Here is a 137,557-nt window from a genome sequence, read left to right as displayed (position 1 = left end):
TATTGTCGGAGAAGCTGAAACAGGCCTCCAGCACTTTCTGCTTGGACTGTGGCTGTTCTCCGGGCCACCCAGTGCACAAGAGCCAACCACCACTGCAGCCCGGCCCCTTTGCCTGATCCTGTTTGCGCCAGGACTGCCCCCTTCCTGCTATACTCACTGCAAGTACTGCTGGATGAGCTCCTCCTGGGTCTGCAGCTCCTCTGGGAGGGGGACCTCAGGCATGTGGAACTGGTGCTGCACAGGGCTGGCCTGAAGCTCTTGGAAGGAGGCCTGGCAGATGAAGATGGGCTTCCCGTGCTGGATGGCCTTGACAGAGCGCACAGAGAAGCTGCAGCCGGTGCGGGTGCGCTCAACCTGATAGAGGACCGGCACCGATGGGTCCCCTGTGAGTAGAGAGTACCGCTGTCAGTCCCAGTTAAGCGGTGCACTTCCCATAGCTGCACTGAGAAGCAGGCTAGAGCCGACCTGCTGGAGCAGACCCATGGCCTGTCTAGCTCAGTGCCAGTCAGATGCTGCAAGAGAGCCCCTGCTGGCATTGGACCATGCAGGAGGCCCCATTTTTGTTATAATGGCCAATAACAACAGACCATCCCCCCCCTTAACCCTGCTGAAGCTGGGGGGCCACTGTAGGACAGCCAGCTCCACAAGTGAGCCACTCTTGTAAGAAGTGACTCATCCTTTTGTGTCTCTCAAAACTGCTACTACAAAATATTCCTATGCAACTAATTTCCATGCAACAGAGATGGGTTCTCCTGGAGAATATATCCACTTTGGAAGGTAGATTCTATGGCATCCTAAGGCACTGAAGTCCCTCCCTTCCTCTAACCCAGCTCCAGATGGCCGTCTGACAGCAATGCAGATCCTGTGAATTTAGGGGGAGGTGTTTGTAACTTTCCTGCATTGTGCAGGAGGTTGGACTAGATGGCCCTGGAGGTCCCTTTCAACGCTAGGATTCCATGCTGCTTCACAGGCTGTCGGAGACCGGCTCTGACACCTTAGGTGCGGAAAGAAAGATTTATAAGACAATAAAAACCTCAGGGAAGACGTCTTGATAAGGTTCAAAGTGTGCACGAGGCTTGCGCAAGGAATCAGGTCTTAGTAACTCCTCCTTGCCACGTCTGCACTTGCTTTTATTAACAATATGACATCACAACATTCCACCTGCATCAGCCAATTAATCACTGTATCTAATCTGCCCATCAACAAGGGGCGCCTGCGTACATTACTCAACCAGCATATTTCTTCCCATAGCACTAACGAGCTTCAATGCACAACATTCTGTCCACGGTCTCATCTCTCAGCTCTTAAACGGCACTCCCACAACAGGCTTCTCCCCCCTACAAATCTCCAGGCATTTCCACACCCGGAGCTGGCAACCTCCCCTCCTGTGAACATATGAAGCTGCCTTATACTGAATCAGACCCTGGGTCCATCCAAGTCAGTATTGTCTCCTCAGACTGGCAGCGGCTCTCCAGGGTCTCAAGCTGAGGTTTTTCACACCTATTTGCCTGGACCCTTTTTTGGAGATGCCGGGGATTGAACCTGGGACCTTCTGCTTCCCAAGCAGATGCTCTACCACTGTGCTTCAAGAAGGCAAAGAAACACTCCTCCTGCCGCCCTCCCTCGGCCCCACTGCTCCCCAACCTGCTCGGACGAAGTAGCAGTGGAGGGAATGGACATGCAGCTTCTCGCCCACTGCCTTGGCAGCCGCCACCAGCGCTTGGCCCACGATCTGCCCGCCGAAGAGCCGCTGCGTGACAGGCACCCAGTAGTGCCTCCCCCTGCGCCAGACAAGACCGGGGAGAGAGAGAGAGAGAGAGAGAGAGGTGTGAGTGAGATATGGTTGCCAAGTCCAATTCAAGAAATATCTGGGGACTTTGGGGGTGGAGCCAGGAGCAAGGTTGGGACAAGCACAACTGAACTCCAAAGGGAGTTCTGGCCATCACATTGAAAGGGACCGCACCCCTTTCAAATGCCTTCCCTCCATTGGAAATAATAAAGGGGGCACCTTTTGGGGGGGGGCTTGCAGAATTGGACCCCCTGGGTCCAATCGTTTCAAAACGTGGAGGGAATTTTGGGGAGAGGCACTGGGTGCTATACTGAAAATCTGATGCTTCTACTTTAAAAAAACAGCCTCCCCCACAAGAGCCTCAGATACCCACGGATCAGTTTTCCATTATACCCTATGGGAATCGATCTTCATAGGGAATAATGGCGCTCCCAGTAGACATTCCCCCCCGCCCAGACTCCGCTTTCTGACGACCCTGGAGCGGGAGCAGGGCCTCCCCACCTGGGGACTGGCAGCCCTGGCGCAGCAGGCGGGAACCCAACCGGGGCTGCTCCCCAACCCAAGACTGACCGGAAGAGGTCGAGGTCCAGGGGCTCCAGGTTGAGGACGCTGGTGACCAGGACGCTGCGCAGGTCCCCCGCCTGGCCCGCGGCCTCCTTCTCCCCGGCAGCCCCCTCCGCCTCCTCGGAGGAGAGAACCCGGAAGCGGCCGGCATCGGCACGGGCCGCCATCTTGCTCGGTCACATGACAGGCTCCCCGGCCGGAAGTGCGCGCTCGGAAGCGTCATCCCCCGGAGGCGGGAGGCGCAGTGCTTCCTGCCGCGGCTCAGGGAAACGGGAAGTCCCGCCTACGGACCCCCTGCGAGGCGGTTGGCGCGCCGGCACGTCGCTCTAGGGGCGAACCTCTCTCCCCCATTGGTGGAGCGGCTGCCGCTTCTTCGACGTGGCCTCTGATTGGCCACTTCCTCGGTGGGGCGGCCTCTCCGCCTGGGTTATAGGAGGGCGAAGCGGCGCTGCCCGGGCTCCGGCTGTGGGGCGGCTGCTGCTGCTGGGGCTGCTGGGGAGGGCTGGGGCAAGGCGCTGGCTGCTTCTGTGGGAGGCTGGGGGTTAAGTGGGGTGGGGGAGAGCCCCCCTGCCTGCCTGCCTCTGGAGGGCAGCCCCTGGGCGGGGAAGGGTTAAGCAGCCCCCCTTGTGCCTCCTGCAAGGGCCGCCCAGCCCCAGAGGGTGGGGCAGGGAAGGACCAGGGAGCCCCCTTGCCCTGAAGGGGAGGCTCCCCCCCAAGTTGAGGAGGTGCCCCTTGCAGGCAGGCAGGGGGCCCAGAGGGGGGGGGAGGGCGACCTCCTGGGCTGGGAGGGGTTAACCAGCCGGGGAGTGGTGAATCAGGACCCCCCTTGTGCCTCCTGGAAGGACCCCCCCAGCAGGCCCCTAGCCCCATAAGGTGGGGCAGGGAAGGACCAGGGAGCCTCCTTGCCCTGAAGGGGAGGCTCTCCTCCCCGCCCCCAAGTTGAGGAGGTGCCCCTTGCAGGCAGGCAGGGGTTAAGGGGACAGGGGGCCTGGAAGGTGGGGAGGGACAGGGCGACCTCCTGGGCTGGGAAGGGTTAACCCCCCAAGTTGAGGAGGTGCCCCTTGCAGGCAGGCAGGGGTTAAGGGGACAGGGGGCCTGGAAGGTGGGGAGGGCGACCTCCTGGGCTGGGAGGGGTTAACCAGCCGGGGAGTGGTGAATCAGGCCCCCCCTTGTGCCTCCTGGAAGGACCCCCCCAGCAGGCCCCCAGCCCCATAAGGTGGGGCAGGGAAGGACCAGGGAGCCCCCTTGCCCTGAAGGGGAGGCTCTCCTCCCCCCCCCCCCCAAGTTGAGGAGGTGCCCTTTGTAGGCAGGCAGGGGTTAAGGGGGCAGGCGGCCGGAGGTGGGGAGGGCGACCTCCTGGGCTGGGAAGGGTTAACCAGCCGGGGAGTGGTGAATTAGGCCCCCCCTTGTGCCTCCTCCAAGGGCCCCCCAGCCCCATAGGGTGGGGCAGGGAAGGATCAGGGAGCCCCCTTGCCCTGAAGGGGAGGCTCTCCTCCCCCTCCCAAGTTGAGGAGGAAGTGCCCTTTGCAGGCAGGCAGGGGGCCCTCAGGTGGGGAGGGCTGCCCCCTGGGCTGGGAGGGGTTAACCCGCCGGGGAGCGGTGAATCAGCCCCCCCCCCATCTTGTGGCTCCTGGAAGGATCCCCCCCAGCCCCATAGGGTGGGGCAGGGAAGGACCAGGGAGCCCCCTTGCCCTGAAGGGGAAGCTTTCCTTCCCCCCTCCCCCAAGTTGAGGAGGAAGTGCCCTTTGCAGGCAGACGGGTTAAAGGTGCAGGGGGCCTTCAGGTGGGGAGGGCTGCCCCCTGGCCTGGGAGGGGTTAACCACCCTGGGAGTGGTGAATCACACACACACACACACACGCATTGTGCCTCCTGGAAGGGCCCCCCCCAGCACCGTAGCAGCGGAAGGGACCAGCAAGCCCCCTTGGTCTAAGGGGAAGGCTCTTCTCTCTCCCCCCACGCCCAGCTGGGGAGGAGGTGCCGGTTGCAGGCAGGAAGGGGCCCTCAGGTGGGTTGGGCAGCTCTCTTAGCTGGAGGGATGCTGTGCTGAGTGTGGGGGGGGAGGCGATGGAGGTGGGCTGCTGCTTCAAGAACTACGAGGACTTCAAGGAGTGCTTCCAGACCTACAAGAAGGAGAACCGGCTGCAGTACGGCCTGAAGAACTGCGTCTCTGTTCGGTTTTACAATCGGAAGAACGGGACCAGCGTCCGGGAGGATGTGATGTAAGTGGCGGGGGAGGGGGGGGGCTCAGGCTGCCACTGTCCAGGTGGGGCAACTGGCCTCCAGGCTACAGAGATCAGCTCCCCTGGAGAAAATGGCTTCTTTGGAGAGCGTTAGACTCTTCTGAGGTCCTGCCTCCCCAGGCCTTACCCCCAAATCTTCAGGAATTTCAGCCCACAGTTGGCAAATGTGGGGGGCTCATAGCTGAGCAAGGATCAGCAATCCGGTCTTTGGCTGCTCTCTAGACAGCAGTTTCACAAGTACCCTTCGTAATTCTCCTGCCTTGTGGAACAAACCCATCAGTTCCTGCATCCTTCCAAGGTTCCACGGTTTTCGTTACTCTTCTTTTATGGCTGTTACTCTGTTGGTTCCCCTGAAAACCTGTATCTCAGGCTAGCTGTCCTCAAGATTCCCTTCTGCATTTTTATTTGCACATAGCAGCCAGAACATAAGTTAGACCATTGATTTGTCTAGCTAGAATTGTTATTTTTCCCTTCCACATCTTTTCGCTTTCATCAAATGTCCCATATGTGGGACAGCAAATTTCCCTCTTTTTTCAGAATGATGGACAGGAGAAATGGAGTCTCTTTCCACACGACTCCAAAATGTCCTGCAAAACTTCAGTGGAAGTTGCACAGACACATCATCCTGCATACATTCTGTGCACGACGTGTGCCGTTTGGGTGGGAGAGGTGGGTCCTTTCCCACCCTGGCAACTTCAACTCCTGGCACACTTACCTGCGTGTTGGTGATAGGATTAGGCCACAGTATCTGGAGAGGCTGCAGAGAGTTGTCTCATTCTCTGCTTGTAACCTGGGCAGGGAACTCGACTGCTCTTCCTAAGGCCATCAAGGAGCACAGCATGATACAAGCACAAGAACTAGGAAGGGAATGCTTATGAGATTTGCAGATGATACTAAATTGGGAGGGGTTGCAAACACAGAAGAAGACACAAACAGGATACAGGATGACCTTGACAAGCTGGAAAACTGGGCTAAAACCAATAAAATGAATTTTAACGAAGATAAATGTAAAGTTCTGCATTTAGGTAGGAAAAATCCAATGCATTGTTATAGGATGAGGGAGACTTGTCTTAGCAGTAGTCTGTGCAAAAAGGATCTAGGGGTCTTAGGGGATCATATGCTGAACATGAGTCAACAGTGTGATGCGGTGACTAAAAAGGCAAATGCAATTTTGCGCTGTATCAACAGAAGTCTAGTGTCCAGATCACGTGGTGTGATGGTATCGCTTTACTCTGCTCTGGTAAGACCTCTCCTGGAGTGTTCAGTTTTGGGCACCACATTTTAAGAAGGACATAGACAAGCTGGAACGGGTCCAAGGGAGGAAAGGTTGAAGAAGCTGGGGATGTTTAGGCTGAAGAGGAGGTGGCTGAGAGGTGATATGATCACCATCTTCATGTACTTGAAGGGCTGTCCTATAGACGATGGTGTGGAATTGTTTTCTTTGGTCCCGAAAGGTAGGACCAGAACCAGTGGTTTGAAATTAAATCAAAAGAGTTTCTGGCTTAGCATTAGGAAGAACTTCCTGACCGTTAGAGCAATTCCTCAGTGCAACAGGCTTCCTCAGGAGATGGTGGGCTCTCCTTCCTTGGAGGTTTTTACATAGAGGCTAGATGGCCATCTGACAGCAATGCTGATTCTGTGAATTTAGGGGGAGGTGTTTGTGAGTTTCCTGCATTGTGCAGGGGGTTGGACTAGATGACCCTGGAGGTCCCTTCCAACTCTTATGATTCTATTATTCTTATTTCCTGACCGTTAGAACGGTTCCTCAGTGGAACAGGCTTCCTCAGGAGGAGGTGGGCTCTCCTTCCTTGGAGGTTTTTAAACACAGGCTGGATGGCCATCTGACAGCAATGAGGATCCTGTGAATGTAGGGGGAGGTGTTTGTGAGTTTCCTGCATTGTGCAGGGGGGGTGGACTAGATGACCTATGATTCTATGAAGGGCCAAGGCTTGGCCTGGTAGCCCTGAACGCCAGCATAGCTGCCTCTCAGATGACTTGGGATTGCTGCAGGCCTGGGAGGGGGAGCGCAATGGAACCAGGGAGTAGGGTGGGATTGGCTTCCAAGTAAGAGTGTTCCAGCCAGCAGCGCACGTAGGCTGGCGTTTGCTGCCTTCCGCAGCCACGGTGCCCGCAGTGGGGAACTGGTGCCTGACACAATTTGCTGATTGCCACCAGGACCTGTGGTAGGCTGGCCAAAAGGAGGGCTGCTGCCTCCTGTGTGTTGCTGTGTGCCAACTGCAGTTGCCAGGCAACCATCCGCTTGTTATTTTACCGCTCAGGGCGGCGTGTCTGGCATCCACCAGAACCCGGGACTCTCCCCATCGCGCCTCCTGTCCTGTGGAATAGGTAGGGGGCCTCCTCTTAGAGATAGTCACGAGGTGCTGCAGGGCTTTTGAGAGGGGCTGAACAGCAGGGGGGGGGAAGGGGGAGAGATTTGGGGTTTGCTAATTTTGAAAGAAAGGGATTGGATTTATACCCTGCCCTTCACTACCCGAAGGAGTCTTAGAGTGGCTCACAATCTCCTTCCTTTCCTCCCCCCACAACAGACACCCTGTGAGGCAGGTGGGGCTGACAGAATCTGCTTTTGAGAGAACTGTGACTGACCCAAGGTCGCTCCAGCAATACATGTGGAGGAGGGGTGGGGAATCAGTCCCAGTTCTCCAGGTTAGAGGCCATGGTCTTAACCACTACACTGGCTGTCATTTTGATTTAAACTGACAATGTTTTACATAAGAACACAAGAGAAGCCATGGATCAGGCCAATGGCCCATCCAGTCCAACACTCTGTGTCACATAAGAACAGAAGAGAAGCCCTGTTGGATCAGGCCAGTGGCCCATCCAGTCCAACACTCTGGGTCACATAAGAACAGAAGAGAAGCCCTGTTGGATCAGGCCAGTGGCCCATCCAGTCCAACACTCTGAGTCACATAAGAACAGAAGAGAAGCCATGTTGGATCAGGCCAGTGGCCCCTCCAGTCCAACACTCTGGGTCACATAAGAACAGAAGAGAAGCCCTGTTGGATCAGGCCAGTGGCCCATCCAGTCCAACACTCTGAGTCACATAAGAAGAGAAGCCCTGTTGGATCAGGCCAGTGGCCCATCCAGTCCAACACTCTGAGTCACATAAGAACGTAAGAGAAGCCCTGTTGGATCAGGCCAGTGGCCCATCCAGTCCAACACTCTGTGTCACATAAGAACATAAGAGATGCCCTGTGGGATCAGGCCAATAGCCCCTCCAGTCCAACACTCTGTGTCACGTAAGAACATAAGAGAAGCCCTGTTGGATCAGGCCAATGGCCCATCCAGTCCAACACTCTGTGTCACATAAGAACAGAAGAAAAGCCCTGTAGGATCAGGCCAGTGGCCCATCCAGTCCAACACTCTGTGTCACATAAGAACGTAAGAGAAGCCCTGTTGGATCAGGCCAGTGGCCCATCCAGTCCAACACTCTGTGTCACATAAGAACATAAGAGATGCCCTGTGGGATCAGGCCAATAGCCCCTCCAGTCCAACACTCTGTGTCACGTAAGAACATAAGAGAAGCCCTGTTGGATCAGGCCAATGGCCCATCCAGTCCAACACTCTGTGTCACATAAGAACAGAAGAAAAGCCCTGTAGGATCAGGCCAGTGGCCCATCCAGTCCAACACTCTGTGTCACATAAGAACAGAAGAGAAGCCCTGTTGGATCAGGCCAATGGCCCATCCAGTCCAACACTCTGTGTCACATAAGAACAGAAGAGAAGCCCTGTTGGATCAGGCCAGTGGCCCATCCAGTCCAACACTCTGGGTCACATAAGAACATAAGAGAAGCCCTGTTGGATCAGGCCAGTGGCCCATCCAGTCCAACACTCTGTGTCACATAAGAACAGAAGAGAAGCCATGTTGGATCAGGCCAGTGGCCCCTCCAGTCCAACACTCTGGGTCACATAAGAACAGAAGAGAAGCCCTGTTGGATCAGGCCAGTGGCCCATCCAGTCCAACACTCTGAGTCACATAAGAACATAAGAGAAGCCCTGTTGGATCAGGCCAGTGGCCCATCCAGTCCAACACTCTGAGTCACATAAGAACGTAAGAGAAGCCCTGTTGGATCAGGCCAGTGGCCCATCCAGTCCAACACTCTGTGTCACATAAGAACATAAGAGATGCCCTGTGGGATCAGGCCAATAGCCCCTCCAGTCCAACACTCTCTGTCACGTAAGAACATAAGAGAAGCCCTGTTGGATCAGGCCAATGGCCCATCCAGTCCAACACTCTGTGTCACATAAGAACAGAAGAAAAGCCCTGTAGGATCAGGCCAGTGGCCCATCCAGTCCAACACTCTGTGTCACATAAGAACAGAAGAGAAGCCCTGTTGGATCAGGCCAATGGCCCATCCAGTCCAACACTCTGTGTCACATAAGAGAAGCCCTGTTGGATCAGGCCAATGGCCCATCCAGTCCAACACTATGTGTCACATAAGAACATAAGAGAAGCCCTGTTGGATCAAGCCAATGGCCCATCCAGTCCAACACTCTGTGTCACATAAGAGAAGCCCTGTTGGATCAGGCCAATGGCCCATCCAGTCCAACACTCTGTGTCACATAAGAGAAGCCCTGTTGGATCAGGCCAATGGCCTGATCAGTCCAACACTCTGTGTCACACAGTGGCCAAAAAAGAAAAATTTATATATATATATATATATATATATATACACACACACACACACATACATACACACACACACTGTAGCTAATAGCCACTGATGGACCTCTCCATATTTTTATCTAACCGCCTCTTGAAGCTGGCTATACTTGTAGCCGCCACAACCTGTGGCAGTGAATTCCACATGTTAATCACCCTTTGGGTGAAGAAGTACCTCCTTTTATCCATTTTAACCTGACTGCTTAGCAATTTCATTGAATGCCCACAAGTTCTTGTACTGTGAGAAAGGGAGAAAAGTACTTCTTTATCTACTTTCTCCATCCCACGCATAATCTTGTAAACCTCTCTCATTTCACCCCACAGTTGACGTTTCTCCAAGCTAAAGAGCCCCAAGCGTTTCAACCTTTCTTTTAACTGTTATTAGCTGCTTTGGACCCAGAGGAAAGGAGTTTAGATGAAAACTGGTTTAAGAAGATATGCATGGAAAACAATAATTAGAAGTATATTGCTGTACCCTTTTCCTCTGTCTTCTTAAAAGCTAACAAAAATCTAAATATGAACCAAGAGGAAAGGCAGGACGTAAATGTTCTAATCAAGAAGGGAAGGAAGGAAGACTTGCTTGAGGTTGGCAAATGTATGGCTCCCCAGGACTTTGCTTTTGGGTCCTGCAGTCTTGGGCGGAGCACCCTGTCTCACGCAGAACCCCCCTCTCTCTTAATCCACTAGGTTCATGCAGGTGAAGTTTGGCTGCGTTGGGTCGAGGGAATGCAGCAAGAAGAGGAAGCTGCGTCCACCGCTCTGCCCAGCATATTTTGTCCTGCAGTATAACGAGGAGCTGGATCGGCTGGTGGTCATCGAGCTGAACAGCAGTCATGTCCATGCGGAGTCAAAGTCTTCCTCGAACTGCGGTGATCCACCACCTGTGGCCAGAATGACTGCGCAGAAGTCTGGCTGCAAAGGCCAAGGCAGCCCTCCTGCCAAGCTGCGCAGGCAGCACCCCGCAGAGGTAGAAGGCAGCCCCCTGGGCAATGGAGTGAGCTCCAAGGTCAGCGCAGACAGTTGTGCACGGGTGAAGGTGGAAATGGATTCAGAGGGACCTTCGCCCCCACTGCCCCACGGGGGCTCAGAGAAGGAAAGTCCCCCCAATTCTGCGTTGGTTCAGGTGGGTGAAGTGATGAAGAACTTCCTGCGGGTGGACATGGGGTCTCTGGCCTCCATCAGCGTGGGCAGCGACCAGGCCCTGCAAAGGCTGAACTTCCAGACGAGCAAGATGAAGAGCTTGTTTGTGAAGTTCCCCGAGAGCCTCTTGCTGCACCAGGTGCAGAGCGAGCAGGGCCACTCCCTGTATGCTTTCCTGGTGGAGAGCAAGGACCGGGTGGGGAAGCTGGTTCATTTTGCCATCCTGAAGGAGGACACGGCGGAGGACGCCAGGAAGATGCTCTCCGTCTTCAAAGAGTTCAACCCCGAGTGGCAGAAGATCAAGGTGGTCTTTGTGGACATGTCCTTTCTCCACCGGCCCATCTTGCAAGAGCTCTTCCCTTCCGCCCAGGTGCTTCTCTCTGTCTACCACACGGTGCGCCTCCTGGAGAAGAAGCTGAAGGAGTCCCACGCCCCCCACTACTACAAGCAGAACCTGAAGCTGGCCTTGAGGAAAGCGGTCTTCTCCACCTCCAGCGCCAACCTGGTCACGCTGTCTCAGCAGGTCAAGCGCGTGGTGGACCGCGGGCTGTACAACTATCTCCAGGCCAACTGGTTCTCCTGTGAGATGCTGTGGTACATGCACGCCAAGAAGGGCCTCCATTCCTGCAGCACCTACATAGACAGCTTAGACCTCGTCACCCAGAAGCTGTCCAACCTTTTCAGCACGCAGCTGTCCCTGGAGACGGGCATCCTTCGCTTTTTGGAATCTGCAGACGGCTTCAACACCAAAGGCCTGGAGCACTTGACCCAAGGCTTCTCTCACCTGGAGGAGGACGTCCGCAGCGGCCTTATGGAGGAGCTCCACACGACGCAGCCCCGAGTCTCTGCCAGGCGCGGTTCTGGTGCCGCCTCTCAGCAGGGCCCCGTCAGAACGGCCCCCAAGCAGCAGCCGGCCAGATGCCCTCCCGCCAGGCCCGCCTCCACCATGCTGGTGGCTCTGCGGGAGGCCTGCACTGACCTCGCCTACCAGCTGTGTCTGAACGAGTGGGATGTGGTGCAGAAGTCCACCCAGCTGATGAGCTCCACCAAGGGCAAGACCAAGGTGCGGCTGCTGGAGGAGACGCACCAGGTGAGCAAAGACTGCCGGAAGTGCAGCTGCTACTTCCACTGCCGCTACCAGCTGCCGTGCCGGCACATCCTCTCTGTGCTCCACGCCAGCCAGCGGGTGGTGGAGGAGGCGATGGTGTGCAGGCGCTGGCAGAAGAAGTACCAGCACCTTTCCATCTGGGGCGAGAACCTGCCCGAGGACTCGGCGCCCTCTAAAGGCACCCCAGAGACAGGAGCGGGGCTGTCTGAGGAACGGCGGGATAAAATCCTGTCTCTCAGCAAGGAGCTGGGGAACCTCCTGCTGCAGAGCGAGGGGGAGGAACTGGAGGAGCGGACCTCCACGCTCAGGATGATTGTGGACATTTGGGCAAAGTCCTGTGAGCTGCGGGAAGAGGAGGAAGAGGAGACGGAGGGGAAGCACCTTAGCTTGCAGAACGTGGGGGACCTCCCTTTCCTCTGGGTGAAGAAGGAAGAGATGGAAGTGGAGGTGGCGGAAGCAACTCCCAGGGCATCTGCAGAGGGTGCCCAGACCTTTCTGCTGCCTCCACAAGCTGTCTAGCCCAGTCTGGAACTACAGCAGCTGCTGGAGCCACGCTAAATGCCTACCGTGGTTCTTCCTTTCTCCATAAAGAAACTCAGGGTAACTGAGCTTCCCAGCAATATAACTGACTTTTCCTCTGCCCGTTAGGGAAACATTTAAGCAGTCCCAAGTTCATTCCTGTCCTGTATGCAACAGAGGTCTGCACAGGCGACGTTCTCCCCCCCCCCCCCAAAAAAAAGTCTCAGGGCAGACCAGTAAGGTGCACAGAGCCCCAAAGCTTCCAGAATTGCAGGGTACAGCTGCAAGCTTGACAATCGGGAAGGCTTTATCCACAGGCCTCTCTGTTCTGGGATTTCAGTGTGTTCTTCCTAGAATCAGGCACGTCCTGGCTGCTCTTTTATAACTTGGCAGTTGGAACAAAGAGCTCCAGAATATCTGTGTCCTGTGGCTCTCGGGGCCTGATGCACGATGGCATTGCTGTCTTCTGATCTTGCTCGTCCGCCCCGATGCTCACAGAGTGGAGGCTGGGCCCCCATTTCCCCATAGAAAACAAGGCCGTGGTGGGGGTGGGACTGTTGGTTTGGAGTTCCTGTTTTTGGTTCTGAAGCCTCTGCTCGCAGTGGCGAGTTTTGCTGCTATGTATGTAGACCAAATTAATTGTTGAAATACAGATGTGCTTCTTTTGGTGCTGAGTTTATCGTCTGTCTCGCCTCGTGAGCAGGCCTCTGTCCTGCACCTCTGCCAGGAAAGGTTCAGGATCTCTTTCAGCAGCCCCCAAGTGACCCATAGGCATTTAGGGACTTCCCTTTCCCTGTACACAAGTTAGCTGGCACCCGGCACCAAGGGGACACGCGGAGGATTTGTATTAATTCCCGGGTGTCCTCTCAAGGGTAGTGCTGGCCCTCCCATACAGGCCACACAGTCCTTCCTTGCTAGAAAGTGATTTTGGAAGGTGATGATATCAGAAGCTGGGGAGCGGGGGCTTAGTCCTTTCCTCATCCAGAACACTTCTGTTTCACATTGCAGCCCAGTCCCTAGGCACTGTAATCCAGACGTGTGTGTGAGGGGAGATGTTGTGGGGGGAGGGGGTCAGTTTGGGGTGAAATAATGTGATGGGTAGGGAAAGGACCCCCCCCCCCCACAAGCTGTTCCTTAGTTCCCTTTGGCCTTGCCGTGACGAGATGTCAGGAATTTACAACTTGAAGGGGTGTCATAGAGAGGATGGTGTGGAATTGTTTTCCGTGGCCCCAGTACCAACTGGTTGAAATTAAAAGAGTTTCCAGCTCAACATTAGGAAGAACTTCCTGACCGTTAGAGCGGTTCCTCAGTGGAACAGGCTTCCTCCTTTGGAGGTGGTGGGCTCTCCTTCCTTGGAGGTTTTTAAACAGAGGCTAGATGGCCATCTGATATCAATATAGATCCTGTGAATTTAGGGGGAGATATTTGTGAGTTTCCTGCATTGTGCAAGGGGTTGGACTAGATGACCCTGGAGGTCCCTTCCAACTCTATGATTCTATTAGGAAGAACGTCCTGACTGTTAGAGTGATTCCTCAGTGGAACAGGCTTCCTCCTCGGGAGGTGGTGGGCTCTCCTTCCTTGGAGGTTTCTAAACAGAGGCTAGATGGCCCTCTGACAGCAATGAGGATCCTGTGAATTTCAGGGGATGTGTTTGTGAGTTTCCTGCATTGTGCAGGGAGTTGGACTAGATGACCCTGGAGATCCCTTCCAACTCTAGGATTCTTTGAACTGTTGGACACACATTTCTGAGATTTCCACACTTCTGTGTTCCTGCAGAGTGGTACCCAATGGGCAGGTAAAGGTCTTATTTGTTGCAAAAAAGAAAACATGGGCTTACCCAGTATTTCTCTTTGCTCCTGAAGGGTGTTTGACCAAAAGTTTTGGCTTTCTTTCCAAATATTTCTAGACAGGACTGCTCACTTGACCTTGGTAATCCTTCAGAGGAGTGATATAAGTTTTTCAGAAAAGCTGAATGGGAAAACAGAGCATAATCTGATTCAACGTTGTTTTAAACCCGGGGTCCTCAAACTTTTTAAATAGGGGGCCAGTTCACTGTCCCTCAGACTGTTGGAGGGCCGGACTGCCGTTACTGCACAAGGCCGTGGGCCGTCAGTTCTCCGTCTTCTGCATCTCTCTCCCTTCCCCACACCGCACACCCCAGCCTGGGAACTCACCTCACCTCGGTATCACCTCACACTCTGTCTCCGCTGCCTCAGCCCAGTGCCGGAAGTGTGCGTTGCTAACGCGAGTTTAGGTCGAACGTCACTTCCGGTCTGATTTTGCCATAATCCAGCGGGCCGCATAAACGTCCTCAGCGGGCCGCATCTGGCCCGCGGGCCGTAGTTTGAGAACCCCTGTTTTAAACGGTTCATGTTAATTACATCCCAACAGCAGTAAATATTTGATTTGATTTTTCCCTGTTTTTTAAACTATATTACGAATAGTCTTACGCTGCTAGTCACTCACATACTCAGAGGTGTAGCTTAAATGCTGAATTCCAAGATTCGTGGCACTTACTTTTCACTGAAAGAATAGCTCTAAAAACTTAGAAGCAATATATCATGCACTTCCGTTACATTATTTACGAGACAAAAGGCACTGAAAGGCATACTAATTTCCTAATGCTAGGAAAAGATCAAGATGGGTGGTGTTCTGAAGCAATAGAACAAGGTTTGAGTCTAGTTAGGCTCTTTTAAGACCACCAAAGTTTTATTCTGGGTATAATAAATTCACACACACCCCACCCCAGTGCGGTTGTTTAGCCATGTATTTTGAAAGAACTGGATTGTCTTCCAGAAATGGTTTCAGTATCACTCCGTAGCATGACTGGCAGGTTCCACATCAGATTGGGGATTGCTGTATCTTTTCCGCAATACAAATCAAAACATAACCCACAAATAAGACTGTGGCTGTGCAAGTCGATTAGATAGATTTGCAACTTGGGTTATTTGACTTGAAATTGCTTTATGCATTTGTGGCTTTATCCCCCTCCCCCCTCCATGCCGCTCCCCCTCTTCACAAATCAACAAAAGATGTACTTCCTGACACAACTCCTAGAGACAAGCTCACTGGAAAACAGTTGGAACTCTGAAACTACCAGCTTTGTGTAAGCTGTTGGGCGATAGATTCAGGAAGGACAAAAGGAACTACCATAGTTCTTTACACAAGAAGTCATTAAAATGTGGAGTTTGCCACCAGAGGGTGTAAGGATGCCACAACCATAGACAGCTAAGGGAATCAAGACAGAATTGTAGAAGTTACATTTAGCAGTTACTACTAGCTGTGGTGACTCAGGGGGACTTCCACATTCAGAGACTGTAAGCCTCTGAATACCAGTTGCAGGAGGTAACATCAGGGGAAGGCCCTGCCAGAGGTCCATCAGTGGCTATTAGCTACAGTGTGTGTATATATATATATTTGGCCACTGTGTGACACAGTGTTGGACTGGATGGGCCATTGGCCTGATCCAACATGGCTTCACTTATGTGGCACAGGGTGTTGGACTGGAGGGGCCATTGGCCTCATCCAACAGGGCTTCTCTTATGTTCTAACTGGTTGGCTCCTGTGTGAGACCGGGGCCAGATTAATTAGTCATAGAGTTGGAAGGGACCTCCAGGGTCATCTAGTCCAATCCCCTGCACAATGCAGGAACTTTACAGATACCTCCCCTACACACATACATTCCCAAGTGACCACTGGCCACAGTGAGATGGACCACTGCTTTGATCCAGCAGGCCTCTGCTCTTGCTGTTAATATTGTGCTGGTAATGGCATCAATCCATTGCTGTTAGTTCTATGAACTAATGAATCTGTAGAAATTGACATTTTCCTACAGAAAAACAAGCACTGGAATTTTATATGGCGGGAGGGAAGACATGAGTCCCGCCTTATCTCGAGTTAAGAAAGGATCGGTTGGGAGTCTCTGCGGCCGGGGTCAGAGCTAGTTAGCAAAAGCTCATGGGGGGAAATGGTTTATTTTGCACAGTTATCCTTTTTTTCACTTCTGGAGCCTGCAGTGGAAGAAGAGGCTTCTTGTCTCTTAAAACATACTGGGCTGGACCCACATAGAGGGGTAGAGAGCAATGTCCCCCGTAAGCTGTGGAGTCTTGTGAGCAAGAATTCTACTTTGTGAGCTACTGGCATTAAAGTTGTGAGCTGTGGCATAACTTAGTTTGGAATTGGGTCATTCTCTTATTTCAGTGTAGAAAGTCAGTGTGGGGACAGGGCTAAACCAGGATGAAAGGTCTAGTGTGAAATTGGCCAATGAGAGCTCTTGCATGTAAGAGAGGAAGGGTCAGCAGCTGGGGGGCAAAGGGGGTGGGTCCTGCTGGGTGTGGGGGAAGGTATTGTGAATTTCCTGCATTGTGGGGGAGGGGGTGGGTGGGCTGGACTAGATGGCCCTGGAGGTCCCTTCCAGCTCTTCACCGTTTGGTTCCTGAAAGCAGTCCTGGCATGGAGGCCCTATTTGTGGCTCTTTGCTATAAGCAGCAGCAGAGCCCTGGCCCCCTCAGAGGAAGAGGCAGCCACCTTCACGTTCTGCTAAGGCTCCTCCTCTCCACTGGCAGGGCTGCTCTGTGGACGTGGAGCGGCTTTCCCTGGCCTGGCCACGGGGACCCAGAAGTGGCAGCAGCAAGGACGCCTTTTGTGGGCAGATGAGGGCAGCTGCAGCAGTGCTCTTGATGGCCCCTGGCTGTGACTGCTTCACTTGAACCCCCTTGGGGCAGGGGACCCCCCCCCCCCCGGGCTGCAGTAGCTGAGCAACAGGCTGGGTGGGAAATAGGGTTGCCAATTCAAGAAATATCTGGGGACTTTGGGGGTGGAGCCAGGAGCAAGGATGCAACAAGCATCACTGAACTCCAAAGGGAGTTCTGGCCATCACATTTAAAGGGACCGCACACCTTTTAAACGCCTTCCCTCCATTGGAAATAATGAAGGATAGGGGCACCTTCTTTGGGGGCTCACAACATTGGATCCCCTGGTCCAATCTTTTTGAAACTTGGAGGGTCTTTTGAGGAGAGGGACTGAATGCTATGCTGAAAATTTTGTGCCTCTACCTCAAAAAACAGCCCCCCCCCCAGATACCCGTGGATCAATTCTCCATTATTCTCTATGGGAATCAGTCTCTGCAGGGAATAATGGGGTGCCCAGCAGACATTTCCCTCCCCCCCCCCCCATATCCGCTTTCTGATGACCCTGAAGCGGGGGAGCCTGGGATTGGCCCTAGTGGGAAATGGACGGGTACAGTCCTGGTTGCCAACTCCAGCCGAGGCTATTCCTGGAGACCGGGGGGTTCTGTGGTGCCGCTCTAGCCCCCTCTCTCTGTGTTCCTGCGCGGGAAAGGAGAGTGCGGCCGCGAGGGGGGCCACCCATTGGCTGAGACGTTGCCTCGGCGACTCATCAACTTCCTGCCTCGCTTCCGTGCGGCGGAGGTCCCTTCGCTCTGATAGGTTGAGCGGGGCTCGCGCGCCTCAGGCGATTGGTGGGCGTCCAGGGGCCCCTTCCTCTGATTGGCGGCTTCTCCTCCCGGCCGCCTGGGGGCGGAGTCGTTGAGCCAGCCGTCGCGACGCTCGGGAGGAGACAAAATGGCGGCTGCAGTGGCCGGTGAGGGGGGGGGGCGGGAGGAGGAGGCCTGCCTCGCGGGGCTGTTGTGGGAGCGCCGCGCGTGACTCGCACTGGAGGCGGGGAAGGGGTGCATGCGTGTCGGATGTTCTCTTTCCGGGCTGGTTGCGGGAGCCAGATCTGTGCGGGAGGCGTCCTCCTGCACCAGCTGGGCCAGGCGAGCCCCAAAGCTCTGTGCCTGGCTTCCCAAGGGCGGGCAGGCGAGTTGCCAGCTCCAGGGAGGGGCATTCCTGGAGATTTGGGGGGGGGGGCAGGGGATTCCCCGGGTTGGAGGCCCCCCCCCCGCTTCGGGCTCATCAGAAAGCGGGGGGGGGGGAGGGGAGGGAAGTGGCTGCTGGGAACTCTGTTATTCCCTAGGGAGACTTATTCTCATAGGAAATAATGGAGAGTTGATCCACGGGTATCTGGGGGGCTTTTTGAGGTAGAGGCACAACATTTTCAGCATAGCATCCAGTCCCTCTCCTCAAAAGACCCTCCAAGTTTCAAAAAGATTGGACCAGGGGATCCAATTCTATGAGCCCCCAAAGAAGGTGCCCCTATCCTTCATTATTTCCAATGGAGGGAAGGCATTTAAAAGGTGTGCGGTCCCTTTAAATGTGATGGCCAGAACTCCCTTTGGAGTTCAATGATGCTTGTCGCATCCTTGCTCCTGGCTCCACCCCCAAAGCCCCCAGATATTTCTTGAATTGGCAACCCTATTTCCCACCCAGCCTGTTGCTCAGCTACTGCAGCCCGGGGGGGGGGGGTTCCCTGCCCCAAGGGGGCTCAATTGAAGCAGTCACAGCCAAGGGCCATCAAGAGCACTGCTGCAGCTGCCCTCATCTGCCCACGAAAGGTGTCCTTGCTGCTGCCACTTCTGGGTCCCCGTTGGCCACGCCAGGGAAAGCCGCTCCATGTCCACAGAGAATTGATCTGCGGGTATCTGGGGCTCTGGGCGGGGGTTGTTGTTTTTTGAGGTAGATGCACCATATTTTCAATATAGCATCCAGTCCCTCTCCACAAAACACCCCCCAAGTTTCAAAACGATTGGACCGGAGGGTCCAATTCTATGAGCCCCAAAAGAAGGCACCCCTATCCTTCATTATTTCCTATGGAAGGAAGGCATTGAAAAGGAGCATGATTCCCTATGGAGACCGATTCCCATAGGGCAGGGGTGGCCAACGGTAGCTCTCCAGATGTTTTTTTTGCCTACAACTCCCATCAGCCCCAGCCAGCATGGCCAATGGCTGGGGCTGATGGGAGTTGTAGGCAAAAAAAATCTGGAGAGCTACTGTTGGCCACCCCTGCCATAGGGTATAATGGTGATCTGATCTGTGGGTATCTGGGCCTCAGGGGGGCTGTTTTTTTGAGATATAGCCACCAAATTTTCAGTTTAGCATCCAGTGTCTCTCCCCAAAATACCCTCCGAGTTTCAAAAGTTTCACACCTATTTGCCTGGTCCCTTTTTTGGAGATGCCGGGGATTGAACCTGGGACCTTCTGCTTCCCAAGCAGATGCTCTACCACTGAGCCACCGTCCCTTCTCTGCTCTCCAGGGTCTCAAGCTGAGGTTTTTCACACCTATTTGCCTGGACCCTTTTTTGGAGATGCCAGGGATTGAACCTGGGACCTTCTGCTTCCCAAGCAGATGCTCTACCACTGAGCCACCGTCCCTCCCCCAATCTGAAGAGACTGAAATTTTCAGTGAAGAAAAAAACTGGCTAAAGGGGGGACACGATAGAGGTTGATAATAGTGGGGCATCCCATCACATTGCTGGGCAAACCGTGTGTTAGGCCCTTGATCTGATCCAACAACTTTTCCTTGTGTTCTTATGTGCTGTTGAGTTGTAGCTGACTTATGGTGACCGTAGCAAGGAGCTTTCAAGGCAGCAATCAAGCAAAGGAGGCTCACCATCGCGCTTCCTCTGCAGAGTCTTCCTTGGTGGTCTTGCTTCCAAGTATCAACCCTGCTTAGCTAGTTCTGATGAGTTTGGGCTATACCGTGCTGCCTTCTGATATCTTCTTAGTTATCTTTAAAAACACACTCACAACTACTGCAGCTGGTCACAGCTCTTGAAAGCTGTACTGTGTGGGACAAGAGTGTTTCTAAACTAGATCAGGGGTGTGGAACTCATTTGTTATGAAGGCCAGATCTGACATAAATGAGACCTTGTTGGGCCGGGTCATGTCGGGTTGGGCTGAGCCGTGCTGGGCCACATGTGTACCTATTTAAGATCAGGTAGCAGAGAGATAAATTTTATAAAGAACACAGATAAACACAAATATAAATTTATAAAAACTTAAAACCGCTCGCACTCGTTGGTCTTAAGGATGCTTTCTTTGTATTTCTCCCATGGGAGCCAGGGAACTGGGCAAAGGGAAGCTCTGGCTATTTCCTTCCTTCTCCAGGGGACTGGGGGGAGAGCCTCAGCCAATGGAAAAAAACAGAGGTTTTTCTCTGTAGCTCCTAAGAAATTGAGCAAGCCTTGCAGAGCAAGCTGTTATGCAGAAGGAAGCATGATATAGGAAGAAGGTAGCAGATGACAAGCCAGTTGCTCGGGGGCCTGATAGGAGCCCTCCGGGGGCCTGATTCGGCCCCCAGATTGCATGTTTGACACCCCCGAACTAGGTGGTTTTTTGCATAAATATAGCCAGGTGTATCTGTTCTTCCCTGGCTATTGAGGGGTGGGAGGGATCTGCCTTTTTTGCCACCAGCACAGACACAACAAACCAAGTCATCTTTCTGCCCCTCTAGGCCCTTCAGTCTGAAACCACTGGCATCAGTAATAATGTGAAAATAGCAGTAGAAACACAAGCTCTTTAGCCAGCCGGCATCCCTGGGAAACATTTTGCAAAGCAGTGGTTCAAGCCATAAGTACGAAGAGTCTTGGTGCGCCATGGCTGTGGACACGGCGAAGGAGCTGCTGAGCTTGGACTGTGGCTCCCTGGTATCTTATCAGCTGGACATGAACTCTCACCTGGATTCCATCAGCTTCCAGACCTCCCTGATGAGGAAGTCTTCTTGAATCACCCAGAGGTGGTGCTTATTCATCGAACCCACAATGCTTGGGGCAAGGCTCTCTACATGTTCATGGTGGACAAGCCTTTCCTAAAGCTCCAGGGACAGATGACCAAAGTGATCCACTTTGCAGTCCCAGCCAGAGAATCGGCAGAAGGCCTGGACCAAATGTACCGCACTTTCAAGGCCTTCAACCCCGAGTGGAAGCAGATCAAGACGTTCCTGGTTGATCCAAGCTTCCGACTGCTGCCAAAACTTTCAAAAGCATTCCCCTCCGCAGACGTCCAGCTGTCTGTCTTCCATATCTGCAAGCATTTACAGCAGAAGATCCGCCACGTCTCCCTGGAATACCACACCAAGAGGCTGCTTCTCAGTGTCCTGAGGAACGCTATGTGTGCTCCCAGCGAAACCAACCTGAACAAGATGCATTCCATCCTGAGTGACTTCGTGAAACCGAATCTGCTGCCCCAGGTTCACGCAAACTGGCTGTTCAACGAAAAGATCTGGTCCATGCATCGCTGGCGCACTTGGGAAGAGTGCAGTAAGTATTTCAAAGACCTGGAAATGATCACGCGCCGTTTAAGCCAGGTCTTCTGTGCGGGACTCTCTCTGCAGTCCTGCATCACAAACATTGCAAAGAACTACCAGAAGAAAGTTTCGAAGGGCTCCTGGGAAGCCAGGCCAGGCCAGGCTACCCTGCTCATCCAGAACATCTCATCTGGGCCAAACCTAGTGGTTCTCAGCTCCTCTGCTGCAAATTCTCCGAGGCTTCTGCTTCCTCGGGATCCCCCTTTGGCAGCTTCCCAGCGTTCCCTGCTGGCAAAGCAGGAGGCTTCTGCCAAAGAGGCCGGGCCCGAGCAGGAAGAGGCTGTGATCCCCGACGAAGAAGCTGCTGAGCGTCTCCGCCAGTCCTTGAACGACATCTGCACAAAGCCTGCTGCCAGCCTCTGCTTGAATGAATTTGCCGTGGTCCAGAGCTCTGAGTGTTTGATGGGGAGCAGCGCAGACATGACCAACGTACAGATCATGGAAGACGCCCAGGTGGTGAGCCGCAAGGACCTCAGCAGCTGCACCTGCTACTTCAGCCGGACCTTCCAGCTGCCCTGCCGGCACAGTGTGGCTGTGCTGAACTCCGAGGGGAAGGAGCTGCAGCCAGAGAGGGTCCCTGAGCAGTGGCACAAGGGGCACAGCAGCTCCCAGCCAGGGCAGAGAAGCACCGGCGACCTCTTGGAAGTCCTGAGGAGTTCATGGGACGCCTCTCTGGATAAGTATCTGGCTGTGTCATTTCTGACAGAGGAGATCAGCCGGCTCCTGAGCCAGTGTAGCAGTGAGGAGTTCGACCGCAGGTACAGCACTCTGCGGGAGCTGGCTGACAGCTGGATTGGGCCTTATGTGCAGGTGAAGTTGTGATTGGGTCCCTCGCTGCCTAGAGACCATTGCCCAGGTGTGACTCTCTGCTGGGCGCTGATAACTTGCTTGTGGGGCTCTTCCGCCTTTCTGTGGGGGGTCGAGAACACCTCCGCATTAACTTGTTCTCTTGAAAACTGGGAGCCTTCCAGGAGAGGCCTGAAGGATGCGGGATGGGAGCTGGGGTCAGCAAGTTCAGGCCGTGTGAAATTCCCAAATGCGTTTTCACGAACAGAGGTGGTGTGGTTTTATTTTTCCAGGGTGTCACCCCTGCTGGTTCTTGGGGAGAAGGTGGCTTGGTGCTTCTCTGTCCCCTTTCCTCCTCTCGCCCCACCCCACCCCGCCCCGCCCGTTATTGTGGATGGAGATCCTTTGAGACACACACAGGAGCAGAAGTGCCTCTGCTGAAATTCAAGGTTGTGAATAAACGGATATTTCCTGCCTGTCAGTTCATGATCTCTCATCTGCTAATTATCACCCACAGTCTCGTTATGGAAGTGGGCGGAGCATCTCTGCAAACTGGTCAAACGGGAGCAGTTTGGCAAGTTCTGAGTACGCCTTCGGCTCGGCGGAAAGCCAATTTCCAGGCCACTGAAGTGATCCGTTGCCGTGCCGGGTTGGAACCTGCGATGGCAGGAGAGCCCCCCTCACAACAACACCCCTCTGGCCCTGAGGAGACCAGTGGGGCAGAAATGAGGAGCATTGGGTGGGTGTGGGGCTCAGTGATAGAGTTCAGTTCTCAGCATCCCCAGGTCACGTGAAAGACCTGGAGCGCTGCTGTCGGGGCTGCATAGGCAGCACTCACCTGGAAGGACCAGTTCCGTAGAAAGCAGCTTTGCGTGTTTACATGAATGTATATGGATGGGGTAGACACACCTTCCATTGAGTCCCAAGCACCGGATTGTGGCAGGCCAGTTGTCTGGGCTCTCCTGGTGGGGAGGGGTAGGCACTACTAAGTGTCAGGTGATGCACACTGGGACAGAAGAGCCCAACTTCAAGTATAGGCTAGTGGGGTCTGACCTTGCTGAGAGTGAGAAGGGAAAAGATCCTGGGATCACAGTGGATAGAATCATAGAAGAGTTGGAAGGGACCTCCAGGGTCATCTAGCCCAACCCCCTGCACAATGCAGGAAACTCACAAAAACCTCCCCCTCAATTCACAGGTTCCTCATTGCTGTCAGATGGCCATCCAGCCCCTGTTTAAAAACCTCCAAGGAAGGAGAGCCCACCTCCTCCCGAGGAAGCCGGTGAGAACTTAGAATTATAGGGTTGGAATGGACCTCCAAGGTCATCTAGTCCAACCCCCTGCACAAGGCAAGAAACTCACAAACCCCTCCCCCTCAATTCACAGGATCCTCATTGCTGTCAGATGGCCATCCAGCCTCTGTTTAAGAACCTCCAAGGAAGGAGAGCCCACCACCTCCCGAGGAAGCCGGTGGGAACTTAGAATAATAGAATTATAGAGTTGGAATGGACCTCCAAGGTCATCTAGTCCAACCCCCTGCACAAGGCAGAAAACTCACAAACCCCTCCCCCTCAATTCACAGGATCCTCATTGCTGTCAGATGGCCATCCAGCCTCTGTTTAAGAACCTCCAAGGAAGGAGAGCCCACCACCTCCCGAGGAAGCCGGTGGGAACTTAGAATAATAGAATTATAGAGTTGGAATGGACCTCCAAGGTCATCTAGTCCAACCCCCTGCACAAGGCAGAAAACTCACAAACCCCTCCCCCTCAATTCACAGGATCCTCATTGCTGTCAGATGGCCATCCAGCCTCTGTTGAAAAACCCCAAGGAAGGAGAGCCCACCACCTCCCGAGGAAGCCTGTGGGAACTTAGAATAATAGAATCCTAAAGTTGGAAGGGACCTCCAGGGTCATCTAGCCCAACTCCCTGCACAATACAGGAAACTCACAAACCCCTCCCCCTAAATTCACAGGATCCTCATTGCTGTCAGAGGGCCATCTAGCCTCTGTTGAGAAACCTCCAAGGAAGGAGAGCCCACCACCTCCCAAGGAGGAAGCCTGTTTCACTGAGGAACCCCTCTAACGGTCAGGAAGTTCTTCCTGATGTCGAGCCGGAAACTCTCTTGATATAATTCCAGTGGTAGGGATAGCTCAATGAAAGTGTCAGCCCAGAGTGCAGCAGTGGTGAAAAAGGCAAACTCCATGTCAGGGATTATTAAAGAAAGGGATTGAGAATAAAATGGCCAATCTTGTAATGCTCTTTTATAGCTCTGTGGTGTGGCCTTGTTGGGAATCCTGTGTACAGTTCTGGTCACTGTACCTCCCAAAGGGCATTATAGAACTGGAAGAAGTACCAAGAAGGGCCGCCTTCCCTAGGAGTAAAGGCTGCAGAGTCCGGGACTTCTCAGTTTAGAAAAGAGATGACTAAGCGGGGACATAAGAGGTTTATAAAATGATGTGTGGGGTGGAGACAGAGCTGACAAACAAAAAATATTGGTCCCTCGAAAGACTAGGGCTTGAGGGCATCAAATGTAACTGTTGAGCACTAGGTTCAGGATGGACACCAGGAAATACTGCTTTATACAGAAGTTACTGCCAGAGGATGTCGTAATGGCCACAGGAACAAACAGCTTTAAAGCGCGATTAGATAGATTCATAGAGGAGAGGTTTATCAGTGGCCACTAGCCTTGGTGACTGAGGGGTATCTCCACATTTAGAGGCATTAAATCTGAATCCAAGAGCCAGGAAGCAACATCAAGGGAAGGCCACAGCCTCTCTGCCCTGTTGTTGGCCCTCCAGAGGAACTGGTTGGCCCCTGTGTGAGACAGAAGGCTGGACTAGATGGACGCTCCCTGGTCTGATCCAAGAGAGCTCCTCTGATGTTCTTATGAAGGCCTCAGCCTCTCTGCCCTGTTGTTGGCCCTCCAGAGGAACTGGTTGGCCCCTGTGTGAGACAGAAGGCTGGACTAGATGGACGCTCCCTGGTCTGATCCAAGAGAGCTCCTCTGATGTTCTTATGAAGGCCTCAGCCTCTCTGCCCTGTTGTTGGCCCTCCAGAGGAACTGGCTGGCCACTCTGTGAGACAGGAGGCTGGACTAGATGGACCCTCACTGGTCTGATCTAGCAAGGCTCTTCTGATGTTCGTATGAAGGCCTCGGCCTTTCTGCCCTGTTGTTGGCCCTCCAGAGAAACTGGTTTGCCACTGGGTGGGAAAGGATGCTGGACTAGATGAACCCTTGCTGGTCTTATCCAGCAGGGCTCTTCTAATGTTTATGGGAGGTCTTGGCCTCTATGCCCTATTGGCCCTCCAGAGGAATTGGTTGGCTGGTGTGTGTGACATACTGGACTAGATGGACCTTCACTGGTCTTATCCATCAGGACTCTTCTGATGTTCTTATGAAGGCCTCGGCCTCTCTGTCCTGTTGCTGGCCCTCCAGAGGAACTGGTTGGCCACTGTTTGAGACAGGAGGCTGGACTAGATGGACCCTCACTGGTCTGATCCAGCAGGGCTCTTCTGATGTTCTTATGAAGGCCTCAGCCTCTCTGCCTTGTTGTTGGCCCTCCAGAGGAACTGGTTGGCCACTGTGTGAGGCAGGAGGCTGGACTAGATGGACCCTCACTGGTCTGATCCAGCAGGGCTCTTCTGATGTTCTTATGAAGGCCTCAGCCTCTCTACCCTGTTGTTGGCCCTCCAGAGGAACAGCTTGGCTGTTGTGTGAGACAGCATGCTGGCCTAGATAGACCCTCCCTGGTCTGCTCCGGCAGGGCTCTTCTGGTGTTCTTAATGCTGGCTGCAGTTCACTCAGATACTGGGCAGAGCTTTATTTGGCTACGAAGTCAATAATCTAGTCACAGAACTGCTGATTTTTGCAAGCGCTTTCTGTCCCTTTTCCACGCTCAGGAGCAGAGGGCCGAGCCCCCTCCCTCCCCATTCCGCCTCACTTCTCCAGCTGAGCCGGGAAGAGGGGGAGCAGGCTTCTGCCGGGGGTGGCCCTCCTGCGCGGTTGCTTGTCCCTCTTGAAGGAAGGGCTCCACCCCCTCCGCGGCGCTTCCTCCCCTTCCCCTTGGCCCAGCGGCAGGCTGGCTGCCATGAAGCTCTGGGCGGCCTGGATCATGTCCTCCTCGCGGACCCCTGGCACCGGCACGGTGGGGATGCCGGCGATCATCATGGCCAGAGCGAGGATGCAGATGTTGGGGGGCAAGCGGAGCGCCGGCTGAGCCTCCCCCTCTGGGTCCAGCTGTGCTGACATCCAGATGAGGCCGCTGGGCAGGAAGCCCCACCGGGCCAGCGGGGGCAGGTCTCCGTTGGGCTGCAGGGCTGCAGGGGGGAGGTGCAGCTCAGTGGGATATTCTTGCGCTGGACGCGGGTAGGGGAACATCCTGGAAGGCGGCGGTGGGGCCCCCGTGCTGGGGGACGGGCAGACTCCCCTGCTCAGGGGCTGGAGGTCAGGAAGTAGCTGAGGGGTGCTGACCTGGGGGGGAGGCCCCCTCCTGGCGGGCAGTTTCCTCCTGAACCGCCCTAGAATAGAGACCCTGGCTGAAGCGGCGGTGGACGGTGGTCTCGGCAGGCGGCTTGGTACCAGTTTGAGCTCTCTGCTGTTGGCATCTCCTGAAATGGGGAGGGGACGGGGAGAAGAGATGTTAGCTGGCGTGTGGGAGACAGGCTTTGCTTCTGCTGTCTTCCCGGAGGGCAGCGAGCAAACACAAAACTGTGGAAAATAACGAAGAAAATCTAACATATGGACATGGACATATGAAGCTGCCTTCTACTGAATCAGACCCTCGGTCCATCAAAGTCAGTATTGTCTACTCAGACTGGCAGCGGCTCTCCAGGGTCTCCAGCTGAGGTTTTTCACACCTATTTGCCTGGACCCTTCTTTTAGTGGAGATGCTGGGGATTGAACCTGGGACCTTCTGCTTCCCAAGCAGATGCTCTACCACTGAGCCACCGTCCCTCCCCTGCTCTCCAGGGTCTCAAGCTGAGGTTTTTCACACCTATTTGCCTGGACCCTTTTTAGTTGGAGATGCCGGGGATTGAACCTGGGGCCTTCTGCTTACCAAGCAGGTGCTCTGCCACTGAGCCACCGTCCCTTCAATAACAATATCGAAAACTCAAAACAGAATTCAAAAAGCTGAACAGCAACAACAAACAAAGCTCTTGGAGAAATTCTAGGCGCTGTTATTTAAGATTCATCCTAATACAGCCTACAGTATCTCATTAATCAATATTACAAATCACAAGTTCCATTCCATACAACATCATCAGTCAACCTCCACGTGTGCGTCATTTCCCAGCTCCTGAAGCTTCCAAGAGGATCCTGCCGCTCCCCCGCGGTGGATTAAAGTGCCAGTGCTCACAACGACCCTGCAGCCATGATTACGCCTTCTTTCCTTTTGAGACGTTCCATTTCATTCTTCAGATGAGCCAAAATAAAGGCTTTTCCTCTCAAGTAAAAATTCACAAAGCAAGCAGGTGCGGGAAAAGCCTCTGATGGGAACGCGCCTCTATCGCCGTTTCTGACAGAGCCCTTTTCGGCTTCCCCTTCACCACCTGGCCTCCCTCACAAGGACAGCGTTGGGAGAACCAAAAGGAGCCTGGAGTCAACAGGCCGGGCAGTCTGCTGTTCCTGGTGTTCAGCTTTTTGAATCTGATTTGAAGCTTTTCAATGTTGGTATATTGTCTTTGTTATTTTCCCAGTTTTGTGTTTGCTTCCTACTTTGTGCTGTGGTGCTCTGGGGTGCTTGTCTTACCACAGGGAGCATGGAGATCGGGGGGCGGGGGGAGCCAAGGTTGCCTGGTGTTGCTCTCCCTGGCCCACGCAGCTTCTGGCTGAGTAAGCACCTTTCTCAAGATGGGCCATCGGAGCTGCAATCTGCATTCCACCACCACCACCACCCCTTTCTCACCCTGCCCTCGGAACTTGCAGAAAGCGTAGGAGAGGCAGGCAAGGATTAGTAGGTGGCGGCTGCTGGGCCCTTCCCCTTGGAGGCATGCTCTGCAGAAGGAGAGGCTCACGGGGGGGCCCAGGTCTCTGCTCCGGGGCACGCAGAGGGGGCTCCTGGCCAGAGGTGAGCCGGGGGGGGGGGGCAGTGTGCCAGGCTGAGCTTTCCACCCCACCTGGACTGAACCCTCAATCCCTCCCTCAACGCCTACCCTTGTCGAACCTTGCCCAAACGGAGGAAGCAGGTTTGGGTTGGCCCTTTGACATTTCATTCTGGGCAGCCCCAAACAATTTTATTTCATTAGGGTTTGTAGAATCTTTCGGGATCAAGTGCCGTGTTCTCCTGGAGAAAGTTTTCCTTCCAGACGTTTCGTTCTCAGCTGCGGAGAACATCCTCAGTGGCGTTGCAGCCGGAGCAGGCGCTCAGACCTTCTTGGCTGCTGTGATAATTTTATTTCAGTTTGGTGGAGTGGTGAAGTGCACGGACTCTTATCCGGGAGAGCCGGGTTTGATTCCCCCCTCCTCCACTTACAGCTACTGGAATGGCCTTGGGTCAGCCAGAGCTCTCACAGGAGTTGTCCTTGAAAGGGCAGCTGCTGTGAGAGCCCTCTCAGCACCACCCACCTCACTGGGTGTCTGTTGTGGGGGAGGAAGGTAAAGGAGATTGTGAGCCGCTCTGAGACTCTTCGGAGTGGAGGGCGGGATATAAATCCAATATCTTCTTCTTCAATTTTATTTCAAAGTGCTTGTAGCAAATTTCTTGTGGCGGTGGTGGGGTAGTTTGCTTACAACTACATCCAATTTTGGTGGCTGTAAAAGTGTTTTACATGTTTTATTTTCATTATGTTAGTGCATGACGTAAGCCAGGTGGTACCCTCTGAGGAGCAGCGGGGAGGGTGGGGTGTGTGTGTGGAATGACACAGCAGAGAACAGCATAACTCTTGCTGCGTAACTTTGGACCTGCCCACATTCTCCCATTCTTTTTTGGGGGGTGTATTTTTATATCTGTGTGCATGTGCCCACACCAGGAAATCTTGTTGACTTCTGGTGACTGAACCTTACTGGGGGCCTCGAGGATATTCAGGAAGGTGGCTGAATAAAGCCTGCCCCTGCCTCCCGACTGGGTACTTCAAGGACAGTCTCCCATCCAAGTACTAACTGCAGCTGACCCTGCTTAGCTTCCGTGAGATCTGACGAGATCGGGCTTGGCCGTGCTATCCAGGGCAGGGCATCCCTCTTCCTTCTTTCACGGTTACGCTGTTCCTCCCAAGAGCTTCGGGCTGCGTCATGTGGCTCCTTCCCTCCTCATCCTGTGGTCACAACAACCCTTTGAGGTAGGTTGGGCGGAGAGAAAGCAGCCGGCCCAAAGTCACACCCAGAGAGCTTCACAGCTGAACAATGTTTTAAACACAGGTTTCGCTCATCCTCGATGGAGATTACAGCCTCCACACCGTACTGCAGCTCTCAACCTGACCTACTTTACAGGGTTGTTGCGAGAATAACATGGGGAGGGAAGGCCCCCTGACCCCACTCTGAGCTCCTGGGAGGTTATATCCCCCAGGTCGGTCTGGGTGGGAGTTGGGGCTCCCCGACCTTGTTTCTGGGGCTGGAATAGGGACGTGATCCTGTGCTTCCTGCCTGCCAAAGATTCCCCACTTTTTGCTGACGCCGATTCCCTGAATACCACCCAGGCTTGGGGGGCAGGTGCCATCCGGGCTGCTCTTACCATTGCAAGCTGCCCGGGTGAAGAGAGAAGAAGCGTTACCTTGGTGGGGTGCTGGGAGGACGCCGGGGGGCACTCTCCCCCTCCCGTGCTTGGCCATGGCAGCAATGGGGTCTGGCCAGTGTAGCTGCCTCAGCACTGGGCCTGCCCTGAGCTCCCTCCATTCTAGAACCAGCATCACAGGGCTCGGCCCTTACGTCACACAGAGCCACTGTGCATCCGCTGCTCACCCCTCTGTCCAAGCCCAGGGCTCGTGCTGCTCCGCGGAGGTGGCCCCACTTTCCCCCGCGGGGGGGGGGGAGGGAAGGAGGGGTGGCCAAGGCTGCACCAACCCGGCTGCTCCTTTTGTTCTCAGCCCGATCCCAGAGGCTGCCATTCAGCTTCCATTCTGAACACTTGGATTTTGTTTTGCTTGGTGGCACTTTTTTTTATTGAACTGTGAAGTGCGCGGACTCTTATCTGGGAGAACCGGGCTTGATTCCCCACTCCTCCACTTGCAGCTGCTGGAATGGCCTTGGGTCAGCCAGAGCTCTTATCTGGGAGAATGGGGTTTGATTCCCCACTCCTCCACTTGCACCTGCTGGAATGGCCTTGGGTCAGCCATAGCTCTCTTATCTGAGAGAACCGGGTTTGATTCCCCACTCCTCCACTTGCAGCTGCTGGAATGGCCTTGGGTCAGCCATACCTCTCTTATCTGAGAGAACCGGGTTTGATTCCCCACTCCTCCACTTGCAGCTGCTGGAATGGCCTTGGGTCAGCCATACCTCTCTTATCTGGGAGAACTGGGTTTAATTCCCCACTCCTCCACTTGCAGCTGCTGGAATGGCCTTGGGTCAGCCAGAGCTCTCTTATCTGGGAGAACCGGGTTTGATTCCCCACTCCTCCACTTGCAGCTGCTGGAATAGCCTTGGGTCAGCCAGAGCTCTGGCAGAGGTTGTCCTTGAAAGGGCAGCTGATGGGAGAGCCCTCTCAGCCCCACCCACCTCACAGGGTGTCTGTTGTGGGAGAAGATATAGGAGATTGTGAACTGCTCTGAGTCTCTGATTCAGAGAGAGGGGCGGGGTATAAATCTGCAGTCTTCTTCTTAGTTGCAAGGACTCTTATCTGGAGAACCGGGTTTGATTCCCCACTTCTCCACTTGCACCTGCTGGAATAGCTGTGGGTCAGCCAGAGCTCTGGCAGAGGTTGTCCTTGAAAGGGCAGCTGCTGGGAGAGCCCTCTCAGACCCACCCACCTCACAGGGTGTCTATTGTGGGGGAAGGAAATATAGGAGATTGTAAGCCGCTCTGAGTCTGATTCAGAGTGAAGGGCGGGGTATAAATCTGCAGTCTTCTTCTTGGTAGTAAAAGCCCAGCGTACCTCGTGCTCCTGCCCCGCTTCCAAACTGCAATCCTTTGGGGTGTATCCATCCCTACCACTCCTGTGCTGCTTTGGTCACACCATCCACGCATACAGACCCGTTCCAAACTTGCAGAGAGAACCCATCAGGACTGGACTTCTCCCACCCTCCACCTGGCATCACCCGCCACAGGTCACTGTCCTCTTCCTCCCATCGGATGCAAGACCCAAGAGCTGGGTATTCTGTTGATGGCGCAGGGCTTCCTCCTTCTTGAGCCCCGTGTCAATCCGTCCAGCCCCACAAACCCCACGGGTGAATGAAGCACGCAGTGCGCACACACACACACACATGGGCCTGGGCGATCTCATTCGTATTTGCAGAAGTTCTTCAGCAGCGGCGGGAGGTCGAGCCCATCAATGGCCAGCCGGTGCACGATGTGTTTCTGGATGATCAGCCGGCAGAGGGTCTGCAGCGAAGGAACTGGAAAGGAAGACAGGAGGGCTGCTGAAGTTTGCAGGGATGTCCTCAGGCGTAGGCCTGTGAAGAAAGCGCCTACCGGAACCCCTGAGCAAGCCGCAGACTCCCAAGAGCATTCAGAACTGCAGCAGCAATGCCTCCGCGCCAGAAACTGCAGGTGGAAGCAGTGCCCAGTCAGCCTGGCAGCACGGCTTAATGAAGGAGCGTGTCCCGGTTTGTTCTGTCTCCTTCCCCCCTCCCCCCCCCCCCACACAGCCATTTTCTGTTTTCAGATCCCCCCTGAGAAATTCACTGAAGGGGGGTGGCTCCCTTGTCTCTGCTTGCTCAGAGTCCTGCGAGAGAACAATGGATGTCTTGTCTGTCAGTAATGAGGGTCGTTCCCCCCCCCCCCCCCGCAATCTCTTTGGCCAGTTTGGCCTCTTGTCAGAGTGTCCCTTCTCAGTGGTCTTGCCACAAGCAGTGTTCCCTCTAAGCTGAGCTAGTGTGAGCCAGCTCACAGTTTTCTAGCCTCTGACTCACATATTTTTGTCTTCGCTCAGGAAGGACAGCCCCAGAGCAAACTGATTGATCACAGAGTTGGAAGGGACCTCCAGGGCCATCTAGTCCAACCCCCTGCACAATGCAGGAAACTCACAAACAACTCCCCCTAAATCCACAGGATCTTCATTGCTGTCAGATGGCCATCTAGCCTGTTTGAAAACCTCCAAGGAAGGAGAGCCCACCACCTCCCAAGGAGGAAGCCTGTTAGAATCAAAGAAGAGTTGGAAGGGACCTCCAGGGTCATCTAGTCCAACCCCCTGCACAAGGCAGGAAACTCACAAACACCTCCCCCTAAATCCACAGGATCTTCATTGCTGTCAGATGGCCATCTAGCCTCTGTTTGAAAACCTCCAAGGAAGGAGAGCCCACCACCTCCCGAGGAGGAAGCCTGTTAGAATCATAGAAGAGTTGGAAGGGACCTCCAGGGTCATCTAGTCCAACCCCCTGCACAATGCAGGAAACTCACAACACCTCCCCTAAATCCACAGGATCTTCATTGCTGTCAGATGGCCATCTAGCCTCTGCTGAAAAACCTCCAAGGAAGGAGAGCCCACCACCTCCCGAGGAGGAAGCCTGTTAGAATCATAGAAGAGTTGGAAGGGACCTCCAGGGTCATCTAGTCCAACCCCCTGCACAATGCAGGAAACTCACAACACCTCCCCTAAATCCACAGGATCTTCATTGCTGTCAGATGGCCATCCAGCCTCTGTTGAAAAACCTCCAAGGAAGGAGAGCCCACCACCTCCCGAGGAGGAAGCCTGTTAGAATCATAGAAGAGTTGGAAGGGACCTCCAGGGCCATCTAGTCCAACCCCCTGCACAATGCAGGAAACTCACAAACACCTCCCCTTAAATTCACAGGATCCTCATTGCTGTCAGATGGCCATGTAGCCTCTGCTTAAAAACCTCCAAGGAAGGAGAGCCCACCACCTCCCAAGGAGGAAGCCTGTTAGAATCAAAGAGTTGGAAGGGACCTCCAGGGCCATCTAGTCCAACCCCCTGCACAATGCAGGGAACTCACAAACCCCTCCCCCTAAATTCACAGGATCCTCATTGCTGTCAGATGGCCATCTAGCCTCTGTTTGAAAACCTCCAAGGAAGGAGAGCCCACCACCTCCCGAGGAGGAAGCCTGTTAGAATCACAGAGGAGTTGGAAGGGACCTCCAGGGCCATCTAGTCCAACCCCCTGCACAAGGCAGGAAACTCACAAACCCCTCCCCCTAAATTAGATAATGAACCAGAATCATATGAATCAAAATTTGTTGCAGTTTGGTTACCCTTTTTAACATACACAGCTGAAAAAAATATATAGTCTCGATTAGCCCTCTATATAGAAAAATGATATTTTTAAAAGTAGGATTAGATATTGGTAAAGTTTGAGTCTGGTCATTGTTTGTGTTTTCTTGTCTGTCGTTCTTTTTTGTTATGTTTTGTACAATGCTGGTATTTAGCAGTTTTAGTTTTAAATTTGGGCTGTTGTATTGATTTTTGTGTGGCCTTTGTAAACAGAACGTATGCTGAATTGTTTACAATAAAATTTAATTTAAAAAAAGTTACAGGCTACAAAGTTGGGGTATGGGCTGCAAAAAAATAAAAGGAGAACCGAGATAGCTGCCCAGTGTAACCTTAGAACAGTGTTATCTGACAGCCGTGTGATGCCCTCAAGAGGAGAGGGTGGCATGCTTATGGACAGAGCTTCCAGCTGCCCCTTACAGACACACACACACCTATCAGTTGGGATGTAAGTCAGGAGTGAGCAGTGAAGTGGCCAAGTTTGCAGATGACACTAAATTGTTCAGGGTGGTGAGAACCAGAGAGGATTGTGAGGCACTCCAAAGGGATCTGTTGAGGCTCGGTGAGTGGGCGTCAACGTGGCAGATGAGGTTCAATGTGGCCAAGTGCAAAGTAATGCACATTGGGGCCAAGAATCCCAGCTACAAATACAAGTTGATGGGGTGTGAACTGGTGGAGACTGACCAAGAGAGAGATCTTGGGGTCGTGGTAGATAACTCACTGAAAATGTCAAGACAGTGTGTGATTGCAATAAAAAAAGGCCAGCACCATGCTGGGAATTATTAGGAAGGGAATTGAAAACAAATCAGCCAGTATCATAATGCCCCTGTATAAATCGATGGTGTGGTCTCATTTGGAGTACTGTGTGCAATTCTGGTCACCGCTCCTCAAAAAGGATATTATAGCATTGGAAAAAGTCCAGAAAAGGGCAACTAGAATGATTAAAGGTTTGGAACACTTTCCCTATGAAGAAAGGTTAAAACGCTTGGGGCTCTTTGGCTTGGAGAAACATCAGCTGCGGGGTGACATGATAGAGGTTTACAAGATTATGCATGGGATGGAGAAAGTAGAGAAAGAAATCCTTTTCTCCCTTCCTCACAATACGAGAACTCGTGGCCATTCAATGAAATTGCTGAGCAGTCAGGTTAGAACAGATAAAAGGAAGTACTTCTTCACCCAAAGGGTGATTAACATGTGGAATTCACTGCCACAGGAGGTGGTAGCGGCTACAAGCATGGCCACCTTCAAGAGGGGGTTAGATAAAAAATATGGAGCAGAGGTCCATCAGTGGCTATTAGCCACAGTGTTGTGTGTTTGTGTATATATACACATATATATATTTTGGCCACTGTGTGACACAGAGTGTTGGACTGGATGAGCCATTGACCTGATCCATCATGGCTTCTCTTATGCCCTTATGAAGCAGTAGAACAAAGAAATGCTCTCTTTTTTGGCCCAGGCTTATAACAATAGAGTGGAACAAAACAGGAGTCAATTGCACCTTTAAGACCAACTTAGTTTTATTCAGAACGTCAGCTTCCGTGTGCATGCACACTTCTTCAAAATAGTTCACAATAGAGTGATTTACAGACATTCTCACATTCTGACATATTACTGTTTTATTGCTTTCGGGTATTCATGGTACCCGGATCAAAGGTTTGCTCCATTTATTACTATTGAGGTTTGCTCAGTTTGTTTTGCTATTCTGTCATTGGATCTTAAACTTGTACCATTTTGCATTCTAAACCCCTGCCTACCAGCTATATGTAGCGTTGCTCACCGTACCTGATTCCTCGTCTGATGAAGTGCGCTTAGAGCACACAAAAGCTTACATTCTGAATAAAACTTTGTTGGTCTTAAAGGTGCCCCTTGACTCCTACTTTGTTCTACTCGATTCTGTTTGGTGAGGATTTATCTGGTCTTGGGGGAGGTTTTCGGAGCCCGTCGTGGACCTGACTTGCAAGGGAATGTGCAAGATTTTCTGCAGAGACAAACCTCCCTCCCTTTTCTCTGGACGGAGGTGCTTCCCTTTTTGTTGCTGTTCTTGTTCTGCAGATTAGTTTCTGGAAAGCTGAAGAGACTTTGCAAAACGAGGAACTGGGAATGACAGAATTAGACCTTGGTTCTAGACTCCACTGCCCACTCTTGGGCAGGACTTGCATCTCGAGGGGCTGCTCTTGCCCGCAGGGGAGAATGCTTCACCGGGGAGCCCTGTCCGTCTGCAGATTCAAGTCCAGGAGCCCCTGAGAGGCCAACCAGATTTGGGGAAGGGGAAGAGCTTTTGGGAGTCAAAGATCTGGTATCTGACGGAAGGCATTTTGACTCTCGAAACCCCCCAAATTGTGTTGGTTTCTGAGGTGTTGCTGGATTCCAATAAAGGGTGGGAGTGTTTCTTTTCCCTGCTTGGCTCCAGGCCAGAGTTGGAATGTGCTGTGAGTGTGGGCAGGAGAAGGGCTGTGCCATGGTGGGACCACACAGGCTGCTCCTCCCACGGAAGCCTCTGGTGGCTACAAAGCAGCCAGCTCCTCAGAGGCCTCTTCTGGGTCTCTTCCTTTTGAATTGGACTGACGTTCTTGGCTTGGCCTTCCAGGTCTCCTTGCTATCCTGCGTCTGGAGTGGGTGTGCCAAGGAAGAGCCTGTTTCCACATTCCCCGCCTGCCTCTTCTCCCTGCTGTGACCTGCCTTGCATTCCGCATGCAGGCCTCCTTGGGAGCAAGGAACGAGAGGGGCATCCTTTGCTTGTGACGTGCGCTCTTGGCTCCGCGGCCCTGTTATCGCCTCTGTGCCGCAGGCAGGCTCGCCAGGTTTTGGAGGCGCAATGGAGCCCCATGAGCCCATCTCGCAGAGATGAAGGTGGGAGGAGTGTGCCTCTTTCTTTCGTGCTGCCTCCGCCTCCGTCCTGAGTCACTCTCAGGGCTGCCGTTGAGGCAGGCCTGTCCGGTTTGAGCTCCTGCTGGAAGGGATTTCGAAAGGGCTGAAGGGGGATCCCGTTGCCAGTTGTGGGACTGGGCGAGGCTCTGCCTCTGCGGTGTCTCCTGGATGCCTTCCATCCCCTGAGCTTGTGGCTCTGTTCTTAGCTCATTCTCTGTTGAGCCTCAGACAAACGGAGGGTTTTCTTCTTGGCTCCCCGCCTTCCTCTCAAGCAACCTCTCGGAATCAGTTCCAGCCACACCTCAAGGGCACTTCCTCCTCTCCCCCCTCCCCAAGTGTCAGTTAGTTTATTTGATTTATATCCCGCTCTCCCCAGCGAGAAGAGCCCCGTGGCGCAGAGTGTTAAAGCTGCAGTACTGCAGTCGAAGCTCTCTGCTCACGACCTGAGTTCAGTCCCCGGTGGAAGCTGGGTTTTCAGGTAGCCGGCTCGAGGTTGACTCAGCCTTCCATCCTTCCGAGGGAGGTAAAAGTCCCCAGCTTGCTGGGGGGGAGGGAAGTGTAGATGACTGGGGAAGGCAATGGCAAACCACCCCGTAAAAAAAGTCTGCCGTGAAAACGTCATGAAAACAACGTCACCCCAGAGTCGGAAACGACTTGTGCTTGCACAGGGGACCTTTCCTTCCTCCCCAACGAAGCAGGCTCAGGGTGGCTCACAAACACAATAGAATAACAATAAAAACAGTTAAATTAAACATTAAAATAAACAATTTAGTGCTAATTCCATATGGTTTAGGATGGCATTCAGTGTTCTTAAGCATCCAATGGGATCTGATCTTGTAGCGGTGGTCGTCAGTCAGTTAAGGGCTAGTTGAGACAATACTGTCTTGCAAGCCTTACGGGGCCAGGTCCTGCAAGGCTCTGACCTCCTCCGGCAGTTGGTTCCACCAGTGGGGGGGCAGCAATGCAGAAGGCTCTTTCTCTAGTTGTTTTCAGTCTTGCCTCCCTTGGCCCGGAGATCGATAATAGATTTTGTCTCTCCAACTCCTCCTGGATATATATATATATTTTTTTTTACTAGAATGTCTCATCTCTCCGGCAGCCCCGTGGCTCAGAGTGGTAAAGCAGCAGTACTGCAGTACTGTGGTCTGAACTCTCTGCTCGCGACCTGAGTTCGATTCTGGTGGAAGCTGGATTCAGGTAGCTGGCTCCAGGTTGACTCAGCCTTCCATCCTTCCGAGGTCAGTAAAATGAGTCCCCAGCTTGCTGGGGGGAAAGCGTAGAGGACTGGGGAAGGCCATGGCAAACCACCCCGTAAAAAGTCTGCCGTGAAAACGTTGTGAAAGCAACGTCACTCCAGAGTCGGAAATGATTGGTGCTTGCACAGGGGACCTTTCCTTTCCTCATCTCTCCAACAAGTTCAGCATGTCCCAGAATTAACAGCTCCTCTTCGTTTCCCATCCTTGGTGTTTCTCCACGTCATCAACAGTGCCAGATTAAACCCTGTAAATGCCCCATGGCAGTTGAAATCTTGGGAGAGGGGGGGCTTGCAAATGACCTCTACATTTTTCTACAAAATGGGCCCTGATCTTCATAATTAGCCAAGTCACTGCTTGTTCTCAACTCCAAATCGTTAATGAACATTAACGAACAAGTTAAAAAGTGCCAGACCTAGGACTGAGCCCTGAAATACCCCACTGCTGACCACCCTTCGCTCTCTGTTGCCTGTTAATTAACCATTTTTTTAAATCCACAAAAGGACTTGTCCCCTTATCCCATGACAACTGAGTTTACTTAGGAGCCTTTGATGAGGAACTTTATCAAAAGCTTTCTGGAAGTCTAGGTAAACAACATCTATCGGGTCTCCTTTGTCCTCATGCTTGTTCACCCCCTCAAAGATCTCCAACAAATTAGTGAGACAAGATCTTCCCTTACAGAATCCACGCTGATTTGTCCTCAATAGCTTGTTCATCTATGTGCCCACTAATTCTGTCTGTAATAACGGATTCCACTGTTAGGTGGATCTGTAACTGGCTGACAGATCACACCCAAAGAGTGGTTGTGAATGGTTCCTCATTCTCTTGGAGAGGAGTGACAAGTGGAGTGCCTCAAGGATCTGTCCTGGGGCTTGTTTTGTCAACATCTTTATAAATTATTTGGATGAAAGAATGGAGGGAATGCTTATTAAATTTGCAGATGACAAGCTAGGAGGGTTAGCAAATACAGTAGAAGACAGAGTCAAAATACAGGATGACAGGCTGGAAAACTGGACTAAAACCAATAACATTAATTTTAACAGGGATAAATGTAAAGTTCTGCATTTAGGTAGGGAAAATCCCATGTATAGTTATAGGATGGGGAAAACTTGTCTGGGCAGTAGTATGTACGAAAAGGATCTAGGGGTCTGAGTGGACCATACGCTGAACATGAGACAACAGTATGATGCGACGGCTAAAAAGGCAAATGTGATTTTGGGCTGTTATCAACAGAAGTCTAGTGTCAGGATGAAACGAGGTGATGGCATTGCTTTGTTCTAGGTAGACTTCACCTGGAGTCTTGTGTTCAGTTTTGGGCACCACAATTTAAGAAGGATCTAGACAGGCTGGAACATGTCCAGGAGAAGGCAACAAAGATAGTGAGGGGCCTGGAGACCATGTGCCAAGAGGAAAGGCTGAAAGAGCTGGATATGTTTAGGAAGAAGAAGACTGCAGCTTTATACCCTGTCCTTCTCTCTGAATCAGAGACTCAGAGCAGCTTACAATCTCCTATATCTTCTCCCCCCACAACAGGCACCCTGTGAGGTAGGTGGGGCTGAGAGGGCTCTCACAGCTGCCCTTTCAAGGACAATTCCTGTGATAGCTCTGGCTGACCCAAGGCCATTCCAGCAGCTGCAAGTGGAGGAGTGGGGAATCAAACCCTGTTCTCCCAGATAAGAGAGCTATGGCTGACCCAAGGCCATTCCAGCAGCTGCAAGTGGAGAAGTGGGGAATCAAACCCTGTTCTCCCAGATAAGAGAGCTATGGCTGACCCAAGGCCATTCCAGCAGCTGCAAATGGAGGAGTGGGGAATCAAACCCTGTTCTCCCAGATAAGAGAGCTATGGCTGACCCAAGGCCATTCCAGCAGCTGCAAGTGGAGGAGTGGGGAATCAAACCTGGTTCTCCCAGATAAGAGAGCTCTGGCTGACCCAAGGCCATTCCAGCAGCTGCAAGTGGAGGAGTGGAGAATCAAACCCGGTTCTCCCAGATAAGAGAGCTATGGCTGACCCAAGGCCATTCCAGCAGGTGCAAGTGAAGGAGGGGGGAATCAAACTTGGTTCTCCCAGATAAGAGAGCTCTGGCTGACCCAAGGCCATTCCAGCAGCTGCAAGTGGAGGAGTGGGGAATCAAACCCGGTTCTCCCAGATAAGAGTCTGCACACTTAACCACTACACCACTACAACTGAGAGGTGATATGATCATCTTCAAGTACTTGAAGACTTGTTATATAGAGGATGGTGCAGAGTTTTTGCTGTTGCCTCAGGTCAAACAAGAACCAATGGGTTGAAATTAAAAGAGTTTTCAGCTCAGCATTAGGAAGAACTTCCTGATAGCAGTTCCTCTAGGGAATAGGCTTCCTCGGGAGATGGTGGGCTCTCCTCCTTTGGAGGTTTTGAAGCAGAGGCTAGGTGGCCAGCTGACTGCAATGCTGATTCTGTAAACTTAGGCAGATCATGAGAAGGAGGGCAGGGGGAAGTATTTGTTAGTTTCCTGTATTATGCAGGGGGTTGGACTAAATGATCTTGGAAGGTCCGTTCCAACTCTGTGATTCTATGACTCTTCTCAGAATGTGGGCAAAGTACAGTCATTGTAGTTTCATGGGAGAGTTCAAGGTTGATTTGATCTAGAACCCACTGGTTTATCTTTTTGGTCAGTCCACAGCATCCATAAAACTCTCTTTCAACACCACATTTCAAATGAATCAACTTTCTTCCTGTCAGTTTTCTTCATTGTCCAATATTCACCCCCATATATAGTCATGGGGAACTCTATAGATTCATAGAATCATACAGTTGGAAGGGACCTCTAGGGTCATAAGATAAGAACATAAGAGAAGCCATGTTGGATCAGGCCAACGGCCCATCAAGTCCAACCCTCTGTGTCACACAGTGGCAAAAAATGTTATATACACACATACACTGTGGCTAATAGCCACTGATGGACCTGTGCTCCATATTTTTATCTAAACCCCTCATCTAGTCCAACCCCCTGCACAATGCAGGATACTCACAAACACCTCCCCCTATAGCATGAATTATTTTCATCTTGGTCATCAGTGACGCATCTGTGCACTTAAGATAGCTCCTTCCTGGGTGCCCTTCCCAGTTTCAGCCTCCTTCTGATTTCTTGGTTTCCATTTCCCTTTTGGCTGATGCTGGAGTCAAGGAAGAGAAAATCTCTTCATCATCCATCAATGGGTTTACCAGGAAATACATGCTAAGTTTATTCTCCCTCTGATCAGGAAGTTTCCAGACTGTACTGACTCTGAGCTTTTAAAGAAAGTTATCCTGGGCATTAACATGTGGACTCCAGCTTCTTGCGCAAGGTTTTTTGCTGCTGCCTGTAAAGTTTGTAAGGATATTTCATGTAATACTTTCGTTTCTTAAAATTACTCATCTCACTTGTAACTGTCTATTTTAATTTGTTTTTATATCGCATTTCACTGATGGACCACTTTTAAAATTATGAGTGGTGTGTCTAATGAACTGCTGGTTGTAGACCATAAGAAATAAATTGAATTCAACTGCGGGGGGTGGGGGGAGTCAATGGCTTGGTCTGAGATTTTCCAAGGTATAACGAGTCAGCACTCCCTTTCAGCAGACACAAGATGGAAATCGAGGTCCCTGAGTCCTTTTGTCCCAGTGGGGGCTGTCAGAAAGGTGGGAGGGGTGTTGCCAAGAACGCTTGCAAAAGGCACAAAGGCACAATGGGTATTGTAATCACCTGGATTACAGCAGAATGCTTGGGGGTAGAAAGTTAGCATCTATAGCGAGATAAGAATCCTATATCCCTATTCAGCCCGGGAGGGAAAAGGGTCCATAGTTCAGAACAGATTTCTGCCTGCCATTTCTACTCATTAACTCTTGGAAGTTTATACGTGGAAACTCTGGTTATTTGCTGAGATGCTACAGGGACTGGAATCCTGAAGTTGTGCAATTCCCAAGTAGTCCTTCCTTTTGTCTTCTTTGATGCTCAGTTGTAATCCTGCTGTGCTACTTTGTGCTTCAAGCTTCCTCCAGAGAAGTCCTTTCAAGTCTTCACTGTCTTCAGGCAGCTGTCTGGTGTCAGCTGCATATCTCAAGCAGTTTCCACTCCGCCTTCATCTACATCTAATCCTGCTTTTCCTTACGATCTGCATACAGATTGAAGAGATGGGGAGATAAAATGGATCCTTGTCTGACGTCTTTGCCAACTGGAAACCACTCCGTTTCTCCGTATTGTGACCTAGCAGTGGCCGCCTTTTGTCCAGAATACAGGCTGCGCATCAAAACAATCCATTTATGTTCCCTCTAAGCTGGGTTAGCATGAGCTAGCTCACACATTTTTTAGACTCCAGCTCACACATTTTTGTTTTAGCTCAGGAAGGATGATCCCAGAGCACACGAATGTATGCAGGAGCTCACAACTTTAATGCCAGGAGCTCACAAAGCAGAATTTTTGCTCACAAGACTCTGCAGCTTAGAAGGAACATTGTGTGGCAACCCCATTTATTTTAAAACCAACCATAACATAAAGTTTCTATAGAACAAAGCAGTAGACAAGTGCATCTTTAAGACTAACTAAGTTTTATTCAGAATGTAAGAGAGACAGTTTGGTGTAGTGGTTAAGTGTGTGGACTCTTATCTGGGAGAACCAGGTTTGATTCCCCACTCCTCCACTTGCACCTGCTAGCATGGCCTTGGGTCAGCCAGAGCTCTCTTATCTGGGAAAACCGGGTTTGATTCCCCACTCCTCCACTTGCAGCTGCTAGAATGGCCTTGGATCAGCCAGAGCTCTCTTATCTGGGAGAACTGGGTTTCATTCCCCACTCCTCCACTTGCAGCTGCTGGAATGGCCTTGGGTCAGCCAGAGCTCTCTTATCTGGGAGAAACGGGTTTGATTCCCCACTCCTCCACTTGCAGCTGCTAGAATGGCCTTGGGTCAGCCAGAGCTCTCTTATCTGGGAGAACCGGGTTTGATTCCCCACTCCTCCACTTGCAGCTGCTAGAATGGCCTTGGGTCAGCCAGAGCTCTCTTATCTGGGAGAAACGGGTTTGATTCCCCACTCCTCCACTTGCAGTTGCTGGAATGGCCTTGGGTCAGCCAGAGCTCTCTTATCTGGGAGAACCGGGTTTGATTCCCCACTCCTCCACTTGCAGCTGCTAGAATGGCCTTGGGTCAGCCAGAGCTCTCTTATCTGGGAGAAATGGGTTTGATTCCCCACTCCTCCACTTGCAGTTGCTGGAATGGCCTTGGGTCAGCCAGAGCTCTCTTATCTGGGAGAACTGGGTTTCATTCCCCACTCCTCCACTTGCAGCTGCTGGAATGGCCTTGGGTCAGCCAGAGCTCTCTTATCTGGGAGAACCGGGTTTCATTCCCCACTCCTCCACTTGCAGCTGCTGGAATGGCCTTGGGTCAGCCAGAGCTCTCTTATCTGGGAGAACCGGGTTTGATTCCCCACTCCTCCACTTGCAGTTGCTGGAATGGCCTTGGGTCAGCCAGAGCTCTCTTATCTGGGAGAACCGGGTTTGATTCCCCACTCCTCCACTTGCAGTTGCTGGAATGGCCTTGGGTCAGCCAGAGCTCTGGCAGAGGTTGTCCTTGAAAGGGCAGCTGCTGGGAGAATCCTCTCAGCCCCACCCACCTCACAGGGTGTCTGTTGTGGGGGAGGGAGATAAAGGAGATTGTGAGCCGCTCTGAGACTCTTGAGTGGAGGGCGGAATATAAATCCAATGTCTTCTTTTGTATGCTCTTAAGCGTACATTCTGAATAAAACTTAGTTGGTCTTAAAGGTGAACTTATCTGCTGCTTTGTTCTATTCTGTTGCTTCAGAGGAACAGGGCTGCCTCCTGGGATCTATAAAGTTTCTATGCCCTTCTTATAAAAAGGCTTCCTGAAGCTGACCAAGTCTAATTCTTACAGTAGGCTTACTGATATCTTAGCTAACTTTTAGAATGCACTATCCCTATCCTTTTGTTGTGTGAACCTTTTGATCCTGAAGTGTGTTCATGTATTCTGTATTACTGAACATTTCTGTTGGGTCCAGCCTGAGGAGTCCAACAAACAGCTGTATGTTATGGACTAGTTTACGGAGAATAAACTGAGCATGAACCGGCTTGGTGCTCTCCGTCCTTTCCCCAGCTGTCACCTCGGAGGCCTGAATACAAGAGAGGAACTGAAAATTGTCAGGCAGTTTCCTCGTGGGTTTGGCTTTGTTTACTTTGGTGGACCCCTGTTCCTTTCTCAAGGCCGAATGCTCTGTCAGGCAGTTACCATAAGGCCCCCCTTCTTGCAGAGATCGGGTTCCCAACCTCTAGATGGGGGCTGGAGAACTCCCAGAATTACAGCAGATCTCCAGACAACAGAGGCCAGCTCCCCTGCAGAAAGCAGCCGCTTCAGAGGATGGACTTTGCGCCATCACATCTTTGCAGTGGTCCCTTCCTGCCCAAGCCCCGTCTTTCCCAGGCTCCACCGTCAAATCTCCAGGAATCCCCCAGGCCAGAGTTGGCAACCCTAGCAAGGGAGTTTGTCTCACTGAGCTCTTCTGGTGCTGCTCGTTCTAAACAACGCCAGGATTCATTCGGTTCGGGTGAGCCGCCGTGTTGGTCTGAAGCAGCGGAACAAAGTCTGGAGTCCCGTCAGGCACCCCGAAGCACAACAAAGGGTTATTCTGCGGAGGAGCTTTCATGTGCAGGCCCACTTCCTCAGATACGACGACGTGGAATTTCCCAGTCCGCACGTTTAGGCAGAGGGTGAGCAATAAAATTAACACGCCACTTAATTACAATGTTTACCTGATTCAGGAACCAAACAGGAATAACAAGCTTAGTTTATATGGTTACCGTTTGTTTGGGGGTGTTTAAGTCTGGAGGCGGAGGAAACTAAAGTGAAGGAAATAATTATGTCAAAATTGGAGACTGCTGGGCAGATGTATCCTTAATTGTAGAATGCTGAGAGTAACCACTAACTGAGATGGTGAAGAAGTTTGCTGACACACGAAAGCTCATACCTTGAATAAAACTTTGTTGGTCTTAAAGGTGGTTGACTGGATTCGTTTGGGTTCCGCTGCACAGGGGCCGTGGCGTTTCACCTCTGCCAGTTTGGTGTAGCGGTTAAGTGTGTGGACTCTTATGTGGGAGATCTGGGTTTGATTCCCCACTCCTCCACTTGCAGCTGCTGGAATGGCCTTGGGTCAGCCAGAGCTCTACTATCTGGGAGAACCGGGTTTGATTCCCCACTCCTACACTTGCAGCTGCTGGAACGGCCTTGGGTCAGCCAGAGCTCTACTATCTGGGAGAAGCAGGTTCAATTCCCCATTCCTCCACTTGCAACTGCTGGCATGGCCTTGGGTCAGCCATAGCTTTGGCAGAGGTTGTCCTTGAAAGGGCAGCTTCTGGGAGAGCCCTCTCAGTCCCACCCACCTCACAAGGTGTATGTTGCAGGGGAGGAAGGGAAAGGAGATTGTAGGCCGCTGTGAGACGCTGTCCTTGAAAGGACAGCTTCTGGGAGAGCTCTCTCAGCGCCACCCACCTCACAGGGTGTCTGTTGTGGGGGAGGAAGGGAAAGGAGATTGTAAACCACTCTGAGACTCTTGTCCTTGAAAGGGCAGCTGCTGTGAGAGCCCTCTCAGCCCCACCCACCTCACAGGTTGGATCAGACCAATGGCCCATCCAGTGCAACACTCTGTGTCACATAAGACCATAAGAGAAGCCCTGTTGGATCAGGCCAGTGGCCCCTCCAGTCCAACACTCTGTGTCACAGAAGAACATAAGAGAAGCCCTGCTGGATCAGGCCAATGGCCCCTCCAGTCCAACACTCTGTGTCACATAAGAGAAGCTATGTTGGATCAGGCCAATGGCCCATCCAGTCCAACACTCTGTGCCACTGATGGACCTCTGCTCCAGATGTTGATCCAATTCCCTCTTGAAGCTGTCTATGCTTGCAGCTGCCACCACCTGGTGGGACATTTTTTCATCCAAGGTGGGAATCCCCAAGCAGCTGCAAGCATAGACAGCTTCAAGGATTCTTCTTGTGGCACTTAAAAGGCAGGTATTTGTAGGAAAGAGTCTCCTGGGTTGGAGAAAGCATGTGGGGAACACCCAGCTCTGCACATCTAAGCCTACAGCAGTGTCTGTCTCCGCTGTGATCTGCTACTTTCAGGCTACAGCTGGGTGGCTCAGGCAGAACAAGCAGAAGCAAAAGCCACCTGAGACGCAGGGGATGCCCGCCAGGAAGGCAGATGTGCCTAGGGTTTGGATCCGCTCATCCTGGAAGGAACAGAGCCGGATTTTGCAGAGCAGGCAGAGGGCCTGGGAATATTCCGGGAGCCAGCCTTGCTGCTAGGAAAGCCTGCTGGCACCATGGTCAAGAGGGTCCGTTTATGCGGTTGCCAGCCTCCAGGTAGTGGCTGGAGATCTCCTGGGATTGCCGCTGACCGCCAAGTGACAGAGATCTGTTTCCCTGGAGAAGATGGTTTCCCTAGAGAAAGTGGACTCTCTGGCATCATGGCTCCTCCCCTTCCCAGGCTCCACCCCCTCCCCCCAAAAAAGCCTCCAGGTATTTTCAAGCTTGGAGCTGGCCTTGCTCAGCCAGCCTGGCCACACGGGAATCTGTGCTTTCAAGATCCAGAAACTGTCACTGATTCTGCCTACAGCAGCTCAGCTGTTGTCAGGGGCTAAACAACAGGCCCACATCTTGCTTATTTTAGCAACTACACCAGCTGCCAGTTTCTTCTCCAGTTAGACGTGTCTCTTGCTAGTTGTGAGCTTTAAATCCCTCCCAGCCTGAGACCCACACCCAGTCTCCCGTGTTGTGCCAACTTGTTGTTTGCATGTCTGGTCCTTTTCAGTATTGGCCCCGCCTTGCAGAGTCAGCTTCCAGGGAAGGAGGAGGGGCCATGGCTCAGTGGCAGAGCCTCTGCTCGGCATGCAAAGCTCCCAGGTTCAATCCCCGGCATCTCCAGTTTTATTTGCTGCGGCTTTTAATGGAATTTGAGCTGCAGGTGTCTTCCTGGGACGGGGGTGTGCAGGGTTTTATTTTAGAACCATGAACTGCCTTGAGTTGGAAGGCAAGAGATCAACATTTTAATAAAGAAAAAAATGGGAAGTGAGATATGTGTATGTAAAGGAGCAAGCATCAGGAGTCTATATATAAAGTTTTGTATTTGCATTGCAAATGGATTCAAAAGCAAGAGCGGCTTCATGCCTCAAAAGAATTCTGTGCCCGCAGATCCTGGCAACGCTGCAGTTTGTCACTGTTCACACAGGGCGTTTTGTGGGTTTGACTCATGCACTGAATGTGGCTGCAAAGTGTGTAGAGAAGGGGTGTCAAACATGTGGCCCGGGGGCCAAATCAGGCCCTCGGAGGGCTCCTATCAGGACCCTGAGTAACTGACTGTCATCTGCTTCCTTCTCCCTCTGTCTTGCTTCCTTCTGCATAACAGCTTGCTTTGCAAGGCTTGCTCAATTGCACAAGGCAGAGAGGCCGAGGCCTTCCCCTGAGAAGAACCTCAGATAAGCCCTGCTGGATCAGACCAGGGAGGCTCCATCTAGTCCAGCCTCCTGCCTCACCCAGTGGCCAGCCAGTTCCTCTGGAGGGCCAACAACAGGGCAGAGAGGCCGAGGTCTTCATAAGAACATCAGAAGAGCCCTGCTGGATCAGACCAGGGAGGCTCCATCTAGTCCAGCCTCCAGTCTCTCACAGGGGCCAACCAGTTCCTCTGGAGGGCCAACAACAGGGCAGAGAGGCCGAGGCCTTCCCCTGAGAAGAACATCAGAAGAGCCCTGCTGGACCAGACCAGGGAGGGTCCATCTAGTCCAGCATCCTGTCTCACACAGTGGCCAGCCAGTTCCTCTGGAGGAACAGCAACAGGGCAGAGAGGCCGAGGTCTTCATAAGAACATCAAAAGAGCCCTGCTGGATCAGACCAGTGAGGGTCCATCTAGTGCAGCCTCCTGTCTCACACAGTGGCCAACCAGTTCCTCTGGAGGGCCAACAACAAGGCAGAGAGGCCGAGGCCTTCCCCTGAGAAGAACATCAGAAGAGCCCTGCTGGGTCAGACCAGGGAGGGTCCATCTAGTCCAGCCTCCTGTCTCACACAGTGGCCAACCAGTTTCTCTGGAGGGCCAACAACAGGGCAGAGAAGCCAAGGCCTTCATAGGAACATCAGAAGAGCCCTGCAAGCTCAGACCAGTGAGGGTCCATCTAGTCCAGCATCTTGTCTCACACAGTGGCTAGCCAGTTCCTCTGGAGGGGAGGGCCAACAACAGGGCAGAGAGGCCAAGGCCTTCCCCTGAGAAGAACATCAGAAGAGCCCTGCTGGATCAGACCAGGGAGGGTCCATCTAGTCCAGCCTCCTGTCTCACACAGTGGCCAGCCAGTTCCTCTGGAGAGCCAACAACAGGACAGAGAGGCTGAGGCCTTCCCCTGAGAAGAACATCAGAAGAGCCTTGCTGGATCAGACTGGCGAGGGTCCATCTAGTCCAGCCTCCTGTCTCTCACAGTGGCCAGACAGTTCCTCTGGAGGGCCAGCTACAGGGCAGAGAGGCCGAGGCCTTCCCCTGAGAAGAACATCAGAAGAGCCCTGCTGGACCAGACCAGGGAGGGTCCATCTAGTCCACCATTCTGTCTCACACAGTGGCCAGCCAGCTCCTCTGGAGGAACAGCAACAGGGCAGAGAGGCTGAGGCCTTCATGAGAACATCAGAAGAGCACTGCTGGGTCAGACCAGGGAGGGTCCATCTAGTCCAGCCTCCTGTCTCTCACAGGGGCCAACCAGATCCTCTGGAAGGCCAACAACAGGGCAGAGAGGTCGAGGCCTTCCCCTGAGAAGAACATCAGAAGAGCCCTGCTGGACCAGACCAGGGAGGGTCCATCTAGTCCAGCCTCCTCTCTCACACAGGGGCCAGCCAGTTCCTCTGAAGGGCCAACAACAGGGCAGAGAGGCCGAGGCCTTCCCCTGAGAAGAACATCAGAAGAGCCCTGCTGGATCAGACCAGGGAGGCTCCATCTAGTCCAGCCTCCAGTCTCTCACAGTGGCCAACCATTTCCTCTGGAGGGCCAACAACAGGGCAGAGAGGCTGAGGCCTTCATAAGAACATCAGAAGACCCCTGCTGCATCAGACCAGGGAGGGTCCATCTAGTCCAGCCTCTTGTCTCTCACAGTGGCCAGCCAGTTCCTCTGGAGGGGCAACAACAGGGCAGAGAGGCTGAGGCCTTCATAAGAACATCAGAAGACCCCTGCTGCATCAGACCAGGGAGGGTCCATCTCGTCCAGCCTCCTGCTTCACACAGTGGCCAGCCAGTTCCTCTAGAGGGCCAACAATAGGGCAGAGAGGCCGAGGCCTTCCCCTGAGAAGAACATCAGAAGGGCCCTGCTGGATAAGACCAGTGAGGGTCCATCTAGTCCAGCCTCCAGTCTCTCACAGGGGCCAACCAGTTCCTCTGGAGGGTCAACAACAGGGCAGAGAGGCCGAGGCCTTCCCCCAATGTTGTCTCCCAGCTCTGGGATTCAGAGGGTTAGTACCTCTGGATGTGGAGGTTCTGCTCAGCTACCACAGCCAGTAGCCACTGATAGACCTCTCCTCCATGTATGTATCTAATCCCCCTTTAAAGCCCTCTATTCCTGTGGTCATTCCACCTCCTTCCTACCTGGGCTGGCACACACAAGCATCTCTCTGTCTACATTCCCTTTTGCCGTGCCAGAGCAGAGCGCTCCTGTCATGTTCCCGGTTGCTTTCTCTGCCTGGAGACATTCTCCAGTATCTGTGGCAGACCAACAGCTTGCCCCTCACCGTCTACCTGAAATCCCTGCTGAGGACTGCCCGGGAATCCCTCTGGGTGCAAAGGAAGCCCGTGCCCCTCTCCTCCTCCTCGTTTTCAGACCCTCCTTGGGAGCTGAGCTGCCAGAATGCTCTTCCTTCCCACCCGGGCATGGAACTAGGACAGAGCCCCACAATACCTACAGCCGTATTCCACCTGGATGAGTCGGACGCTCTTGGTGGAAGCAAAGACGTCGACCACGGCGTAGAGGGGGCGGGAAGCGGGGAGGCCCCTGGCGCTGGGCCCCATGTCCTCCCCGTTGATGACCATGTGCATGTCGGCCGTCCCGTCGGGCTGGAGGGTGTAGAGCACCCCGATGCGGCTCCTCCTGGCCGTGGCAGGGAGCGCGTTGCTCTTGTACAAGTCGTCCAGGATGTGGCTGTATTGGCCGGGCCTGCTGCGCCCCACCAGCTTGTCCCTGGGGATCCGGACCTGCTCGATGAGCAGATAGGGGTCGGAGAAGAAGCTCCTCGCCCTGCACGGGGCCTCCTGGCCAGCGGTGTCCGGCGTGACGCGGTTGTGGTTGCGGGTGATGGCAAAGACCCAGCTGTCACCCCTGTTCACCAGGTCGGGCAGGGAGTACTCGGGCACCGCCTCCAGGCTGGAGGGGTCGCAGGCCATCAGCCCCACCCGCAGGTGGCCGCACCAGCCCAGCTCCTTCTCCTCTATCTCCAGCAGGAAGATCTGCCCCGGGGCCAGGGGCTCCTGGCTGAAGCACAGGCCGTTGGCGAAGCTCTCCACGCGGGTGGCCTGGGTGTGGGAGGGGTCCAGGCGGACGTTGGCCCCGTGGACACGGTGGAACCTGCTGGCCGGGGAGTAGACGGTCGCCGCCATCTCAGGGCCTCTCTCCCAGAGGCTATTTTTAAGCTGGCTGTGAGCAGAGGCAGCTGTTGACACTGCTGGCCAGGGACGCCTGTGGTCTCCAAAAGGGGAGGGAGGCCAGCTGGAATTGGCCAGGTCCTAGTGCCCTGTGGCTCCCACGGGCCCTGCTGGAGATGGGCCCCGCCTTGCCTCCTGCCCAGATCTTTGAGCTGAGTCAGATCTTCATACCCTGCGTGTCAGCGCTCATCACGGCTTGAAATATGCAGCACGAGAACACTGTGGAAGACTACCGAACACTACTGAAGTATGGTCTTGTTTTCTGTGGCCCCAGAAGGTAGGACCAGAAACAAAAGGGTGAAATTAAATCAACAGTTTCTGGCTCAACATTAGGGAGAACTTCCTGACCATCAGAGTGACTCTTCAGGGGAACAGGCTTCCTCCTCGGGAGGTGGTAGGCTCTCCTTCCTTGGAGGTTTTTAAGCAGAGGCTGGATGGCCCTCTGACAGCAATGAGGGTCCTGTGAATGTAGGGGGAGGGGTTTGTGAGTTTCCTGCATTGTGCAGGGAGTTGGGCTAGATGACCTTGGAGGTCCCTTCCAACTCTAGCATTCTATGCTTTAACTGGGTTCTCCTTCCTTGGAGGTTTTTCAGCAGAGGCTGGATGGCCATCTGACAGCAATGAGGATCCTGTGAATTTAGGGGGAGGTATTTGCGAGTTTCCTGCATTGTGCAGGGGGTTGGACTAGATGACCCTGGAGGTCCCTTCCAACTCTATGATTCTAAGGCTTTGAGGTTCATCTGCCGACCTCTGTTAGTGTCTTCCAACCAGCAGATTAAGACTCTCTTGTGTGCTTTGATTGGTTGGTTTTGGCATTCCTCTCCAACAACTGTTACCGACTTTCCTCCCTGGTTCTCACCAGCAAGCTCTTTCCACCCCAGTCCTGCAGTGAATACCCTGAGTGACCAAAGGACAATCAGGCATTTATATCAGGACCTAAATAGTGACAATAGAGGACCCTCTCTTGAAGATAGCATTGTGGATAGCAGATTCATGAGGGCCATGGACTGAGTTCTCGTGTGTGTGTGGGGAGGGGGGGGAGAGGTGTAGACACCTCACAGTTTTGGGGTGCTGACAACCACACAAGTCCCTAAGTAAGCCCCCCCCCACCAAAGCCAGAGCAATTGGCTGTGTATGGGGTGGGGGGAGAAAGGGGAAACGGCTACTGCTTTCATACACTGCTTGTCATCCTTCTTGTGCTTTGCCACTTTAGGGAACAGGCTACGAGACCACGTGGGCCATGCCTGATCCTGCAGGCCTCTTCAGATGTTCCCAAAAGGAGCTCCATTCTACAGCATGAAGTGTCCCTTCTGAATAGCAAGGTTTTGCTACAAACAACGAAGAGCAGCAACAATAACACAGCCTTAGGGTCTCTCATGGTGCTCTGGCTGGTATTCAGATGCACTGCCCCTGAATATGGAGGTTTCAATTAGCCCTCAGCTGATGCTGGACTTCTCCTCTTCCTCGAATTCGCCGGCTCCCCTTTTAAAGCATTCCAAGCCAGCAGCCAGAAGTATATCGCGTGGCAGTGAGTTTTGACTCTGTGGGAGAGCCTCCGCTTGGCATGCAGGAGGTCCCAGGTTCAGTCCCCAGCATGTTCAGAGGAGCAGGTGCTGCGGCTGCCAGTCTGAGCAGACAGTACTGACCTTGAGGGCCCAGCGGCCTGATTCACTAACAGGCAGCTTCATCATGTGTTCATGAGTTCCACCAAGATACATTCGGTCCGGCGGTCTGAAGCAATGTTCCTTCTAAATCGCAGAGTCTCGTGAGCAAAAATTCTACTTTGTGAGCTCCTGGCATTAAAGTTGTGAGCTATTACTGCAGAAATTATTGTGCTCTGGGGTCATCCTTCCTGAGCTAAGATGAAAATCTGTGAGCTGGAGGCTAAAAACCTGTGAGCTAGCTCAGCTCAGAGGGAACAGTGGTCTGAAGCAGTAGAAGGAAGTTTGAGTCCAGCGGCTCTTTAAAGACCAGCAAAGTTTAAATCTGGGCATCGGCTTTCCAGTGTTTTCACAAAAGTGCCTACTGCACACAATTAGGCAAAGTAGGCACTGGTCTATGGGCCCCCACGCCTTTGGGGCCCCAGGCTAGCCCCCACCCTGTGTTTTTCCTGCTTGCAGCCCTCCCAGCCCGCACACGCAGCCAGCAACTGAGTCGCTCTTTGCCCCGCTTGCCTGGTGCAACGGCTGCTGGCATCCTTGCCAAGTTTGCCTCTCTCTGCCTCTCCCCTGCAGCTTGGTCAAAGGGGCTTTTGAGAAGGGGCTTTCAGGCTCCAGTGGGGGCTGCAGGCAGCAAGGCGGGGGCTCCGACTCTGAGATCATTTGTGAGCCCCTCCCGCCCAAGGTTTTAACTGCCGCGGGGCCATCACAGGGTTTAATCCAGCATTGCACACCAGAGCTTCTGCCCAGAATCTTAAAGATATTCCTGAATTTGAAATGGGTTCCGCCACCAGGCGCAGTGTGAAGACAGAGGTCCTTTCTTTGTCCTGCCTCGTTTCTGCAGCTGGAAGCAGCGGGGAAGGGCTGGGTCCAAGGGGCTGGTTCTTTAGCCTGACCTAGGCAGAGGGCTGCTTCCTTCCCCATGTAGGAACTTATAAGGCAGCAAGACCAGCCCCATCATGCCTTGTGAGCAGTGCTTCCAATCCCAAGGGACCAATACGCTCTCTAAACTAAGCAAAATTTTTACTTTGTGAGCTACTGGCATTAAAATTAACATTCTGAATAAAACTCCGTTGGTCTTAAAGGTGCTACGGGACTCCTACTTTGTTCTATGGCATTGAAGTTAGGGGGAGGCATTTGTGAGTTTCCTGCTTTGGGCAGGGGGTTGGACTAGAGGACCCTTCCAACTCCTTTATGATTCTAACAGGCTTCCTCCTCGGGAGGTGGTGGGCTCTCCTTCCTTGGAGGTTTTTCAGCAGAGGCTAGATGGCCCTCTGACGGCAATGAAGATCCCGTGAATTTAGGGGGAGGGGTTTGTGAGTTTCCTGCATTGGGCCGGGGGTTGGACTAGATGACGCTGGAGGTCCCTTCCAACTCCTCTGTGATTCTAACAGGCTTCCTCCTTGGGAGGTGGTGGGCTCTCCTTCCTTGGAGGTTTTTCAGCAGAGGCTAGATGGCCCTCTGACGGCAATGAAGATCCCGTGAATTTAGGGGGAGGGGTTTGTGAGTTTCCTGCATTGGGCCGGGGGTTGGACTAGATGACGCTGGAGGTCCCTTCCAACTCCTCTGTGATTCTAACAGGCTTCCTCCTTGGGAGGTGGTGGGCTCTTCTTCCTTGGAGGTTTTTCAAAAGAGGGTAGATGGCCATCTGACAGCAATGAAGATCCCGTGAATTTAGGGGGAGGTGTTTGTGAGTTTCCTGCATTGGGCCGGGGGTTGGACTAGATGACGCTGGAGGTCCCTTCCAACTCCTCTGTGATTCTAACAGGCTTCCTCCTTGGGAGGTGGTGGGCTCTCCTTCCTTGGAGGTTTTTCAAAAGAGGGTAGATGGCCATCTGACAGCAATGAAGATCCCGTGAATTTAGGGGGAGGTGTTTGTGAGTTTCCTGCATTGGGCCGGGGGTTGGACTAGATGACGCTGGAGGTCCCTTCCAACTCCTCTGTGATTCTAACAGGCTTCCTCCTTGGGAGGTGGTGGGCTCTCCTTCCTTGGAGGTTTTTCAAAAGAGGGTAGATGGCCATCTGACAGCAATGAAGATCCCGTGAATTTAGGGGGAGGTGTTTGTGAGTTTCCTGCATTGGGCCGGGGGTTGGACTAGATGACGCTGGAGGTCCCTTCCAACTCCTCTGTGATTCTAACAGGCTTCCTCCTTGGGAGGTGGTGGGCTCTTCTTCCTTGGAGGTTTTTCAAAAGAGGGTAGATGGCCATCTGACAGCAATGAAGATCCCGTGAATTTAGGGGGAGGTGTTTGTGAGTTTCCTGCATTGGGCCGGGGGTTGGACTAGATGACGCTGGAGGTCCCTTCCAACTCCTCTGTGATTCTAACAGGCTTCCTCCTTGGGAGGTGGTGGGCTCTCCTTCCTTGGAGGTTTCTAAACAGAGGCTGGATGGCCATCTGACAGCAATGAAGATCCTGTGAATTTAGGGGGAGGTGTTTGTGAGTTTCCTGCATTGGGCCTGGGGTTGGACTAGATGACGCTGGAGGTCCCTTCCAACTCCTCTGTGATTCTAACAGGCTTTCTCCTTGGGAGGTGGTGGGCTCTCCTTCCTTGGAGGTTTCTAAACAGAGGCTGGATGGCCATCTGACAGCAATGAAGATCCTGTGAATTTAGGGGGAGGTGTTTGTGAGTTTCCTGCATTGGGCCGGGGGTTGGACTAGATGACGCTGGAGGTCCCTTCCAACTCCTCTGTGATTCTAACAGGCTTCCTCCTTGGGAGGTGGTGGGCTCTTCTTCCTTGGAGGTTTTTCAAAAGAGGGTAGATGGCCATCTGACAGCAATGAAGATCCCGTGAATTTAGGGGGAGGTGTTTGTGAGTTTCCTGCATTGGGCCGGGGGTTGGACTAGATGACCCTGGAGATCCCTTCCAACTCCTCTATGATTCTAACAGGCTTCCTCCTCGGGAGGTGGTGGGCTCTCCTTCCTTGAAGGTTTTGAAACAGAGGCTAGATGTCCATCTGACAGCGATGACGATCCTGTGACTTTAGGGGGAGGCGTTTGTGAGTTTCCTGCATTGTGCAGGGGGTTGGACTAGATGGCCCTGGAGGCCCCTTCCAACTATGATTCTAAGTTGCTGCATCACTGCTCTGGGGCCATCTTTCCTGAGCTAAGACATAAAAGCGCGAGCCAGAGGCTAAGAAACTGTGAGCTAGCTCCCAGTGCCTCCTCTTCGAGGGAACGCTGCAAGGGACGCCCCCGGAGGCCGGGCCTTTGCGGAGAGAGCTCGGAGCGCCGCGCCCTGGCCAGCCCCAGCTGCGCCTGCAAGGGCGACAGGGAAATACGGCCACAGGGGCGCCCTCCCCTCCGCGGGTGATTACGGTAGATAGCGCGGCCCTGGGATTGGCCCGGCGCCCCGCCTGGCTCCGCCCTGCCGTCAGCTGGCCGCGAGGCCGGGTCATATGAGCGGCTGTCACGTGTGCCTGGCCCCAGTCGGCAGCCAGCCCGGATCTCGCTTGGGCTGCGCTCGGCAGGGAAGGGAAGGTGAGGCAGCTCGGCTGGGGATGAGGCTGAGGCAGGGCGGGACTGGGGGTTCCCCGCGTCTTCCTGAGCGCTCCTCTCTCCTTCCCTCCCCGGCAGATGCTGCGCTTTTCTGGATCTTGGCTGCTTCTGGTAGCTGCTGCTCTTGGCGGGGTCGGGGCGGCGCCGCCGAAGCACGAGGTGGGCTACCTGCCGGGGCTGGCTAAACAGCCCTCCTTCCGCCACTACTCGGGCTACCTGGATGTGGACCAAGACAAGCATCTGCACTACTGGTAGGCGGGGGGGGGGGGGGTGTCCGGTCCGGCGCTCGCCCACCTCCAGGTTAGGGGGAGGTATTTGTGAGTTTCCTGCATTGTGCAGGGGGTTGGACTGGATGACCCTGGGGGTCCCTTGCAACTTTATGATTATGTTATTCCAAGTTTCCACAGGTTTCTTTGGGAGGTGGTGGGCTCTCCTTCCTTGGAGGTGTTTCAACAGAGGCTAGATAGCCATCTGACAGCAATGAGGATCCTGTGAATTTAGGGGAAGGTGTTTGTAAGCTTCCTGCATTGCACAGGGGGTTGGACTAGATTACCCTGGGAGTCCCTTCCACTAAACTCTATTATTCTAAGCTCTCACAGGCTTCCTTGGGAGGTGGTGGGCTCTCCTTCCTTGGAGGTTTTTAAATAGAGGCTAGATGGCCATCTGACAGCAATGAGGATCCTGTGAATTTAGGGGGAGGTGTTTGTGAGTTTCCTGCATTGTGCTGGGGGTTGGACTAGATGACCCTGGAGGTCCCTTCCAACTTTGTGATTCTTACTGACCAGCTGTCCCCTCCTCCCTCCCTCCCTCTCTCCCTCCCAGGTTTGTGGAGGCACAGGGCCCTGACGCAGCGGACAAGCCCCTGGTGCTGTGGCTGAACGGCGGGCCCGGCTGCAGCTCCGTCACCGGCCTCCTGACCGAGCACGGGCCCTTCACGGTCAGTAGCAGGCCGCTGGGGGGGAGGGGCATAGGTGCCGGGAGGGGGGGGATGCTGGGGGCCGTGAGCAGCATGCTCAGCCATTTGGCATTCTTCCCCCCTCCCCATTCAAAGTGTTTCTGGCCCTTGGCCTTTGTGAACGGCTGGCAGCACTGAGAGACGGATGGCGCAATGAGGCCCAGGTGTGGCTGTGCCCAGCCTCTGTGGGTTTGCAGTGGGCCAGCTGGTGGAGGGCGAGCCGCTTTTGGCTCTTGACGGCGGCTGTGGCTGCTTCTCTTGTAGATTCAGGAGGACGGTGCCACCCTGGAGTACAACGACTATGCCTGGAACAAGGTAGGGCATCCCTGGCTTCTGCCAACCCTCGAGAGGCCCGTTGGGAGCCAGGAGATGACTGCTGGCCCTTGGGGGTGTCGTAGAGGGCGGGTGGTGGGGGCAGCGGGGCCCGTTCCTGGCTGCAGGCGTTGTCGGCCTTAAGATGTGCCTGTCTCTTCTGGCGCTTGTTTCCTCGCAGCTCGCCCACATTCTGTACCTGGAGTCTCCCGTCGGCGTCGGCTACTCCTATTCGGACGGCAAAGACTACCGGACAAACGACACTGAGGTGCTTGCTTGCTGGGGGCTGGGCTCTCCCCGCCTGCTGCTGACTCTCCGGTCACTTCCTCTTCCTTCCTTTCTGTCAGGTGGCCCGAGTAAACTACCTCGCCCTAAAGGCCTTCCTTCGCCTCTTCCCGGAGTACTGTGGCAAGGACCTCTACCTCACCGGCGAGAGCTACGGGGGCATCTACATCCCCACCCTGGGTGTGCTGGTCATGCAGGACCCCAGCCTCAACTTGAAGGTGTGCAGGGGCAAGACAGGGCGGGGGGAGATCAGGAGCCGTCGTAATCGCCCAGGGAAGCAGCTTGGGTGGGGCAGTGATGGCACAGAATCCTGTGGGCAAAAACGAGATTGCTGCCAACCTTGCGTGGGCGGTTCCTAGGCGCTGCCGATTGCAAGCTGCTGGCACCGTGCCTGGGCTCCGGAGGGTGTTGCTGTAGGTGAAGCCAGGTTGGCATTCAAACCCCTGAGGCTCAGCAGGAATCTGCAGTTGGCATCTGCTCTGGTGTCTTCCAGCAGCAGCACCTCAGAGCTGCTTTTAGATTGGAACTGAAAGCAGAGTGGAGGAAGTGACCAAACTTCTCCCTGTCCCAAAAGTGCCAGGGGCATGACAGGAACAAGAGCGTTGGGGACAGAGCAAAAGCACTTCACAGTCTTCTCGCATTCAGGGCCAGAATATATTCGTTGTGTCTATTTGTGTTTTGTTTGGGTTATGGATGGGGAGAGCCAGTTTGGTGTAGTGGTTAAGTGTGTGGACTCTAATCTGGGAGAACCGGGTTTGATTCCCCACTCCTCCATTTGGAGCTGTTGGAGTGGCCTTAGTAGGTCAGCCATAGCTCTCGCAGGAGTTGTCCTTGAAAGGGCAGCTTCTGGGAGAGCTCTCTCAGCCCCACCCACCTCACAGGGTGTCTCTTGTGGGGGAGGAGGGGAAAGGAGATTGTAGGCCGCTCTGAGACTCTGTCCTTGAAAGGGCAGCTGTTGTAAAAGCTCTCAGCCCCATCCACCTCACAGGGTGTCTGTTGTGGGGGGAGAAGATATAGGAGATTGTAGACCGCTCTGAGACTCTGTCCTTGAAAGGGCAGCTTCTGGGAAATCCCTATCAGCCCCACTCACCTCACAGCGTGTCTGTTGTGGGGGAGGAAGGTAAAGGAGATTGTAGGCCGCTCTGAGACTCTGTCCTTGAAAGGGCAGCTGCTGTGAGAGCCCTCTCCAGCCCCACCCACCCCGCAGGGTGTCTGTTGTGGGGGGAGAAGAGATAGGAGATTGTAAGCCGCTCTGAGTCTCTTGACAAGGGCGGGGTATAAATCTGCAGTCTTCCTCTTATTCTCTGTGGCCCGGCTAACGATAACTTAGCGTTGTGAGATGTTTGTTATGGAGCAAGGCCTTGAAGACCCGCTTCAGTCTGGCTCAGCCGTGCATCTCTTTGCTGAATGCTGATGTGGTGCTTTTCTGCTAGAACCCAGGATGCAGAGTGGCTTTAGAAACCTTTAAAGTCACAGGCAGCCTAAGATGAGAGTATAATCGCATATTTTAAAATGCTGGCTAGCCCAGTTTTGGAAGCTACGCACCGGATGGGAGACCACCAGGGAAGTCCAGAATAGCAATACCGCCTCTGAATGTCTCTTGCTTTGAAAACTGTGGCGGGCAGTCATGTGTCACATCAGGGAGGGGCTTTGGTGAGGGAGGGGAGCCCCAGAGGCAGCGTTGCAGCCAGAGAGGCCCTGATCCGTGATCTTCTCTGAAGGGCGGTGCAATTGCACAAGGAAGCTCCTAGGGGATCTCAGGGTCTTGCGCGGGAGGAGCGAGACTCCTATGCGGCTTCCGTTCTGTGTGTCCTAGGGACTTGCCGTGGGCAACGGCCTCTCCTGCTACGAAACCAATGACAACTCTCTGGTGTACTTTGCCTACTACCACGGCCTTCTGGGTACCAGGTGAGGACCTGCTTGCTGTGAGGGGAGGGGGAGGGAGGGAGGGCAGGGCCTGGTGCTGCCAGCTCCTGCGTGGGCGGAAGAGAATCACCCGGGGGTCGCTGTCTCTCTCCTCCTGCAGGCTGTGGACAGACCTTCAGAAGTTCTGCTGCCCCAAGGGGAAATGCAACTTCCACGACAGCTCCAGTGTGAATTGCACCCTTGCTGTGAGTGTGGGAGTCGTTGTCTTGGAGGGAACCCCCCTTCCACTCCGCTGCGGCTAGGCCGGCCTCCTGCCTCCGGGGCCATGTGTATGTTCAGTGGGGAGGGGTCTGCCTCTTCTGCCACTGTTTGGGCTGGACCAGGACTCTTTTGTGGCTGACTGTAGATGGTAGAGGTGATCCGCATCGTGGATGAGTCTGGCCTTAATATCTACAACCTCTATGCCCCGTGTGCCGGTGGAGTGCCCGGAAGCTTCAGGTATGTGTGCCCGGCTACCTGCCTCCTAAGGTGGGGCAGTGTGGTCTGAGTGAACAGCAGTTCTTTGAAAACATCTGTTTGTGGCGGGGGCTTGAAGAAGACCGTAGATTATGCCCTACCCTCCACTCTTAGTCTCAGAGTGGCTCACAATCTCTTTTACCCCCCGCACCCCACGACAGACACACTGAGAGGTGGGTGGGGCTGAGAAAGCTCTCACAGCAGCTGACCTTTCAAGGCCAATTCCTGTGAGAGCTCTGGCTGACCCAAGGCCATGCTAGCAGGTGCAAGTGGAGGAGTGGGGAATCAAACCCGGCTCTCCCAGATAAGAGTCCTCACACTTAACCACTACCCCAAACTGGTTGAGCTCAGGAGATGCTCTTCTTCCAGGTACCACGATGGGAAGCTGGTCACCCACGACCTGGGCAACAACTTCATCAGGCAGCCAATGCGTTACTCTTGGAGGCAGGTGAGAGCAGGCCAGGTGGCTTTCCTGTCTTCCATTGGGCAGGAGCCCCCCCCTCTGAATTTGCAGGGGAAGAGGGCTTTGACAGCTGCTGGAGCGTGGGGGGAGGGGTGCTGAAAGTAACATGAGAGGCATTAGAAGGCTTTTAGCCCTTTTCCTGTGGCTGAACTCCCCTTTTCCGGGAGCATCACGGTTTCTGTGGCCTCTGACTGTGGAGCTGGCCCCGTTTGGTAATTCCTGGCGGCAGCTTCAGCACTTCCAACCGTCAGCATCCAGAGTCCCACAAGGAGTGGGTTGGACCCCACAGGCAAGACTTGAGTGATCAATGGCCAGACCCATTTACCAGATTACGCCTGGGATAGAGAAGGCAGAGAAAGATCATCCTTTTCTCCCTTTCTCTTAATACAAGAACTCGTGGGAATGAAATTGCTGGATAAATTGAAAAAAGGGAATCCTTCTTCACTCGAAGTGTGATTTACACATGGAATTCACTGCCACAGGACGTGGTGGTGGCGGCTACAAGCATAGACAGCTTCAAGAGGGGATTGGATAAGCGTATGGAGCAGACATCCATCAGTGGCTATTAGCCACAGCTTATCATTGAAACTCTGTATGGGGCAGTGATGATCTGTATTTTTGTGTTTGGGTGGGGGGACAGTGGAAGAGCTTCTAGCCCAACTGGTGGACTTCTTGATGGCACTTTGGGGTTTTTTGAGCCACTGTGTGACACAGAGTGTTGGACTGGAGGGGCCATTGGCCTGATCCAACAGGGCTTCTCTTATGTTCTTATGTGACACAGAGTGTTGGACTGGATGGGCCATTGGCCTGATCCAACATGGCTTCTCTTATGTTCTTATGTGACACAGAGTGTCGGACTGGAGGGGCCGTTGGCCTGATCCAACAGGGCTTCTCTTATGTTCTTATGTGACACAGAGTGTAGGACTGGAGGGGCCATTGGCCTGATCCAACAGGGCTTCTCTTATGTTCTTATGTACTTTCTCCATCCCATGCATAATCTTGTAAACTTCTATCACCCCGCAGCAGACGTTTCTCCAAGCTAAAGAGCCCCAAGCGTTTTAACCTTTCTTCATAGGGAAAGTGTTCCAAACCTTTAATCCCAAGGTTTATAAAGATAGCCCTTACCTTTCACCCACTTTTCTACTGACCTAGATTTTCAGCCTAAGCTGTTAGCAATACGAATGCTTAATAGCGCTGAATAGCTTGGACACCTTGTTGCCGATTTCAGAAGGGAATCAACCCCAAATTCCTTCCTTTTGACTCTGGTTCTACTACTCAGCTTGGGCGAGGGCGGTGACGAGGAAGGGCAGGTTTGAAACTTGAAGTCACTCTTGGACATTTCCTCCCTGCGCCTCTTCCTCAGAATCTGCTGGCGATGCCCGTGGGCAAGAAGGGGGTGCGGCTCGACCCCCCCTGCACCAACACCACCGCCCCCTCCAACTACATGAACGACCGGCAGGTGCGCAAGGCCCTGCACATCGCTGACGATGCCCCCCAGTGGGAGATGTGCAGGTGAGGGGCTGCGCCTGGGGTTGGGGGGTGTGGGGGCGGTTGCTTGGGAGTTGCCTGACTCCGCTGCCGTCTCCTCCTGTGCAGCTTTGACGTGAGCCGGGGCTATAAGCGCATCTTCAGCAAGATGAACGACCAGTACCTGAAGCTGTTGGGCACCATGGTGAGGAAGGGGCGGGGCCGGGCCGGAGCTGCCTCTACCCGGAATGTCGGGGGGGTGGGGCTTGGTTGGGGTACACTCATCAGTTGGCTCTCCCACAGAAATACCGCATCCTGCTGTACAACGGGGACGTGGACATGGCTTGCAACTTCCTGGGTGACGAGTGGTTCGTGAACTCCTTGAACCAGAAGGTGGGTTTGAGCCGCGTGCGCTGGGGCGGGGGAGGCAGCTGCTGCTGCGGTTCTTAAGCAAGCCCACCGCCATGGTTTTGCCGCCGGGCTGTTGAAGACGTCTAGTCCTCATGGAGGCTGCAAAACTATGAAGGTGCTGCTGCGAAGGCAAGAGCTTCCAGCGGGGGCAGCGTCCCCACCCCTCTCCCCTGTCTCCTCTCAACTCCCCTCAGCTGCTTCTCAACCAGTGTTCTCTCTAAGCTGAGTTAGTGTGAGCTAGCTCAGGTTTTTTTAGCCACCGACTCACACATTTTTGTCTCCGCTCACGAAAAATGGCCCCAGCGCAAGCTGATTGATGCAGGGGCTCACAACTTTTGAGGCCAGTAGCTCACGAAGTAGAAGTTTTGCTTGCAAGGCTCCGCAGCTTAGAGGGAGTATTGTTCTCAACCCAGCACAAAGTTCTGGTCAACTTCTTGCCAAGCAGAGAACTAGTTTTAGGGTTTGTAGAATCTTTCGGGCTCAAGTGCCGTGTTCTACTGGAGAAAGTTTTCCTTCCAGACGTTTCGTTCTCAGCTGCGGAGAACATCCTCAGTGGCGTTGCAGCCGGAGCAGGCGCTCTGACCTTCTTGGCTGCTGTGCATTGAGTGAGAACTAGTTTGCCTCCCTGCTAGAATGCTTCTGATACAGAGATAAACAGGGTGGGGATTTGGTGAGGCCCAAGTTTTTGGCTACTGCTCCTTGAAGAAGGGGACTGAGACTCCTTCCGAATGGTGAAGTGGGTCTGGTTTGGACCCGGAAGTAGCTGCACCCCTTGTAGATTCTGGTACTTCTCAGCCCTTGTAGATTCTCAGTACTTCTTGAGCAGCTTCCTCAGCCCTTTAGCGGATCTCGCTGGCGGTGCAGGATGACCCTCAATGCCCTCCTCTCCCACCCCACGTCTCCTGTCCTTCGGCCTGAGGGCCTGGCTTATAGGACCTGCTTCTTGGCCTGTGTGGAGGCTTGGGCAGCCACTTCCTTGAGCTTCTGGAAACATCTGCACACCTAATCAGACGCACTCTCACCACTGGGTGGCCTAAAGCTGTGTGCGTGTGTTGTTGTTTCCCCCCCAGGTGGAAGTCAGCCGTCGGCCCTGGATCTACACAGACGGGAACGGTCAGGACCAGATTGGGGGCTTTGTGAAGGAGTTCACCAACATCTCATTCCTCACCATCAAGGTAACTGTGGGACTCTCTTATGGGGGGAGGGGGGATTCTGCATGGCTGGAACTCACCCTAATGTGTTTCAACCTCCCCCTTCGGCTCCTCTGGACAGAGAGCAGGGGGCAGTGGGCAGGGGAACTGAGTTGCCTTCATTCCACAGAGGGTTGGACCAGATGACCCTTGGGAGCCCTTCCAGCTCTGTTTCTCCCTCACTCCCCCCCCCCCCCAAGTGAACTCGAACTGCAGTGGGCCCCCTGGCCTCCCTCTCCCCTGCCTGCCTTGGTGGGATGAAGGGTTGGGGGGGTTTCTCTGGCGCAGGAGGAGGGGCTGGGATCCCTCGGTAAACCTGACTTGATGGACTGCAAACTGGGGGGGGGGGTGTTAATGACAAACCCCCTGCCACAAGATGTGCCGGCAGCCACTGTCTGGTTTGGCGAGACTAGCAGAAGCACATATGAACCTCTGAAGCTGCCTTCTACTGAATCAGACCCCCCTCGGTCCATCCAAGTCAGTCTTGTCTACTCAGGCTGGCAGCGGCTCTCCAGGGTCTCAATCTGAGGTTTTTCACGCCTCCTTGCCTGGACCCTTTTAGTTGGAGATGCCAGGGACAGAACCTGGGACCTTCTGCTTACCAAGCAGATGCTCTACCACTGAGCCACAGCCCCATTCATAGCTCTCCAGGGTCTCAAGCTGAGGTTTTTCACGCCTTCTTGCCTGAACCCTTTTCAGTTGGAGATGCTGGGGATTGAACCTGGGACCTTCTGCTTACCAAGCAGCTGCTTTGCCACTGACCAGCAGCCCCATTCATGGCTCTCCAGGGTCTCCAGCTGAGGTTCTTCACGCCTAGTTGCCTGGACCCTTTTGAGTTGGAGATGCCGGGGATTGAACCTGGGCCCTTCTGCTTCCCAAGCAGATGCTCTACTACTGAGCTACCAACCCTCCCCCAAAGGTTTTGAGAGATTCATTGTTTATATGAACATCTGAAGCTGCCTTCTACTGAATCAGACCCTCCTTGGTCCATCAAAGTCAGTCTTGTCCACTCAGACTGGCAGCGGCTCTCCAGGGTCTCCAGCTGAGGTTTTTCACACCTATTTGCCTGGACCCTTTTGAGTTGGAGATGCCGGGGATTGAACCGGGGACCTTCTGCTTACCAAGCAGCTGCTTTGCCACTGACCAACAGCCCCATTCATGGGTCTCTAGCTGAGGTTCTTCACGCCTACTTGCCTGGACCCTTTTGAGTTGGAGATGCCGGGGATTGAACCTGGGACCTTCTGCTTACCGAGCAGATGCTCTGCCACTGAGCCACCGTCCCTCCCCTGTTGCCTATTAATGGAGGTGATTAAGTGGAACCTCCACTGTCCAAAGCAGCCTACCTCTGAGCGGCAGTTCTTGGGGGCAGGTTTCTCGGTCTGCCCTCAGAGGCCACAGCGGTCAGCCTGCAGCCGAAGCCTCGCCCCGATCGCAGCCAGGAGAGAGCTGGGCCGGGGGTGTGTGTGAGTGTGTGTGGAGCCACTGAGGCCAGGAGTGTTTGAGGAGTGCCGTGACTCTTGGTGTGCCCCCCTTGCAGGGTGCAGGCCACATGGTGCCCACAGACATGCCACGAGCCGCCTTCAACATGTTTGAGCGCTTCATCAACAAGAAGCCCTTCTAGCGCAGGGGCCCTCTGTCTCCGGCACCCGGGGTGCTGCGTCTCCATCTCTCCCCCAGCGGGGCTGCTGCTGCTGTTGTCGCGATCGCAAAGTGTGGTGACTGCAAAGGCCGGATCCTGCACTCCCAGCTCCCAGCCGGGGCAGCTCCCAGCACTGACTCTGCCCCCACCCTGAAGGCACCCTGGGCTTCCCTGGTGGTCGGGGAGGGGTGTGTGTCTGGGCCGGGGCTCCCCTTCTCGCTTTCTCTTTTGCACTGTCTCTGGGTGGGGCAAAGAGGCCTCTGCAGGGGTCTCCGTTCTCAGCCCCAGTTCTCAATCACTTCAGAGGATGAAGGAACCGGAATTGCGGGTCACAAGGGCAGCCTGGCTGGGCCAGGGTTTGGCTGCACCCCCAATCGCTGGAACTCGGGTGGGCGGGGGGTGCAGGGAATGCGATTAAACCGTTTTCCTGAGGAGCGGCAGCTCTGTGTTTCCTTCTTCCATCGTCAGAGGGGCCCCCCACACCCTCACCATTTGGCTGAATGAGGCTGGTGGAGGAGCAGCCAGGCAAATCTACAGAAGAGGAACCTGCTCTCTTCTGGCTTCCGTTCAGCCGCGTGCGGGTGGAGGTGGGGGAGACTCCAGGCCCCCTCTTCTCTGCCTGTAGGGCAGCCTCCCCGAGCCCCTTTCTTCCGTGACATCACCAAGGACTGAGTTTAGAGGTTGACAAGATGATGCACGGGATAGAGGAGGTGGAGAAAGGAGGACTTTTCTCCCTTTCTCACAATACAAGAACTCGTGGGCATTCAATGAAATTGCTGAGCAGTCGGGTTAGAACGGATAAAAGGAAGTTGTCCTTCACCCAAAGGGTGATTAACATGTGGAATTCACTGCCACAGGAGGTGGCGGCGGCTACAAGCATAGCCAGCTTCAAGGGGGGTTTGGATAAACATCTGGAGCAGAGGTCCATCAGTGGCTATTAGGCATAGCTTATCGTTGGAACTCTGTCTTGGGCAGTGATGCTGTGTATTCTTGGTGCTTGGAGGGGCACCGTGGGAGGGCTTTGAGTGTCCTGGCTCCACTAATGGGCCTCCTGATGGCACCTGTGTGTGGGTTTTTTTGGCCCTTGTGTGACACAGAGTTTTGGACTGGATGGGCCATTGGCCTGATCCAGCATGGCTTCTCCTATGTTCTTACAGAGCAGAGGTCCATCAGTGGCTATTAGTCACAAGGTATTTAATACTCTGTTCTGAGGCAGTGATGCTCTGTATTCTTGGTGCTGGGGGGGCGCACAGTGGGAGGGCTTCTAGTGTCCTGGCCCCACTGATGGACCTTCTGATGACACCTGGGTTTTTCTGGCCACTGTGTGACACAGAGTGTTGGACTGGATGGGCTATTGGCCTGATCCAACAGGGCTTCTCTTATGTTCTTTTGTGACACAGAGTGTTGGACTGGAGGGGCCACTGGCCTGATCCAACAGGGCTTCTCTTATGTTCTTATGTGACACAGAGTGTTGGACTGGAGGGGCCACTGGCCTGATCCAACAGGGCTTCTCTTATGTTCTTATGTGACACAGTGTTGGACTGGAGGGGCCGCTGGCCTGATCCAACAGGGCTTCTCCTATGTTCTTATGTGACACAGAGTGTTGGACTGGATGGGCCACTGGCCTGATCCAACAGGGCTTCTCTTATGTTCTTATGTGACACAGAGTGTTGGACTGGATGGGCCACTGGCCTGATCCAACAGGGCTTCTCTTATGTTCTTATGTGACACAGTGTTGGACTGGAGGGGCCGCTGGCCTGATCCAACAGGGCTTCTCCTATGTTCTTATGTGACACAGAGTGTTGGACTGGATGGGCCACTGGCCTGATCCAACAGGGCTTCTCTTATGTTCTTATGTGACACAGAGTGTTGGACTGGATGGGCCATTGGCCTGATCCAACAGGGCTTCTCTTACGTTCTTATGTGACACAGAGTGTTGGACTGGATGGGCCACTGGCCTGATCCAACAGGGCTTCTCTTACGTTCTTATGTGACACAGAGTGTTGGACTGGATGGGCTATTGGCCTGATCCAACATGGCTTCTCTTATGTTCTTAGGCTTCAGTGCCAATGTCTGTCTCTTGCCATTTCTGATAACATTCAGGTGGGCAGCCATGTCGGTCTGAAGTAATGGAACCAAGCTTGAGTCCAGTGGCTCCTTTACGACCAACAAAGTTTAATTCTGGGTTATCAGCTTTCAGGAAGTGGGCACACACACGGAAGCTTATATCCAGAATTAAACTTTATTGGTCTCAGGGCTTTTTAGGCCACACCCCCCTGATGTAGCCAATCCTCCTGGAGCTTACAGTAGGCCCTGTCAGAAGAGCCCTGTAAGCTCTTGGAAGATTGGCTTCATCAAGAAGGTGTGGCCTAATACGCAAAGGAGTTCCTGCTACCAAAAAGCCCCTGATTGGTCTTAAAAGGTGACATGGGATTCTTACCATTTCTGTAACCCGCCTAAGGTGTGACTGGGCCAGGGGAGGGGAACCAGGTACTATATTGTTTAGTTCAGAATTCACTGACTCGCAAGCAGAATAAGCTCTGTAGTACATTTACTAATTGGTTAAAAAAAAAAGGTAAAGGTAGTCCGCTGTGCAAGCACCAGTCGTTTCCGACTCTGGGGTGATGTTGCATCACGACATTTTCACGGCAGACTTTTTTTACGGGGTGGCTTGTCCTTGCCTTCCCCAGTCATCTATGCTCCCCCCCCCCCAGCAAGCTGGGGACTCATTTGACCGACCTCGGAAGGATGGAAGGCTGAGTCAACCTAGAGCCGGCCACCTGAACCAGCTTCCGTCAGGATCGAACTTGGGTCGTGAGCAGAGAGCTTCAACTGCAGTACTGCAGGTTTACCGCTCTGCACCACAGGGCCGCTTTACTTAGGGGGGGGGGGGGTCAAAGGTCCAGGAATTCCCTTCCTCATTGCTTAAGAACATAAGAGAAGCCCTGTTGTATCAGGCCAATGGCCCATCCAGTCCAACACTCTGTATCACACAGTGGCCTAAAATATATATATATATATATATATATATATATATATATATATATATATATATATATATATATATACACACACACTTTTGCTAATTGCTAATAGCCACTGATGGACCTCTGCTCCATATTTTTATCTAAACCCCTCTTGAAGATGGCTATGCTTGTGGCCACCACCACCTCCTGTGGCAGTGAATTCCACATGTTAATAACCCTTTGGGTGAAGAAGTACCTCCTTTTATCCATTCTAACCAGACTGCTCAGCAATTTCATCGAATGCCCACGAGTTCTTGTATTGTGAGAAAGGGAGAAAAGTACTTCTTTCTCTACCTTCTCCATTCCATGCATAATCCTGTAAACCTCTATCATGTCACCCCGCAGTTGACGTTTCTCCAAGCTAAAGAGCCCCAAGCGTTTCAACCTTTCTTCATAGGGAAAGTGTTCCAAACCTGTAATCATTCAAGTTGCCCTTTTCTGCACTTTTTCCAATGCTATAATATCCTTTTTGAGGTGCCTATTGAAGAAGTTGGTGAGAGTGGGGGTGGGGAGAACAGAACCAGTTAGTCCTCCCCCGCACTCATAATCCTGCCAGCTGATTGGTGGGTGTGATGCACCTTCTTTCAAACACGGCTCATGGGCTTGTCTTCTGCATTCCGTGACAGCAGCCAGCTTCCATGCGCAGGTGCAGAGGAGAGAGACTAGGACCGTCAGGGTCCTGGAGACCAAGCTCCACAAGGAAAGGCCTGGGGATGTTGAGGGGGGAACTGATAGCTCTCCCGCAGTCTCTGAAGGGCTGTCACTCAGAGAAAGCAGGGAGCTGTTTCTGTTGGCAGCAGAGGAGAGGACTCGCAATCGGGGCTTTCAATGAAGGGTGGGAAGGTACCAGGTGGGTATCAGAACTTTTTTTACAATTCTTGGAATCTGCTCCCTAGGGAGGTGGTGAGTGACCTCCCCTTTGCTGAGTCTCTGAGTAGCAGCTGGATGAAAGCGGGTCAGTGGGAGTGGCCAAACTTGCTTAATGTAAGAGCCACATAGAATAAACGCCAGATGTTTGAGAGCCGCAAGGCAGGCAGGCCAATAAATGGGGGAGGGAGAGGTAGAAAGAAAGCACCTTTAGATGCATTCTCCAAGCCCCTGACTGGCTCGGCTTGGAGAGAGTCAAGGGGGGAGGGGGGTCCTGCCTCTCGGAGTGGCAGAACTGTGGAATGTGTTGCTGCTGACAGAGAGGGAGTTGGCTTGGCCCAGCAGCCAGGGGGGCGGGGAGGGGAGGGACACTTTGTAGGGTCCATGAAGCTCTGGGTCCCGGGGGGTGGGGGTGGCTCCAGTTCTTGGTGCTTGTTCTTGCCCCTCCCCCTGCATGCATACCGCTGCAGGGACTGGCCTGGTTCTGAGCAGTTGGGTTAGAGCGGATAAAAGGAAGTCCTTCACTCAAAGGGTGAATTCACTGCCACAGGAGGTGGCGGCGGCTGCCAGCATAGCCAGCTTTAAGAGGGGATTGGATAAAAATATGGAGCAGAGGTCCATCAGTGGCTATTCGCCACAGTGTATTGTTGGAACTCTGTCTGGGGCAGGGATGCTCTGGATTCTTGGTGCTGGGAAGGGGGGTTCTAGTGTCCTGGCCACACTGGTAGACCTGATGGCACTTGGGTTTTTTGGCCACTGTGTGACACAGAGTGTCGGACTGGAGGGGCCATTGGCCTGATCCAACAGGGCTTCTCTTATGTGACACAGAGTGTTGGACTGGATGGGCCATTGGCCTGATCCAACAAGCTTCTCTTACGTTCTTATGTCTGGGGCAGTGATGCTCTGTATTCTTGGAGCTTTTTTGGGAGGGCTTCTAGTGTCCTGGCCCCACTGATGGACCTCCTGATGGCACCAGGGTTTTTTGGTCACTGTGTGACACAGAATGTTGGACTGGACGGGCCACTGGCCTGATCCAACATGGCTTCTCTGATGTTCTTATGCAGCTGGAGGGACTGGTGTGGTTCTGAGCCTGAGCAAACGGGGGTTAAGGCAGCCTTGGGCTGGGAAAGGGGGGAGCCCCACATAGTGGCCATTGGCTGCTCTTCTCTCCCTCCCTTTGCGGTACATGTTCTCTTTGCCCCCCGTAGCAATAGCATAGAAGGAGAGGACAGCCCTCCCTCAAAGGCAGCAGCTTCGTAGTTTCTGTACTCACAGCTGGGCCTTGCAGGTCCCATGGGGAAAAGGCTCTCTGTGCCTGCATCTTTGCCCTGCAGGTGTGAGCCAGCACCGGGCGAGTAATCCTGGGACCTTGACATTAAAGGAGAGCTGTTTATTGGCCCTGCTTTGCAGCCCGTTTGGGGTTGGGACAGAGGGGAGCTCTCCGGAGGAGGCAGGCCAGGGGGCCTCTGCCCTTCCACAAGAGGGGGGGCACTCAGGCTGCCCGAGGGGCTGGTCTGCGGCTGGACGCTGCCCGGTACTTCTCGATGACTTCCTTCAGGCCTTTGGAGAAGTGGAGGTCTGCCTCTATGGTCAGGTAGCCCTGTGGTGGGGGCGGGGGGAGAGGAAAGAAGATGATGATGACATTGGATTTATATTCTGCACTCCACTCAAGAGTCCCAGAGCGGGGACTCAATTCAATCTCCTTTCCCTTCCTCCCCCACAACAGACACCTGTGAGGTAGATGAAGATATTGGATTTATATCCCGCCCTCCACTCCAAAGAGTCTCAGAGCGGCTCACAGTCTCCTTTCCCTTCCTCCCCCACAACAGACACCCTGTGAGGTAGATGAAGATATTGGATTTATATCCCGCCCTCCACTCCAAAGGGTCTCAGAGCGGCTCACAATCTCCTTTCCCTTCCTCCCCCACAACAGACACCCTGTGAGGTAGATGAAGATATTGGATTTATATCCCGCCTTCCACTGCAAAGAGTCTCAGAGCAGCTCACAATCTCCTTTCCCTTCCTCCCCCACAACAGACACCTGTGAGGTAGATGAAGATATTGGATTTATATCCCGCCCTCCACTCCGAAGAGTCTCAGAGCGGCTCACAATCTCCTTTCCCTTCCTCCCTCACAACAGACACCCTGTGAGGTAGATGAAGATATTGGATTTATATCCCGCCCTCCACTCCAAAGAGTCTCAGAGTGGCTCACAATCTCCTTTCCCTTCCTCCCCCACAACAGACACCCTGTGAGGTAGATGAAGATATTGGATCTATATCCTGCCCTCCACTCCGAAGAGTCTCAGGGTGGCTCACAATCTCCTTTCCCTTCCTCCCTCACAACAGACACCCTGTGAGGTAGATGAAGATATTGGATTTATATCCCGCCCTCCACTCCAAAGAGTCTCAGAGTGGCTCACAATCTCCTTTCCCTTCCTCCCCCACAACAGACACCCTGTGAGGTAGATGAAGATATTGGATCTATATCCTGCCCTCCACTCCGAAGAGTCTCAGCGTGGCTCACAATCTCCTTTCCCTTCCTCCCTCACAACAGACACCCTGTGAGGTAGATGAAGATATTGGATTTATATCCCGCCCTCCACTCCAAAGAGTCTCAGAGCGGCTCACAATCTCCTTTCTCTTCCTCCCCCACAACAGACACCCTGTGAGGTGGGTAGGGCTGAGAGAGCTCTCCCAGAAGCTGCCCTTTCAAGGACAGAGTCTCAGAGCAGCCTACAATCTCCTTTCTCTTCCTCCCACACAACACACCCTGTGAGGTGGGTAGAGCTGAGAGAGCTCTTGCAGAAGCTGCCCTTTCAAGGACAGAGTCTGAGTGGCCTACAAGCTCCTTTCCTTTCCTCCTCCACAACAGATACCCTGTGAGGCGGGTGGGGCTGAGAGAGCTTTCCCAGAAGCTGCCCTTTCAAGGACAGCTCCGCCAAAGCTATGACTAACCCAAGGCCATTCCAGCAGGTGCAAGTGGAGGAGTGGGGAATCAAAGCCGGTTCTCCCAGATAAGAGTCCGCACACTTAACCACCACACCAAACTGGAAAGAGAGTGAAGGGGTGGGGTACTGCTAGGTGGCAGCTGAGCAGAGGCTGCCTGGTTCTGGCTTTGTGGTCAGCCCCCCACCTACCATGTGGTTGGTGACCACCTCCTTGGTGAAGTCCATGCCTTCCGGGAGGGGGACCTGGACGCCCCTCTTCATCTTTTCTGCAGGGAGAGCCGGGGTCAGTGTCAAGCCAGGCCCTTCCCTGGTCGCCTGCCCCGCAGCCCTCCCCAAGCCTGCTCTTACCATTGATGAGGGGCATAATGGCCAGCTGCAGCAGCGTCTTCAGAGGCCCTTGGAGGGGGATCAGCTGGAAGAAAGGGGGGGTGGGTGAGAAGGGGGGTCCCTTTGGCAGGAAGGGTCACCGGTGCCCCTCTGGTCACCGGCACTTACCGCCAGGGACTCCAGGGCCGACTGGTTGGAGGAGATCCGGAACCTAAAAGGGACAGGCAGGAAGAGGTTGAGCAGAGGCCTCGCCCTCCTCCTCCTCTTTGCTCCCCCGCCCTCTCAGCCTCTCCTGCCCGCCCAGGCCTGATCTACCTTCTCAGGTCCAGCTGGACCTGCAGGGCCTTCTTGTGCATGGTCACCTTGGCGTTCAGCCGTGCGTCCTGCGAGGAGAGGAGAGACAAAGGCCAGGAGTGCCTCCCCCAGGAGCTGTTTCGCACCCACCCCAGCCAAGGATGCAGCATCTTCACGCACACACACAACCCAAGAATATCAAAGTGGTCCAGTTCATGCCCTCTCGGAAGAAGAAGAAGACGGAGATTTATACCCCGCCCTTCTCTCTGAATCAGAGTGGTCACAATCTCCATTCCCTTCCTCCCCCACAACAGACACCCTGTGAAGTGGGCGTGGCTGAGAGAGGTCTCCCAGAAGCTGCCCTTTCAAGGACAACTCCTACAAGAGCTATGCCTGACCCAAAGCCATTCCAGCAGCTGCAAGTGGAGAAGACGACGACCCTAGATTTACACCCCACCCTATACTCTGAATCTCAGAGACTCAGAGCGGTCACAATCTCATTTTACCTTCCCCCCCCCCCCCCACAACAGACACCCTGTGAGATGGGTGGGGCTGAGAGCGCTCTCCCAGCAGCTGCACATTCAAGGGCAACTGCAAAAGCTATGGTTGACCCAAAGCCATTCCAGAAGATGCAAGTGGAGGAGTGGGGAATCAAACACGGTTCTCCAGAAAGGAGTCCTTGCACCTAAGAAGACTGCAGATTTATACCCCGTCTTTTACTCTCAATCTCAGAGCTGCTCACAATCTCCTTTATCTTCCTCCCCCACAACAGACACCCTGTGAGGTGGGTGGGGCTGAGAGAGCTCTCCCAGAAGCTGCCCTTTCAAGGACAACCTCTGCCAGGGCTATGGCTGGCCCAAGGCCATTGCAGCAGGTGCAAGTGGAGGAGTGGGGAATCAAACTCGGTTCTCCCCGATAAGAGAGCTCTGGTTGACCCAAGGCCATTCCAGCAGGTGGAAGTTGAGGAGTGGGGAATCAATCCCGGTTCTCCCAGATAAGAGAGCTCTGGCTGACCCAAGGCCATTCCAGCAGGTGGAAGTTGAGGAGTGGGGAATCAAACCCGGTTCTCCCAGATAAGAGAGCTCTGGCTGACCCAAGGCCATTGCAGCAGCTGCAAGGGGAGGAGTGGGGAATCAAACCCGGTTCTCCCAGATAAGAGAGCTCTGGCTGACCCAAGGCCATTCCAGCAGTTGCAAGTGGAGGAGTGGGGAATCAAACCCGGTTCTCCCAGATAAGAGTCTGCACACTTAACCACTACACCAAACTGGCTCTCAATGAGTGAATGAGCCTTAGGTGAGGTTGTCATGAATGAGTCCCACCCCCCCCCCCATGGCCAAGAGACAGGGAGGGTGGGATGACCTGGGGGGGGCCCTCTGGGGCAGGAGAGTCCCAGCCCCACTTGGCTTACCATAGTCATGCTGGTAAGCTGGACGAGGGGTTCGTTGGGGGGCACCAAGAAGATGCCCAGGGTGGCCGAGACGGAGACGGTGGTGCTGGAGGGCTTGATGACGCAGGTGGGGGGAGCCGTCACTTGCAGCTGCAGCAGCAGGGGTGCATCAACCACGGAGGGGTTCTGGGGGGGGGCAGATGGAGGCCGATCAGCCTGGAAGAGGGGGCAGCAGCAGAGCCCACGAAGGAGCGACGGGGGTGTCGGTGGGGTCTGAGAACAGCCCGTCTTGCCCTGGGACCTCCGTGGGAGCTGGCTGGAGGGTGTGTGGGGTGGCCCCACAGTGGTCTGATCCAGCAGGCAGGGCCGGCCCGAAAGACTTACTGCCCACACGCCCCCAGGCCGACTCCCTCCCATTTTTTCTTCCCACCCACCTAAAGTGCCCCTGGGCAATTAAGCATTTGTCTTGGGTGCTGGGGGGAGCCCAATTTGGTGCCCCCCCCAGCACCCTGGGCATATGAACCTATGAAGCTGGCTTCTACTGAATCAGCCCCCCTGGGTCCATCAAAGTCAGTCTTGTCTACTCAGACTGGCAGCGGCTCTCCAGGGTCTCAAGCTGAGGTTTTTCATGCCTACTTGCGTGGACCCTTCTTAGTTGGAGATGCCAGGGATTGAATCTGGGTCCTTCTGCTTACCGAGCAGAGGTTCTACCACTGAGCCACAGCCCCATTCATGTCTCTCGAGGGTCTCAAGCTGAGGTTTTTCACACTTACTTGCCTGGACCCTTTTTAGTTGGAGATGTCGGGGATTGAACCTGGGACCTTCTGCTTACCAAGCAGATGCTCTACCATTGAGCCACCATCTCTCCCCTAAAGGTTTTGGGAGATCCATTGTTCATATGAACATATGAAGCTGCCTTCTACTGAATCAAATCCCCCTCGGTCCATCAAAGTCAGTCTTGTCTACTCAGGCTGGCAGCGGCTCTCCAGGGTCTCAAGCTGAGGTTTTTCACACCTGCTTGCCTGGACCCTTTTTAGTTGGAGATGCCAGTGGGGATTGAACCTGGGACCTTCTGCTTCCCAAGCAGATGCTCTACCACTGAGCCACCATCCCTCCCCTGCTCTCCAGGGTCTCAAGCTGAGGTTTTCCACACCTATTTGCCTGGACCCTTTTTTGGAGATGCCGGGGATTGAACCTGGGACCTCCTGCTTCCCAAGCAGATGCTCTACCCCTGAGCCTCCGTCCCTCCCTTAGAAAACAGTTGACAAGTTTACAGAATTAGGCAAATGCCTAGTGGGCAAGCCGGCCCTGCCAGCCGGTACCTCTTATGACAACTTTGAGAGTAGACACCAAAGGATGTTTGTGTGTGTGTGTGGGGGGGTGAGTGAAGAACGGTAGCAGGGGCCCTCCACCTTTTTCCAAGGTTGCTGTCTGTAAAGACACCCCAGCGAGGAGGCCTCGTGCTGCTGAAGGAACGGGGGCCTGGCCCCAGCGCTGGCAAGAAGGCACTCCACCGCCACACACACTGACACTGTGTCTGTCATCCTGCTCCAGTGTGGCCAAAAATACAGGGAGGGGAGGGGGAGCCTAGAAACCCCCCTTGTTGTGGAGACCTGGCCAGTCTCAGCCATAGAGCAGGCAGAGACCTTGTTGGCCCAGAGTTCTTGGGCAGAAGGCCTTGGACGCACACACTGGGCCCCTCGGCCTGCCCCCTTCTCTCCCCTCCTGCCTGGTGGGGCCCAGCAGCAGCCTCCATGACCTGCGTCACTTACCATGAGTAAGATGCTCCCAAAAAAGGAGGCTCTCAACAGGACGTCCAAGTCTTTGGGCACCTGGATGGAGAGCAGAGCCCCGGGATGAGTGCTGCCCCCAGCCCTTCCTGCCCAGAGTGCCCTTCAGAGAGGGTCTCTCTGCCTTCCCACCCACCCCCCCACACACACACCTGTTCACCAGCAAGCTCCATGTTCAGAACCCCGGCATGGTAGTAGGCAAACAGGGCGGATTCGAAGAAGTACTCGGAGAGCGCCACGTACACCATGCGCTCCGTCTCCTTGACGAGAGGCTCCGTGGCCAGGTTGGGGAGGGTCTTGTTTTCATCCCCCAGGGGGAAGAAGGAGCCCTGAGAAGGCGAGAGGTGGGTCAGAGGCAGCCCCCTGCTCTTAAGACACACGACCCTCCCCCGCCAGCCCCCCACCTGCGTTGGAAACGGTCCCTGACGACTGCCCCCCTTGGGTTACCCTGGGGGAAGGCATTTGACCCCAAAAAAAACTGTTCTAAACACTGCATCCAGCACAGCCTCCTGGTCGCCCCAGCACTACTTGCCCGCCCCCCCTTTGATGAAGAAGATATTGGATTTATATCTCGCCCTCCACTCCGAAGAGTCTCAGAGCAGCTCACAATCTCCTTTCCCTTCCTCTCCCACAACAGACACCCTGTGAGGTAGATGAAGATATTGGATTTATATCCCGCCCTCCACTCCGAAGAGGCTCAGAGCGGCTCACAATCTCCTTTCCCTTCCTCCCCCACAACAGACACCCTGTGAGGTAGATGAAGATATTGGATTTATATCCCGCCCTCCACTCCGAAGAGTCTCAGAGCGGCTCACAATCTCCTTTCCCTTCCTCCCCCACAACAGACACCCTGTGAGGTAGATGAAGATATTGGATTTATATCCCACCCTCCACTCCGAAGCGTCTCAGAGCGGCTCACAAGCTCCTTTCACTGCCTCTCCCACAAAAGATACCCTGTGAGGTAGATGAAGATATTGGATTTATATCCCGCCCTCCACTCCGAAGAGTCTCAGAGCAGCTCACAATCTCCTTTATCTCCCTCCCCCACAACAGACACCCTGTGAGGTGGGTGGGGCTGGAGAGGGCTCTCACAGCAGCTGCCCTTTCAAGGACAGAGGCTCAGAGCGGTCTACAATCTCCGTTCCCTTCCTTCCCCACAACAGACACCCTGTGAGGTAGATGAAGATATTGCATTTATATCCCGCCCTCCACTCCCTCAGAGCGGCTCACAATCTCCTTTATCTCCCTCCCCCACAACAGACACCCTGTGAGGTGGGTGGGGCTGAGAGGGCTCTCCCAGCAGCTGCCCTTTCAAGGACAACCTCTGCCAGAGCTATGGCTGACCCAAGGCCATGCTAGCAGGTGCAAGTGGAGGAGTGGGGAATCAAACCCGGTTCTCCCAGATAAGAGTCTGCACATGTTACACTTAACAACTACACCAAACTTTGCACTCCAATGTCCTTCTCGTTGCCTAAGAAACGCACGTCACAAAGAAATGTTATAGGGGCTTTTGGTTGGGCACCGACTGGCTTCCTTTGGGAAGGAGGCGAAAGAGAAGTCCTTCACCTGCCCACACGCCTGGCTCTGGCGACATCTGCCCATTGGGGGAGGAAGATACCTGCAGGGCAATTGAGTAGGTGGGCCGCTTCCTTCCTGAATCTCCCACCCCACTCCGCCTGCCCCAGCCACGGCTCTCCTGCTACTCCTCTTCTGCCAGAATCTGCTCCTCCAGCCTGCAGCTTCCCCCTCTCATTCACGGCATTTTTTTTTATCCCCTTCTTTGCCTCAGAGCTTAGAATCATAGAAGAGCTGGAAGGGACCTCCAGGGTCATCTAGTCCAACCCCCTGCTCTCTCTCTCTCTCTCTCTCTCTCTCGGCTTGGCTTCGCGAACGAAGATTTAAGAAGGGTGCAATAGTCCACGTCTGCTGCAGGCTCGCTGGTGCCTGACAAGACCAATGCGGGACAGGCAGGTCCGGCCACAGTGGCTGCAGGGAAAAGTCTGATTTAGGGTTGGTGCTGTAGCAGTGCGATTCTTCCTCAATCTCCTTTTGTCCTCAAGACCAGCTATGCGTGCGTTCTCAAAGGAAGAGACAGGCTGGTGGATGGTGTGCCTCCATGCTTTGCGATCTGAGGCTAGGTCAGACCACTGGTGATGGTCCCTGCACAAAGCAGGGAACTCACAAACCCCTCCCCCTAAATTCCCAAGACCTTCATCACTGTCAGATGGCCATCTAGGCTCTGCTGAAAAACCTCCAAGGAAGGAGAGCCCACCACCTCACGAGGAGGAAGCCTGTTAGGATCATAGAAGAGTTGGAAGGGACCTCCAGGGTCATCTAGTCGAACCCCCTGCAGAATGCAGGAAACTCACAAACCCCTCCCCCTAAATTCACAGGATCCTCATTGCTGTCAGAGGGCCATCGAGCCTCTGTTGAGAAACCTCCAAGGAAGGAGAGCCCACCACCTCCCGAGGAGGAAGCCTGTTAGGATCATAGAAGAGTTGGAAGGGACCTCCAGGGTCATCTAGTCGAACCCCCTGCAGAATGCAGGAAACTCACAAACGCCTCCCCCTAAATTCACAGGATCGACATTGCTGTCAGATGGCCACCTAGCCTCTGTTTAAAAGCCTCCAAGGAAGGAGAGCCCACCACCTCCCGAGGAGGAAGCCTGTTCCACTGAGGAATCGCTCTGACAGTCAGGAAATTCTTCCTAATGTTGAGCCGGAATCTCTTGATTTAATTTCAACCCGTTGGTTCTGGTCCGACCTTCCGGGGCCACAGGAAACAGAGGAGTGTGGGTGGTGCTTCTCTCTTCCCTCCAATCTTCGCAACCACCCAGAGAGGCCAGTGAGACTGGGAGTTCGGGAGGGGTCCAGCCCCCACCCTGCAAGCTTCATGGCAGGGGTGGGGGGGAGAAAAATTTCAGCCTGGTCCTCCCAGAGCCATGCCTGACTTGCCAACCACTGCCTGTCCCCTCTCTCTGACAGCAGATACCTTAAAGTCCAAGTCCATGGTGTCAGAGGTGATTACGGGATCCTTCAGGAGGGAGTAGTCGATCCCAATGTAATCGTCCGCTGGGTTGCGCACTGCAAGGGAGGAGGAGGAGAGGAAGAGAGTGTCTTCTGGCCAGCCTCCACCCCCCTTCGCCCTGCCCAGAAGAGCCACCCCTCTGCTCCATCATAGAATCATGGACGACACCTCCAAGGGTCATCTAGTCCAAGGCAGATGTCAGATGGCCATCATCGCTAGGCCTCTGCCCCTTTGGCCACTGGGCCTTTCTGGGCGTGCTTGACCAGTCCTTTCCCCCTGCCCACACTCACCGGGCACCGTGTCCAGAACCGAGTTCAGCAACACCAACCCTGCGTGGTTGAGCACCGGGCAGATCTACAAAGGAGAAGAGACGTGGGGGAGGGAAGCCACAGTATCCCTTGAGCTGGGGGTGGGGTGTATGTGTGTGTGAATGCCTCAAGCGCTCCCTGGCCAAAATGAGAGGCAGGAGGGGAGAGGAGCCTGTAAAGCCCTCCTCCCGACTTTTCGATCAGCGTGGGCTGGGAAAGAACTCTGTCCATGCTCAGAGGCTCACAAGAATGGGCTCCATGTAAAGAACAGGAGTTCCTGGCCATTGCCCTTTTAGCTGCCATCACTCTGAACACAGCAAGGTGATGCAAAGGATGAAGAAGCCCCTCAAAGGAAAGGGGACCTAGGAGGAGAGCAGAGGTAGCCGTGCCCCCCCCCCCCAGGGAGGATTAGATTGGGAGGCGGGGGTCTTGGTGAGTGCTCTGAGATCTGTTCTGCAGCAACCCGAGGAGCTGAGCTACCGTGGCCCCTCTGATTTGGGAGAGGCCATGGGTCCCACTCAGCTGCAGTGAGGGAGGAGCACCTGAGAGGGGACAGGTCTTGCTCCCCCCACCTCCACTTCCTTCTTACCTGCTGGTTGAGGAGGAAGCGCATGCCGCTGGTGATGAAGGTGGCCAGGAACTCATACACCTTTCTGCAGAGAGCACAGAAGATGCTATGAACATATGAAGCTGCCTTCTACTGAATCAGACCCTTGGTCCATCGAAGTCAGTATTGTCTTCTCAGACTGGCAGCGGCTCTCCAGGGTCTCAAGCTGAGGTTTTCCACACCTATTTGCCTGGACCCTTTTTTGGAGATGCCAGGGACTGAACCTGGGACCTCCTGCTTCCCGAGCAGATGCTCAACCACTGAGCCACCGTCCCTCCCCTGAACATCAAAATTGACAGTAACATTATCATGGCAATTTGACCAGGAGAAGCCGACCGTATTAGACGTCCACGGCCTCAGCTAAAAAGAGTGTTGGACTGGATGGACCACTGGCCTGATCCAACAGGGCTTCTCTTATGTTCTTATGTGACACAGAGTGTTGGACTGGATGGGCCACTGGCCTGATCCAACAGGGCTTCTCTTCTGTTCTTCTGTGACACAGAGTGTTGGACTGGATGGGCCAATGGCCTGATCCAACAGGGCTTCTCTTATGTTCTTATGTGACACAGAGTGTTGGACTGGATGGGCCACTGGCCTGATCCAACAGGGCTTCTCTTCTGTTCTTCTGTGACACAGAGTGTTGGACTGGATGGGCCAATGGCCTGATCCAACAGGGCTTCTCTTATGTTCTTATGTGACACAGAGTGTTGTACTGGATGGGCCATTGGCCTGATCCAACAGGGCTTCTCTTTTGTTCTTATGTGACACACAGTGTTGGACTGGAGGGGCCATTGGCCTGATCCAACATGGCTTCTCTTATGTGACACAGAGTGTTGGACTGGATGGGCCACTGGCCTGATCCAACATGGCTTCTCTTCTGTTCTTATGTCTGGAGCACTGATGCTCTGTATTCTTGGTGCTTGGGGGGGGCAACAGTGGGGGGGCTTCTAGTGTCCTGGCCCCACTGATCGACCTCCTGATGGCACCTGGGGTTTTTTTGGCAACTGTGTTACACAGAGTGTTGGACTGGATGGGCCATTGGCCTGATCCATCATGGCTTCCTTTATGTTCTTATCTCTGGGGCAGTGTATTCTTGGTGTTTGGGGGGGGGGCACAGTGGGAGGGCTGCTAGTGTCCTGGCACCACTGACAGACCTCTTGATGGCACCTGGATTTTTTGGCCACTGTGGGAAACAGAGTGTTGGACTGGAGGGGCCATTGGCCTCATCCAACAGGGCTTCTCTTATGTTCTTATATGACACAGAGTGTTGGACTGGATGGGCCACTGGCCTGATCCAACATGGCTTCTCTTATGTTCTTATATGACACAGAGTGTTGGACTGGAAGGGCCATTGGCCTGATCCAACAGGGCTTCTCTTATGTTCTTATGTGACACAGAGTGTTGTACTGGAGGGGGCACTAGCTTGATCCAACAGGGCTTCTCTTATGTTCTTATCTCTGGGGCAGTGTATTCTTGGTGTTTTGGGGGGGGCACAGTGGGAGGGCTGCTAGTGTCCTGGCACCACTGACAGACCTCTTGATGGCACCTGGTTTTTTTGGCCACTGTGGGACACAGAGTGTTGGACTGGAGGGGCCATTGGCCTGATCCAACAGGGCTTCTCTTATGTTCTTATGTGACACAGAGTGTTGGACTGGATGGGCCATCGGCCTGATCCAACAGGGCTTCTCTTATGTTCTTATGTGACACAGAGTGCTGGACTGGAGGGGCCACTGGCCTGATCCAACAGGGCTTCTCTTATGTTCTTATGTGACACAGAGTGTTGGACTGGATGGGCCATCGGCCTGATCCAACAGGGCTTCTCTTATGTTCTTATGTGACACAGAGTGCTGGACTGGAGGGGCCACTGGCCTGATCCAACAGGGCTTCTCTTATGTTCTTTTGTGACACAGAGTGCTGGACTGGAGTGGCCATTGGCCTGATCCAACATGGCTTCTCTTATATGACACAGAGTGTTGGACTGGAGGGGTCATTGGCCTGATCCAACAGGGCTTCTCTTCTGTTCTCTCTCACATTTAGTTAGATTACTTTTAAATAAAGTTTTTAACTAGGGAGCTGAGTGAACACAAGGTTTTCACATTGACTCAGAAATAAATTCAGTAACTCCTGATGTTTGTTTTCAAGTCCACAGCCTGGGCCTGAAAACAGAAGGAGAAACCATGCTTCTCTCAGTCCTAGGAAAGGGTGCTTGGTGTGTGGCTATAATTAAAGAATTTTTTTTTAAAGTCCCTGTGGTGGCTTTTGGGTAATTCTCCTCCCCCCCACCCCCCGGGAGGAAGAGTCTTTAAAAACACCCGCAAAGTTGGGTCTCAAGTGTTCCTTGGGTGAGGAAACCTCCTGCAATCATTTCCTGCCAACTGGGGGGCGGGGAGAGAAGCTACAGCCAGAAATGCATTTCTTTTTGAAAGGACAAAGATGAAAAGCCAGCTGGCCAACCGCAAGACCAATAACTTCTTTAAAAAGTCTGCACAGCCCCAGTGAAGAGGAAGCCACCCACCCAGAGGCCCCTGTGGAAGGGTTGCCAAGTCCAGTTCGAGAAATATCTGGGGACTTTAAGGTGATGGAGCCAGGAGCAAGGGTGTGACAAGCATAATTGAACCCCAAAGGGAGTTCTGGCCATCACATTTAATGGGACAGCACACCTTTTTGAATGCCTTCCTTCCATAGGAAATAATGAAGGAGAGGGCACCTTCTTTGTGGGCTCATAGAGTTGGATCCCTCAGTCCAATCTTTTTGAAACTTTGGGGGTATTTTGGTGAGAGGCCCTGGATGCTGTACTGAAAATGTGGTGCGTCTTCCTCAAAAAACAGCCCCCCCAAAAAAGCCCCAGATACCCGTGGATCAATTCTCCTTTATTTCCCATGGGAATAGCTCTCCATAGGGAATAATAGTTACCAGCAGATATCTCCTTCTCCTCCGCTCCCCCCCGCTTTCTGATGACCCTGAAGCAGGGGGAGGGCCTCCAAACCAGGGGATGCCCTGCCCCCACCTGGGGATTGGCAACCCTACCCTGTGGAAATGGGGCAGGGCAGATTTTGCCGAGGGGGATGCATCTGGCTCCTTCGATGGAGAGCCCCCTGTTATGTCCAACCAGACGCACAAGAACATAAGAACATAAGAGAAGTCATGTGGGATCAGGCCAGTGGCCCACCCAATGCAACACTCTGTGTCACATAAGAGAAGCCCTGTTGGATCAGGCCAGGGCCCCTCCAGTCCAACACTCTGTGTCACATAAGAACATAAGAGAAGCCCTGTTGGATCAGGCCAGTGGCCCATCCAGTCCAACACTCTGTATCACACATAAGAACATAAGAGAAGCCCTGTTGGATCAGGCCAATGGCCCATCCAGCCCAACACTCTGTGTCACACATAAGAACATAAGAGAAGCCCTGTTGGATCAGGCCAATGGCCCATCCAGCCCAACACTCTGTGTCACATAAGAACATAAGAGAAGCCCTGTTGGATCAGGCCAGTGGCCCAACCAGTCCAATAAGACCATAAGAGAAGCCCTGTTGGATCAGGCCAATGGCCCATCCAGCCCAACACTCTGTGTCACACATAAGAACATAAGAGAAGCCCTGTTGGATCAGGCCAATGGCCCATCCAGCCCAACATTCTGTGTCACACATAAGAACATAAGAGAAGCCCTGTTGGATCAGGCCAGTGGCCCATCCAGTCCAACACTCTGTGTCACATAAGAACATAAGAGAAGCCCTGTTGGATCAGGCCAGTGGCCCCTCCAGTTCAACACTCTGTCTCACATAAGAACATAAGAGAAGCCATGTTAGATCAGGCCAATGGCCCATCCAGCCCAATACTCTATGTCACACAGTGGCCAAAAAAATTATACACACACACACTGTGGCTCATAGCCACTGATGGACCTCTGCTCCATATTTTTATCCAAACCCCTCTAGAAGCTGTCTATGCTTGTAGCCGCCACCACCTCCTGTGGCAGTGAATTCCACATGTTAATCACCCTTTGGGTGAAGGACTTCCTTTTATCCGATTTAACCTGTCTGCTCAGCAATTTCATCGAATGCCCTCGAGTTCTTGTATTGTGGGAAAGGGAGAAAAGTACCTCTTTCTCTACCTTCTCCATCCCACGCATAATCTTGTCAACCTCTCTCCTGTCACCCCACAGTCGATGTTTCTCCAAGCTGAAGAGCCCACAAGGCCAAGCAGGGGCGGGGGGGGGGGAGGAATACCTGAGCGTGCCACTGAATCCTGCATGCATGCGGCCGATGGAGGCGTTGCAGCTGGTGTTGGAGATCTTCAGGCGCCCAGCAGCATCCTTGGCCAGTTCCAGCGCTGTGTGAATGTGAACCCCATCTGCGGAAGTGTTGATGGAGCCGATGTCGTAGCTGGGGAGGGAAGGGGGAAGGCCAGTGAGGTGGGGGACCCTTCCTTCCGGCTCCTGAGCTTTCATGGGCTTGGAAGACCGGCCAGCCACCCTTCATCCATCAACCCAGACCCCTGGAACCCTCCCCCCACCTTCGAGAAGGAGAGCCTGGAGGTCACATGCAGAATGGGGAGGGGCAGCTCAGCAGAGATGGGCTCAGTCCAGCCCCCAGGGTTGCCGGGTCCAATCCAAGAAATATCTGGGGACTTTGGGGGTGGAGCCAGGAGACCTTGGGGTGGAGCCAGGAGACATTGGGGGTGGAGCCAGGAGCAAGGGTGTGACAAGCATCCTTGAACTCCAAAGGGAGTTCTGGCTATCATGTTTAAAGGGACCGTGCTCCCTTTAAATGCCTTCCCTCCCTTGGAAATAATGAAGGATAGGGGCACCTTCTTCTGCGGCTCACAGAACTGGACCCCCTGGTCCAGTCTTTTTGAAACGTGGGGGGTCTTTTGAGAAGGGGCACCGGATGCTAGGCTGAAATTTGGGTGCCTCTGCCACAAAAACCAGGGGGGAGGGCCTCCGAACTGGGGGATCCCTTGCCTCCACCTGGGGATTGGCAACCCTAGACCCCCCCTGCATTCACACCCCCCTGGAGGTCCAAATCAGGAGGGGAACCCCTGGAAGGAGAGGGAGACACTGGCTCCCTCCCCCCCCCATGCAGGCTGGGGGCCCGAAGGTCACTCACAAGAACCAGTAGAGAATCTGGCGCCGGAAGCGCAGGCTGATGGAGGCATTCCGGATGTCGAAGGCCAGGTGCTGTCTGGGCTGGAAGCGCAGGTCCGAGTTGACCATCTGCAGGTGCGTCACCCGCACGCTGCAAGAGAGGTGCCGGATTGCAAGGATGCCCCCCCAGCCCCCGGCCTTTGCTCGAGGCTTCCGCGGCCCCTTCCTCTCTTTTCGCAGGAACCCAAAAGAGCCTCCTCTGCAGGGACCGTGCTGTGCCCTTCCAGCCAAGCGTCTTGGGGCCTCGCTCCAGGGCTCAATGAAAGCTCCCCAGGAGCTGTTGTGCGGAAGCCTTTCTGCCGGGCATGCCAGGCCAGCCCCAGGAGCAGTGCCCCTGCCCCCACCCCCGCGGGAATCCCGGCAACTTCCTCTGGCCAGAAAGAGCTCCAAGCAGCCGCTGGACCAGGCAGAGCAGGCGGGGAGGGGGCAGGGGCTGGGCTGTGTGTCCCACCTGACAGGGCAGGGCCTCTTCTGGGCATGGAAGCCCTGGGGGGGGGGGGGGGGCGGGGGAGCAGACTCACTTGCTGATGTTGTAGTGGAACTGGCCCTCCTTGCCATGCAGGTCGCCCAGGGTGATGTTCTCCAGCTCCTGCTCCACAAAGCGCAGCCCCTCCTGCTTCACTGCAAAAGCCCCGCAGGGTCATACTCTGCCCCCTCCCCCCAACCCTGGGCAGCAGGGAGCCAGCGCCCCACTCCCACCCCACTCCCTTTCTGCGGATCAGGCAGTGCCCCCAAGCAATCTGCACCAGGCAAAGGGCACCGGCCCCACCAATGGAAGGAAAAGGATAACCGTTCTCCACTTCTGAGAAAAGGCGAGCATTCTTCCACGGCTGGGCAGAGGGCACCGGCATCCCCTCTGCTACCAGAAAAGGGCCACCTTTCTCCACTGCCGGGCAAAGGGCTCCATGCCCTCTTCAGCTGGGCAAAGGGCCCAATCCTTCCACTGCTAGGCAGAGGGCACCATCCTCTCTGCTGCCAGAAAAGGGCCACCTTTCTCCACTGCCAGGCAAAGAGCACCGTCCCCTCTTCAGTTGCCCAGTCCATCCACTGCTGGGCAAAGGGCACCATCCTCTCTGCTGCCAGAAAAGGGCCACCTTTCTCCACTGCCGGGCAAAGAGCACCGTCCCCTCTCCAGTTGGGCAAAGGGCCCAGTCCTTCCACTGCTGGGCAAAGGGCACCATCCTCTCTGCTGCCAGAAAAGGGCCACCTTTCTCCACTGCCGGACAAAGAGCACCGTCCCCTCTTCAGTTGCCCAGTCCTTCCACTGCTGGGCAAAGGGCACCATCTCCTCTCCTGCCTGGCAGAGTGACCCAAAGGCTTGACCCATCTCTACCCCCCCCCCCAGACCAGGTGGGTCCAGGACTCCAAGCAGGCTTGGAGAAACAGAGCAGCTGGCATGGGACCTCCCCCCAAGGCCCCCCCCCGAGCTCCTTACCCAGCTCCAAGCCCTTGGCGGTCACTCGGATCCGACAGCCTGGCGCTCCTCTCCCCCCAGCGACGGCGGCAGCACTCAGCCAGAGTGGCAGGAGCAGGAAGTGGCAGAGAGCCCTGCTGGAAGCCATCCTGCGGAGGGGGGGGGAAGCGGGGGGGGCGGGTGGGTCTCAGGGGGAGGGGCTGCCTGCAGGCTGCAGCACCCCTCCCCCCCACAGGACACAGAAGCAGCCCCTGTTGGGCCTGGAGAGCAGGGGGGCCAAGCTCAGGGGTGCATTTGGGAGTGATGCCCCCCCTGCCCCCAATCCCTCCCCCACCTTCCTTTCCCGTAGCAGCCCTCGGGTGGCCCCCTGGCCTGGTGGGATGCTGCCGAGAGGTGTGCGATGAAGACTGCAGATTTATACCCCGCCCTTCTCTCTGAATCAGAGACTCAGAGTGGCCTCCAATCTCCTTCCCCTTCCTCCCCCATAACAGACACCCTGTGAGGTGGGTGGGGCTGAGAGAGCTCTCACAGCAGCTGCCCTTTCAAGGACAACTCCTGTGATAGCTCTGGCTGACCCAAGGCCATTCCAGAAGGGGCAATTGGAGGAGGGGGGAATCAAACCCGGTTCTCTCAGATAAGAGAGCTCTGGCTGACCCAAGGCCATTCCAGCAGGTGGAAGTGGAGGAGTGGGGAATCAAACCCGGTTCTCCCAGATAAGAGAGCTCTGGCTGACCCAAAGCCATTCCAGCAGCTGCAAGTGGAGGAGGGGGGAATCAAACCCGGTTCTCCCAGATAAGAGAGCTCTGGTTGACCCAAGGCCATTCCAGCAGCTGCAGGTGGAGGAGTGGGGAATCCAACCTGGTTCTCCCAGATAAGAGTCTGCACGCACTTCATCACTGCACCAAACTGGCTCTCTAGAAGAAGATATTGGATTTATATCCTACCCTTCCCTCTGAATTTCAGAGCAGTCACAACCTCCTTCTGCTTTCTCCCCCACAACAGACACCCTGTGAGGCAGGTGGGGCTGAGAGAGCTCTCTCAGCAGCTGCTCTTTCAAGGACAACCTGTCAGAGCTCTGGCTGAGCCGAGGCCATTCCAGCAGGTATGAGTGGAGGAGTGGGGAATCAAACCCGGTTCTCCCAGATAAGAATCCGCACGCTTCACCACAACACCAAACTGGTTCTCAGTGGAGAGACCCCGCTTGGAGCCACCGGCTGGGCAGCTGCTGGTCGTGCCTCCCCCACCCCCTCTTCTGATTGCCTTTCCCACCAGGGGCGTCGCCGGCCGGGCGGGGGGGGGGGGTATTGTCCCTGCCGGGTCTCCGGCGGCTGCCCCGCGCAGCTGCTCCCCCTCGCGGTCAGTGGCCTGCACTGCGGGCTGCTGCTAGGAGAAAGAGCGAGCGAGCCGCGGGGCGCTGCAAGGGACTTTCGCTTTCGGGCCGCTGAGCTGCTCTTTGGCTTTCGCTTCAGTCCTCCCGACCGCCCCCCCCCCCCCCGCCGCCGGGTTTTTTCTTGTTTTAATGCCGAGTCCTGCTTGCAGCGCGTTTTTGCAGTGCAGAGAGCGGAGCGCGGAAGGCCGCCTTGGCACGAGAGCGCCTCTCTGATCCCGCTGCGGGGAGCGATTCTTGCGTCGCCCTTGGCGGCCCCGGCTGGCGCTTGGGAAGCCCCTGCGTGAGCCCTGTCCAGAGCCGGGGGGGCCTGAAGCAGCAGAGCAAAGCTGGAGCCCAGCCAGCCCCCCCCCCCCCGGGAGACCCACCTAGAACCAGTGGAGCCGCTGCCTTCGCGCCTCTCCGGCTGGCGCACTGGGGGCTGCTGCAGGCTGCTCGGCGGCCCATAAGAACCCGCCAGTCGCTCTGGGTGGCCCCCTGGCCGGGACTCTGGGGGGGGGGGAGACCTCCAAGGAAGGCGGCCGCGGGGCAGAGGCCCCGGCTGGCCCGCTCTCGCGAGGGAAGGGAAAGGGAAGGTCCCCCGTGCAAGCAGCAGTCGTTTCCGACTCTGGGGTGACGTTGGTCTCACAGCGTTTTCACGGCAGACTCGACGGGGTGGTTTGCCCTTGCCTTCCCCAGTCCTCTACACTTCCCCCCCCCCCCCAGCAAGCTGGGGACTCCTTTGGCCGACCTCGGAAGGATGGAAGGCTGAATCAACCTCAAGCCGGCTACCTGGATCCAGCTTCCGCCGGAATCGAACTCAGGTCGTGAGCAGAGAGTTCAGACCACAGCGCTGCAGTACTGCCGCTTTACCACTCTGCGCCGCGGGGCCGCTCAGTCTGTAAGGAAAAGGAAAGGTCCCCTGTGCAAGCGCCAGTCATTTCTGACTCTGGGGTGACGTTGCTTTCACAACGTTTTCACAGCAGACTTTTTACGGGGCGGTTTGCCATTGCCTTCCCCAGTCCTCTACGCTTTCCCCCCAGCAAGCTGGGGACTCCTTTGACCGACCTCGGAAGGATGGAAGGCTGAGTCAACCTCGGGCCGGCGACCTGAATCCAGCTTCCTCCGGAATCGAACTCAGGTCGTGAGCAGAGAGTTCATTCAGACCACAGCACTGCAGTACTGCTGCTTTCTCACTCTGCGTCACGGGCCGCTACCCGAAGGGATGGGGACGGGTTTTTTGTTTTTAGGGTGTGAGATCTGGGTTCGAATCCCCCGCTCGGCTTGCTGGGCGACCTGGAGCCAGTGGGGAGCTCGCAGCCTCAAGGGCCTCTCGGAGGGGGGGGGGGGGAGTGTCGTGAACACGAAACGGATGAGGAGGGGGGGGGGGCGAAAAGTCGCTCTGAATCCCCCTGGGGGGGGAGAGGGGGGGGAAGGAGGAGGCCCATCAAAGACTCAAGAGAGCCCCCCGACGGCGGCCTGTTGCGGGGGGGGGGGAGTAGTTCTTCTCCGCCCCCTCCTCAGTCGAGCCGGGGAGAAACCGGGAGGGGGGGCGGACGGTGTGCCGAGGCCTTTCAGAAAGGGGAGGCGGTGGGGCAGACAAGCGGTGCTGCCCGTGGGGGGGGGGGAGAAGGGGGCGGGGCCTGCCGTCTTGCGAGGCCGCCTCTCCCGCCCCCCCCCCCTTTCTTTCCTTTCCCCGCCTCTTTTCTGCCGCCTTCCAGCGGCTGCTGACTTGGGACGAGTCCTCTCAGGGCTTTGAAGGCGAGCGGCGTCGGGGGGAAGGCTGCCGCCTTCCCGGCCTCCTCCTTCTGTCGTCCTGGCCTGCCGGGAGCCGGCGGGGAGACTGGAGCCCCCAGGGAGGGAGGCCGGCAGGCAGGCTCGCCCCGTCTGGCCAGAGGCGAAGGGCCCAGCCTTTGGGCGGGAGACCCGCAGCCAAGGAGGTGCCGTCGGGCCAGCAGGCGAGGGCGAACCGCAGCGCCTCCGCCCGCCTCTGCCCCGCAGGGCTCCCTCCCCTCTCTCTCGCCCCACCGTCTGGCCAGCCAAGCAGGGGACGGGACGGGACTGGGAAGGGCAGCGCCGCCCGCCAAGCTCCTGTCGCGCCTCGCCCCCTCCTCCCTGCCTGGCCTTGGGCTCGGTCAGTCTCGGGGAGCGGACCCCTGGAGCGCGGCAGCCCGGCCCTCCCGCCGCCCCCGGGGCCCTTTCGCCCGGCCGGCTGCCTCCTCTCCGGGCCCTTCCGGCTTCTGGGGGTGGGCGCAGCCTGGGAGCGCCTCCCCGGCCTCTCTCGCCCGCAGGGGTCCAGGGGGGCCTCTTCCCTCCCCAGCCCCCGCCTCCCCTCCAGCCCCGCAGGGGAGCCCCACCGGCGGCCCTGGAGCCAGCGAGCGAGGGGAGGGAGGGAGGGAGGGAGGGATGCCTCTCCTCCTCCCACACCCCCAGCCAAGACCCCGCTGCTTGGCCTTGGCAGAGAGAAGAAGAAGAAGACTGCAGATTTATACCCAGCACTCAGAGCAGCTCACAATCTCCTTTCCCATCCTCCCCCACAACAGACCCCCCCCCTGTGAGGTGGGTGGGGCTGAGAGAGCTCTGACAGAAGTTGCCCTTTTAAGGACAACTCCTGCCAGAACTATGGCTGACCCAAAACCATTCCAGCAGCTGCAAGTGGAGGAGTGGGGAATCCAATCCGGTTCTCCAGAAAGGAGTCCTATCACCTAAGAAGAAGACTGCAGATTTGTACCCTGTCCTTTACTAGTCTCAGAGCGGCTCACAATCTCCTTCCCCTTCCTCCCCCACAACAGACACCCCGTGAGGTGGGTGAGGCTGAGAGAGCTCTTACAGCAGCTGCCCTTTCAAGGACAACTCCTACGAGAGTTCTGGCTGACCCGAGGCCATTCCAGCAGCTGCAAGGGGAGGAGTGGGGAATCCAACCCGGTTCTCCCCGATAAGAGTCCGCGCACGTAACCCAACTATGTCTGTGGAGGAAGAGAGCGGGAGCGCGGCGGTCCCAGGAGCCGGCTCTTGTTCGGGCTGCCCTCCGGAGGAGGGGCGAAGGCGCGCTTCCTGCCCTTCTTCCAGCAGCCCTTGGAGGAGCGCCGGCGCCTGAGTCCCGGCTCAGGGGCTCTGCTTGGAGCTCTCCCCCGCCTCGAGCCCTGCGGCCCAGGCAACGGCCGCGCGAGGCGGACTAAGAAGCCGCTTTCTCTGGGGACGGGGAAAGGCGCGCCCGAGCGCCTCTGCCTCGCCGGCCTGGAGGCAGCAGGGTGGGACGCCCCCTCCCTCGGGGATCTGCGCGCCCCGCCGCCGAAGACGCACTCACCCGCTGCAGCTGCTCGCTCTGGCCCGCCGCCCGCCTCCCCCGCCGCCTTTATACTCCCCGCCGCCGCGCCCTCGGGAGGAAGAGGAGGAGGCAGCCAGGCGGGCGAGCCGAGGCAGCGGGGTGGCCTGGCTGCGCCCTCGGGCTCCTCGGTGGCCCTGGATCCCGAGCAGCCTCTGCTGCCGCCCTTGGCGGTGCGCCGGACCTGGCCGGGCCCCTTCGCCCCCACCTCAAGGCCCGGCGGAGAGCGGGCGGCTGCGGGGACCCCGTCGAGGGGCGCCGGGGGTTTCTCCAACCCGGCTCTGGGAGGAAGCTCCCACGGGGCGCGCTGGGAGGCGGGCGGGCGGGCGGGCTGGCGCAGAAGCAAAGGCAGGAATTCGGGGGTGGGGTGGGGGTTACCTGGCTGGGCGCGGGTGAGAGAAAGCCGGGACGTCGGGGCTCCTTTCCTCCCACACCCAGGCTGGCCGTTGCGGTTCGGAGACTGCCTGCACTGAAGCCCGGCCAAAGCAACCCCCCGCCCCTTCCCCTCCTGCCTGCCCCCCCCCCTTCTGCAGGCTGCGCTGGGGGGAGGAGAGGGGGGCGGGGGATGTTTATCGTGGAGCGGGGGGGTGGGTGGGGGCAAGGGTTGCTCTGCTCCAGTCCTGCCCGACTGCTCCTGCTCCAGGAGGCGAGACCACATCCAGTTCCCGGGGTGGACTTGGAGAGAAACTTCCCAGTGGTACTCCAAAGAGTCTCAGAGCGGCTCACAATCTCCTTTACCTTCCTCCCCCACAACAGATACCCTGTGAGGTAGATGAAGATATTGGATTTATATCCCGCCCTCCACTCTGAAGAGTCTCAGAGCGGCTCACAATCTCCTTTCCCTTCCTCCCCACAACAGACACCCTGTGAGGTAGATGAAGATATTGGATTTATATCCCGCCCTCCACTCCGAAGAGTCTCAAAGTGGCTCACAATCTCCTTTACCTTCCTCCCCCACAACAGACACCCTGTGAGGTAGATGAAGATATTGGATTTATATCCCGCCCTCCACTCCAAAGAGTCTCAGAGCGGCTCACAATCTCCTTTCCCTTCCTCCCCACAACAGACACCCTGTGAGGTAGATGAAGATATTGGATTTATATCCCGCCCTTCACTCCAAAGAGTCTCAGAGCGGCTCACAGTCTCCTTTACCTTCCTCCCCCACAACAGACACCCTGTGAGGTAGGTGAAGACATTGGATTTATATCCCGCCCTCCACTCCGAAGAGTCTCAGAGCGGCTCACAGTCTCCTTTACCTTCCTCCCCCACAACAGACACCCTGTGAGGTAGATGAAGACATTGGATTTATATCCCGCCCTCCACTCTGAAGAGTCTCAGAGCGGCTCACAATCTCCTTTCCCTTCCTCCCCCACAACAGACACTATGTGAGGTGGGTGGGGCTGAGAGGGCTCTCACAGCAGCTGCCCTTTCAAGGACAACTTCTGCCAGAGCTATGGCTGACCCAAGGCCATGCTAGCAGGTGCAAGTCGAGGAGTGGGGAATCAAACCCGGTTCTCCCAGATAAGAGTCCGCACACTTAACCACTACACCAAACTGGCTTATTATATCATACATACAACATATAACATAGCCAAACATACATACTCAGAGAATTCAACATACCCACCACCATTTATAAAGGGAACGTATAGATAACTTTCTAACACTTATATCTTATTCTATCTATTCAAATCTTAAATGTTCCACCCATTCATACACCGATTTCCAAGTATCATTACATTCCGTAATATTACCATCTCTCAACCTCGTGGTTAAAAGATCCATTTCTATAGTCTCCATTAATTTAACTATAAACTCATTCCTATTTGGAATATTATAGGTCTTCCAATATCTGGCGTACAGAATTCTGGCAATAGTTAGTATATGGAGCAGAACTTTTTTCCCCGATTTGGACACATCAATTTTACAGACATTTAATAAGAAAAGTTCGGGTAGATGGGGGATTTGTTTTTTTTAATATCTTTTGAATCCATATGGACACCTGAATCCAATATTTCTTTGCCCTATCACAGAGCCACCATATGTGGAATAGGGAGCCTTTCGTTTTGTTACACTGCCAACATTTATTTGAAACCTCTGGATATGCTCTGGACAGTTTATCTGGGGTATAATACCAGCGATAAATCAATTTGTACAAATTTTCTTTAAATAAAGCAGATTTCGTCAATTTCAAATTTTCTTTCCAAACCTTTTCCCATTCGGTAATTTCAATACTGTATCCGAAATCTGTCACCCATTTGGAGGGGCAACTTGGAGGGGCCTCTCGGTGGCAAGAACCAGAATGTCCCCCTCTGGTTTCTTGGTGCAAACAGCAGGGAAATACCACTCCTTGGCACAGCCCTTGGATAAAAGGAAGTACTTCCCCCAGTTAGCTGCCACAGAGATGGTGGGGGCTGCCTGCATAGACAGCTTCAAGCAGGGATTGAACATATGAACATAGGAAGCTGCCTTATACTGGATCAGACGCTCCAGAGGCGTAGACTTTTCAATTTCCCGGTGGTGGGGGGGACTGGGGCTCAGTCAGAGACATTGGATCCAGTGACATCATAAGGAAGAGCCAGTGACATCACAGAGAGGGACCTGCATCATCACTACCTATGAATTTACGGAGAAGCTCCCTCCTCATAAATTTAGGGAGCACCCCCACCACCACCAATGCCCATGGACCGGACCAAACCCAGGAAAAGGTGGGCGTTGGCCAGTGGTTATAGTGATATCTCAGAGGTCTCTTGCTGCGTCCTGTTTTTGAAATTCACTTTTAGAATAGTCACTTTAAGATCTGCAAATATACATATCATGTGCATAGGACAAACTAATGGTCACAAATTTGACAGTGAAAGGTAATACAGAAAAGCTTTAGAGGAACATTCCCCTTCCCCTCCCTCCGCTGTTTTCTGATGACCCGGAAGCACAATCTCCTTTACCTCCCCACCCCCCGCAACAGACACCCTGTGAGGTAGGTTGGGGAGGGACGGTGGCTCAGTGGTAGAGCATCTGCTTGGGAAGCAGAAGGTCCCAGGTTCAGTCCCCGGCATCTCCAACTCAAAAGGGTCCAGGCAAATAGGTGTGAAAAACCTCAGCTTGAGACCCTGGAGAGCCGCTGCCAGTCTAAGTAGACAATACTGACTTTGATGGACCGAGGGTCTGATTCAGTATAAGGCAGCTTCATATGTTCATATATGTTCATATGTTGGGCTGAGAGAGCTCTGACAGCAGCTGCCCTTTCAAGGACAACTCCTACAAAAGTGATGATTGATCCAAGGCCATTCCAGCAGCTGCAAGGGGAGGAGTGGGGAATCAAACCCGGTTCTCCCAGATAAGAGAGCTCTGGCTGACCCAAGGCCATTCCAGCAGCTGCAAGTGGAGGAGTGGGGAATCAAACCCGGTTCTCCCAGATAAGAAAGCTCTGGCTGACCCAAGGCCATTCCAGCAGCTGCAAGTGGAGGAGTGGGGAATCAAACCCGGTTCTCCCAGATAAGAGAGCTCTGGCTGACCCAAGGCCATTCCAGCAGGTGCAAGTGGAGGAGTGGGGAATCAAATCCGGTTCTCCCAGATAAGAGAGCTCTGGCTGATCCAAGGCCATTCCAGCAGCTGCAAGTGGAGGAGTGGGGAATCAAACCCGGTTCTCCCAGATAAGAGAGCTCTGGCTGACCCAAGGCCATTCCAGCAGCTGCAAGTGGAGGAGTGGGGAATCAAACCCGGTTCTCCCAGATAAGAGAGCTCTGGCTGACCCAAGGCCATTCCAGCAGCTGCAAGTGGAGGAGTGGGGAATCAAACCCGGTTCTCCCAGATAAGAGAGCTCTGGCTGACCCAAGGCCATTCCAGCAGCTGCAAGTGGAGGAGTGGGGAATCAAATCCAGTTCTCCCAGATAAGAGAGCTCTGGCTGATCCAAGGCCATTCCAGCAGCTGCAAGTGGAGGAGTGGGGAATCAAATCCAGTTCTCCCAGATAAGAGAGCTATGGCTGACCCAAGACCATTCCAGCAGGTGCAAGTGGAGGAGGGGGGAATCAAACCCGGTTCTCCCAGATAAGAGAGCTCTGGCTGACCCAAGGCCATTCCAGCAGCTGCAAGTGGAGGAGTGGGGAATCAAACCCGGTTCTCCCAGATAAGAGTCGGCGCACTTAACTACTGCACCAAACTGGCTGTCACCAACTATATGTTGGGTTCAGTATATGCTCCAGTTTACAGCTGCTGCTGATACCGGGACTTGACACCTAAATCATTCAGTTTTCACTTATACTCAGAAATCAAACTTTCATTTCATGTATTCAACATATACTGCCCTACCCACAAAATGGGCTCAGGATGCCTCACATAAAACCAACAGCAGCAAAACAATAAATAAGATCAATGATTAATAGCAACAAAAAAGGGGCTCGTGTCAGATAAAACAAGTGTGTGTGTGTGTGTGCAATCTAAATGAAACCGTGTACATGCACACAAAAGCTGATGCCCAGAATAAGACTTGGTTGGTTCTTAAAGGTGCCGCTGGCCTCAGATTTTGTTCTTAAAGGCCTCTGCTCTTCATGGCCACACCCAATCTCACTTTCCTCCCAAATGTAAATTGGAACCAAGCAAGTGTTTTGAATCTTCTTATGTCCTTATGAAGGCCTTGGCCTTGAGTCCCCTCTAAGCTGCAGAGTCTCCTGAGCAAAAACTCTACTTTGTGAGCTCCTGGCATTAAAGTTGTGAGCTGCTGCATAAATTATTGTGCTCTGGGGCCATTTTTATTGAGCTCAGATAAAAATGGGTGACCTGGAGGCTAAAAATCTGTGAGCTAGCTCATGCAAACTCAGCTTAGAGGGAACACTGTCCGCCAAAGAGAACCTGACTGTTGGTGCATTAAAAGTGGAGGGGGAAGGAGGAGTGTCACTATTATCTTGACAATTGCTGCTGTATCTTGACAATTATCTTGGCAATTGCTGCCCTCTTCAAGGCTGATTGGTTCATCCTCTTTTCCACCTCATGAGACTTTCAAGGCAAGAGAAGCAGGAGCACAATTAGCATTTCTAAGGAGCTAAGCTTGGGTTGTAAAGTCATTAAGTCATTCATAAAGTCATTCACTAACTTTGAAGCTCAGAGGGAAAAATCCATTCATGCCTTTGAAGCCCCAGGTCCTGTGTTGATTGCCCAGTGGGGGCTTAGCCCTGGGTGGGAAAATCCCGGAGGAGGGGGCTGAAGGCCCCAGCCCCCCCCCCCCCCCGCATACTTTACGCCTATGAGACCCTCAGTCCATCAAAGTCAGTCTTGTCTATTCAGACTGGCAGCGGCTCTCCAGGGTCTTAAGCTGAGGTTTTTCATGCCTATTTGCCTGGACCCTTTTTTTGTTGAAGATGCCGGGGATTGAACCTGGGATCTTCTGCTTACCAAGCAGATGCTCTACCATTGAGCCACTGTCCCTCCTGTGATTGGATAAATATATGGAGGGGAGGTCCATCAGTGGCTATTAGCCACAGTGTATTATTGGAACTCTCTGTCTGGGGCAAGTAATGCTTTGTATTCTTGGTGCTTGGGAGGGGCATAGTGGGAGGACTTCTAGCCCCACTGGTGGACCTCCTGATGGCACCTTGATTTTTTGGCCACTGTGTGACACAGAGTATTGGACTGGAGGGCCATTGGCCTGATCCAACAGGGCTTCTCTTATGTTCTTGCAGTGATGCTCTGTATTCTTGTGTTTGGGGGGGGGGGGCACAGTGGGAGGCCTTCTAGTGTCTGGCCCCACTGGTGCACCTCCTGATGGCACCTGGGTTTTTTGTCCACTGTGTGACACGGAGTGTTGGACTGATCCAACATGGCTTCTCTTATATTCTAATGTCCCCTCCACCTTGAGTCCCTGTGTGAACAGCAAGCTCCACAAGAAGTAAGAAAGTCACCAAAGACCCAGGGTTGGCAGCTTCCGCCTTTGCTGGCTCCCACGTCCAGATCCCTCCATTTGAAGGGGAGGGGGGGGTCTGTGGGGTGGCCACATCACAGGGGCCGGTTCTAAGTTCCACAGCCCTCAAGTTCAGCCTTTCTGGCCTTCAGGCAGCCACAAGGCCTGGGGTTGTTCACAAATGCCTTTGTTGCTGAGCACCCAGTAGCAACTGCAGCACAGACCCTTTGGCCTGCTGGGGGAAGTGACTGGACCCATCGACTGGCAGGCTGCCTGTGAGATCTCCTCTTTCTCAGGGTGCTCCCAGGACGCAAGAAAGTGCAGTGTGCTTTGCTGGAAATGCAGAGAGAGAAGCTGTCTTGCAGCTTATGCCAGCGACGGTTTGGTGCATTTCTAAGCTGCTTTTTGCCCCTTGGCAATGAAGACCAAGCGCTGTGAGGAGAAGTGATTTGAGCCTATTGTTCTTCTTCTCTCTTGCATCTGGGAAAGGCAGGTCTCTTCTTGCAGTCCGGGAAGGCAGGAGGCCAGGGAGAGGCTCACCCAAGGGCTGGGCCGGGGAGCAGCATTTCCCTGCTGTTTGCACCAAGAAAGCAGCGAGGGGCGTTCCGGTTCCTGCCACCCAGAGGCCCCTCCAAAGGGGCGACAGCTTGCTCTGCAGGCCGAGGCAGGAGCTCCTCTTGCCAGCCCCCTCCCCAAACACAATATGGTGGGGGCACAGGGTTGCCAGAAATCCTGGAGATTTGGGGCTGGAGTTTGGGGCAGACAGGGATCTCCATGGGTTGCAATACCATAAAACCATCCATTTTCTTCAGGACAACTGACCAGGACTGGATCGACATGTTTTTTGAGGGGTGTGTGTGCAAAATTAAAAAATGGCCCTTTTGGGCCATTCTATCTTATGGTCCTCAAATGGGTTCTGCTGCTCTTGTGTAATAGCAATTTATCAATTTTGTTCATAAATCTGCTGCTTCTAAAATGTGCTATATATCAGTCTCGAAGGAAAAGACCACTCTTGGAATTCCTGCTCCCGTCTTTTCAGGAAGGTTTTCCCCAGACATTCACTTTATTTATGTACTTTGAACGTGAAAGATAAGAGTGTGTCTTGGGGAATGTGCTTGGTGTGACTTTGTACACTGTATGTATCATATGTGTTTTTGTATTGAATATATTATTGCACAAGTTTTCCAGAGTTGTTGGTTGTCTGTGGATGCTTTAGTGGCATCCCTAGGAGAGGCAAAGCTCTCCTGCCTTTAGGACTGAGCACCCTGCCCTGTTGGGCCAGGAGTCCTGGGTTGTTTCCTCACTACTCTCTCCTGGCCCCAAACAGTTAATGACTTTCCTTAGCAGAAGGTTTTGTGGCTTGAGGGGCATTGAACTGAGTCAGCCTCCCGGCTCTGCTTGTTCTGAATCTATGAAGACCGTAAATCTTCTCAGTTCCACCAGACAGTGAACCCCCCCACTCCCCGGCTCTTCCTATTGAAACTGTGGGAGGGGGCAGAGATACTATATGGGGAATAATCGAATCCAAGCACTGAGTGAGGCCAAATCAGCGAAAACAGTGACTCTGGTTGCCCCCTTCGGTCCTGTTCTCACCTCAGAAGAAGAAAAAAAAGAGACTGGATTTATAGCCCACCCTCCACTCTGAATCTCAGAATCACAATATCCTTTCCCTTCCTCCCCCACAAAAGAGGTGGGTGGGGCTGAGACAGCTCTCCCAGAAGCTGCCCTTTCAAGTACAACTCCTACGAGAGCTATGGCTGACCCAAGGCCATCCCAGCAGCTGCAAGTGGAGGAGTGGGGAATCCAACCCGGTTCTCCCAGATAAGAGTCAGCTCACTTAACCACTACACCAAACTGGCTCTCAGCTGCTACCGACTTCCACCCACTTCAGCAGATCCATGGTATTGATTTATTCATATTATTTATACTTTGGTTTTATTTGTTGATAGTCTGCCGCCTTTCTTGTTGGGTCTTGAGATGTTACACAGTCTATGTTAATTCAGACAACGGGGGACTAGGAAGATGCCTGGAGGAGAAGTCTATCAGTAGCAACCAGCCATGGTGACTAAAGAGAACCCCCATGATCAGTGGCAGTCTACCTCTGAATCCCAGTGCTAGGAGGAAACATCAAGAAACAGATTCCAAGCCCTGTTAAGGGCTCTTCCAGAGGAATTGGTTGGCAGGTGTTTGAAACAGGAGACTGGATTGGATGGACCACTGGTCTGACCCAGTAGGGCTCTTCTGATCTCAGGGGAAGGCCTCGGCCTCTGTGCCCTGTTGTTGGCCCTCCAGAGGAACTGGCTGGCCACTGTGCGAGGCAGGAGGCTGGACTAGATGGACCCTCACTGGTCTGATCCAGCAGGACCTTCTGAGGTTCTTCTCAAGCGAAGGCCTCGGTCTATCTGCCCTGTTGTTGGCCCTCCAGAGGAATTGGCTGGCCACTGAGTGAGACAGGAGGCTGGACTAGATGGACCCTCACTGGTCTGATCCAGCAGGGCTCTTCTGAGGTTCTTCTCAAGCAAGGCCTCGGTCTCTCTGCCCTGTTCTTGGCCCTCCAGAGGAACTGGCTGGACACTGTGTGAGACAGGAGACTGGACTAATGGACCCTCGCTGGTCTGATCCAGCAGGGCTCTTCTTATGTCCTTATAAAGGACTTGGTCTCTCTGCCCTGTTGTTGGACCTCCAGAGGAACTGGCTGGACACTGTGTGAGACAGGAGGCTGGACTAGATGGACCCTCACTGGTCTGATCCAACAGGCTCTTCTTATGTTCTTCTCAGGGGAAGGCCTCAGCCTCTATACCCTGTTGTTGACCCTCCAGAGGAACTGGTTGGCCACTGTGTGAGACAAGAGGCTGGACTAGATGGACCTTCACTGGTCTGTTCCAACAGAGCTCTTTTGATGTTCTTATGAAGGCCTCAGCCTCTGTGCCCTGTTGTTGGCCCTCCAGAGGAACTGGCTGGCCACTGTGTGAGACAGGATGCTTGACTAGATGGACCCTCACTGGTCTGACCCAGCAGGGCTCTTCTGATGTTCTCATGAAGGCCTCAGCCTCTCTGCCCTGTTGTTGGCCCTCCAGAGGAACTGGTTGGCCACTGTGTGAGACAGGAGGCTGGACCAGATGGACCCTCACTGGTCTGACCCAGCAGGGCTCTTCTGATGTTCTTATGAAGACCTCGGCCTCTCTGCCCTGTAGTTGGCCCTCCAGAGGAACTGGTTGGCCACTGTGTGAGACAGGAGGTTGGACTAGATGGACCTTCATTGGTCTGATCCAACAGAGCTCTTTTGGTGTTCTTATGAAGGTCTCAGCCTCTCTGCCCTGTTGTTGGCCCTCCAGAGGAACTGGCTGGCCACTGTGTGAGACAGGATGCTGTAGGGTTGCCAAGTCCAATTCAAGAAATATCTGGGGACTTTGGGGGTGGAGCCAGGAGACTTTGGGGGTGGAGCCAGGAGACATTAGGGGTGGAGCCAAGATCAAGGCTGTGACAAGCATCATTGAACTCCAAAGGGAGTTCTGGCCATCACATTTAAAGGGACGGCACACCTTTTCAATTCCTTCCTTCCATAGGAAATCATGAAGGATAGGGGCACCTTCCTTTCGAGCTCATAGAATTGGACCACCTGGTCCAATCTTTTTGAAACTTGGAGGGTATTTTGGAGAGAGGCATTAGATGCTATACTGAAAATTTGGTGCCTTTACCCCAAAAAACAGCCCCCCCAGAGCCCCAGATACCCGCAGATCAATTCTCCATGATTTTCTATGGGAATAAATCTCCATAGGGAATAATAGAGTTCCCAGCAGATATTTCCCTCCCCTCCCCCCGCTTTCTGACAACCCTGAAGCGGGGGGGGGAGGGTCTCCAAACCGGGGCATCCCCTGCCCCCACCTGGGGATTGGCAACCCTAATACAGAGGCACCCATTGAAGATTGAAAACTGTTTATTCAAGTTGATATGAACCATGGACTCCCTTCTGGATTGTTTGAATACCATTTTGGACTCCATTTTTTTATATTGAGGGGTACCTTTGTATATGAGTTAGGATACCTTTTCTATGGAATTCCATTCACAAGTGATTATATTTTGAAGACTGAATATATGTTCATGTATTTACATTATTTGTAAGTTTTTTAATGTATAACATTTATTTAGAACACACCACATACATATCACACCACAACGAAGGGTGGGGAGAGGGAAAGGTCAAATTATTCTGGGATGTGGAGTAAATTTTTAATAGTAAAATTAATTTTAAAAATCATAAAAACAGAAGCTTGTACAGTCGAGGGCAATATCAGCAAAGAATCAAGATAGGTAAGGTCAACATTTGTAAAAAAAAAAAAAATTACATCTCAAGTTTGATCCAAAAAATTCCCCCTACAGAATGTTTTGGAATCTATCCCAGACCACAGAAGGAAGAACATCTACTACCCCCTTGTTCCCAGATCCATGGAATCTACCAACAAAGGGGAAATAGCTCCAGGTTTACAAACTAAGGGAGGGAGAGGAAGGGGCCAGAGCAAATTCATATACATATCACTCTATACAAAAGCATTTTTTTAAAAAAATTATGGGATATGAGGTAAATTTTAACTCTAAAACCTATAAAAATAGTCACACAATCAAATTAAGTATCAACAAAAAAATCTGGATAGGGAAGGACAATCAGAAAATCACCCCCACAATGTACTTTGTGAGATTTTTGAGACTGGTTGGTCACGGAAACCTAGGGTTTTTTTCTCTCTCTCACCTCCAACTGGGGATCTTCTGAGTTTACAATTGATCTCCAGGCAACACAGATCATTTCACCTGGAGCAAATGGCCACTTTGGGAAGTTCCACCCCCAAAATCTCCAAGTATTTTGCAACCTGGAGCTGGCAACCCTATTTCTGGAAGGCACTGCACTGAAGCTAAGCCCTCTTGAAAAAGGTAGTAGGCAAATCCTACAAGATAAATGGCACCAGCATTTGCTGCAATGTCAAAAAAATCTTCTATGTTCTGATACAGGAGCAACCCCTTGTACACCAGTTGCTGAGGTGCAAGCAATGAAGGGGTTTTTTTTTAAGGACTCATTTCCTGGGCACATAAGTAGTCACTTGGAAGAAGTAAGAGCTTGCTTCCCCCAGAACTGCAGCTGTTATCAGCTCAGTGTACCCACCAAAAAAATCCTCTCTGGGCAGAATGAAGGCTCTGGAACTCTGCCTCTTCCTTCAGTTCACTGACTCACAAGTCCAGCCTGTGACGACTGATTCCGCGCTGAGGTGCCGTGGCGAGGGCGACGACTGCGCCGAGGAAGGCGCGGGGAGCCCGGTGGAGGAGGGGAAACTTAGGGAGCGGAGGGCGGTGCAGGGAGAGCCACCGCTGAGGAAGCCAGGGAGGCAGGTCATAGCCCCGGGGGCTCTGGAACGTCCTGCGGGCGCCGGCGCCGCCACAGACTGAGGCCAGGCAGCTGCGAGCCGGCTGACCCGCCTTCCCTCAGCCTGCGCCTCAACGGCATGGCGCGCGCTCTTGAATGGAGCCTCAGCCACTGCGCATGCGACAGAAACCTGCGCGTGCCGCTTCACACACGCACGCACACCTCTTCCTCAGAACTTCCTTCTGCAGAGTCAGATTCGTTTCTGAATCTGCAGAAGGCGCCGTTTCCCTCCCCTCCCCTCCCCCCGCTGCCGTTTTGGGGGGGAGCGGGGGAAGAGACTGGAAAACCTGGACTCTCCCGCCAGACCGGGAGGGTTGGGAAGGCTAGGATGCTGGACTAGATGGACCCTCACTGGTCTGACCCAGCAGGGCTCTTCTGATGTTCTCATGAACGCCTCAACCTCTCTGCCCTGTTGTTGGCCCTCCAGAGGAACTGGCTGGCCACTGTGTGAGACAGGAGGCTGGACTAGACGGACCTTCACTGGTCTGGTCCAGCAGGGCTCTTCTTCTTATGTTCAGTGTAACTGCAGAGATCTTGAGCAGGGTTGAGGAGCGGCCACCATGAATCTGCTACCTTTGAGGTGCCATAAGAGTCCTTTGGTGCTTGTCCACTCAGTCCCAGTGGAGTCAGTCCCAGGGGCTCTCGAAAGGCTAATATGTTCTCCGTTGGCCTTTGAATGTTGCAGGAAGAGAGGCTGTTTACATGGAGCAATTCTTGGGTGGGAGGCAAGACCTGGAATGACGCGACTTCTGACCTCTCTCAAAGAGGTCTATTGATTGGCCACTGGAGAAATTGATAGCTCTTCTCCCCACCTTCTGGTTAAGCAATAAAGGCATTGCTCTGAAGCACTCAAAGTGACTTTTTGTTTTCCGTGTGTCTGTTTCAAGTGATTTCACCGCCCCCCCGCCACACACACCACAAGTGGGCTAAAACTCCATAACAGCCTGATGACACATCTCCTAGCTTTCCAGTTTCCCAGGACTCTTCACCAAGCCAGAGGTTACAAAGTAAAAAAAAAAAGGTGGGAGCTGATTTTAAGCATATTTTTGAGCTTTTGATGACCTCCCTGTGCCAGGACACAGTGGATATTCTGGCAGACAAAAAAAGATTACTGCGTAGAGTGGCCATGGAAGTGAGAAGTAATGCAGCTATTAAACTCCATTACAAAGTAACATGACTGTAACCCCCTTGTATAGCGGGATGATACCTGAATTCAGACAATCGGGAGAGGTATTAGATGTCCTTGTTTTCTTCTCCCCAGAACTCTAGAATTTGAGGGCACCTAAGGACTGATGAAGAGTTCTGGGAGAAATGGCATCAGGTTGTTATGGACAATTGATTCAGGACGGTCAAAACGAAATACGGAGAGTGGCTAAATTTGGAATCCACTGGCAGAGGATGTAGTGGTGGCCACAGGAATAAACAACTTTAAAAGGGGATTAGATAGATTTATGGAGGATCCAGCAGGGCTACTAGCCAAGGTGAATCCCAGAGCCAGGAACCAACATAAGGGAAGGCCTCGGCCTCCATGTCCTGCTGTGGACCTCAAGAGGAATTGGCTGGCCACTGTGTGAGACAGGAAGCTGGACGAGATGGACCCTCACTGGTGGTCTGATCCAGCAGGGCTCTTCTGATGTTCTTCTCAGGGGAAGGCCTCAGCCTCTCTACCCTATTGTTGGCCCTCCAGAGGAACTGGTTGGCCATTGTGTGAGACAGGAGGCGAGACTAGATGGACCTTCACTGGTCTGATTCAGCAGTGCTCTTCTGATGTTCTTCTCAGGGGAAGGCCTCAGCCTCTCTGCCCTGTTGCTGACCCTCCAGAGGAACTGGCTGGCCACTGTGTGAGACAGGAGGCTGGACTAGATGGACCCTCACTGGTCTGACCCAGCAGGGCTCTTCTGATGCTCTTCTCAGAGGAAGGCCTCAGCCTCTCTGCCTTGTTGCTGGCCCTCCAGAGGAACTGGCTGGCCACTGTGTGAGACAGGAGGCTGGACTAGATGGACCCTCACTGGTCTGACCCAGCAGGGCTCTTCTGATGTTCTTCTCAGGGGAAGGCCTCAGCCTCTCTACCCTATTGTTGGCCCTCCAGAGGAACTGGTTGGCCATTGTGTGAGACAGGAGGCTGGACTAGATGGTCCCTCCCTGGTCTGATCCAGCAGGGCTCTTCTGAGGTTTTCCTCAGGGGAAGGCCTCAGCCTCTCTGCCCTGTTGTTGGCCCTGCAGAGGAACTAGCTGGCCCCTGTGTGAGACAGGAGGCTGGACTAGATGGACCCTCACTGGTCTGACCCAGCAGGGCTATTCTGAGGTTCTCAGGGAAAGGCCTTGGCCTCTCTGCCCTGTTGTTGGCCCTGCAGAGGAACTGGCTGGTCACTGTGTAAGACAAGAGGCTGGACTAGATGGACCCTCACTGGCCTGATCCAGCAGGGCTCTTCTGATGTTCTTCTCAGGGGAAGGCCTCAGCCTCTCTGCCCTGTTGTTGGCCCTCCAGAGGAACTGGCTGGCCACTATGTGAGGCAGGAGGCTGGACTAGATGGACCTTCACTGGTCAATCCAGCAGGAGTATTCTGACGTTCCTAGGGGAGAGAATGGAATTAGCCACTGTGTGTGAATATGGCAGTGCAGCACCTAAGCTGGCTTTAACTGTTGACAAAATCACCTTGAAACATCGTCAGTTCATCTCCCGAATCCAATGCCTTTCAAGGGCTTTCAAGCACAGTCAGCATGGTTAGTTTTTGGGTGGGAGACCAGATTTCTCAGGAAGCGGAGCTCAACGCCAGGAGGTCTGGACCGAGGTGAAGTGCTGCTCTCTTTGCAGAAGGGCCTGGGGACAGGCTCTCTGGTCCCCCCCCCCTGTGTGCCCCTCCTGGAGCAGATGTCTGTGGCCCCTCTGGAGTGGCCCCCCTCCAGTCCCGGCTTCCAGGCCCATCCGGGGAAGAAAGGGCAGCTTGCCCTGCCTGCTTGGCTCCTGCCCAGGTGGGAGGGGGCCAGGAAGGGGGTGGGCCAAACAGGGTCACAGCCACCCTCCCCACCCCCACCCCAGCTCTGCCTTTGTTGGCTTTGATGGCTCCCGCCTGCCTTCTCCCGCATCCCTGTTTACAGAGGAGGTGGCTTTCTTCTCCCCGGGAGGCAGCGCCGCCCAGAGCCCCAGTCAAAGCTGCTTCCTCCAGAAGCTTCTGCTGACCGCCTCCTCTCCAGCCCCTGAAGTGCAGCTCTGCACGTCCTCCCTGCAGCCCCCAACTCCTTCCTCTTGGGCCAGCAATGGAAGTGGGGGCTGGGAAATTTAAACCCATCTTGGTCTAGAAATACCAAGCAAGGAGAGCCAGTCCTGGAGGGCCAAAGGGTGAGCTCTGGAGCAACACAGGACCATCCTAGGGAGCCAGTTTGGTGGAGTGGTGAAGTGTGTGGACTCTTATTTGGGAGAATCGGGTTGGATTCCCCACTCCTCCACTTGCAGCTGCTGGAATGGCCTTGGGTCAGCCAGAGCTCTCTTATCTGGGAGATACGGGTTTGATTCCCCACTCCTCCACTTGCAGCTGCTGGAATGGCCTTGGGTCAGCCAGAGCTCTTGCAGAGTTGTCCTTGAAAGGGCAGCTTCTGTCAGAGCTCTCTCAGCTCCACCCACCTCACAGGGTGTCTGTTGTGGGGGAAGAAGATAAAGGAGATTGTGAGCCTCTCTGAGACTCTGAATCTCTGAGATAGTGAGGGGTCTGGAGACCAAGTCCTATGAGGAAAGGTTGAAGGAGCTGGGGACGTTTAGCCTGGAGAGGAGGCAGCTGAGAGGTGATAGGATCACCATCTTCAAGTCCTTGAAGGGCTGCCATATAGAGGATGGTGTGGAATTGTTTTCTGTGGCCCTGGAATGGGTTGAAATTAAATCAAAAGAGTTTCCAGCTCAAAATTAGGAAGAACTTCCTGACCGTTAGAGCAATTCCTCAGTGGAACAGGCTTCCTCCTCAGGAGGTGGTGGGCTCTCCTTCCTTGGAGGTTTTTCAACAGAGGCTAGATGGCCATCTGACAGCAATGAGGATCCTGTGAATTTAGGGGGAGGTGTTTGTGAGTTTCCTGCATTGTGCCGGGGGTTGGACTAGATGACCCTGCAGGTCCCTTCCAACTCTATGATTCTATGAATCAGAGAGACGGGCAGGGTATAAATCTTCAGACTTCTTCTTTAGGCACAGAGGTCCAGAGAGGAAACCCTGGTATTCTCCTTCCCCCCAAGAAGGAATTTTACCTTGGACAGCCAGTGCTGGAGATCGGTCCAGGCTGATCCTGACCTAATGAACTTACCTCAGAACAAATGAAGGAGGGCGTTTCCAAGGAGACAACTTCTTTAGGTGGCTGCTGAGGGGTTCTGGTTACACATACACACCCCTCTGTGGCCCAGCGTCTGCTTTGCATGCTGAAGTTCTCAATCCCCGGCCATGTCTCTAGTGACAGGTGAGGCCTTAGAGCAGGCAATGCTGGGAGATGCAGCCAGGACACACATTTGACTGACAGGCTGATGGATGGATGGATGGATGCCCTTTATTTAGAGCCTGCCTTTCTCATTGCAACTCAGGGCGAATCACACAATCCAGAGCAGAGTCAGAGAGCACAAGACTTTCAGTAAACACCGCAAGAGGAGGAGGATTAGGGCAAAGGCAGAAAAAGATACAAAAAAGGGAAAAAAAGTTTCAGACATGATGTATCATCAGCAAGGGAGAAAGCGGAATTATGAGTGGCAGTTATAAAATTAGAAGATCCTGCAGTCAGAGCTGAATAGGATATACAAAGAACAGTGGAACAGACGGCTGTCCTGTCCCTTTTGTGAAGAAGCAGTCTCCTGAGCTATTCCTTTATGCTATGGCAGCCCATGCCTTTTGGAGAAACGCTCTCCTGAACAAGTCTGTTGGACTGGACTGACTGAACAAGGGAAAGGTGGGAAACCCCAAGGAGAATACAGGTGTGCAGACAGCTGTTCCAGAGGCCTTGCTCAGATGGGGGATCACAGCAGGACAGATGGAGGGTCTAAGGCCGAAGTCCAGCAGGATCCCTCTGTGTGAACCATCTGAACTACCTCCACCCTCACCCTGAGGAGTGCCAGTGCCCTGAGAAGACAGCGGTCAGACTGGCAGCCCTCCCAAGCATCCCTTACCTCAAAGGGTCAGAGCATACTGCAGGTATACCCAGCTCCTTTAGCCTTTCCTCCTAGGACTTGAATCCAGACCCCTCACCATCTTCGTTGCCCTCCTGTGGACAAGTTCCAGCTTCTCTAGATCCTTCTTAAATTGTGGTGCCGAAAACTGAACACAAAGACTCCAGGTGAGGTCTAACAAGAGCAAAGAGATGGCATCGCTTTACTTGATCCGGACACTATACTTTTGTTGATACAGCCCAAAATCACAGAAGCCTTTTTAGCCACCGCATCACACTGTTGACTCATGTTTAGTCTATCGTCCACTAAGACCCCCAGATCCTTTTCACACAAACTACTGCCAAGACAAGTCTCCCCCATCCTATAACCATGCATGGGATTTTTCCTACCTAAATGCAGAACTTTACATTTATCCCTGTTAAAATTCATTTTATTGGTTTGAGCCCAGTTTTCCAGCCTGTCAAAATCATCCTGTATTCTGATTCTACTGTAACTGCGACCCCTCTCAATTTAATATTAATAAGCATTCCCTCTATTCCTTCAGTGGCCCCGTGGCACAGAATGGTAAAGCAGTAGCACTGCAGTACTGTGGTCTGAACTCTGCTCATGACCTGAGTTTGATTCCGGCGGAAGCTGGATTCAGGTAGCTGGCCCAGGGTTGACTCAGCCTTCCATCCTTCCGAGGTCGGTCAAATGAGTCCCCAGCTTGCTGGGGGGAAAGTGTAGAGGACTGGGGAAGGCAAGGGCAAACCACCCCGTTAAAAGTCTGCCGTGAAAACTTTGTGAAAGCAACGTCACCCCAGAGTTGGAAATGACTGGGGCTTGCACAGCGGACCTTTCCTTTTCCTATTCTTTCATCTAAATCATTGATAAAGATGTTGAACAAAACAGGTCCCAGGACAGATCCTTGAGGCACTCCACTTGTCACGCCTCCCCAAGAGGATGAGGAACCATTCACAAGCACTCTTTGGGTGTGATCTGTCAGCCAGTTACAGATTCACCTGACAGTAACAGGATCCAAACCACCTTTTACCAATTTGTGGACAAGAATGGCATGTGGAACCTTATCAAAAGCCTTCCTGAAATCAAGATAAACGATGTCTACAGCATTCGCTTGATTCAGCAAGGTAGCAATTTTCTCAAAGAAAAAGAGAAAGAAATAAGGTTAGTCTGACACGGCTTGAGAAAGTCAGCATTGTTTCACATGTACAGAAAAATGAGGTGGCATTTATTTAGTTCATTATCTGTGTATTTTTATGCAACTAGAGTTCTGCTTAAGGTGGCTTACAATTGAAAACACCATAACATCATGATTTAGCAACAGAAAAACTGTATCAAGGCTTCCATAAAAGACCTCCGCCCTGGAGCAGTCCATCAAATAGCTGGGAGAAGAAAGAAGAAGGTACCATTGGCTTGCAACTGATTCATGGAAACCACGTCCAGCGGGTGCTCTAGGAAAGTGCTGAGCTGTGGTGCTTTGCCGTTATCATCCTTATTTACTGCCTGCCTGGACCCTGGAATACCTTGGGGACAATAGTCCCTCTAAGCTGTGCAGTCTTATGAGCAAAAATCATCATCATCATCATCATCATCATCATCATCATCTTCTTCTTCTTCTTCTTCTTCTTCTTCTTCTTCTTCTTCTTCTTCTTCTTTTTCTTTTTCTTCTTCTTCTTCTTCCAGCTGGCTTCTGTGACCTGAGTGGGTCTCCCAAGACCCCCAAGCCAAGAGATCATGCCAGAGCCCAGCTTTGGGGTTTGAAGGAGGCCCCTTTCTAGCAGGGAGCCTCCAGCTGCCCCCGCTGGTCCCTAAGCACGTTCAGGAATGGAGCAGAGAGGCCAGCCCAGGCAAGTCTCTTCCTGTGAGGACAGGGAAACTGGGCTTGTTTATGATAAGCCTTTTAAACTCTCTTTGTTTAAACTTTGTGAGCCAGCGGAGGGGGGGGGGGCGAGGGGGGGTTGTTGATCTCAGCGCACAAAGCAGCGGTCACATGGAGAGCCCTCCAGGGTGATGGGGGAGGCACACCCTGCCACAGGAGGCTGGCTTTCTAGGAAAAGATGCTTCAGCGGGACCCTTCCCTCAGGGGGTGGACCAAGATCCCAGCATGCTCAGGGAACAGGAGGAGATAAGTATATGGAGCAGATGTCCCTCAGTGGCTATTAGCAACAGCGTATTGTTGGAACTCTCTGTCTGGGGCAAGTGATGCTCTGTATTCTTGGTGCTTGGGGGGGCACATTGGGAGGGCTTCTAGTGTCCTGGCCCCACTGATGGATCTCCTGATGGCACCTGTTTTTTTTGGCCAATTGTGTGACACAGAGTGTTGGACTGGATGGGCCATTGGCCTGATCCAACATGGCTTCTCTTATGTTCTTGTATGGAACAGATGTTCACCAGTGGCTATTAGCCACAGTGTGTTGCTGGAACTCTCTGTCTGGGGCAAGTGATGCTCTATATTCTTTGTGCTTGGGGCGGGGGACAAGAGTGGAAGGGCTTCTAGTGTCCTGGCCCCACTGATGGACCCCCTGATGGCACCTGGGTATTTTTGGCCACTGTGTGACACAGAGTGTTGGACTGGAGGGGCCACAATGATCCAACATGGCTTCTCTTATGTTCTTATGAGATGCTCCAGCATGGGGCGATGAAGATAGTGAGGGGTCTGGAGACCAAGTTCTATGAGGAAAGGTTGAAGAAGCTGGGGATGTTTAGCCTGGAGAGGAGGCGGCTGAGAGGTGATAGGATGACCATCTTCAAGTACTCAAAGGGCTGTCATCTAGAGGAGGGTGTGGAAATGTTTTCTGTGGCCCCGGAAGGTAGAACCAGAACCAATGGGTTGAAATGAAATCAAAGGAGTTTCCGGCTCAACATTAGGAAGAACTTCCTGACCATGAGAACGGTTCCTCAGTGGAACAGGCTTCCTCCTTGGGAGGTGGTGGGCTCTCCTTCCTTGGAGGTTTTGAAACAGAGGCTGGATGGCCATCTGACAGCAATGAAGATCCTGTGAATTTAGGGGGAGGTGTTTGTGAGTTCCCTGCATTGTGCAGGGGGTTGGACTAGATGACCCTGGAGGTCCTTTCCAACTCTAGGATTCCATGATTCTATTCTGTGAGATCATCAGGTGCGCCTGGGCTATGATGTACTGGCGGGACATCTTGGGGTTCCTTCGAAGAAGAGACCCCCTCCCTCGAGTCGCAGTCCTTCCTGCAGAGAGCCCCCCCCCCCAGCCCAGCTGCCACAGAAGCCTTTTCCCGCAGCTGCAAACCAGCACAGGAATTTGCTCCGCCTCTTGAGCCTCTCTGGAATGTGGGCCCTCTGGGATTCCTTCCATCCCAAGCGGCTTGTGGGGCTAAGCTTCCTCTTTGGTGCCAGCTGGAACCTGGGCATCCCTCCCCCCACCCCCACCCCACACACACCAAGGAGGGCATCTGGGAGGACACTGTGCTGTAGGGTTGCCAATCCCCAGGTGTGGGCAGGGGATTCCCCAGTTTGGAGGCCCTCCCCCTGCTTCAGCATCATCAGAAAGTGGGGGGGGGGGAGGGAAATGCCTGCTGGGCACTCCATTGTTCCCTATGGAGACCGATTTCCATAGGGTATAATGGAGAATGAATCTGTGGGTATCTGGAGCTCTGGGAGGCCTGTTTTTTCAGGTAGAGGCACCAAACTTTTGGCATAGCATCTAGTGCCACTCCTCAAAACACTCTCCAGGTTTCAAAAAGATTGGACCAGGGGGTCCAATTCTATGAGCCCCAAAAGAAGGTGCCCCTATCCTTCGTTATTTCCAGTGGAGGGAAGGCATTTAAAAGGTGTGCAGTCTCTTAAAACGTGATGGCCAGAACTCCCTTTGGAATTCAATTATGCTTGTCTCAACCTTGCTCCTGGCTCCACCCCAATGTCTCCTGGCTCCACCCCAAAGTCTCCTGGCCCCACCCCCAAAGTCCCCAGATATTTATTGAATTGGACTTGGCAACCCGACTGTGCTGGCCAGCCGCCTTTCTTTCCGTCATTAATTCCCCCCCCCCCAAGCCATGCAGGGGGTCAGGCTGGACTTGGCCTGTCAAGAGACCAGCTGGCCCTCCAGGCCAAACAGAGAGCTTGCGCCCCTCCCCCCATTTCTGCAAGGTCTCCCGGACAAGCGGGTTGGCTGGAGGAGGAGGAGGCTAGCGTTGCCTGGCTGCAGGAGCTTGCTCTGCCTTCTTGCTTTGCGTGCTCCTGCCTCTCCTCCCTCAGGGGTGTGACCCCCAGACCCCCCTCCAGCTAGGAGTCTTCTCAGGCATCAGTGATGGAAGGAGCCATCTCACCTCTCCCTCCAGTCAAGTCCCCACCAAGGTTGCCAAGTCCAATTCAAGAAATGTCTGGGGACTTTGGGAGTGGAGCCAGGAGACATTGGGGGTGGAGTCAGGAGATACTGGGGGTGGAGCCAGGAGATACTGGGGGTGGAGCCAGGAGACATTGGGGGTGGAGCCAGGAGATATTGGGGGTGGAACCAGGAGATGCTGGGGGTGGAGACAGGAGACATTGGGGGTGGAGCCAGGAGACATTGGGGGTGGAGCTGGGAGATACTGAGGGTGGAGCCAGGAGACATTGGGGGTGGAGCCAGGAGATACTGGGGGTGGAGCCAGGAGACATTGGGCGTGGAGCCAGGAGATACGGGGGGTGGAGCCAGGAGACATTGGGGGTGGAGCTGGGAGATACTGGGGGTGGAGCCAGGAGACATTGGAGGTGGAGCCAGGAACAAGGTTATGACAAGCACAGGGAGTTAGAATCATAGAATCCTAGAGTTGGAAGGGACCTCAAGGGTCATCTAGTCCAATCCCCTGTACAATGCAGGAAACTCACAAACACCTCCTCCTAAATTCACAGGATCTTCGTTGCTGCCAGGTGGCCATCCAGCCTCTGTTGAAAAGCCTCCAAGGAAGGAGAGCCCACCACGTCCCAAGGAGGAAGCCTGTGGAAACTTAGAATAATAGAATCCTAGAGTTGGAAGGGACCTGCAGGGTCATCTAGTCCAACCCCCTGCACAATGCAGGAAACTCACAAACACCTCCCCCTAAATTCACAGGATCTTCATCGCTGTCAGATGGCCATCCAGCTTCTGTTTAAAAACCTCCAAGGAAGGAGAGCCCACCACCTCCCAGGAGGAAGCCTGTTCCACCGAGGAATCGCTCTAACGGTCAGGATGTTCTTCCTAATGTTAAGCAGGAAACTCTTTTGATTTAATTTCAGCCCACTGGTTCTGGTCCTACCTTCCGGGGCCATCACATGGAAAGGGACCGCGCACCTTTTAAATCCCTTCCCTTCCCTCCACTGGAAAGAATGGATGGGGCACCTTCTCTGGGGGCTCATAGCATTGGACCCCCTGGTGCAATCCTTTTGAAACTTGGAGGGTCTTTTGAGGAGGGGCATTGGATGCTACGCTGCAAATTTGGTGCCTCCACCTCAAAAAAACACCCCCCAGAGCCCCAGATACCCGCAAATCAGTTCCCTATGGTACCCTATCGGAATCAGTCTCCCAAGGGAATAATGGAGTGCCCAGTAGACATTTCCTCCCCCCCCCCCTGCTCTCTAATGACGCTGAAGTGGGGGGAGGGCCTGCAAACTGGGGGATCCCCTGCCCCCACCTGGGGATTGGCAACCCTATTCCCACCCCATGGTAGGACTCCGAGCTGTGTAGGTGCCCTCGCCGTATAACCTGAAGCCAACTTATTTCTCTCTTATTTATTTGTAAAATTTCTCTCCCACCCTCCCTGCTAAAACATGTCTAAAGCTCCTACTTACAATAATTTGAAAACACAGCAAGAGCATTATGACAGCTTGCTAAAATCATGTTGCCCCGATTTTGTTTCAGATGTTAATAGATCGGGTGTGGTCAGCGGGTTGAACATATGAATATATGAAGCTGCCTTATACTGAATCAGACCTTTGGTCCATCAAAGTCAATATTGTCTTCTCAGACTGGCAGCGGCTCTCCAGGGTCTCAAGCTGAGGTTTTCCACACCTATTTGCCTGGACCCTTTTTTAGTTGGAGGTGCTGGGGATTGAACCTGGGACCTTCTGCTTCCCAAGCAGATGCTCTACCACTGAGCCACCGTCCCTCCCCTGCTCTCCAAGGTCTCCAGCTGAGGTTTTTCACACCTATTTGCCTGGACCCTTTTTTAGTTGGAGGTGCTGGGGATTGAACCTGGGACCTTCTGCTTCCCAAGCAGATGCTCTACCACTGAGCCACCATCCCTCCCCTGAACATCAAAACTGACAGTAACATTATCATGGCAATTTGACCAGGAGAAGCCAACTGTATTAGACGTCCACGGCCTCAGCTAAAAAGCCTGGCAAAAGAGCTCTGAAGCAAGTCCCACAGGGCCCACACCTCTATGTGAAGTTCATTCTACTAGGTTGGGGCCAGCCGCCAGGGTAGGGTTACCAATCCCCAGGTGGTGGCAGGGGATCCCCCGGTTTGGAGGCCCTCCCCCCACTTTAGGGTCATCAGAAAGTGGGGGGAAGGGGAGATTGTCTGCTGGGCACTCCATTATTCCCTATGGAGTCCAATTCCCATAGGGTATAGTGGAGAATTGATCCACGGGTATCTGAAGTTCTGCGGGGCTTGTTTTTTAAGGTAGAGGCACCAAATTGTTAGCACAGCATCCAGTCCCTCTCCCCAGAATACCCTCCAAGTTTCAGAAAGTCTGGACCAGGGGGTCCAATTCTATGAGCCCCCAAAGTAGCTGCCCCTAGCCTTTATTATTTCCAATGGAGGGAAGGCATTTAAAAAGTGTGCAGTCCCTTTAAATGTGATAGCCAGAACTCCCTTTGGAGTTCAATTAATCTGGTCACAATTTTACTCCTGGGTCCACCCCCAAAGTCTCCAGATATTTCTTGACTGGACTTGGCAACCCTACGCCAGGGTCAAAAAGGCCCTGGTTGAGACTGGATAGAGGATATCTTTTGGGCTGGGGATTACCAGCAGATATCGGTCAGCTGATCGTAAGACCCTTCAGGGGAGAGGCAGTCCTGCAAGTATGCTGGTCCTTGGCTACTCAGGGCCTTAAATGTTAAAACCAACAGCTCTGAAACTCCATCAGCAGCTGGTGCAACCTGAACGACACCAACTGTATGTGAGCCCATGGAGGCGAAATGGCATCTCTCCCAGCCCGGGGCCCTTCCATTTACCTTTCTCTCTGCCTCTCCTTTTCTGGAGGCCCCCCCAGTATTTTAAGTATTTAAAAATTGTGTAGATTTAAACCTCCAGGCAGTGCGTTTATCAAGAAGCCAGCCTCATAGTACTCCTTGTACAGCCCTCCAGGTCCAGAGTTGTGTGAACAGGGCACAGGTGTGGTGAAAAGTGAGCATTCTGTGTATACTCCGAGCCACCTTCAGTTTGCATGAAAAAAGCTGCCAGGGCTGAGCTCTGAAGAGTCCTGGCACCAATTCAGCTCTTGGCCTTTCATCTGCGTGCTGAGTTCCTGCTGAGCACTCCATGATCCCAGTCCTCTTGGGTCTGGCTTCTCCGCCACTCCCCAACTACTGACAGTGGCCACAGCCCAATTCCTCAGGCTACATTCTGTACAAATTCCCCTCCTGGGAAGAGGCTTTAATTACTGCGCTTCAGAAGCACATATTGTACACCATCCCCCTGAGGTCTCGAACCCAGGTCTGAACTGAGAGCCCATTTGGTGTAGTGGTTTACAAGATTATGCATGGGATGGAGAAAGTAGAGAAAGAAGTACTTTTCTCCCTTTCTCACGATACAAGAACTCGTGGGCACTCGATGAAATTGCTGAGCAGTCGGGTTAGAACGGATAAAAGGAAGTACTTCTTCACCCAAAGGGTGATTAACATGTGGAATTCACTGCCACAGGAGGTGGTGGCGTCCACAAGCATGGCCACCTTCAAGAGGGGTTTAGATAAAAATATGGAGCAGAGGTCCATCAGTGGCTATTAGCCACAGTGTGTGTGTATATATAAAATTTTTTGCCACTGTGTGACACAGAGTGTTGGACTGGATGGGCCATTGGCCTGATCCAACATGGCTTCTCTTAGGTTCTTATGTTCTTAAGTGCATGGATTCTTATTTGGGAGAACTGGGTTAGATTCCCCACTCCTTTTCCACGTGCTGCCAGCTGGGTGACTTTGGGTCAGCTATAAGTTCTCTCAGTGATCATCAAAACAACTGGAACCGGTGAAATCAATGGACTTTGTAAGAAAATCACCGCAGACGCTATAACTTTCATGTAAAATGTGTATAAATGCGTTTAAGTGCAAACTAAACCAAACAAAACTAAGGAACATTGAACATTCAGTTCATGAAATATCCCCACATAGTCCAATAGCCTTGAAACTAGGCTTCCTCAAGGGTAAGCACTTTTCAGTGTTCGTGTTTACTCTTCAGTTTCTCTTCAGTGTCTCCTGTGATTTTCTTACAAAGTTCATAAGTTCTCTCAGAGCTGTTCTGCTCAAGAGCAGTTTCTGACAGAGCTCTCTCAGCCCCACCTATTGTCTATTGGGGGAAGGAGGAGATTGGAAGCTGCTCTGAGATTCCAAGTGAAGGGTGGGGTATAAATCCAATTTCTTCTTCTTTTTCTTCTTCTCCTCCTCCTCCTTATCCTTCTCCTTTTCCTTCTCCTCCTCCTTCTTCTCCTTCTCCTCCTTTTCCTTCTTCTTCTCCTCCTCCTCCTCCTCCTTTTCCTCCTCCCCCTCCTCTCAGAACACAATTAAAATCCACTCCCAAAGATTAGAAATTCAGCCGAGGAACAGAGATGTACCCTGACTGAATCAAACATCTTTCACCCAAGCAAGATCATGGGGTAGGATTGCAAGAGTTGGAAGGGGCCAGAAAGGCCATCTAGTCCAACCCCCTGCTCAAGGGAGGATCAGCCTAAAGCATCCCTGACAAGTTGTCTAGCTGCTGCTTGCAGATTGCCAGAGAGGGGGAGCCCATTCCACTGTCAAACAACTCTTAAGTAAAACAAAAAAATTCTTTGGAGTTCAATGATGCTTGTCACAGCCTTGATCTTGGCTCCACCCCTAATGTCTCCTGGCTCCACCCCCAAAGTCCCCAGATATTTCTTGAATTGGACTTGGAAACCCTAGTTACCACAGATGGTAGCCATCAATGGAATTTACTTAATCCCCTTGGCAGCAGGAGAGGCTGACTTGGGAAGAGTTAGAACCTCCACATTCAGAAGCAGTCAGCCTCTGAATCCCAGTGCCAGAAGGCAAAGTTGGAGAAGGTTTTGGCTTCTATGACCTGCTGCTGGACCTCCACCAGAACTGGTTGGTCATTGTGTGAGACAGGAGGCTGGACTAGATGGACCCTCCCTGGTCTGACCCAGCAGGGCTCTTCTGATGTTCTTATGAAGGCCTCGGCCTCTCTGCCCTGTAGTTGGCCCTCCAGAGGAACTGGTTGGTCACTTTGTGAGACAGGATGCTGGACTAGATGGGCCTCACTGGTCTGACCCAGCATGGCTCTTCTGATGTTCTTCTGAAGGCCTCGGCCTCCATGCCCTGTTGTTGGCCCTCCAGAGGAACTGGCTGGCCCCTGTGTGAGACAGGATGTTGGACTAGATGGACCCTCCCTGGTCTGACCCAGCAGGGCTCTTCTGATGTTCTTATGAAGGCCTCAGCCTCCATGCCCTGTTGTTGGCCCTCCAGAGGAACTGGCTGGCCCCTGTGTGAGACAGGATGTTGGACTAGATGAACCTTCACTGGTCTGATCCAGCAGGGCTCTTCTGATGTTCTTCTGAAGGCCTCGGCCTCCATGCCCTGTTGTTGGCCCTCCAGAGGAACTGATTGGCCACTGTGTGAGACAGGAGGCTGGACTAGAGGGACCCTCACTGGTCTGATCCAGCAGGGCTCTTCTGATATTCTTCTGAAGGCCTTGGCCTCCATGCCCAGTTGTTGGCCACTGTTTGAGACAGGAGCCTGGACTAGATGGACCCTCCCTGGTCTGATCCAGCAGGGCTCTTCTGATGTTCTTCTCAGGGGAAGGCCTCGGCCTCTCTGCCCTGTTGTTGGCCCTCCAGAGGAACTGGTTGGCCACTGTGTGAGACAGGATGTTGGACTAGATGAACCTTCACTGGTCTGATCCAGCAGGGCTCTTCTGATGTTCTTCTCAGGGGAAGGCCGCGGCCTCTCTGCCCTGTTGCTGGCCCTCCAGAGGAACTGGTTGGCCACTGTGAGAGACAGGAGGCTGGACAAAGGAACCATAGAGTGCCCCGCAGACATTTCCCTCCCCCCCCCTTTCTGATGACCCTGAAGCGGGGGGGGGGGAGGGCCTCCAAACCGGGGGATCCCCTGCCCCCACCTGGGGATTGACAACCCTAACCAGGCTCCATCTCTGGCAGAAGCATCTTGCTATAGAAAGAGCCAGTTTGGTGTAGTGGTTAAGCGTGCGAACTCTTATCTGGGAGAACCGGGTTTGATTCCCCACTCCTCCACTTGCACCTGCTGGGATGGCCTTGCGTCAGCCATAGCTCTGGCAGGAGTTGTCCTTGAAAGGGCAGCTTCTGGGTGAGCCCTCTCAGCCTCATCCACCTCACAGGGTGTCTGTTGTGGGGGAGGAAGATAAAGGAGATTGTGAGCCACTCTGAGACTCTTGAGTGGAGGGTGGAATACAAATCCAATGTCTTCTTCCTCATCATCTCCAGGAAAACGACTTCACTGATGTGAGAAGCCCTTCTCTGCCAGTGTTCCCTCTAAGCTGAGTTAGTGTGAGCCTGCTGACAGTTTTTTAGCCTCCAGTTCACACATTTTTGTCTTAGCTGGGGGGAAATGGCCGCAGAGCAAGCGAATTGATGCAGCTGCTCAGAAGGTGGGTTTGAGCCTCTTGTGCTGGGGGTGGGGGAGGCAGCTGCTGCTGCAGTTCTTAAGCAAGCCCACAACTGGGCTGTTGAAGACGTCTAGTCCTCATGGAGGCTGCAATGGGAGGCTATTTGGGAAACTGAGGCCTTTCGCGCTGATTCTATTAATACTTTCCAACAAAATTACAAATTAATGGCAAGGTGGTACCGTACTCCTCCACACTTTGCCTGCGTAGATCCCCTCTGCTCCCCCCTCTGCTGGCGGCAATGTGGTGTTGTCACTTCCCCATCCATTGCTGGAGATTGCCCGGTGATTCAAAGCTTCTGGAGTAAGGTTTTGCCCAAATTGAGCAGATTTCTGGGGTAAATACCCAGGCAAATTGACATAACTCTTCTAAATAACTGGCAAAGAGTATAAGTAGATGCCCGACACCGCTGAATGTATGGTACCAACTCTAGCACCAAAAATTATTTTAAACTGTTTTAATTGTTAACTGGTAATTGATTGTTAATTTTGCTTGCTCACTGTTTTATCGTTGGTGTTTAATTGTTGTTAGCCGCCCTGAGCCTGCTTCGGCGGGGAGGGCAGGATATAAATACGAAGAACAAATAAATAAAATAAACTAATTAATGCTTCACCAACCAAAATCTCGCTACTTATCTCCCTCATAACGGCGGCCAAAACTACTATTGTACACAATTGGAAATTGCCTCAGGTTCTGAGTATGGAATGTTGGCTGCTCCAAGTATGGGAGTACATTGCGCTGGAGGAAATGACTGCAGATTTAGATTCTCGTGATCCTATAAAGGCAGCGCAAAAGTTTTACACAAAACGGTATCCAGTTTTAGATAGAATTGATGCGGACGCTCTGTACATGGAGTCAATAAACAAACGTGTAATACATAAGACAATTATACTTTCCTGACCTGAATGGAACAGCTTCTTCATATTGTATACCCAATGGTTATATCATCTGTACTAGAAATACGTTGCCTGTTCTGGTAATAAGGTATCATTGTTGTTCTTTTGTTTTTCTATGTTTTAAAATAAATAATAAACAATGGGAAAAAACGGAGGCTGAAAAACTCTATGAAGGTGATGCTGCTGAAGGAAGAGCTTCCAGGGCGGGCAGCGTCCCCACCTTTCTCCCACGTCTCCTCTTCTCTCAGCTCCCCTCAGCTGCTTCTCAACCAGCGTTCCCTCTAAGCTGAGTTTGTGTGAGCTAGCTCAGTTTTTTTTAGCCTCCAGCTCACACATTTTTGTCTTTGTTGCTCTTGTTCAGTCGCACAGTCGAGTTCGACTCTTTGCGACCCCATGGACAAGGTCTCGCCAGGCCCTCCTGTCTTCCACCATTCTCTGAAGTCTGCCCAAATTTGTGTTTGTTACATCAGTAACGCTGTCCAGCCATCTCCTCTTTTGCTGTCCCCTTCTTCTTTTGCCTTCTGTCTTTCCCAGCATCAGGGTATTCTCCAGGGAGTGCTCCCTTCTCATTTGGTGGCCAAAGGATTTGAGCTTCAGCTTTAGTATCTGACCTTCCAGGGGACAGTCTGGGTTGTTTTCCCTTAGGACTGACTGATTGGATCTTCTTGCAGTCCAAGGGACTCTCAAGAGTCTTCTCCAGCACCACAGCTCAAAAGCATCTATTCTTCTGTGCTCAGCCTTCCTTATGGTCCAGCTCTCACAGCCATACGTTACTATTGGGAATACCATCGCTTTGACTATATAGACTTTTGTTGGCAGGGTGATGTCTCTACTTTTTATGTCTCTGCTTTTTATACAAGTATAGCCACCTTCAAGAGGGGTTTAGATAAAAATATGGAGCAGAGGTCCATCAGTGGCTGTTAGCCACAGTGTGTGTGTATATATAAAAATTTTTGCCACTGTGTGACACAGAGTGTTGGACTGGATGGGCCGTTGGCCTGATCTAACAGGGCTTCTCTTATGTTCTTATGTGACACAGAGTGTTGGACTGGATGGGCCATTGGCCTGATCTAACAGGGCTTCTCTTATGTCCTTATGTGACACAGAGTGTTGGACTGGAGGGGCCATTGGCCTGATCCAACAGGGCTTCTCTTATGTTCTTATGTGACACAGAGTGTTGGACTGGATGGGCCATTGGCCTGATCTAACAGGGCTTCTCTTATGTCCTTATGTGACACAGAGTGTTGGACTGGATGGGCCACTGGCCTGAACCAACAGGGCTTCTCTTATGTTCTTATGTGACACAGAGTGTTGGACTGGAGGGGCCATTGGCCTGGTCCAACAGGGCTTCTCTTGTGTTCTTATGTGACACAGAGTGTTGGACTGGATGGGCCATTGGCCTGGTCCAACAGGGCTTCTCTTGTGTTCTTATGTGACACAGAGTGTTGGACTGGAGGGGCCATTGGCCTGGTCCAACAGGGCTTCTCTTATGTGTCACAGAGTGTTGGACTGGAGGGGCCACTGGCCTGGTCCAACAGGGCTTCTCTTATGTGACACAGAGTGTTGGACTGGAGGGGCCATTTGCCTGATCCAACAGGGCTTCTCTTATGTTCTTATGTGACACAGAGTGTTGGACTGGATGGGCCATTGGCCTGATCCAACAGGGCTTCTCTTATGTTCTTATGTGACCCAGAGTGTTGGACTGGATGGGTCATTGGCCTGATCCAACATGGCTTCTCTTATGTTCTTATTATACTGCCCAGGTTCGCCATAGCTGTCCTCCCAAGGAGCAAACGTCTTTGCATTTCATGGCTACAGTCACCATCTGCAGTGATCTTGGACCCCAGAAATGTGAAGTCTGTCACTACTTCCTTGTCTTAGCTCAGGAAAAATGGCCCCGGAGCAAGCTAATTGATGCAGGAGCTCACCACTTTAATGCCAGTAGCTCGCAAAGCAGAATGTTTGCTCACAAGACTCCACAGCTTAAAGGGAGCATGGAATCTCTGCCAAAGACCCCGGAGAGGGGCTGCTGCTGGTTGGAGCGGACAATCTCGACCTTGATGGATGGGGGTGGGAGACAGGAGGAGGGCTGCTGCCAGTCTCCCGGTGAGGGCAATGCCTCCCTTCCCCACTCGCCTGCTCCTCCTTTTAGCCTCTCAGGAAGGGCCCGGGCTGGGCTGACACCATCTGGCCACCACCCTCAAATCTGCTGACCAGACCTGGGGCTGTTTGAGTGGCCCAGGCTGAACCACCAGGAGTGACATCTCTGCCACGGGGCAAAGTGCCAGCTCTGACGGCATGGCGGGGCAGAGGAGAGCCTACTGCAGAGCGTGTGGTGGGATGATGAAGGACCGCAGCTGGGCAGAGAGAGGCTCCAGGCAGGGAGATGAAAGGCTTCCTCACCCAAAATAGCCGGCTGGGGTGACTCACTGCGGGTTTCCTTTCTGCCCTTCAGGGTCTCCCTGCCACTCCCAAGGACGGTGAGGAGCCAGCCCTGTGATGCCCTTGGCAGGACACCCACATGGAAAGAATGGCCTGTTACTCCTTTCTGGCTTTGGGAGGGTTGTTACTCTGATGCACTTATTGGTGTGTGTGTGAGAGAGATGATCCCCCCCCCACCCCCGCTGTCTCTCCAATCCAAGCTTCCATCCCCTTCTCCTCGCAGAGGACAACCAGCTTCAAAGGCCTTTTGCCAGGAGCCCTTGGAGGGAGAAAGAGCCAGCAGCCGGTTTCCCCTTGCAAAATAGGGTTGCCAAGTCCAATTCAAGAAATATCTGGGGACTTTGGGGGTGCAGCCAGGAGACTTTGGGGGTGGAGCCAGGAGACATTAGGGGTGGAGCCAAGATCAAGGCTGTGACAAGCATCATTGAACTCCAAAGGGAGTTCTGGCCATCACATTTAAGGGGATGGCACACCTTTTCAATTCCTTCCTTCCATAGGAAATAATGGATAGGGGCACCTTCTTTTGGGGCTCATAGAATTGGACCCCCTGGTCCAATCTTTTTGAAACTTGGGGGGTATTTTGGGGAGAGGCACTAGATGCTATACGGAAAATTTGGTGCCTCTATCCCAAAAAACAGCCCCCCCAGAGCCCCAGATACCCGCAGATCAATTCTCCATGATTTTCTATGGGAATAAATCTCCATAGGGAATAACAGAGTTCCCAGCAGACATTTCCCTCCCCTCCCCCTGCTTTCTGACGACCCTGAAGCGAGGGGAGGGCCTCCAAACCGGGGGATCCCCTGCCCCCACCTGGGGATTGGCAACCCTATTGCAAAACCATCCTCAGATTCAAAGGCTCCACCCATCCCCAGCTCCGTAAGAGTTAAAGAAAAGACAAGAAAGTTCTTCCTGCCTCTCTCAAGTGAGCCCTTCTGGAGGACGCCAGGAGGAGCGGACTAGGTCTAAAAATATTGGTTGCCTGAAGACAAAGGGGGCCCACCCACAACGATATGGCTATCATTTAATTTTTATAAGAAATAAATAAAATTTTCAAAAAAATACGTAAGTGGAAAAAAGGCACAATTAAAACTTTTGCTAAATAAATGTACATTTTACTGGCAGTATGCAGTAGATAAAAAGCTCCGTGGCGCAGAGTGGTAAAGCTGCAGTACTGCAGTTGGAGCCCTCTGCTCACAACCTGAGTTCAATCCCAGTGGAAGCTGGGTTCAGGTAGCCAGCTCCAGGTCGACTCAGCCTTCCATGCTTCCAAGGTCGGTAAAATGAGTCTTCAGCTTGCTGGGGGGAAAGTGTAGATGACTGGGAAAGGCAATGGCAAACCACCCCATAAAAAGTCTGCTGGGAAAACGTGAAAGCAACATCACCTCAGAGTCAGAAATGACTGGTGCTTGCACAGGGGACTACCTTTACCCTTTTTTTTATGCAGTAGATATTAAATGTGAATGCAGATTGCATTTTCTCAAGAGGAGCTGATCTCTGCCAGCTGGAGATCAGTTGTAAAGGCGGGAGATCCCCTGGAGGCAGCAACCCTAAATACTATGTAAATTTTAGTTGCATTACAGTAAGAATACTGGAACTTGGGAAGTTGGGGAGGGATGGTGGCTCAGTGGTAGAGCTTCAGCTTGGTAAGCAGAAGGTCCCAGGTTCAATCCCCGGCATCTCCAACTCAAAAGGGTCCAGGCAAATAGGTGTGAAAAACCTCAGCTGGAGACCCTGGAGAGCCACTGCCAGTCTGAGTAGACAAGACTGACTTTGATGAACCGAGGGTCTGATGGGGGAGGGGGAATGGCTCAGTGGTAGAGCTTCAGCTTGGTAAGCAGAAGGTCCCAGGTTCAATCCCCGGCATCTCCAAAAAAGAGTCCAGGCAAATAAGTGTGGAAAACCTCAGCTTGAGACCCTGGAGAGCCGCTGCCAGTCTGAGTAGACAAGACTGACTTTCATGGACGGAGGGTCTGATTCAGTCTAAGGCAGCTTCATATGTTCAACTTCTATTATATTTTCAAGCTACTAAAAGGACAATAACATTTTTAACATATTGTCTAAAGTTTAAGGGGGCCCACTTTGGTGTCGTGGTTAAGTGTGCCGACTCTTATCTGGGAGAACCGGGTTTGATTCCCCACTCCTCCACTTGCAGCTGCTGGAATGGCCTTGGGTCCGCCATAGCTCTGGCAGAGCTTGTCCTTGAAAGGGCAGCTGCTGTGAGAGCCCTCTCCAGCCCCACCCACCTCACAGGGTGTCTGTTGTGAGGGAGGGAGATAAAGGAGATTGTGAGCCGCTCTGAGACTCTTCAGAGTGGAGGGCGGGATATAAATCCAATATCTTCATCTACCTCACAGGGTGTCTGTTGTGGGGGAGGAAGGGAAAGGAGATTGTGAGCCACTCTGAGACTCTTCAGAGTGGAGGGCGGGATATAAATCCAATATCTTCATCTACCTCACAGGGTGTCTGTTGTGGGGGAGGAAGGGAAAGGAGATTGTGAGCCGCTCTGAGAGTCTTCAGAGTGGAGGGCGGGATATAAATCCAATATCTTCATCTCCCTCAAAGGGCGTCTGTTGTGGGGGAGGAAGGGAAAGGAGATTGTGAGCCGCTCTGAGACTCTTCGGAGTGGAGGGCGGGATATAAATCCAATATCTTCATCTACCTCACAGGGTGTCTGTTGTGGGGGAGGAAGGGAAAGGAGATTGTGAGCCACTCTGAGACTCTTCGGAGTGGAGGGCGGGATATAAACCCAATATCTTCATCTACCTCACAGGGTGTCTGTTGTGGGGGAGGAAGGGAAAGGAGATTGTGAGCCGCTCTGAGGCTCTTCAGAGTGGAGGGCGGGATATAAATCCAATGTCTTCATCTACCTCACAGGGTGTCTGTTGTGGGGGAGGAAGGGAAAGGAGATTGTGAGCTGCTCTAAGACTCTTCAGAGTTGAGGGCGGGATATAAATCCAATATCTTCATCTCCCTCAAAGGGCGTCTGTTGTGGGGGAGGAAGGGAAAGGAGATTGTGAGCCACTCTGAGACTCTTCAGAGTGGAGGGCGGGATATAAATCCAATATCTTCATCTACCTCACAGGGTGTCTGTTGTGGGGGAGGAAGGGAAAGGAGATTGTGAGCCGCTCTGAGACTCTTCGGAGTGGAGGGTGGGATATGAATCCCATATCTTCTTCTTCAGGGGCCCTCTTGACACCCTGGCCAGTCTGCCACTGGAGGAGGCTAACCACCCCTCCCCCCCCCCCGGGGCAAGATGTATTGCCTAAACGGAAGGGGAAGTAGCCCCCTCCCCACATTTTTGTGACAATATGCCCTTCACCACACACCAAAGAATCACAGCTGGACCCTGAGTTCTAGCTTCCGGAAAGCTGGTGTGCGGAGAAAGATCACAAGACTTCTCTTGAGTCAATAAACAGAAACCGAGAATGCCTTCAACTTGGAGGCTTTTGACTCTCATGAGAACATGTTTGGTCAGCATTTCCGTTTCTTCCAGCTCTTACAAAGCCCTTTTGGTGATAACAGATTTAGGGCTCCTCCGCTTTCCAGCAGCCTGCCTTTTGGCCACAGCTAGAAAGCGTCAAACCATTTTTTTAAAAAAAATTATAAACGGACAGTGCAGGAAACAGTAAACTGAGCCTGCAGGAGAATCACCGTGGGGGAGAGCAGAATACCACCCGGGAGGCCTGGCAAGGCATTTTTAAAGCACTGAATGAGCTCTGCTGACATTTAATCTTGTGCTTGCTTCAGATCTTTTTATTCTGACATACAAAACATCAACTGTATAGTAAAATATCAATATAAGCCCCCACACCCCAGAAGAGTCCCTGCAGAGGTGCTGCAGACCACACAACGCTGCATTCGGGAGGGAAGTCGCAGGAGTCTGTGCTGTGGGGGGTGGCAGGAGATGCCCAACCAGAGTCTCCAGAGAGCCAACCCCCTCCCCTCCCAAGGGGGCACACCCAGAACAGAACCTCTTCCCAAAATGGCCAAACCAGCACTTGAAATTGTGCCCAGAGAGAAAGGGGCCAGCAGTCCTCTAAGAAGAAGATAGAAAATATTGGATTTATATCCCACTTTATACTCTGAATCTCAAAGCAGTCGCAATCTCCTTTACCTCACCCACCCCCCAACAGACACCCTGTGAGGTAGGTGGGGCTGAGAGGGCTCTGACGGCAGCTGCCCTTTCAAGGACAACTCCTATGAAAACTATGGCTGACCCAAGGCCATCCATCAGGTGGCAAGTGGAGGAGTGGGGAGTCAAGCCCCGTTCTCCCAGATAAGAGTCCACGCACTTAACCACTACACCAAACTGTCTCTCTCTTAAGTCCTGGTCAAATGCAGAATGCTCTTTCCCTCCCAGGCAAGAACTTCCCTCCCTGCAACATTTGAAACCCCCAAGCAAACTTTGCAGGCAGCCTCCAGGACAACACATGACAGGAGCCCAACCTGGACCCTGCCCCCCCGCCCCCCAGGAGAGGGAAAAGAGGGGCCAGCTCATGTTTCTCTACAAAAGGCAGGAATACCAATCAAAGTTGGAGAAAGGCACCACTGTGCCACAGATGGCATCTGGGAAAAGTAAAAAGGCACCTTCTAAATCCCTGAATGACCTCTTGACCTGGTGGGCCCATGCAGATAGTAAACAGCACAAGGATAAGGCAGAACCCTCCCCCCCAGGCCCCTAACATAAGCACTATGGGGCGCCCCTATGGGGCGCAGCAAGCTGCCTCTCTGCACTGAAAATGCACTGAAAATGTCAAGACAGTGTGCGTCTGCAATAAAAAAGGCCAACGCCATGCTGGGAATTATTAGGAAGGGGATTGAAAACAAATCAGCCAGTATCATAATGCCCCTGTATAAATCGATGGTGCGGTCTCATTTGGAGTTTTGTGTACAATTCTGGTCGCCGCACCTCAAAAAGGATATTATAGCATTGGAGAAAGTCCAGAGAAGGGCAACTAGAATGATTAAAGGGCTGGAGCACTTTCCCTATGAAGAAAGGTTGAAACGCTTGGGACTCTTTAGCTTGGAGAAACGTCGACTGCGGGGTGACATGATAGAGGTTTACAAGATAATGCATGGGATGGAGAAAGTAGAGAAAGAAGTACTTTTCTCCCTTTCTCACAATACAAGAACTCGTGGGCATTCGATGAAATTGCTGAGCAGAAAGGTTAAAACGGATAAAAGGAAGTACTTCTTCACCCAAAGGGTGATTAACATGTGGAATTCACTGCCACAGGAGGTGGTGACGGCTACAAGTATAGCCACCTTCAAGAGGGGTTTAGATAAAAATATGGAGCACAGGTCCATCAGTGGCTATTAGCCACAGTGTGTGTGTATATATAATTTTTTTTTTTTGCCACTGTGTGACACAGAGTGTTGGACTGGATGGGCCATTGGCCTGATCCAACATGGCTTCTCTTATGTTCTTATGTTCACTGTCCAGTAGGAACAGAGCTGCCATAACTCCGGTTTCCATCCCAGAGAGCTAGTCCAGAAGGACTCTAGAGTTCCTTCTACTCAAAGCCAGTGGGCTATCCAAGAAAACCAAAAGAGCCACACTTTTCTTCTCCCCAGCATAGCCCACGGTGCACCAATTTGGTGCCAGGGAGTGCCACAGCACCTCCCAGGACTTCCCTCGGTGCTCATGAAGCCTTTCAGAAAGTGGGTAGGGAGACTTGAAGACATTGTCATTTGCTGCTTGTCAGAACTTGTAACTTTAGTATTGCTAGCTTAATGTAGAACCAGTATAATTGATGGTTGGCAAGTATGCATAGAGTGGACCTGAGCGTTGAACCAGACCGACCCCATATTGTAACCTTTCTGAACCTGAAGTGCCTGAGTAGTAGTTAACCCTGCCCCGATGGTATCCAAAGTATTTGGGGGCTGTAGACTGAATAATGTTGTATCTCTGTACTTTCTCACACTGACACCCTTTGAAGCCGAATCGTGTGGCCTTCAGAGTAAGGAGGCAACGTCTTTGCTGATAGCACTGGTGGGAAGACAGATGTGCCTGTAACGGTGTGAATTAAAGCTTTGTGGGTTGTTTGTTTTACTATATAAAACTGGGCCAGTGCTGGCTCTCGCCATCACTGTTATCTTGTACCTTGTATCTAACAGTTCTTAGTTCTCTCTAATAAAATCCTAGCTTGGAAACTAAGTATGGGATCTGCCTGGAGTTCTTAAGTTCTGACATTATAACAGTGATCCCATTGTTTCGGAGCTTATCTGAACTGGAAACCCGGCCCGATGGCTGCAAAGGTTCCAGACAACGGAGAGCCCACCACTCCAACGGAGGACCCGCCGCTCGACCCGAAGGTGACGGGGGTGAGGCGCAAGATTAAGGTGCCCGCACCTTTCTCGGTGGACGCGTTCGCCGCACCCCGATCCTGGAGCCCGCGGAAGTCCACGGCGGCGATCGACGCGGCGGAGCAGCGGTACAGAAGTATGCTGGGCGACGGGGCAAGCGGAGACGGAGACGACGACCAGGGCGAAGGTCCAGAACCGCGAGGCGGGGACGACCCGGTCCGGAGCCTCCGCAACGACCTGTTCGACTATGTACGGGAAATTCACAACGACGTACACGCCTCCCGAGTTATGATGGCCGAGGAGATGCAACAGAACCTAGGCGCGATCTACGACCAGCTCCGCACCTTGCAGACGGCGGTCCTGGGGATCCCCGTGGGAGGGCTGCCGCTGGGGCAACCGCCCGTGGCTCCACCGGCCCCGCTGGCTCCCGCGCCACCGGTGGTGCCCGCTCCAGCCCCACCGGCCCCACAACCAGTGGCGCCTCCGGCCCCGGGGGCCCCCGCGCCGCCGGTCCCAGGCCTCCGGCGCCGCCAGTTCCGGCGCCCCCGGCGGTCCCCCGTGCCCGCACCGCCAGCGCCGCCGGCCCCAGCTGCACCAGCCCTACCGGCCCTGCCGGCCCCGGTGCCCCAACCCGCGGCACCCCCGGTCGCAGGGGGGGGGAGAGAGCTGAAAATTACTTTCGACGGGAGCCCAGAGGACGTGGAGTACTTCACCATACAGTGCGACACGTTCTTTACCCACTGGGGTGCGGACTACCCGACCGAAGCCAGCCGAGTGTACCACATTGCGTCCCGACTGAGAGGTCCAGCCCGCAAATGGTACGTCGGGCTGTTCACCGCGAGGAAGCCCGAGCTAGCAACCGTAGCGGGGTTCCTGCACGCCATGCTCCGCCAGTACGGCGACCCGCTCCGCGAGGAGAAAGCCATCGCAGCCCTCCAGCGCATCGAACAAGGCAACCGATCCATTCGCGAGTATGCCACGGAGTTCCTGGGCTACTGCGCGGCAGTGAGAGGGTGGAACGAGATTATGAAATATACTGCTTTTTGTAACGGGCTGAACCCGAACGTCCTCGACCGCTGCTACAGCCACGGGCGACCCGACACCTTGGTCGGGTGGATCCAGCTAGCCGGAGAGGTCGAGACCAACATCCAGCACGTGGGGCTTCGCCGACAGCAACTGGCGAAGAAGGGGTTGAAATCCACACCTACCAAGGCGGAGGGGCGGCGGGCCCCGACAACCTCGACCCCCACCACTGCCCGAAAGTGTTACCGGTGCGGCGACCCGGACCACCTCGCCTCCAACTGCCCAGCCAAAGCGGGGTCCACCCCGCCGACAGCCAGGCCAACCGCATCGGGGCCCAAGAAGAAAAAGAGTAATCGGCCGAAAGAGCCCGGACGGGGCTCCGTCGCCACCACCTTGGCGACTGACGAGGATTTTACCGCCGAACCAGAAACCGTGGAAGAATCGACCGGGGAGTCGGACGACACCGAGTCGGCGGGAAACGACAACGACCTGCTTTAATGGGTGCCGCGAAGCAGGTCCAGCAACAGCCGGCACTCCTCACGGTGAGAGCCACTGGGGGTTTATTGTTTATGGCCGTAACCCTTCTCAACCCGAACCTAAAACGGTTCATGCATGCCCGAGCACTAATCGACTCGGGGTGCAACCGGGACTTAATCACCCCCCGCCTAGTAGAGGCGCTAGGATTAGCCACGTCCCCCCTCCCGCTACCCATGCTTTTCCAGCAGATGGACGGGGGGCCCATGAGGGGAGAGCCATGTAAGCTAGAAACGCAGGCGGTCCCCGTTGGGACCGAAGAGCATTGGGGGATCGAAACTTTTGTAATTGCCCCCTCTTGCTCGTTTGATGTGGTGATGGGCTCGGGTTGGCTCGCCCGCCACCAGCCAGACATAAGGTGGGAGGAGCAGATCGTCCGATTCCCGGACTGGAGGTGCGAGCGAACACCACCATTGGCGCCCCGAATGGGGACCGCATCCGCCCTCCCCGGAATGCGAGCCTGCCTCACCCTCGAGGAGGTCGCCTCGATCCCCAAAGAATACCGGGACTTAAAACCTGGCCTTTAGTGAGAAGGAGGCGGATGAGTTACCACCTCACCGCCCCACGGACTGTGCAATCGAACTGATCCGCGGGCAGCAACTGCCAAAAGCGAAACTGTACTCCATGGGTTGGGCGGAGAAAGCGGAACTCCGCAAATTTTTGGACAAAAACCTGAAGCGGGGGTCTCACGACCGGCAACAGCCCCCCATGCCGCCCCCGTCCTCTTCAGAAAGAAAAAGGATGGGTCGCTTAGACTTTGCACAGATTTTCGCTCGATAAACGGGATTTCGATGTCTAATGCCTACCCGATCCCATTGATTAAGGACCTATTGAACACTGTGGCCACAGGGAAAATATTCACAAAACTCGACCTCCGAGACGCGTACTTCCGAGTCCGCATCAGGGAGGGGGACGAGTGGAAGACCGCATTCAATACCCCGCTAGGACAATTTGAGTACTTGGTTATGCCTTCGGACTACAGGGGGCCCCTGGGTATTCATGAACTTTATCAACGAGGTTCTGCGAGAGTTCCTGTTTAAGGGGTGGTGGTGTACCTTGATGACATCATTATTTATTCGCCAGATCTCAAGTCACATGTACCACTAGTCAGAACAGTGTTGAGCACCCTGTGCAAGCACAAGTTGTATGCCAAACTATCAAAATGTGAATTTCACAAGACTGAACTAGACTATCTAGCTTCCGAGTATCGGGGGAAGGGTTGTCAAGGACCCAGCAAAGGTTCAAGCGGTGCTAGACTGGGAGCCCCACAACCCGCAAACAGCTCCAAAGTTTCTCGGGTTCGCAAATTTTTACCGCGACTTCATAAAGGGTTTCGCCACCATCATGTTACCCCTTACGGGAGCTCCTTAAAACAAAGGGAAGGGGGCAGAGGCAAAAAAGCGGGCGCGCGCCTAACGTGGACGCCCGAGTGTCAAAAAGCCTTTACAGAATGAAACGCCTCTTCACCTCGGAGCCCGTGTTGGGCCCATCCCTGACGAGTTAAAACCTTTTGTGTTCAATGTGATGCTTCCGACGCCGCCGTCGGAGCCATATTAATGCAAAGGGGGGACAACGGGGTTCTGCGCCCCTGCGCCTACATTCTCACGAAAGTTCTCGAACGCGAGCAGAAAAATTGGTCAGTGTGGGACAAGGAGGCTTTTGCAGTCATGTTTGCCTTGAAAACCTGGCGCTCCTGGCTTGAAGGGCCAGAGTCCCATTTGAAATCTGACTGACCACAAAAATCTCGAGGCATTGACCGGAGCGCCGCAAAATGACTGCAAAACAAATCCGGCTGGGCTGGGTTTTTCGCCAAATTCGACTTTGTACTGAAACACATCCCAGGTACCAAGAATTTCTTGGCGGACCGCCCTCTCCCGCCTGCCACAGCACGAGAGCCTCCGCGAGGAGGTGGTGGACTCCCTTATCCCCCCTTCGGCCATCGCGGGGGGGGTCACCACCCGCTCCGGGAAGAGGATCGGCCCCCCCGGAGCCAGACCTCTTGTCTCAGTTAGTTGCGGAGACTGCTCGGGAAGCAGATCAACCACCGAACCTCCGTAAAAAGCGAGGACGGCCCTCCTGTTGCACAACGAAAAGATCTATGTGCCCTCCTCCCTCCGCAAGCAGATTTTAGAGCATTGTCATTCCAGCCGCCTGGCGGGCCATTTCGGCTATGTCAAAACCCTCAACCTCCTTACCCGACAGTTTTGGTGGCCTAGGCTCAAAAGAGACGTCTCCGAATTCGTCCTCTCATGTCCCACCTGTCTGATGGCTAAACGAAGGGGGGGTAAACCTCCCGGCCACCTAGTGCCCCTCCCAACAGCCACCCGGCCTTGGTCGGTAGTGTCTATGGATTTCATTGTGGAGCTCCCGCCGTCGCAGGGCAAAACTGTTGTTTTGGTAGTGGTCGATACATTCTCCAAACAAGCCCACTTCATCCCCTGCAAGCAGCTCCCCACGGCTAAAAAACTTGCCCAACTTTTCTTTACACACATTGTACGCCTACACTCGTTCCCAGACAAGGTCATTAGCGACCGCGGGACGCAGTTCGTTGCCAACTTCTGGCGGGAGTTTTGCAAACTTGCGGGTATTGAGCAGGGCCTCAGCTCAGCCTACCACCCCCAGTCGGACGGACAGACGGAGAGGGTTAATAGCCTTCTAGAACAGTACCTCCGCTGTTTCATTAACTTCCAACAGTCCAACTGGGTGGACCTACTCCCGTTCGCTGAATACGGCTACAACAACAGCCTTCACAGCTCTACTAAAACCTCTCCTTTCCAAATCATAAATGGCTATGAGGGCAAGCCTTTCCCAACGCTTCCCCTCCCGGCCACCCCCTCAGAACCCACATCATGCCAACAATGGTGGGAGGGCCTTCGGGAGAGCTGGAAGGGAATTCAGGAGAACCTGGAAGAAGCGAAAAAGGCTTACAAAAAACAGTTTGACAAAAAACACTCTCCTGAATGGGAATTGAGAGTGGGAGACACTGTCTTTTTGTCCACAAAAAACCTCCCCCTTCCTCAGCCCTGCCGCAAGCTTGCGTTGAAGTTTCTTGGGCCTTTTAGGATCAAACGAGTAATCAATAAGGTGACTGCAGAACTCGAGCTGCCCAAGTCTCTAAGCAAAATCCATCCTGTTTTTCATTGCAGCTTACTCCGGAAAGACCCTGGTGCCACGTCCTTCCATCCCAGGGCTCCGCCGCCCCCTCCGACGACAGTGAGGGGTCAGAGTCACCATGAAGTCCACGAAATCCTGGACTCCAAAGTCAAACGGGGGAAACTGTATTACTTAATCAGGTGGAAGCACTTCCCCCCGAGCTGTGATGAATGGGTCGAGTCTCAGAACGTAGCTGCGCCGCAATTGTTAAAAAAGTTTCACCTGCTGTACCCGCACAAGCCCAAGCCGCCACCCCCCGGGGGAGGGCGCTTAGGGGGGGCAGTATGTCAGAACTTGTAACTTTAGTATTGCTAGCTTAATGTAGAACCAGTATAATTGATGGTTGGCAAGTATGCATAGAGTGGACCTGAGCGTTGAACCAGACCGACCCCATATTGTAACCTTTCTGAACCTGAAGTGCCTGAGTAGTAGTTAACCCTGCCCCGATGGTATCCAAAGTATTTGGGGGCTGTAGACTGAATAATGTTGTATCTCTGTACTTTCTCACACTGACACCCTTTGAAGCCGAATCGTGTGGCCTTCAGAGTAAGGAGGCAACGTCTTTGCTGATAGCACTGGTGGGAAGACAGATGTGCCTGTAACGGTGTGAATTAAAGCTTTGTGGGTTGTTTGTTTTACTATATAAAACTGGGCCAGTGCTGGCTCTCGCCATCACTGTTATCTTGTACCTTGTATCTAACAGTTCTTAGTTCTCTCTAATAAAATCCTAGCTTGGAAACTAAGTATGGGATCTGCCTGGAGTTCTTAAGTTCTGACACTGCTCTGTAAAGGTGACATTCTGAATAAACCTTTGTTGGTCTTAAAGTTCCCTGACCAGACTCTGACTTTATTCTGCTGCTTCAGTCCAACACGGCTGCCCACCAGAATCTAAATGCTGCCAGACTCCCACATCCAGTATAAATTTCACATTCGGAATGCTGCACCGATCCATTCATGAAGATGCTCTGCTATGACTGCCACGCTCTTGTAGATTGCTTGACTTGTAGGACTTGAATGAACCACAACGTTAATCAGAAAAATTATTAAGGATGGTGGGGCAGTGGTGCTGTCTTCTTGGTGCTTGGGGGGCAACATTGGGAGGGGCTTCTGGAGTTCTGGCCCCATCAGTGGACCTCCTGATGGCACCTGGTTTTTTTCTTTTTTTAAACTGGTCTGACCCAACATGGCTTCTCTTATGTTTATGTACTTAAGTTTGCTGAAATGGGGATCCACCAACGGCATCATGCATCACCCCAAGTGCCTTGTTAAGACTTGTGCTTTGCTTCAATTCTGTTTTTAGACTTCTGGTGGGTTCTACAGTCCTAATCCTAAGGCATTGGTACTGAATGCCCCATGTGCTGCTTGTAGAGACCCACTCCATGTAATCTGTGCTGAGACCAAGGGAGAAAGACTACCTTTAAATATAACATTCATAAATACACCCTATGAATGGCGTCTCCTCCCCACCTTTCTGGTGGAGAGCCAGCTTGGAGTAGTGGTTAAGCGCACAGACTCTTATCTGGAAGAAGCGGGTTTGATTCCCCACTCCTCCTCCACATGCAGCTGATGGTGTGACCTAACCCTTGCTCCACCCCCCAATGCCTCCTGGCTCCACCCCCAATGTCTCCTGGCTCCACCCCCAAAGTCCCCAGATATTTCTTGAATTGGACTTGGCAACCCTAGGAGGGAAGGCATTTAAAAGGGGTGCGGTCCCTTTGAATATGATGGCAAAACCCCCTTTGGAGTTCAAGGATGCTTGTCACACCCTGGCTCCTGGCTCCACCCCCAGTGTTTCCTGGCTCCACCCCCAGTGTCTCCTGGCTCCACCCCAAATTCTTGAATTGGACTTGGCAACCCTAGGAGGGAAGGCATTTAAAAGGGGTGCGGTCCCTTTGAATATGATGGCAGAACTCCCTTTGGAGTTGTGATGCTTGTCACACCCTTGCTCCTGGCTCCACCCCCAAAGTCTCCTGGCTCCACCCCAAAGTCTCCTGGCTCCACCCCCAAAGTCTCCTGGCTCCACCCCCAATGTCTCCTGGCTCCACCCCCAGTGTCTCCTGGCTCCACCCCCAGTGTCTCCTGGCTCCACCCCCAGTGTCTCCTGGCTCCACCCCAAAGTCCCCAGATATTTCTTGAATTGGACTTGGCAACCCTAGGTGCCGAGCCGGTGGTCCTGCCCCGGAAGAAGGCCGCCCTCTGCTCCATCCGCGCTTGCACAGAGGCCAACCCCCCCCCCCCCGCGGCTGCCACCGGGACTCGAACTCGCCCCTGCGAAGAGATCGGCAAAAACGCCTCCGCTCCCCGTCTGCGCCTGCGCGGCACCGTCGGCCCTCAGTGCCGGCGCGTGCGCAGAGCGGAGGGCGGGGCGTGTCCGGCGCCTGCGCAGTGCTCGCCGCGGGTCCCGAACGCAAGATGGCGGCGGTCGCTGCCAGGGTGAGGCGGCCCCGGGATGGCGGCGCGAAGCGGAACGGCCCCCGGCAGCCCCCCGCCCCGCCGCGGCGCCCAGTGAGTGGCGGGCGGAGCGCGGGGCCGGGCCGGGCGGGGCGCGGGGGAGGCGGCGGGAGGGGGCGCGGGGAGGGGGCCTGGCCGCCATCTTGGGCGCGCCTCCCCCCGCGGGGCCCCGCGAGGGCATCCAGCCTGACCCGCCTCTCTCCCGCCAGGCACACCCCCGACGCCGCCATGCCGCCCGACGCTAGCCCGACGCCGCCTGGAGCAGCCCCGACGCCGTGCGTGCCCCGCGCCGCCCCTGCTGCTGCTGCTGCCTCTGCGGCGCCCCGTTATTCCCGCCTGCTTCCCACGGGCGGCGCCTCTGCGCACGGGACAGACCGCCTCGCTCCCGCCGCGCCCGCATTCCCGCTGCCGCCGCCGGGCTCTGCTGGAAGCTGCAGACACACACACGCAGCCCGGTGGGGGACGGGGACGGTGCCCTCAAGGCAGCGGGTTGGGACGGGTCGAAACAGTTTCCTGCTAAGCTTTACTAGGAAGAACAGGCTCCCTCCTCGGAGGTGGGGGGCTCTCCTTCCTGGATGGTGCAGGGGGTTGGACTAGATGGCCCGGGAGGTCCCTTCCCACTCTTCTATATTCTAACAGGCTTCCTCCTCCGGAGGTGGTGGGCTCTCCTTCCTTGGGGGTTTCCAAACAGAGGCTAGATGGCCATCTGACAGCAATGAAGGTCCTGTGAATTTAGGGGAGGTGTTTGTGAGTTTCCTGCATTGTGCAGGGGGTTGGACTAGATGACCCGGGAGGTCCCTTCCCACTCTTCTATGATTCTAACAGGCTTCCTCCTTGGGAGGTGGGGGGCTCTCCTGCCTTGGAGGTTTTTCAACAGAGGCTGGATGGCCATCTGACAGCAATGAAGATCCTGTGGATTTAGGAGGAGGGGTTTGTGAGTTCCCTGCATTGTGCAGGGGTTGGACTAGATGACCCTGGAGGTCCCTTCCAACTCTTCTATGATTCTAACAGGCTTCCTCCTTGGGAGGTGGGGGGCTCTCCTGCCTTGGAGGTTTTTCAACAGAGGCTGGATGGCCATCTGACAGCAATGAAGATCCTGTGGATTTAGGGGAGGTGTTTGTGAGTTTCCTGCATTGTGCAGGGGGTTGGACTAGATGACCCGGGAGGTCCCTTCCCACTCTTCTATGATTCTAACAGGCTTCCTCCTCAGGAGGTGGTGGGCTCTCCTTCCTTGGAGGTTTTGAAACAGAGGCTAGATAGCCACCTGACAGCAATGCGGATCCTGTGGATTTAGGGGGAGGGGCTTTTGAGTTTCCTGCATTGTGCAGGGGTTGGACTAGATGACACTGGAGGTCCCTTCCAACTCTATGATTCTATGCTTTAACTGGGCTCTCCTTCCTTGGACGTTTTTCAACAGAGGCTAGATGGTCATCTGACAGCAATGTGAGTTCCCTGCATTGTGCAGGGGGTTGGACTAGAGGACCCTGGAGGTCCCAACTCTAGGATTCCAGGATTCCTGACCGTTAGAGCAGTTCCTCAGTGGAACAGGCTTCCTCTTTGGGAGGTGGTGGGCTCTCCTTCCTTGGAGGTTTTTCAACAGAGGCTAGATGGCCATCTGACAGCAATGAAGATCCTGTGAATTTAGGGGGAGGCGTTTGTGAGTTCCCTGCATTGTGCAGGGGTTGGACTAGATGACCCTGGAGGTCCCTTCCAACTGTTCTATATTCTAACAGGCTTCCTCCTCGGGAGGTGGTGGGCTCTCCTTCCTTGGAGGTTTTTAAGCAGAGGCTAAATGGCCATCTGACAGCAATTAAGGTCCTGTGAATTTAGGGGGAGGGGTTTGTGAGTTTCCTGCATTGTGCAGGGGGTTGGACTAGATGACCCTGGAGGTCCCTTCCAGCTCTTCTATGATTCTAACAGGCTTCCTCCTCAGGAGGTGGTGGGCTCTCCTTCCTTGGAGGTTTTGAAACAGAGGCTAAATGGCCATCTGACAGCAATGAAGATCCTGTGAATTTAGGGGGCGGTGTTTGTGAGTTTCCTGCATTGTGCAGGGGGTTGGACTAGATGACCCGGGAGGTCCCTTCCCACTCTTCTATGATTCTAACAGGCTTCCTCCTCAGGAGGTGATGGGCTCTCCTTCCTTGGAAGTTTTGAAACAGAGGCTAAATGGCCATCTGACAGCAATGAAGATCCTGTGAATTTAGGGGGAGGCATTTGTGAGTTCCCTGCATTGAGGGGGCTCAGACTAGATGACCCTGGAGATCACTTCCAACTTTCTGATTCTGCGTCACTTCTGACGTATGGCCACCTGATGGATGAATGTCCTCCAAGATGTTCTCGCATCAACAGCCTTGCAAACAGAGGGCCTCATGGCTTCCCGGGTCTCTTGCCTTCTCAGAACAGGGCCCAAGTGTGCTAGCTCACTTTAGCCATTTTTAGCCACCTCTAGGGAGAGTTCAGCTTGTTTAGAGAGGGAGCAAAGTTGACAAGGCTCCTGCTGGTGCCCAGCTTCTCCCAGAGCAGAGAGGATTCAGTCTTGCCACTCCCAGTTCCCAGGGATGCTTACGGAGCCGCCTAGGCTGGTCAGCGTACCAGAGCAGGGTTGCCATGTGCTTGCAGCCAGGCCAGGATCCAGGAGGGGGAGTTGTGGGCAGCAGTCTGCCTTGCTTCCTCCCTGGTCTTTCCAGAGCCGTGGAGCACTTGCTCCCAGTTCTGGGGAGAGAATTTTACCTGCAGGGTGCTGGAATCTGTTGCCCTTTGACTGGCGCAGCCCCCTTGCATGACACAGTGGCCAAGAGGACACAGAAGACAAGGCCTTTGTGCAGTGTTGCCTCTTAGCACTGGGACTTAGAGGTTTGCTGCCTCTGAATGTGCAGGTTCCTTTTAATCACCATGGCTAGTTTCTTTTGGGGGACTTTGCTGCCACGTATCTGCCCTTTGACCTTCTAGTTCTTGGTAGAAGGGAGGCTGATAGAATACGATGGGGCTCATCCCTTAGGAGCAGTAGTCTGGGACAGATTGCCCCACATGTTCAAGGAATGCCTGGGGAGGGAGAGCCTGTGGGAGCGTGCTGGCTCCCCTCTTCGCCTCTGCACCGTCCGCTGTGGGTAGCTGCAGGGGGGAAGTGGCCCCGTGAACTCTCCCTCCTGGTGAATGGTGGCATTTGGAAAGCAGGCTCGCTTACCACAGGGAGTGGTTGCACGTGTGGCCGCTTCCTCCATGTGGTCGCACCTTAGAATCATAGAAGAAGATGATGATAT

At 53.7% G+C, this 137,557-nt stretch overlaps 7 protein-coding genes across 8 annotated transcripts in view; 4 read left to right on the top strand and 3 right to left on the bottom strand.

The window, feature by feature from the left end:
- ACOT8 (acyl-CoA thioesterase 8) overlaps positions 1 to 2,596 on the bottom strand; it is a 5,469-nt gene extending 2,873 nt beyond the window's left edge. The window contains exons 1-3 of the mRNA XM_060263867.1: positions 2,360 to 2,596; positions 1,645 to 1,781; positions 158 to 383 (exon numbers count right to left, since the gene is read on the bottom strand). Coding sequence (XP_060119850.1) covers positions 158 to 383; positions 1,645 to 1,781; positions 2,360 to 2,520 — 524 coding nt within the window. The 5' untranslated portion in view covers positions 2,521 to 2,596. The remainder of the gene's footprint in view (positions 1 to 157; positions 384 to 1,644; positions 1,782 to 2,359) is intronic.
- A 1,814-nt stretch (positions 2,597 to 4,410) lies between these two features.
- Positions 4,411 to 12,716, top strand: ZSWIM3 (zinc finger SWIM-type containing 3). The gene is made up of 2 exons (XM_060263850.1): positions 4,411 to 4,573; positions 9,963 to 12,716. The coding sequence occupies exons 1-2, from the start codon at positions 4,419 to 4,421 to the stop codon at positions 12,040 to 12,042; spliced, it is 2,235 nt and encodes a 744-aa protein (XP_060119833.1). The 5' UTR covers positions 4,411 to 4,418; the 3' UTR covers positions 12,043 to 12,716.
- Positions 12,717 to 20,493: 7,777 nt separating this feature from the next.
- Positions 20,494 to 22,513, top strand: ZSWIM1 (zinc finger SWIM-type containing 1). The gene is given in 2 exon segments (XM_060263841.1): positions 20,494 to 20,648; positions 20,651 to 22,513. Coding segments are annotated over 2 exon segments (1,530 nt in total). The 5' UTR covers positions 20,494 to 20,536; the 3' UTR covers positions 22,069 to 22,513.
- Positions 22,514 to 31,378: 8,865 nt separating this feature from the next.
- On the bottom strand, positions 31,379 to 50,114 carry NEURL2 (neuralized E3 ubiquitin protein ligase 2). The gene is made up of 2 exons (XM_060233166.1): positions 49,409 to 50,114; positions 31,379 to 31,513 (listed from the first exon to the last, which is right to left on the bottom strand). Exons 1-2 carry the CDS (start codon positions 50,097 to 50,099, stop codon positions 31,398 to 31,400), a joined length of 807 nt encoding a protein of 268 aa, XP_060089149.1. The 5' UTR covers positions 50,100 to 50,114; the 3' UTR covers positions 31,379 to 31,397.
- A 5,114-nt stretch (positions 50,115 to 55,228) lies between these two features.
- On the top strand, positions 55,229 to 64,838 carry CTSA (cathepsin A). Its single transcript, XM_060263834.1, has 15 exons — positions 55,229 to 55,282; positions 55,379 to 55,551; positions 56,123 to 56,237; positions 56,520 to 56,570; positions 56,749 to 56,835; positions 56,915 to 57,070; positions 58,669 to 58,760; positions 58,879 to 58,963; positions 59,125 to 59,216; positions 59,604 to 59,682; positions 61,061 to 61,209; positions 61,294 to 61,369; positions 61,468 to 61,557; positions 62,646 to 62,750; positions 64,303 to 64,838. The coding sequence occupies exons 2-15, from the start codon at positions 55,379 to 55,381 to the stop codon at positions 64,384 to 64,386; spliced, it is 1,434 nt and encodes a 477-aa protein (XP_060119817.1). The 5' UTR covers positions 55,229 to 55,282; the 3' UTR covers positions 64,387 to 64,838.
- A 4,836-nt stretch (positions 64,839 to 69,674) lies between these two features.
- PLTP (phospholipid transfer protein) lies at positions 69,675 to 85,692 on the bottom strand. Its single transcript, XM_060233165.1, has 15 exons — positions 85,566 to 85,692; positions 84,652 to 84,751; positions 84,093 to 84,221; positions 83,214 to 83,369; positions 78,970 to 79,033; positions 78,363 to 78,426; positions 78,037 to 78,128; positions 75,198 to 75,374; positions 75,028 to 75,087; positions 73,277 to 73,441; positions 71,890 to 71,957; positions 71,743 to 71,785; positions 71,596 to 71,659; positions 71,437 to 71,513; positions 69,675 to 69,897 (listed from the first exon to the last, which is right to left on the bottom strand). Exons 1-15 carry the CDS (start codon positions 85,690 to 85,692, stop codon positions 69,790 to 69,792), a joined length of 1,494 nt encoding a protein of 497 aa, XP_060089148.1. The 3' UTR covers positions 69,675 to 69,789.
- Positions 85,693 to 134,173: 48,481 nt separating this feature from the next.
- PCIF1 (phosphorylated CTD interacting factor 1) overlaps positions 134,174 to 137,557 on the top strand; it is a 16,010-nt gene continuing 12,626 nt past the window's right edge. The window contains exon 1 of one of the 2 annotated variants that reach the window (XM_060263819.1): positions 134,174 to 134,279. The gene's annotated coding sequence lies outside the window, so the exon portion shown is untranslated. Of the gene's footprint in view, positions 134,352 to 137,557 lie in introns of both variants that reach the window. The other variant, XM_060263827.1, reaches the window with a different exon arrangement.

The sequence above is a fragment of the Heteronotia binoei genome, chromosome 2, assembly GCF_032191835.1.
Source record: "Heteronotia binoei isolate CCM8104 ecotype False Entrance Well chromosome 2, APGP_CSIRO_Hbin_v1, whole genome shotgun sequence".
Lineage (NCBI taxonomy): Eukaryota > Metazoa > Chordata > Lepidosauria > Squamata > Gekkonidae > Heteronotia > Heteronotia binoei.
Note: the sequence above shows the minus strand (reverse complement) of the source record. Positions and strands in the feature narration are given on the sequence as shown.

What these genes read in the sequence shown, in the direction of transcription:
- NEURL2 (XM_060233166.1), bottom strand. Translation starts at nt 50,099, where the DNA reads ATGGCGGCGACCGTCTACTCCCCGGCCAGCAGGTTCCACCGTGTCCAC. An exon ending in CATCCAGGTGGAATACGGCT is followed by an intron (nt 31,514 to 49,408) that starts GTAGGTATTGTG and finishes CTTCCTTTCCAG; the next exon opens with TTCCTTCGCTGCAGACCCTC.
- ZSWIM3 (XM_060263850.1), top strand. Translation starts at nt 4,419, where the DNA reads ATGGAGGTGGGCTGCTGCTTCAAGAACTACGAGGACTTCAAGGAGTGC. An exon ending in AGCGTCCGGGAGGATGTGAT is followed by an intron (nt 4,574 to 9,962) that starts GTAAGTGGCGGG and finishes TTAATCCACTAG; the next exon opens with GTTCATGCAGGTGAAGTTTG.
- CTSA (XM_060263834.1), top strand. Translation starts at nt 55,379, where the DNA reads ATGCTGCGCTTTTCTGGATCTTGGCTGCTTCTGGTAGCTGCTGCTCTT. An exon ending in TGCGTTACTCTTGGAGGCAG is followed by an intron (nt 59,683 to 61,060) that starts GTGAGAGCAGGC and finishes CCTCTTCCTCAG; the next exon opens with AATCTGCTGGCGATGCCCGT. An exon ending in TCTCATTCCTCACCATCAAG is followed by an intron (nt 62,751 to 64,302) that starts GTAACTGTGGGA and finishes CCCCCCTTGCAG; the next exon opens with GGTGCAGGCCACATGGTGCC.
- PLTP (XM_060233165.1), bottom strand. Translation starts at nt 85,692, where the DNA reads ATGGCTTCCAGCAGGGCTCTCTGCCACTTCCTGCTCCTGCCACTCTGG. An exon ending in CGGCCCTGGAGTCCCTGGCG is followed by an intron (nt 71,660 to 71,742) that starts GTAAGTGCCGGT and finishes CCTTTCTTCCAG; the next exon opens with CTGATCCCCCTCCAAGGGCC. An exon ending in AGGTGGTCACCAACCACATG is followed by an intron (nt 69,898 to 71,436) that starts GTAGGTGGGGGG and finishes CCCCCACCACAG; the next exon opens with GGCTACCTGACCATAGAGGC.